The 144,179-nt window shown below is 42.9% G+C and overlaps 2 protein-coding genes across 2 annotated transcripts; one reads left to right on the top strand and one right to left on the bottom strand.

Moving 5' to 3' along the window:
* The first annotated feature begins 29,859 nt into the window (after positions 1-29,859).
* Positions 29,860-80,618, top strand: CMTR1 (cap methyltransferase 1). The gene is made up of 24 exons (XM_036769098.1): positions 29,860-30,033; positions 32,095-32,232; positions 43,635-43,786; positions 45,340-45,498; positions 48,605-48,697; positions 51,820-51,891; positions 52,710-52,804; positions 52,921-52,993; positions 58,199-58,397; positions 59,598-59,716; positions 61,541-61,637; positions 62,027-62,159; positions 62,980-63,159; positions 64,866-64,922; positions 65,852-65,909; positions 66,451-66,519; positions 67,486-67,617; positions 71,068-71,190; positions 71,564-71,655; positions 72,902-72,970; positions 74,341-74,388; positions 76,087-76,199; positions 77,275-77,383; positions 79,048-80,618. Exons 2-24 carry the CDS (start codon positions 32,100-32,102, stop codon positions 79,178-79,180), a joined length of 2,508 nt encoding a protein of 835 aa, XP_036624993.1. The 5' UTR covers positions 29,860-30,033; positions 32,095-32,099; the 3' UTR covers positions 79,181-80,618.
* Positions 80,619-81,851: 1,233 nt separating this feature from the next.
* CCDC167 (coiled-coil domain containing 167) lies at positions 81,852-109,669 on the bottom strand. The gene is made up of 6 exons (XM_036768367.1): positions 109,528-109,669; positions 108,192-108,262; positions 108,006-108,098; positions 86,218-86,312; positions 85,554-85,606; positions 81,852-82,242 (listed from the first exon to the last, which is right to left on the bottom strand). The coding sequence occupies exons 1-6, from the start codon at positions 109,667-109,669 to the stop codon at positions 82,139-82,141; spliced, it is 558 nt and encodes a 185-aa protein (XP_036624262.1). The 3' UTR covers positions 81,852-82,138.
* Positions 109,670-144,179: the final 34,510 nt, after the last annotated feature.

The raw sequence follows: 144,179 nt of genomic DNA, 5'->3' as shown, positions 1-144,179 counted from the left end.
TATATATATATGTATATATTTATGTGTGTGTGTGTGTATGTGCATGTGTGTGTATTACCTCTAACTATGCTGATACTGAGAAAAGTCTCATGAGTTACAAATACCATCTTTCCATATAGGAATGTAAACAGTTCAACTTTAATGTCCCTTACGATTTCTCTTTTCTGTTTACCTTTTTGTACTTCTCTTGATTCTTGTATTTGAAAGTCAAGTTTTCTGTTCAACTCTGGTCTTTTCATCAAGAATGCTGGAAAGTCCTCTTTTCATTCAATGACCATTTTTCCCCCTGAAGGATTATACTCAGTTTTGCTGGGTAGGTGATTCTTGGTTTTAATCCTAGCTCCTTTGACCTCTGAAATAGCATTCCAAGCCCTCTGATCCCTTAATGTAGAAGCTGGTAAATCTTGTGTTGTCCTGACTGTGGCTCCACCATACTTGAATTATTTCTTTCTGGTTGCGTGCAATATTTTCTCCTTGACTTGGGAACACTGGAATTTGGCTACAATATTCCTAGTTTTTCTTTTGGGATCTCTTTCATGAAGTGATTGGTGGATTCCTATAATTTCTATTTTACCTTCTGGTTCTAGAATATCAGGGCAGTTTGATAAGTTTCTTGAAAGATGATGTCTAGGCTCTTTTTTTGATCATGGCTTTCAGGTAGTCCAATAATTTTTAAATTACCTCTCCTGGATCTATTCTCCAGTTCAGTGTTTTTTCCAATGAGATATTTCATATTGTCTTCCATTTTTTCATTCTTTTGGTTCTGTTTTTTCTTGATTTCTCATGAAGTCACTAGCTTCCACTTGCTCCATTCTACCTTTTAAGGAATTTTGGACCTCCTTTTCCATTTGGCTAATTCTGCCTTTTAAGGCATTCTTCTCCTCATTGGCTTTTTGGAGCTCTTTCACCATTTGGGGTAGTCTGCCTTGTAAGGTGTTATTTTATTCAGTAATTTTTTTGGGGGGGGTCACCTTTAGCAAATCGTTGACTTGTTTTTCATGATTTTCTTGCATCACTCTTATTTCTCTTCCCAATTTTTCTTTTACTTCTCTTACTTGATTTTTCAAATCCTTTTTGAGCTCTTCCATGGCCTGAGACCAAATCATATTTTTCTTGGAGGTTTTTGGTGTGGGCTCTTTGACTTTGTTGACTTCTTCTGGATGTATGTTTTGATCTTCTTTGTCACCAAAAAAAGATTCAGTAACCTTAGCCTTTCACTGCTTGCTCATGTTCCCAGCCAACTACTTGACCCTTGAGCTTTTTGTTAGGGTATGACTGCCTTCAAAATGGTGAGTGCTTTGTCCCAAGCTTCAGGGGTGTTGTGCTGTTGTTTTCAGAGCTACTTCTACACAGCAAGCTCCACCACACCAGTGCTCCTCCTCCCCCAAGAACCGCCAACTGGGACCTCAACCCAAATACAAGCAGGGCAAAGCAAGAGAACCTTGCCTCAGTGCCAGCAAAGTGTTCCCTGCCCTCCTGCCACTTGATTCCTCCCAACTTCTGGGCCTGGGACCTGAAGCAACACCAGCTGGAGCTCTAGAAGCAGCCGCAGGAGCTTCCCTCCACACCACCTCTGTTGCCCCTGGAGCTGGGGCTGACCTCACACTTCTCTCAACCTGATCCAGCAGTTTCCCACTGACCTGTTAAGTTGTCTTTGGCATTTGTGGGTTGAGAAGTCTGGTAACTGCCACAGCTCAGTGATTCAGGGCCCTGAGCCCTGTTCTGCCTGGTCTACTGCTTGCTGGTCTGTTCTGGCTTGGCCCATGCTGGGCTGCGCTCTGTTCCCAGAATGGTGTGATAGACCCCAGCGACCATCCAGGCAGTCTTGGGCTGGAGACCTGCTTCCCTCTGTTATTTCATGGGTTCTGTAGCTCTAGAATTTGTTTAGAGTAATTTTTTTTGAGGGGGGGAAGGCAGGGCAATTGGGGTTAAGTTACTTGCCCAAGGTCACTGTTTCAACAATCTGGCTAGCAGCTTCTGTGGGGGTGTAAGATCCACCAACAGCCAGCACCCAGAAAGCTGCCAACAGCACAGGTTCTTTTGATCTGCTTAACTAAGGAAAGCAAGGTGAAGGGGTTGACAAGCTTACTTTAATTCAGCATACAAATATTATTCCATTAGTTCAGGGGAAGAGACCAGCATACTGAACTTCAGAGCAAATTACAAACAAATTACAAACATTAACAGACAGACCAAATACAGATTCATAGTTACCAACATCTAGGTTCAGCCTGGGAGCTCAGAACAAGGGCTGGCCCAGAGTCATGCCACCACTGCTGTGGGTAAGAGAGCTCCAAAGAACAGACAGCCAACCCCTGGTTTTTATATCTTTTTCAGCATCAGGGGTGAGTCACACATGCGACTCACCCATGTGACCTAGAATCATCACAAAGAGGCAACTTAAACCCATGTAGTCGGTCAAAGAGCCTCTGCTCTTCCAGACATGTAAACTAGGCCCTCCCTGGAGTTAGCCCCACCTTGGGCCCCACCTTAGTTACCAATCCGCACCCACTAAGGTTTTACACCTTATAGGGGTTTGGGCCTGGGGCTTAGCACCTAGTAAGGCTCAATGAATTACTCAAAGGGAACAAGAGCCAAACTATTCAAGGGTACTTGTTGAACTAAGTGCTAAGGAGCCCATTTTTGCTTACCAACACAGTCACACAGCTAATAAGTATGTCAAGTGTCTGAGGCTGGATTTGAACTCAGGTCCTCCTGACTCTACTCACTGTGCCACCTAGCTGCCCCTTAGAGTCATTTTTTACAGGTATTTGGAGGGGTTTGGGGGAAAGCTTAAATGAGTCCCTGTTTTCAAGCAGCCATCTTGTTTCCGTCCCACTCCATTCTAAGTTTTAAGGAATTATTTTCTTCAGTGAGCTTTTGAATCTCTTTTGCCATTTGGGTTAGTCTTTTTAAGGTGTTACTTTCTTCAGCATTTTTGAGTTCTCCTTTAGCAAGCTGTTTACTCGTTTTTCATGATTTTCTTGTATCATTCTCATTTCTCTTCCCAATTTTTCCTCTACTTCTCTTACTTGATTTGCAACATCCTTTTTGAGCTCTTTCATGGTTTGCAACCAATTCATATTTTTTTTTGGAGGCCTTGGATGTAGGAGCTTTGATTTTGTTGTCTTCTTCTGGTTGTATGCTTTGATCTTGTTTGTTAACAAGGTAAGATTCTATAGTCTGAGTTTTTTTTCTGCTCTTTGTTCATTTTCCCAGCCAATTACTTGACTTTTTAACTCTTTGTTAAAATACGACTCTGTTTCCAGTGTGGAGGGTGTACTGTCCCAGGCTTCAGGGGTTTTGTACAGCCGTATTCAGAGATACTTCTAGGGACCTGTAAATTTTCAGTTCTTCCAAGGTAATATGATCAAAGGAGAGGTGTTTACTCCTCTCCTGGCCTGTGCTCTGGTCTTTGAGTGACCAAAAGCACTCTTTTCTGCCTTGGAACTATGAGAATTCCCTCTCCACCACTGCCACAAGCTTGGACAGGCCAGCACTCCTCAACCCAGGACTGCCACCCAAGACTGCGACCCAGATCCACGCACAGGCAAAGCAAGAGAATTCTGCCTTGGGGCCAGCAACAAGATCCCTGCAATCCCTCCTCTGATCAGCTGCTGGATCTCCCCACCATCTGTGGGCCAAGAGCTCAGGAAGCAGCCACCACTGCCACTCTGGGGCTGGGGCTAGACTGCGCTCCTCTCTCACCCAGATCCAACAGACCTTTCCCATTGACCTTCTGAGTTGTCTTTGGCATTTGTGGGTTGAGAAGAATGGAAACCACCACAGCTGCCAGTGATTCAGCACTCCGCGGCCAGCTCTGGGTTCGTTGGGGGCCCAGTCTGCTGTCATAGCCCATGTTGAACTGCACTCCTCTCTCAGCCTGGTGCAACAGACCTTTCCTGTCGATCTTCTGGATCTTCTTGGCTGGGAATTCGTTTCACTCTCTCATTTCGTGGGTTCTGCAGCTCTAGGATTTGCTTAGAGTCATTTTTAAAGGTATTTGAGGGGTTTGGGGGAGAGCTCAAGCAAGTCCCTGCTTTTACTCAGCCATGTTGGCTCTGCCCCGCCCCCCCCATTCCCATTTTCAAGGATGAAAATAAAGGTGAGAAGTTACTCAGATAGATTATTGATGTTATATTGATCTTTCTTCATGGAAGGTGATCATCTTCCTCAAATGAAATTTAATTTTAACTCTGCCTATGCTGACTTCCAGTCTCACATCTCCAGCTGTCTTTCAGACATGTTGAAATGGATGTCCAATTGGAACAGAAATGGAGCTACCTAACTATGCCTTTAAACCTAATTTATTCTGTTTTCTTTGAATGGCCAATAATATGCCCAGCCCAATCCTCTATGGCTCATTGTTTAGGTACTGATGGTTTAGAATAAGTTTAAATAGTAATTGTTTTCTGTACTGGCCAGAAACTGAGGGTCTTCCCCTCCCAGATCTTTACCATCTTTGAGATGGTAAATTAGACTATATTTTTTCTCACTTTTTACCTCTTAGTCATTGAATGGGCCTAGCTTCAGACAAACTGAGAATTGGGAAAGAACTTAATTTAGAAAGGCCAAAATTACCCACTGCATCCTGAACTTTCACCAGTCGACCTTTGTCTTGCCACTGGACAGCGATGACTCTGGAGGAGATAGTGAGGCTGATGACTTTATCATTGTTCCTCTTTGAGAGCAAAGGAAGAACAGTCATCTCCACCTGCTGTCTGTCCTGGCTTCCTTCTCATCTCTACACAAAGCCATCCCCAACCCCTCTTAATTCCAATGTTTTCCTTCTCTTATTTCCTATTTATTCTGTATGTGGCTTGTTTGTACGTGTTTATTTGCTTGTCTCCCCACTAGACTGTGAGCTCCTTGTGGGCAAGAATTGTCTTTTGCCTCTTTTTGTTTCCATAGTGCCTAGCATATAGTAGGCACTTAGTGTTTATTGGCTGACTAAGAAAAATAAAGGTCTGAATTTGGGTTCAAAAAATTTGCACAAGTACAGAATCAGAGAAATATGACTAGACAGCAATTCTTAGGAAAACAAGTTTGGTGTGTGGGTGGGGGCAGGGGCAGTCTGGATAGGGATGGTAGTATGTAGTTACCTGGAAGCTCAATAACAGATTGGGCAGCCAAAAGTACTAACTATTGAGGACAAGGATTTGCCTCAGTTTCTTCAACTGTAAAATAGGGATAATAATAGCACCTACCACAGAGACACAAAGGAGGGGCTATTTAAATGCCTATTCCCTTCCCTGTCCTACCAAAATCCATGTCTTTCAGGCAAACCTTGTTGAAGCCAAGTAAAAGCCATTTACCTCTATTAAATTTCCTCTTAGATTTGTCCCAATGCTCTAGCCCATCCAAACCTTTTTGGAATCCTGACTGCCATCCAGGCTTGTTAGCTCTTCCTGCCTGCTTTGTGCCATCTGCAAACTCAAAACATAGCAACTCAGTCTTTTTCCAAATCATTTTTTAAAAAAAAGGAAAAAGAAAGTTAAATGGTACAAATCCCTTTGGAACTGCACTGGAGACCTTCCAAGCTAATATTGAACTGTCAATGACCACCTTTTGATCCCAGCCATTGGACCAGGTCAAACCTACTTACTTAATTATAGTATTTTTAAACTCACATTTCCAATTTTCCCCCCCAAAAAGAAGTGCATGAGAGACTTTGCTAAAATCTAGGTGAACTACATCTACTATGTTTGTCTCAAGTACCAGCTTAGTAACCTTGCCAAAAAAAAGAAAGAAAGAAAGAAAGAAAATGAAGCGAGTTGCAGGACCTGTTTGTTTGTTTGTTTTTGATGAAGCCACTTGTCTCTTTATGATCACTGTCTCATCTTTTGGATTTTTTCTATCCATCTCTCTACCAATATATTCTAGAAGTTTACTAGGAGTCAAAAGTTGAGTTCCTTGGCCTATGATTTACAGACTCCATTCTCTCCTCCCATCCCCACTCCTCTTTCCCCTTTCTTTTTCTCTCTTTTTTGACAATCTGGACCAGGGTTGGGCAACCTGCTGCCTCGAGGCCTTGTGTCGTCTTTTAGGTCCTCGGGTGCAGCCTTTTGACTGAGTCCAGGTTTTATAGAACAAATCCTTTCATTAAGAGGATTTGTTCTGTGAAATTTGGATTCAGTTGAAGGGCTGCATTTGAGGACCCAGATTCTGGACATTCATTTTTCTCAGATCCTATAGTACTTCTCCCATCCTCTATTATCTTTTATATGCACACACACACACACACACATATATACATGTATGTATATATATATATATATAATCTTTCAAACATCACTGACAATGACTTAGCAATTGTGTTTGCCTGTTCTCTCAATACCGATGGTTGTAGTTCATCTGGGCCAGGTGACTCTCATGGTCTCTTATCTTGGGTATCAACTATGTATTAGCCATTTTTGTTTTGGCCTTTCCAATATAACGATCATTTTTGGCAGAGAAAACAGAAGCAAAGTAAGACTTAAGCAGCCTCTCTGTCAATAATTGTCATGTTGTCATTGTCCCATCCACACCAAACACCTCTCTCCTTTTTTTGATCCTTTTCTTTTCCTCAGTGTGACTCGAAGCAAATCCTGTTTGTTATCCCTAGCTTTCCTAGCCAGCTTCAGGTCATTGTCAATTTTAACATTCCTGACATTCTTACAGGATGATGCTAAACTTTTGTATTCATCCTGTTTGCCGTCCCTACTTTCATCTTCTGTACAGTCTCTTTTAAAATCCAAATGGTTTAGTGGGTTCCCTGTGCATTCTCTTACCAACTCCCCTTTTTTCTTGTATTTCTTTCTCTCTGAGCCTACGAATTTCAATCTTGAAGTCTTTCCATTTTACCTGAAATAACTTTCCATGTAGAATTTTAGTCTAAACAGGACTTCTTAAACTTTTTCCATTTGATCCATAGTTTAAGAAGTGCTGGCTATGGGATCTTACCTGTCTTTTCTCTGAACCTACACACCAAGGCTCTTTTTGACTTTTCTCTCTTTTGTCTCAAATTCAAGTGCCCATTGCTTCCTCCCCAACAATCATCCTACTTGTCAGTTAATAAGATAATTGTGTTCCTACTATGTGCCAGACACTGTAAGGATATTATTATTAGCAGTAGGGATGTTGTGATGCAGAACAAAATGTCCTTTTTGTTGGTTCCTCTACCCATTTTGAAGAATGAAATTATTAGGGCAGGTCAAGAAATTAACTTGCTCTGCTTTTGGCTTTAGAATTCCTGCAGATGTCCAGATAATTTAAATCCTCCTTCACTGATAGATCATGCCAGGCTTGTAATCTCTTTCCAGAACTACTTATCTGTGTGGTATTCTCAGATGACGGTATCACTTCTGTTTCTGCATCCTTTAATCTTTACCAAAATGATTTCTGCTATGTTTCTTTCTCCCTCCAGATTCCTGGTTTTTTTTTTTTTTCAAATGGGTAGGTCTTCTTAATATATAGTGCTACCCCATTATACCCTTTTACCTATCATGTTTCTTTTGACTAGATTACTTTTTTTTTTGGAGGGGGGGAGGCAGGGCAATTGGGGTTAAGTGACTTGCCCAAGGTCTCACACAGCCAGTAAGTGTGTCAAGTGTTTGAGGCCGGATTTGAACTCAAGGTTCTCCTGACTCCAGGGCCAGTGCTCTACTCACTGTGCCGCCTAGCTGCCCCATAGTATACTCTTTCAATGCCATATTCTAGTCATGAGTCTCATCTCACCAAGTCCCAATGATACATATGAGATCAGATTCAGTCCCTTGTATTTGACCTTTTGCTTCCTGTAGCAATGTCTAATGGGAAAAGGGTAGCTGCTTCCATCTTCTTTGTTCTAGGGGCTAGAGCACCACCATGGAAGTAGGATTTGATTGATCTCTGCATGGGAACGTTGTAATGACTTGGATTCTCCCGCATTCAGTTTCTGTGTGGGTTCTTTTAAACTGATTGACATAAAATGAGAAAGTTACCTCTAAGGAATTCAGCTCTGAATCTTCGATTTGTGATCCTCTGGTAAGGGTTAAAAATAAGACATCTCTTGACCTCTCCAATTGCTGGAAGATGATCCCTGAGTATCAGCCAATGAGGCCGTCCTGTGTTGTATACCCTTTCCCTCTCCTTGGGGGTGCTAAGGATGGGCATGGAACTCTTGCTTGAAACCCTCAGAGACTTTCACTGTCCTCTTCGAGCCCTGAGACACAGGTGACTTGCAGTCCTTCTGTTCAGAATAGTCTCCCTCTCTTTCCTATAGCCCAAATATGACTGCACTGTTCATGAACAGGAACCTGTATGTCACATTATAAAAACAGAAACAAACAAAACCCAAAGGCCCTCATCTTGTTTCCAGGAGCTCCTGAGTGACTGTTCCCTGGAGGGACATCTGACATTAAACAAATCATCTACATTTTGCTTGCCTGGGAAAATAAAACTTTTTCTGCCTTCAGGCACTGAACTACCCTAGCAGAACCCCACCGATGTGCTGTACTGTCTGGCTCTAATTAGGAATATATTCTCTGTACGTTGATGCTCTGAGAGACCGAGCAGGGGAGGTTTGTTTGAGGTTTGGGGTTTATTATTAAAGCAAATGAATTCAACCAGCTATAGTCTGCTTTGCAGTGACTGGCAGGCGTCCTACATTCATCTGATTATGTTAACCCAGAAAGGGCTTGCTTTCTACAGCTCCTGGCACAGTTCATCCCAGCAATCAGATTCTATCAAGACCAGTGTGTGGCTAAATACTCCAATTCTGCTGTATGTTAACATGTAATATTTTCATCTTTTATGATAGGGTTGTTTTTGTTCTTTTCCCCAGGTGCTTCAGCTTCTACTGAAAGAAGAAAGCCATTGCCCTTATCACTTTTGTGCACTGATTTTCCTTCTCTAGGGTCTGTCATTGGTGGTCCTTGCAGGTTGCACCCAACAAGTGGTTGGGTTGAATATCCGGACTAACCAGGGCAAACCTCACCAATGGTGCCACAGGTTTTTACATACTGGCTCTGTGGGTATATTTCTCCAAGTCAATCTGAAAATAACCCCAGAAGAGCTAGAGTGCCACAGAAGTATACTGTCCCAATAATAATTCTTCTCCCAGGCTGCTGTTGAGTTATAATTATCGTCTCCATTTGGCAAAGAAATTGATGTAAAGTAAGGATGTGTAAAACAGTCACCCAAGATTATTGGTAAGTTCCTGGCCAGACCACAGTCTAACTTTGATACGCATTGGTTAGATCCCTGGTTGGGCTTGTTAGCTCATTTGAAGCTAATGTACTAATGGAATCATGGGCTTTATCTTCCTGAAATCTTTAGTTTCACAAAGTGAAAAGTTTTCATAGTCACAGACCATATTCTTTTTTTCTTTTAAATAGTATTTTATTTTTTCCAATTACTTGTAAAGATAATTTTTGGTAATTTATTTTAAACTTAAATACAAAATTAAAAAAGAAAAAAAAATGCCATGTACACAGCAGAGCATAAAAGAGGGTTCAATATAACAATAAATTTCCATTTCAAGAAAACCTATGTAATAAATACTACATGTTGTTTTCAAAATAGCCCAGCTTTTCTTTGCTTTCTTGTTGGTTTTCTTTTGTTCTCTGCTGTGGACTTTTTACTTTATTTTTTTCCCTCCCTCTCCCCATCACCCTAAAGAAGGCTACAATTAAGCATGGAGATATACACATACATACACATAGATATCTATAAACATATGCGTATATACACATATACATTCATACACACACATATATATGTATATATGTGTATATATATATATATACATATATATATATTTATATATATTTGAACATCCTATGCTTATTTCTTCCTATCATCTGTTTCTCTGAAGGTGGATAACATCTTCCTTCCTAAGTCCAAGGTTTTCCATGTTTTTCTAAATCAACCAGATCATTTCCTACACCACAGTAATATTCCAACCCAATCACATCCTGTCTGGGAGATTGCCTATGAAAGTTTTTCCCCCAGTTTTCCACATTCCTTCTATTCTTGGCTACATAGGTTTTATTTATACAAGAAATTTTAAATTCAAAATAATTGATATCCTTTTTACACTTCAACAATGTTCTCACCTCATAATATAGCTTAAGGTCTGATATTAATGAATCTACTTTACATCTTTTCCCCATGGTTTCTTTGAAGTTCCTGATCTTTTGTTCTTCCAAATGAACTTTGTCATTATTTTTTCTAACAGTAAAATAGTTTTTAATAATTTAATTGGGATGACATTGAATAGATTAGTTAGGTAAAATTGTCATTTTAAAAATTATATTGGCTTTACCTACCCATGAACAATAAATATTACTTCAGTTATTTAGATCTGAGTTTATTTATATAAAAAGTGTTTTATGTCTATGTTCACATAGTTCCTGGGTCTGTTTTGGCAGGTATACGCTCAGATATTTTATATCTTTTAGATGGTTGAAAACAATATTGAATAATAGTGCTGACACATAGTATAGTTTCTCTATTTTTCACTTTTGATTAAATCTATTTTAACTTTAACTTTGTTTGTGATCATGATTGCTATCCTTGGGTTTTTTTACATACTAAATTTTACTCCTGCCTTTTATTTTATCTTTATGTGTATCTCTCATTTTTATAGCATTTCATGACAACGACATATTGTTGAATTCAAATTTTTAATCTGCTCCGTTTCCATTTGATAGGGAAATTTGTCCCATTCACATTCTAAGCTAAAATTATTTATTGTGTATTTTCCTTCTTCCTATGTTTCCTCCCTATCCTTCTGTGTTAGTAAGCAAAATGGGCTCTTAGCACTTAGTTCAACAAGTGCCCTTGAAAAGCTTGGTTTGTTTCCTTTGAGTAATTCAGTGTATTTCATTGAGCCTTACTAGGTGCTAAGCCCTAGGCCCGAACCCCTATTAGGTGTAAAACCTGTGTGGGTGTGGATTGGCAACTAAGGTGGGGGCCAAGGTGGGGCTAACTCAGGGGAGGGCCTAGTTTACAAATGAGTTTGAGTGACAGGTTTGGGACATCAGAGGCTGGTAGACCACATGGGTTTAAGTTGCCTCTTTGTGATGATTTTAGGTCACATGGGTGAGCGGCATGTGTGACTCACCCCTGATGCTGAAAAAGATACGAAACCAGGGGTTGGCCTTCTCTTCTTTGGAGCTCTTGCCCACAGCAGTGGTGGTGCGTGACTCTGGGCCAGCCCTTGTTCTGAGCTCCCGGGCTGAGCCTAGATGTTGGTAACTATGAATTGTATTGGGCCTGTCTGTCGATGTTTGTAATTTGTTTGTAATTTGCTCTGAAGTTCAGGGTGCTGGTCTCTTCCCCTGAACTAAGTGAATGATATTTGTATGCTGAATTAAAGTTAGCTTGTCAACCCCTTCACCTTGCTTTCCTTAGTTAAGCAGATCAGAAGAACCTGTGCTTTCCCAGCGTGCCGGCAGCATTCTGGGTGCTGGCTGTTGGATCTCACACCCCCACAGCAGCTGCTAGCCGGATTGTTGAAACACCTTCTTACTCTATTTACCCTATTTCTCCTCACTCCTGTGCTTTACTTTACCTGCTACCTTGCCCTCCTATTCCTTAACCAGCCGCCCCATGAGTCCCTCCCTTATCCTCTACCCCCACCCTATACCATTGCCCTCTTATTATTTCTGAATTTAGAAGACTTTTATGCTCCTCTAGATATGTATGTTGTTCTCTCTTTAAGCCATTCCCGATGAGAGAAAAGTTCCAGCACTGCCCTTTCCCCTACAAGCTTCTGTATCATTTTTTCTTTTTATACCTCACTTGTATGAGATTACTCCTTTTTATCTCTCCCTACAGTTTTGTTTTTTTAGAATCACCCCATCATATTCAGCTCAACCTATGCCTTTCCCTCAAACTACCCAAATAATGATGACGATTGTAAGAGTATTGTTAATGTTTTCACATATATGAAATAAACAATTCGACCTTATTGAGTCCCTTATAATTGGTCTTTAACGTTTACCTTTTATTTCACCTAGTTGTTGTCAAATTTTCCCTTAAATTCGGGGTTCTTGTCACAAATATCTGAAAGTCTTTGCGTTCATTAAAAATCCATTTAAAAAAAAGTTAATCAGGATTATACTTAACTTTGCTGGGTAAGTTACTCTGGGTCATAACCCCAGCTCTTTTGCTTTACAGAATATAGTATTCCAAGACCTGTAGTTCTTCAACATAGTACTGCTAGGTCTTGTGTAATCTTTGTAGCTCCATGATATTTATTTATTTATTTGTTCATTTATTTATTTGTCTATTTATTTATTTATTGAGCTTTAGAGCAATTTAATTCAGACAACTTGCTGTTCCTTCAGCCACCCTTGCACCATGACTGTCATTGAGAATTTTTTTTATTTTTTAATTTTTTTAATTTTTAGTTTACAGCATTCAGTTCTACATAATTTTGAGTTCCAGATTTTCTTCCCTCCTTCCCCACCTCCCTCCCCCAGACAGCATGGAATCTGATATATTGAACTTATTGAACTTATTTGCACACTAGTCAAGTCGTGAAGAATTGTGACCAATGGAATGAATCATGAGAAAGAAGAAACAGAACCAAAAAAAAAAAACCCAAAAACAAAAACAAAAGGGAGAAAAAAAAAGGGGGAAAAAAATGGCCAGCATAAAGTGTGCCTCAATCTGCATTCAAACTTCATAGTTCTTTCTTGGGATGTAGATAGCATTCTCCATCGTGAGTCCTTTGGAGTTGTCTTTGCACCTTGTGTTACTGAGAAGAGCAAAGTCTATCAGGGTTGGTCCTCATGGAATCCATATATCTGTGGTTGTGTACAATTTTCTCCTGGTTCTGCTCCGCTCACTCAGCATTATGTCGTGTAGGTTTTTCCAGGTTGTTATGAAGTCCGTATCATCCCCATTTCTTATAGCACAATAGTATTCCATTACCTTCATATACCACAGCTTGTTCAGCCATTCCCCAATTGATGGGCACCCCCTTGATTTCCAATTCTTAGTTACTACAAAAGCAGCCGCTATAAATATTTTTGTACATAGCTCCATGATATATAGGTTGTTTTTTTCCTTGTTGCTTAAAATATTTTCTCCTAACCTGAGATCTTTGAAACTTGGCTATGATGTTCCTATAAGTTTTCTTCCTGAGATCTCTTTCAGGTGGTGATCAATGGATTTTTTTTTTCTATTTCTACTTTGCCTTCTTGTTCTAGAACCTCAGGGCAATTTTTCTCAATAATTTCTTGTAATATTGTATCAAGATTATTTTTATTTATCATAATTTTCAGGTAGTCCAACTATTTTTATATTATTTCTCCTCCATCTGTTCTCCCGATCAGTTGTTTTTCTGATGAGATGTTTCACTTTCTCTATTATTTTTTTCATTCTTTTGATTTTGTTTTTTGGATTCTTGGTGTCTTAAAATGTCATCAGCTTCCCCAATTCTGGTTTTCAAGGAATTATTTTCTTCCTTAAGTTTTTGATTCTCTATTTCCAGTTGGTTGACTTTCTTTTCATAATTTTCTTGTTTTCTTGGATTGTTCTTATTTTTTTTCTAATTTTCCCTCGGTCTCTCTTATTTGATTTTTAAAGTCCTTTTAAAGTTCTTCTGAGAACTCTTTTTGTGCTTGGAAGCATTTGATGTTTCTCGTTGAAAAAGGAGTTTTGGGCAGCTAGGTGGCGCAGTGAGTAGAGCGCTGGCCCTGGAGTCAGGAGTTCAAATTTGAACTGAGTTCAAATCTGGCCTCAGAGACTTGACAGACTTATTAGCTGTGTGACCTTGGGCAAGTCACTTAACCCCAATTGCCCTGCCTTCCCCCCTCCAAAAAACAAAACAAAAACAAAAACAAACGAAAAATGAGTTGCTTTTTTAGCTCCTCTGACTATGAAAGCAGATATTCTCTATCCCTATAGTAACTATCTATGGCAGGGTTCTTTCCCCTTTGCTTACTCATTTTTTATTTATTTATTTTTAATTTTATTTTGTTTTTAGCAGCTATTAGTATAATGAAGTTGTAGTCTTGAGGTGTGGGGAATGATGCCTCAAGCCTCAGGTCCTTCTTACTGTTGTATTCTGAAGTCTGTCTAGAGGCCCAACCTTGGGCTCTCCTCTCCACTCCTATGCCACAACCAGGGCCCCCACCTCCACTGTCCCACAAATGATCTTGCTTCTTGCAGTCCCTCTGCACACTACAGCTGTCCTCTCTGCCCCAGAACTGAAACCAGGGTCTCTCCTCTCCTGCAAGTGCCTGCAGCCAGCAGGGTCCCTGGTCCTCACTATTGCACTTGCCAAGTGTGTGCTAGCTCCTTCTCCCCAGTCTGGTCTGGTCAGCACAGCTGTGCTTGGCATCTCTCAACATTGGAGGGTCCTCAGTCTTCTCCTACTCAACTGTCAGACCCCACACTGTCTACAAGAGGAAAGTTTCAAGGCTGAGGCTGCCTCTCAACCCAGCTGCACCCAGGGCTTGTTGTTTGTTGATTCTGCAGAGTTAGCCTAGAGGTGTTTGCACTTCACTCAGGCCAGACCTCCACCCCTTGAGGTTGGATCTTTCCTGGGGTCTTCTCAAATTGTCTTAGAAAGACAACTGCTTTAACCCATATTTAATTCTGCTGCTCTGAAGTGATGTTCTGTCTTTTTTTTGTGGAGGAAATTTGGAGAGCCAAAAGTTTTCTGACCTATTCCACCATCTTCCCAGAATCCTCTCCTGACAGTTTTTAACATTCATTTTTTTTTTTTGGAGGGAGGAAGTCAGGGCAATTGGGGTTAAGTGACTTGCCCAAGGTCACACAGCTAGTAAGTGTGTCAAGTGTCTAAGGCCAGATTTGAACTCAGGTCCTCCTGACTCCAGGACTGGTGCTCTACTCACTGTGCCACCTAGCTGCCCCTAACATTCATTTTTAAATAAAATTTTGAGTTCCAAATTTTCTCCCCTCACCTTCCCTAAGATGGTAAACAATTTGATATAGGTTATATATGTGCAATCATGTAAAACATTTCCATAATTAGTCATGTTGTGAAAGAAGAAACAGAACAAAAGGGGAAAAAGCTAGGAAAAAATGAAGCAAATGAAAATAGTATGCTCCCATATGCATTCAGGCACCAGCTGTTCTTTCTCTGGATGTGGGTAGCATTTTCCATCATGAGTCTTTTGGAATTGTCTTGGATCACTGTGTTGCTGAGAAGAGTTAGTCAATCATAATTGATCATTGCATAATGTTGTTGTTACTATGTATGTTCTCCTGGTTCTGCTCGCTTCGCTTTGTATCAGTTCATGTAAATCTTTCCAGATTTTCACAGACCATATTCTTAATCCAGATTAGTTTTCTCATGACAGGGTTTCCTAGCAGAATAGGACAGCAGAATATTAGAACAGAAAAGGTCCAACTCCCTCATTTTACAAGTGAGAAAACCAAGAAGAGGTAATGTGACCAAGGTCCTAAGGTGGCAGAGCTGAAACTTGAACTCAGGTTTAATGACAAGTCCAGTGCTCCTGAAAATGTGAATGATGTAAGATGCTACCCTGCCCATTGATCAGATTAAAGGCATGTCTGTTCCAAGTTTGACATTATACTTGACCATGGTCCTACTTCTGAGGTATTTTCAGATTTTTCTCTAACACTTTAGCTAAGGCTTGTTAATAAAATGTGTACTACCAGGTCTTCACTTATGTCATTCTTTTTTTTTTTACCCAGCCATACTTTCCACTGCCCACTGCTCTCACCTTACTATATATATACATATATAAACATCTGGCTCTTCATAGATTCTGCAGTACACACACATTTTTGAAGGAGCAGGATTTGTTCAATATCCATTATTTCAGCTGCCTGACAATCCCATCAGGCTCTGGGTACTAATTTTGTGGGTCTTCTTAAATTTGCATCAGGTTCCTATGGGCCACAGGAATCCATCAGTCAATAAGCATTTATTGAATACCTACTTATAGGCTAGCTGGGGATACAAAGAAAGGCAAAAGACAGTCTCTATTCTCCAGAAACTTGTGGGAGGTGCCTGGGTCAGAGAAGCTGGTGCTGATGCTGCCACAAAGAGGCTCTTCTCTTTGTTTGTGGTCCTTGGCACCAGGGCCAATGAATTCCACGTAAGAGTGGGAGGGGGGTGGCCACAGTTCCAAGTTCTGAAGTTTGCACTTGGTTTGTGCCCTGAGATGCCTTGATAATGGCTCTTTCAGTGACAGAGTTGTATCTGAAGCAACTCCTGCAGACTTCACATGTCAGGTGTGGACAAGAGCAAGGAAAAGAGAGCCCTGAGCTTGTGGTTCTTAGAGGGTCGCTTCACCAGGTGCAGCTGCCCATGTGGCTGTATTGCCAGGTTTTGAAGAGTAGGGGGGCCACTGTTGCTGCCCAGCTGGTCTTGCTATGTGTCACATGTTGGCTGATGGCCCCCAGAGGTGGGGACAACACCCCTGCACTCCTTAAACCCGATTGCCCCCAGAGCTCGGTCTTCTCAGGCAGCTGGAAGCTGCTGCAGCCTCTACTAGATACACAGGACGAGGTCCAGCTCTGCTGGGAGGTATACAAAGTGAACTACCTGCAGATGCAGCTGAATGTGGACCTTTTCAGGGGCCCCCTGAGCTCCATGCTGATGCTGCAGGCTCAACACACCTGGAGATCCCTCCTGGCTGAGTCTGCTGCTATCTTCACTAAGTAGGGCTGAGCCTAAGGATCTTAGCAGCCTTCTCCTCGTTATCAGCTTGCAACAGCCCCCAGGCCCCGAGGCTGCCTCGCTTCTGGGCACAGTGAACTTCTGCAGGACCCTTCTCAGACCTTTTGGCCAGGCTCTCTACCCCAAGGACTTCCCTAATCACCACCCTGCTGACTGCCCTCTGAACATTTCCTTTGAGCAAACACTGAAAAGGAGGTATGCCAATGCTGCTTGCCCTGACTCCTGAGGACCCTATTGGGATGCCAGGAAGGTTCAAAGCAAGCACCAGTGGGCCTGGCAGCAGCACTTTGTGTGGGAGAAAGTGCAGGAACTTTGAGACTACAAAGGCTGGGTGTTCTTCTTATCTGAGGATGCTGGATATTTGCTGTCGGACTCTCAGGTGCTGCTGGGCCAGCTGACAGAACTGCAAAATTGAGCTTGTCTCAGGTGCCAGATGCTGAGGCTGGGCAACACCGGGAAAGAGTGGGTGTGGTCCGGCAGTGACAAGACTGGTACATTGAGAGGGACCACAGTGCACATCGAGAGCTGGGCAGATCAAGGAACAGGCTTGGCCATGCAGACAGAGCTATACCAACAACTCCAAGATGGCAGATGCTTGGACCACATCTGTACTTATGATGACCATATATGGTCATGAAGCCTACTGGCCACAGGTGCTTGGTGCTTCTCTTTTGAGTAGTGACTCTAGCCTATCTGCCCTGTCTCATCAACCTCCCAGAGTGTCCTGCAGAAACTTGGAAAGCAATCAGCACCTTGAGTTGCTACTGGGAAGCAGCTGATAGGACAAGACAGGACCTGGTGAAGAATTTCCAAGTCAACTGTTCCAAGAGAGTTGTATCAGCAAGGCAGTAGTCATAACATCAGTGATAATTGTGAACATGCCTGTATAGTTCTGTATCACAAAATATAAGAGACTCTCCATATAGAAGGTGGAAGTAAAACTTTTATTCAGACACCAGAGAACCAAATCCCCAAACCAGTAAGTCCAACCCAGCCAAGCAGCAGCTCCCCAAACCAGTTCATCAAAGCAGCAAGGAACTTAAAACACAATTTCACAGCATGGAGCCTCACCATCCCATTAGCCTTCCCCTCTGCCGGGGCCTTCCCACAAACACTCACAAATTCTAGCTCACTCCTTGCCTGTGTCCTGCTCCTTCCGTGGTTCTCAGTATTTCCTGTTCCACCCTTCCAGTTCCACTTGTTCAGCAATCTCCTCCCACCACATGTGACTTAGGCTTCCTGTGACATAAGCAGGTTACATGGGCCTATTAATGGGTGGGAAAGATCTTCAAATTTACATTACCATTACAAGGGTGTGCATTTGTGGGAAAATTCTAAATCTGGGCCCATCCCTGATCCAGATACAGAGTCTGGTGGTGGCTGGGCAGATGTTTGAGACCATAAGTTGTGCAAAGCCATTTCCAGAGTTTGATGTCACTCCCTTGACCCCAAGACGGCCTTTGTCTTCCCTTGCCCTGGTTGGAAGTTTCATCAAATTTCAACTCACCAGGGTTTGGGGTGATAACTCCTGTCTCCCTTTCCCCCTTAGGTTTATTACTATAAACTCCTCTGAGAAGCCCTTGCAGGTGTTATTGAACCAGCTGGGGAAGCCCAAGTTTTCTACCTCTAAACCATCACTCTTCCTCCCTCCCCTCCCCCATCTGATTCTTCAGGTGACTAGACTAGAATTAAATGTGCCTTACTCATCTCAGAATTCTCTGGCATTTCTGACCCTTTGGAACCTGAATTCAGGATTAGGTTTCCCTCCTACACTAAGGTGGAACGTTCAGGAGAAAAGGTGAAATGCCTCATGGTAGGCATTGTGTCTCTCTCCCAAATAGATCAACATTTGGTGAGATTCTTGAGGTTCTCCCTCCACCCAGGGTCAGATAAATCTTGTTCTGTTTGTGCAGTAGAAATGTATTTTGTTCTGCACCTGCACCTTCTCAAAGTGCCTTTCTTCCTCAGACTTTGAATGGGAAGCTGCCTCCCCTTAGTGCTAATTGCACTGCCTGCCTTGGCAGGGAAACAGGAGGCAGGCAGAATGATGTGAAATATGAGAACTTGTGTCAGTCAGACTATTCTTGATTCTGACTCATAGTCTTAGGAAGAGAAGAGAGAAGAGACATGAGAGATGATGTGGTCATTGGATCATAGGATCACAGACCAAGAGCTGGAAAAGACTCATAAAAGCCATTTAATCCTCCCCATCCCTTCATTGCACAAAATGAAGAGACCAGAGAGGGACAGTGACTTCTCCAAGGTAACACCATGAGTTAGCTTCTAGGCATCCACCATCTCAATGGTGCTCTGGATGCATGGCCAATCATGTTTCAGTGTCTTGGACATTGGAATTGGAGCTGTGACCTCCAATTCTCCTCTGTCTCCTTTAAGAATATTATATCTCTAAGTGGTTTCCCTGTGTGAATATGAATTAATGCTATTTCTGAGTACATATTCTGAGCACTCAAATTCTCTCATCTACTCTTCCCTACCACTTAGCAAGCAATTCTTAATGATTTTGTAGTAAACTAGCTAAGAACTTTTGTATCCTAACAAGATTTATTGAAGGATATTTTTCACAGCCAGCAGAGGTCTCAAAGGGGCTGGAAATGGGAACATTGTGGTTCCTAAGGCTTTTGTCTCCAGCTGAGGTCCCTAGGTCTCAGATCAGCTTATGGAAGGTGACAGCTTCCCAGTGGGTCTTGCAACACTACCAGGCAGCACCTCAGATAGAGTAGCCCCAGAGACAGCTCAGCGATGTTTCCTTTTTATATAGAAAAGGTTCAATCTTTGGCATTTTTTCCACAGATTCTATAACAGGGATTGGCTAAATATCATGGCAGTTTTAAGATAGCAAAACTTCTTAATGAGAGGATGCTGAAATATGAAATATTTATAATCCTAGGAGGAAGGGTGATACAAACACACCTTCAAGAATTATTTTTTTGAATCAGATTGTAATTTCACCAGCAGTGTGAAACTTTTTGGCACCTGCTCTGCAACTTATAGTCTTACAGAGTTACCTGGGGCACTAAAGTGACTTGTCCAGGGTCACACAATCAATGTGTGTCAGAGGTGTGACTTGAACCCAGGACTTCCTGAGGTTGACTCTTTGCTCCATGAACACTGTTTCATGAACATGTATGTAATGTGGGAGGAAAAGGGAAAGCTCTTCTCATTAATTTAGGGATGTAAAGGAATATACTAGAAAGTAGTAGGTATGGGCAAGCAAGCAAACAACTGTAGGTGTATCCTAATGGTGTCCTAATGGAATTAATTTATCTTCAAATAACTCGACCATTGCCAAGAGAAACAGCCTTGAGGCATGCTCTTTGGTAAAGAGACAATAAATGGAGCCTTTACTCAAGCAATTTAGGGCTTTCCCTTGATACATTTTCCAGCAAGCAATGTAAATTCATTAACAAAGGAAGGGTAATATTTGCAGCTGCAAAAATCCTAAGTAACAAACACAGTCCTTATATACATTATAAAAAGACTTATAGCAGCCACAAAGTAGAGATTATAGAATAGTCACAATTTAGCTGACCCTAATAGAGGATAGGAAGCCGGTTGAAGGCTAGTTTCTTAGACAATAATGGTCCCTGTTCACAACCCAGTCTTTCTTCGCCCCACCCCCATTCAACCACCCATGCAAAGCTTGCCTTTAGGACCCTGAAGATCAAAGTGGGGATGAAGAGGAAACTTCAGGGCTCCTATCTTTCCATAGTTCCAGGAGGCCAGGCCACTGGATAGTGTCCGCAGTCAAGGCGACTGCTGCTCTCTCTCTTCGCCTTCCCTTCCCCTTCCCCTTCTAAGAATGGGCAAACAAGACCAGTGCCTCCCTCTCTAAAGGAAGAAAGATAAGAGCCTTCTCCTGGGTCAATAGGTTAGCAGTCCCAGACTCTTTTCTTCACTTTCTCATCCTGCTTCCATCAGTGGCCTACACCCTACCTCTAAACTGAAAAAGGCCTCAATTTAGAAAGGCTGAGGTCACCTATTGCATCCTGGGTCATCGTCAGTCATCTTGACCTTTTGTCTTGCCACTAGACTCCAGTGACTCTGGAGGAGAGAGGGTGAATGATGACTTTGTGCAGCCCTGCCTCACTTAAATCCAATTCAGGTGTAAGTCAAGATATCACCTTCATGATGTCGTTGGTCCTCTTTGAGAATGAAGGACAAGTAACAACAATAACCTCTAAACTATTAGAACAACTGTGAAATGGCTGAAAAATTAATTCCTTTAATATTTTGATGTCGAGGAGTAGGAAGAGTCCTGGAAGTATGTATTGGTAATTAAAGTGGGACTTTTTTTTTTTGCAGTTTTCTTGTTTAGAAATGCTAAAGTGATCAAATGCCTTTGATTAAGCCTTACTAGGTACAAAGCCCCAGGTCCTCACCCTTTTGCTAACTAGGTACAAAGTTCCAGGCCCACACCCTTTTGCTAACTAGGTACTAAACCCCAGGCCCACCTCCTTTTGCTGATTAGGTATGAATCCTTTGGGCCCTGACACAGGTATATAAGATCCAAGGTTGGCCTTTGACTTGTGGGGCTCTTAGCTACTGGAAGAGTGGCATGAGACCCTGGGCAGCCACCCCAAGACCACCCCCCCCACAACTTGCGAACCCAGATGCTGATGCTTTTTGGTAACTATGAATTATGATTTGGTCTGTTTACATTGTGTATGTTTGTAATTTGTTTTTATTTGCTCTGAAGTTCAGGTTGCTGGCTTTTCCTCCCGAACTAAGTGAATGATATTTGTATGTTGGATTAAAGTAAGATTGTTAACCCCTTAATAATGTTGCTTTCCTTAATAAAGCAGATCAAAAGAACCTGCACTGGCAGCTCTTGTTGTGGGGCTTGTGTTGGTCTTTCACCCCCACAATAGCTGCTAGCAGAATTGTTGCTACAAAGTATCAGAGAATCTTGGACTTGAAAGAGACCTTAGAGGTCATTTAGTCTAATCCATACTTGAACAGGAACCACCTTTACATTTCCTAGAAAGGTGAGCCAGCTTTGAAGAGCCTGAGTGACAGGGAATTCACCACCTCCCAAGGCAGCCCATTGCACTTTTGGGCAGCCCAAAACTGAGGGAAGTTCTTGAAATGGCTTCTCTGTAACCTCTCACCCATTGGTCCTAGTTCTAAACTTTGGGACCAAGTAGCATGTGAGTAAGACAATCAGAGCCAGTAAAGTTTCTAATTTAGTTCAAATCAATTCAACAAACATTTATTAAATTCCTACATACATAAGATATTTACAATACAAATTATGACCAGAGCTGGAATGAGTGTGGATCATCTTGGAGTGTGAAGAGGAAGGATAGGAATCAGTATTCAAGACATGGCATGGTGTTTGCCTCTACTCCCCTAATAACCTCAGTCCTAATCCTTCTTAGACTCTGTCTTCTTTCGCCCCGCTTTCCACAGTGCCCTCAGAAACCCTCTTCTATTGTTAATAGGCTCACTTTCATCTTTGATCTTTTCCTTTCACATCCTTCCATCTTCTGGTGCCCAGTGAAATCTAGCTCTTTTGAAGACATCAATGTTTCTGGGCTCCCTCTCCTAGGCTGGCTGCTCCTTCCGTCATGCTCCCTTATACATGGGGCCAGGGGCAAGAATTGGCATAGTTCTTTCAATCCAGTGCCACTTTGAAGTCCCTCCTTTGCCACTATCACTTAGCAACCACTTCTCTTCTAAAGTTCACTTCATCCTAGCCAAGCCTTTGTTGTCCAGGTTCAAACAAGTATACCAATAACGCATATAAGAGAGAGTGAGATTTGTACCTAAAAAGGAAAGATTCAGGCAAAGTACCATGAGAAATTTGAGAAGGGATGAGACAGCGATTTATGGAGGAGTTGGCACTTGGATTCTCCTTCTAAGGAGGGGAAGGTCTTTAAAAGACGGTGATTGGAGCTGGGGATTTCTAGGCATGGAAGAAAGTGCAAATAAAAGATGTGAGAAGGCAGAATCAGAACAGAGTACGGAAATTAATTCAGTTTAGTTGGAATATAGAGTTTTTGAAGAAAACTAGTATGATTAAAAAATTAGTATAAGACTGGAAAGATAGCCTGGAGCAAGAGTCTTGGAAATCAGGATTAAGAGTCCAATTGATAGACAAATGAACTGAATGTGTAGGGAATTGAGCTGGCCCTTATTTATAGACTAATTTACAGAGGAGGAACCAGGAAATAAAAATGACACATATTTATCATATACTTTATCACTTCTTCCTCCTCCCCAGTAGAGTCAGGACCTAGCTTATCAACAACTCCAGACCCTCCCTCTACTCCTTAATGTCCTCAACTCTCTTGACCTCCATCTCCAGTCTACCTCGAGCATGCACAGAAGTGGTGACACTTTAGGCACTACCCCTTTAGTTGAATTTGCCCTAGTTCCAAAATTACTATTTACAACCCTAAATAAGTCTATCAATCATCAGTTATTTTTCATTCAATTTTTATTTTATTTTCAGTTCCAAATTCTTGCTCTCCTATTCCCCCTTTCCTCCCCACTGAGAAAGAAAAATAAAACTCATTGCAAATATGTACAGTCAAGCAAAACAAATTCCTCCATTAGCTATGTACCAAAATAAATATGTTTCAGTCTTCACTCTGAGTCCGTAACCTCTCTGTCTTGAAGTCGGGGAAGGGAAGGGTGGGGGAATAAGCATTTATATGGCACCTACTATGTGCCAGGAGCCTTAAAAATATCTCATTTGATCCTCACAACGACCCTGAGAGTTAGGTGCTGTTATTATCCCCACTTTACAGTTGTGAAAACTGAGGCAGGCAGAGGTGACTTGCGTGTGCAAGTCACAAAGCTAGCAAGGGTCTGACACTAGATTTGAATTCAGATCTTCCCAACTTCCAGGACCAGAGTTCTACTCATGATGCCACCTAGTGCCTCTAAGTAGATAACATGCTTCATCTTGAGTCCATTCAGTTATTTGTTTATTTACATAGTAAATTTTTATATTTTTTTCCAATTACATGTAAAAACAATTTTAATATTCTTTTTTAAAAATTTGGAATTCCAAATTCTCTCTTTCCCTCCTTCCCCTCCTTGAGAAGGCAAGCAATTTTATATAGATTATACATGTGCAGTCATGCAAAACATTTTCATATTAGTCCTGTTCTGAAAAAAACAACACCAAAAATAAAAACAATACAAGAAAAATAAAGCATAAAAAAGTATGCTGTGATCTTCATTCGGATTCCATCATTTCCTTCCATGGACATGGCTAGCACTTTTTCATCACAAGTCCTTTGGAATTGCCTTGGATCATTGGTGAGAATAGCCAAGTCTTTCACAGTTGATGATCGTACAATATTGCCATTATATGTTATGATGTTCTCCTGGTCTTTTTCTGAAACTATCTCAGCAGTTATTTATTGAGTGCTGATTTTGTGCCCAGAACATGTAGATAGATGAATTCTTCACATTTATATGTTGCTTTATGGTTCACAAAGTATTTTCCATATATTATCTCATTTGACCCTTATTATCTCATGAAGATGCTACTTTGGTGCCTATGAGATTTAATTGGCATGGAATCCTCTGCTAACAGAAATTAAAATAATAATAATAATAATAAGGATAGCTAGCATTTATATAGCATTTTAAGGTTTGCAAAGCACTTTACAATGACCCTGGGAGTCAGGTGCTATTATTAACTGTGTTTTGTAGTTGTGGAAACTGAGGCAAACAGAAGTTAAGTGAGTTGCTCAGGGTCACACAAGCAGTAAGTATCTGTCTCCAAGCCCAGTGTCCTATTACTGCACCAATTTGCTACACTCTTCTAATTTAGTACCATTCTTGTCCCTGTTCTTCCATATCCCTAGGAGATTGACCCAACTTTCCTCAGTGTCTCTTACCTTTTTTTGGGGGGCAGGGCAGTTGGGGTTAAGTGACTTGCCCAAGGTCACACAGCTAGTATATGTGTCAAGTGTCTGAGGTCGGATTTGAACTCAGGTCCTCCTGACTCCAGGGCCACCTAGCTGCCCCATGTCTCTTACTTTTTTAAAAAATGCTTTTGATATTATTAACATACCTAATTACTATATTGTAACACTTTATACCCAGTTTGTGTGCGAAGAAACTGAGGATGATAGAAGTTAGATGATTTGCCCAAAGTCACACAATGAACTGCAACTCAAATTCTGATTCCAATTCTACTGCTTCCTACATAATTGCCCAAATGGAAGACAGGATCCCTGCCCTCAAGGACGCCTGAGACAGTGAACAGACAACGTGAAACTTCATATAAGTGAGTTACAGATTGTATGGTTTCAATGAATTCTGTAGGAATTCAGAGAAGGAAGAGCTCAGGCAAAGGGACTTGGAGAATCTGGGACATGAGCAGGGTTTTGAAGAATGGATAGGATTTAGCAAGTATAGGGTGGGGGGGGGACTGTAAGAAAGGCATTCTAGATGGAGAAAGGAGAAGCAGAGGTCAAGGATATTGGGATATTCACTGGGACAAAACCCTAAGCCAGCCTCAGATATTCCCAGAACTCTCTTCCTGATACCTCAGTACCCAACAGAACTTCTGTTCTCACCCGGTCTGACTCGGGCCAGTCCAGTGGAATAGGGTCAGGACTGGAATGAAATGAGACACTTGCAGACCGTGTAACATTTCACAAAAGGAGATATACTTAGCCATAGCACTGATTTCATAGGGTACATCTCCCATCTCTACATTATCTATAATGGAATGTCGGGTTGGCAGGATACAGAAAATGAGGAAGCTATGTCAATGTTTCAAGCTTTAGTCGCCAAGACCAATTGAGTCTTGAAGATGATGTTTCCTTCACTTTTTAGGGAGCAAGTAGATGTTGTTTCTACCATAAATTCATTTAGCTTTTACTAAATGACATTTAGCTCATACACCCAGGAGTTGATATCATTTAAGAATGTTTGAGATTAAATCTGTATAGTTAAGCAGTAATCACCAAAACAATCTGGTGCTGGTTAAGAAACAGAGTGGGAGATCAGTGGAATACATTAGGTACACAATACATCGTAGTCAGCAACCATCCTAATCTAGTGTTTGATAAACCCAAAGATCCAAGCTTTTGGCACAAAAACTCATTATTTGACAAAAACTGCCGGAAAAACTGGAAAACAGTATGGCAGAAACTTAGGTATAGACCAAAATCTTATACCTTATACCAAGATAAAGTCAAAATAGGTAAATGATCTATTTTTTTCTGTCCACTTCAATCTTCCATTAAGAATGCTACCCTTCTAGAGAAATCTATCTTGCCCTACAAGAAAGTAAGGGTAAAGGGGATAAGGATGGGGAGTGGGGTGACAGAAGGGAGGGCAGACTGGGGAAAGAGGTAATCAGAATATATACCATCTTGGGGTGGGGGGTAGGGTAGAAGTGGGGAGAAAATTTGTGACTCAAAATCTTGTGGAAATCAATGTTGAAAACTAAAAATATTAAATAATAAAACATTAATTAAAAAAAAATTTAAAAAAAGAATGTTACCCTTCCCCTCCATCCTCATTCATCATTCATACAATCTAGCAGTGACTTTCCCAGGGGGAAAACACTCCATATGTTATGAAGTGGGAATAGTCACAGACTTTAGTACAGAGCTAGATGGAGCAGTGGAAAGATTTCTCCAGTCCTGGAGGCAGAAAGGAAAGAGTTCAAATCTGTACTCAGATACTTAGCAGATGTTTGACATTAGGCAAGTCACTTAACTTTTGTTTGCTTCAGTTTCTTCAACTCTAAAATGGAGATAGTGGTACCTACCTCCCAAGGTTGTTGTAAGGATCAAATGAGATAATATTTACAAAGTGTTTCAGGATATTTTGCATTCTTAGTACCTTAGTGCCTGGTGCATAGTGGGAGCTTTATAAATGCTATTATTATTATTGTTGGGTTTTTTTGTGTGTGTGCCATGGATCTCTCTGGCAGTTTGGTAAGACTTATTAAAAAAAACTCCTTAGAATAATGAAATAAAAATATATACTTAAGGATATGTATTTAATATATATTTAAGAATAAAAAATAAGGCATAAAATAAAATATGTAGGATTACAGAGTAAAAGCAATTATATTGAAATAGTTATAAAATTATTAAAAAAAGTTTATAGACCCCAGGTTAAGAACCCCTGGTCTACATTAATTCCTATGAAGCAGAACATTTAGATCCTACCATGAAATTTGATTTATTGTCTTGACATAAAAGTCATCTAGCAGCCAAGAAAAGAAAACATTTGAATCAGATTTAGGCATTATTCGTTAGTATAATTTTATCCTTGGCTTCTGTCACTCAGAGCAGTTATAGTACATTTAGTGACAGAGGGAGGAAGATGGATGTGAATTGTTGAGATGATGGAGAGAGACCTTTTCTTGTTCCTTTTATTCTTCCTGGTTACCTTTATCATATGAATGTAGGGTTTCTTAACCTTTTTTTGTGTGTGTGCCATAGACCCCACTGACAACCTGGCAAAGCCTACGGACCCCTTGTCTGAATGTTTCAAAATGTATAAAATAAAATACATAGGAGTACAAAGGAAATAAATTATACTGAAATACAGTTATCAAAATATAAATGCAACAAATACATGGACCCCAGGCTAAGAACCCCTGTATTAGTAGAATAAAATTTTTTATTGTTTTCTATCAAGTATGATGAGATTATTAGAAGTGGACATTATGCTGTACTGTTATACCAAGAGCAAGTGAGACATGCCACAGAGTATAAGTTTTAAATGGAGAATTTATTAGCTGGCGTCCATTTGGGGATCAACCCAAATCAAATGGCCCCAATTGGGGAGAAGAAGTAGTTTATATAGAAAATACAGGGTGCAGTGGTTAATTATCTCTTGAAATTTACATGCCAGGTCAAAGGGTGGTCTGGGGGTACAGGAACAAAGGCCCTGACAGATCACAGATTCTGACTGGTTATCGGTTAAGTGGGATGATCTTATCTATTGACAATCCTTGGAGTCCTCACGGAGCCCCAGGGACATTTGCTAAACCGGAAAAAGGTCTGAGTCCATTCTTCATTATGCGAACTGGGGTTTTAGTTAGGGGCTGGGGGAAGGGTTCTCCTTAGCCATAACTGATTTTTCCAGTACCACAGTACGACCTGTTAAACTCTATAGCAAAGGTGTAATTTCCAAATTTCTAGTCACTAATGAGTATTTACACTTATTTTAAAAGCCATTCCATATATTCTGAAATTGCAAAAGGACTGCAAATGATGAAAAACTGCACCATTTTTCCTGAGTTGCTGTTAGATTACTACTGGGGGGGAATACTTTGTTAATTATTAATATTGTTTGAACCCAGCTTTATATGGCTAGAAAATTGCCTAACCCGAAATAATACGGCATGCTGAGACGCTCTAGGGAACTGAGGTCATGGCTTCCCTAATAGCTTGTGTTTTAGCTTCACCCAAATTATATTGCTTACTAGCTGCGTGTGACCCTGGGCAAGTCACTTAACTCTGTTTGTCTCGGTTTCCTCATCTATAAAATGAGCTAGAGAAGAAAATGGCAAATCACGTCAGTGTCTTTGCCAAAAAACAAACATAATAAAACAACAAAAAACCCCAAAAAGCCAAAGAGGAGTCACAAAGAGTCAGACATGACTGAAAATGACTAAACAACCACAAAATTATATTGAATGTTTGCATTTACCTGCTGATGTGCATCTCAAGAAACCTTACCCTTTTCTGGAAGTGCCTAACTGCTTCCATGCTGGCTAGCTACCCAGCTGTTTGTCCTTACGCCCTGGTTTGAACTCTATGTATTGTAAGACTTAACAATTATATTCTATATATTGCGCAGACTTAACAATTAACAATTTCAAGAGGGGGGCACAAGTTTTTCTGGCTCTTCTTTCTAAAATCTTTTCAAGTCTTGGAATTTGTCCTTGACCTGACACTACCCAGTTACTTCTGTGCTTTGTGGAGACTAAAGGGACAATACACATGAAAGCACTTTGAAAAACATTAAGTTTGTGAAAGAAAAATTCAGTACTCTTGTGTTTTTGCACATCTCTCAGAAACAAAAGGACTTATTAATTAAATTCTAAGTACCTTCGCTTTGCGAATGAGAAACCTATAGGGATAGAGATCCGTCATGCTTTTGAAAATCTGACCCAAGTTCTCTGCTTTCAATTTATTGTGCTCAAGAACAAAGACAGAATTCTTTTGTTATGAATTAACAAGGGTGCCAAGTTTAGGTAACAAGTTTTTGATGCGTCAAACAGAAAAATAGTAACTTTCTTTTCCCTAAACCATTCAATCTGGTCAAGTGTTGAGGGCAAAAAGGTAAAGCGTATAGTCGAATTAATCACTGTGGCTCTAATTCCATTAGATTGTAAACTCCTGGAGGGCGAGGATTGTCTTTGACCTCTTTCGGAGCCTCGGCACTTAGCACAATGCCAGGTGCATACTTAATGAAGATTTAAATGTTTCTTGTTGTTTCAGTCGTGACTCGTCACCCTTTTTGGGGTTTTCTCAGCAGTTTGCCATTTCCTTCTCCAGCTCATTTTTCAGATGAGGAAACTGAGGCAAACAGGGTGAAGTGACTTGCCCAGGGTCACCCAGCTAGTGAGTGAGATGAATCTTCCCGACTCCAGGCCCGGCACGCTACGGCGTCACCTATTGTTTGATTGATTGATTTCCGGGAGGATTGCTTCCTGAGTTGTTCGGGCATCTCCACTTAGCCTTGGTTAGGGCTTGATAAGAAGAAAGCCGGTAGACTTCAGTGCAGGACACGTTTCCTCGACATTGACAAAGACTGGTAAAGTTCTCCATTCAGATTACACCACAAGTGCACGTATTTACAGTAGCTCTTGTTTGGTGACAACAAAGCACTGGAAACCAAATGCAGGTCCATTGACAAAGTTGCGGTACATGACTTCATTTGATCCTCCTATTATGATAAATGATCCCCTTTGAACAGTTGAGGAAACTGAGGCAGACAGCAGTTACAGCGCCTGCTTCAATCACCTAGCTGAATTCGAACTCAGATGTTCCTGGCCCCAGACGGGGAGCTCTACCACTGCGCCACCTAGCCGCCTTGCAGGGGAGGCGGAAGAAGTGGGTGGGTATTTCAGATAAGGGCCTACCGGAACTCATTGAAACCGCCACGGAGGTGATGGCACAATCTGTTCTACGACGGGAGGGGCCGGCAAGGTCCCCGTTGACGTCATCATGAGGCGCCGCAGCCAGGCCGGGTGCGTGACGTCACGCCGCGACGGGGGCGGCTTTTGTGAGGAAACGAAACTGGGGTCGACCGACGGCGACGGCGACGGCGACGGCGACGGCTGCGGCGGCGGTGGCGCGATCTGGCGGCCTGACGCCCCCTCCCCCTCTCCCCTCCCCGGCAGCTCGCCCCCACCCCGCAGCGTGAGTGCCGGAGCGCGGGCGCGGGCGCGGCCAGGGCGGGAGGGAGTCGGGGCGGGCTTGGCTTCGCCTTCTGGCTCACGGCGGGCCGACTGAGAGGCCCGGCTCCCCGACCCGCCTCCGCCGGCCCGGGCACGGCGCCCGCCTTGTGCTTTCCTTTCTGGTTCTCGTCCTTCTCCTCCCGGCCTCTTCCCCGTCTCGGGCCTCTCTCCAGCCGCTCCGCACACCTGGGCCCCCCCCCCCTCCTGTCTCCCCTTGCTCCCGGCCTCCACCCCCGCCCCCGGTGACCCTCTCCCCCTCCTCCCACCTTCTTATTCCTCCCGTTTCTCTCCCCCCCCCGCCCCCCGTCCTTTCCTCTGCCATCACCTCTCCTTCTCTTCTCCGGCGTTTCTCATTTAACGCTGCCTTCCCTTTCTTACAGAGGCCCTCCTCTGTTCCTGGCAGCACCTCTCTTCACCCTCCCAGCGCCCCCGCCTCCTTCACATTCGATGCTCCACTCTGGAAGAGCATCCTTCTTCTCTCTTGCCCGTTCTTCTGGGGACGGGTAGGTGGGGATAGAGGGGTTGGGGAATAGGGTCCAAGTCCGTAAGAGTTACTTTGAACCTTCCGGCGAGGAAGCTGGAATTAATAGCTCCTTTTCCCGCTCAGGTAGACCGGGATAGAACCATCTGCTCATCCGTTTTGCTTTTGCTTTTTCTCTCTGGGCCTCGGGGCCCTCATCTGTAAAGTGAGAAGATTGGATAAAATGACCTCCTCGGAAGTCCCTTGGAGCTCTGACATCCTAGAGTTTTAGCATCACTTCTATCGTCCACCCCCCCTCCCCCCATCTAGATAGGAAGCGGCTCTAGACTTGGTTGGGTTAACCTCCTAATACCCGACATCCTTTGGGGGTACAGTACCATGGCCAGGATTACCCCTAATCACTGAGCCCCTCCCACGGCGCGGGCCTTTAGGGTTTTGGGGGACCCCAGAGGCTCCAGTATCGACCCTTCTTACCGCTCATCTCAGGCGGAGTTTCTGCTTGCCCCCCCCTCCCCCCATGGGAGGGGATGAGACTATAACTGGCTAAGGGTAGAGAGACAGGTAAACTGATGAGGGCTCCAGGAGGTGTCATTGGTGAGCGATGGCCGCGAGCCTTGGCCTGCTCACCCGCTGGCTGCTGTCAGTGCCCCCGATCCGTTGTGACCAAGACCCGCAGCCCCAGTCGGCCCCTGCCCTTAGCAATGCAGTCTGGAGCTTTCTGGGCCTTGTGGCTGCTTCTTCACTTTCCCTTTTCCCACGTGCCCGGGATGGGGCAGCTGTGGACCACAATCCATGAGCCTGGGCGTCCTCCTCAGTGAAGATGAGCGTGCTGTTAAGATGCTGGGACGTCATTGCCTGCCCTGCCTCTCTGATGTTTTTTTCCCTTAGTACCTAACTGTAAATAAATGATAGGGGCTTGACGTGCGCTTAGGCCATTTGTGTAGGGTGGCTGTGTGCCAACCTCACATCCAAAGAGCTTGCACCAACCGGTGGATAGAGTGCTGCTGCGATTGTCAGAAGTTTGCTAACTCCTGCCTGCTTAAGCTCACGTGGAAAGAAGCCAAAAATCAGTTGTCAGTAGTAAAAGTAACAGTGACTATACAATTGTTTTTGCAGAGCCCTTGCTGTTAGTAGATGTAAATTTGTCCTTCTCGTCACCCATCCCAACAGATTGAATCCTAATGTACCATTCAATAGAATGAAAAAAAATAGGAACTCTCTGTGTGAATAGTAACTGCTAGGAGACGGAGAATTAACGTGAAACTTTTTGGGTGAAGAACCTGGCATTGATGTTACAGCCACCTCTGGGTCTGTGTTGCATTTTTAAAAATACGCATAAAATTGATAATTACTAATGAGAACCAGATCCTGGCTGGCATCTTCTGAGGCTCATTCCAAAAGAAGGTCATTGGAGTGTTGGCTCTGGAAGATGATCAGAAATGTTAGATTGTGTCCCTTACACGGTTTATGTGTTTGTGCCCCCAAACTTTATTACCTCCTGTTCATGAACCAGAGGGAGTTAACTGCTGTTTGTGGTTGCAGTGACAATGAAGAGAAGAGGCGAAGGAGAGTTCAGCAGCCCCCAAAAGAAGCAAAAGAAAAGAGCGGCTGAGCTGGGCTTGACCCTCAGTTCCACGTCCGATGAGGAACCCCCTCCTTTTGGCAATCATGGCCCACAAGGTAAGGCTGCCAACATAATGTGAAGCCTGGCTGTTGGGAATGCTGATGACTGAGTGCTGGAAAATCTACAGCCTGTTATTCCTTATGGGAAACTGGGCCAGTTGTTCAGAGAAAGAAGGACTTAAGCAGAATTGGTTTTTTAAGCCTGGAGGTAGACTTCCTTTTCCTGTTGCCATTCCCCTGATTGAAGTATCTCTCTACCTATAGGTCTAAGTTGAAAGGTTTTTCCAAAAATTATCTGTTCTGTAGATAGTTGTGTTAGTTTCTAACTGGGACGCTCTTTTACTCTCTTGGACTTCCTCAAGGTGGGATGATCATTGAGTATTGTGTGTAAAACCAGGAGTTGGAAGTCATTGATGATCCTGGGGAGAGGAAGAGAGATGGTTAGCTTCAGGGATCTGGCATCATTCCTTTCAGCTTTTAACATTTACTTACCCATTTCCCCTGTAGCTGCAGTTTAAAAGCAGTAAACAGTATTGGAGCAGCACTGTATTCATTGTTTGCATTTAGCGCAAAGTATCTCACTGATCTGGTTGGAATCACTCTCTTTCTTTGTCCATTTTTAGGGTTGTTGAAATTTACAGCATCCATTTTCTTTGTGAATTTTAGTGTCTGGATATATCTCAAATACCAAACAAATTAGGAAATTCATTTGCATTTGATTTCACTTGCCAATAGCTTCATGTTTTGGATCCTCTCCCGAATCACTGGTAAACTGGAATGAAATTTGGTAACAGATTGGTGACCAAAAGGGTGTGACGCACCAGTCGAGGGTGGTAGAAAATACAGTTTACTAACAAGTGGTAGGCCAATTGAGGGGCACTTTAACATCAGATGTTACCGAGAAAGCTGGTCCAGAGAGGAGAAACTTCCCAGGTGGTAAAAATAATAAAGCAGTTGGTGTGGCCATGGTCCAGGCTAAGAGACCGTTTCTGTTTTTTCTCTATAATGTGTATCAGCTAGATGTGTGTGCCATTTGTGCTATCAAGATAATTTCAGGATGAGTGAGAACAGGCTCTATGTGTTGCAGCTGGCACTGATAAATGGGGAAAGAAAAAGTCTTTGTGTTTCTTTGGTTTGTCCTATAGACAGTTTAGGAAAAGAAAAGTTTGCCTCTTTCCCAGAAGTTAGTGATGATATTCAGACTTACAGAATTTGTAAGGAAGAGAGGAGAAGCCATGAGCTAGGTTGGCAGCAGGCTGAAGCAAAGCTGATTCTGAATAGACCATGGATGATTGTTACAAAAGTGACAATTCCCATCTTGATGCAAAAGGCATGATTTTTTTGTTTATAATAAAGTCAAGGAACCTCTGTTAAATTTAAGGATCCTGAAAATGTAATTGTCAATTAAAATTTTTTTTTTCTTTCTTTCTCAGTTTTTTTGTTGTTGTCTCGCTTGTGTCCAACTCTTCATGACTCCATTTGGGGTTTTCTTGGCAAAGATACTGCAGTGGTTTGCCATTTCCTTCTCCAGCTCATTTTACAGATAAGGAACTGAGGCAAACAGGGTTAATTGGCTTGGCTTATAGTGACCCTATGGGTCACACATAGCTAGTGGGTGTCTGAGGCTGGATTTGAACTCAGAAAGATGAGTCTTCCTGACTTCAGGTCTGGCATTCTATCTGCTGTGCCACTTAGCTACTCCTCGGTTTTACTCAGTAGATTTAGACTTCTAGGAGTTAATGTCTTGTCCTGCAGACCCTAATGGAATCTTCCTTCTGTGTATATAGGAGGGTCTGAAGGTGAATTAGTGGGGCAGCTGGCGGGGCGCTTTCCAGCAGGCCTAGAACTACCAGTTGGCTGCGTCAGTCCCAGAAAACAGGGCAGGTGCCAAAACCCTTTTACTATAGAGATGAGAATCAAAGAAAAGGTGTGTCCCAGAATGCATCGTGCCAGGCACTCTCCATTTCTTGAGGAAGCCCTAGTGCCCTGCTGTTGCACTTGGAGAAATGAAAATAACATGAGTGATGTAACCTGGCCTCTCCCAGGAGAAGAAATAACACAGCAATACCTTTCTCCAGAAAGTCTCAGGTGTTTAACATACCTTACCTTTCCCCACAAATCAGTTTTAATCTGTGCTTGAGGTTGTATTACAGACTTTGAAGGCTCCTCTTTTACATTCCATTGCATACTTCACCCTCACAATGCTCTCCAGAAAGTGCACATCTCGTCTGTGTTTGTGGTGGTCATGCATGGAGGTGTGCATGTAGGACATTTACACAAGTTCATGTATCAAACCCAGCCCTTCGACTAGCTCCACCTGGACATGCTATTTTGGCGTATAAATGTTTGAGGGATGCTTTTTGCTGACAGCAGTGAAGAAAGTGTAGATTTTGGCCATTTTTTTTCCTGTCCAGAATCATTTGTTGTTGTTTCCAAAAATTAATCAACTTATTTACATAATAATAATAATGAAGCAGCTTCCAGGTTAGAGTTTACTCTCTGGTAAAGGACATAGTGATGGAAAGGGAGAGTCCTGTCTATGTGAAGTGTTAACTCGTAGACCCTTGAGATATAGGACATCTAAGACATTTTCAAGAGTATGACCTCTTGTAAATTTGCTCTGAAATAAAGTCCCTTTGGGGTAAAGATAAGACCAATATACTTCTCCATATGAGGAAATTGTTACCAAGAGCTCTGAAACTCTGGCTCTTTTCTAGCAGTATCCTTTCAATTGACTCTTTCATTATGTCACTCGTTGAATATGGGCTTCTGTCTGTTCCATCTGTAGCAACTTCACATTATGATGGCATCTGCCACTTGCACCTGATAATCTCCTTCCTTCTCACCCCCCACCCCCAGTGAAATTTAGTTCCTTCCTACGTGGGTTATTTGCCCTGAAACTATTGCTTTTCCGTCAGCCCAGATTCATGACCTTAATCAAAAACTTCCTTTATCGGTATCTGTTTAAATTGCTTTAATGAGATGCTATTTGTTTGGAGTGCAGGAGAAATGGAGTCTTTGAGCAGAAATGACTGTTCCGTGGCGATTGTAAGCTAGGATATGACATTTATTAAAATCCATAATTTACTTTTTTCTATCTGCGTGCTATTCACCTTGGTGATTCTTAGTTGTAGGAGGAGTTGCCCTTTTCTTTGAGTTGTCGTTGTAATTTTTATTCCTGGGATTTCTACCATCTTGCTCTGTTGCTCTCTGGAAGAACTTGCTGGGACATCTCTGCCTCTCCTTTAAAGTGAGCTTGTCTCTTTCTCCCTGAAGCCCCAACAGTTATGGTTTTTTCCAAGTAGAGGAGAAATGATCTTAAACGAAAATCTTAAATAATTTTAAAAATTCTCTGATAAGTTATAATAGGTAAGCTTCTGGTGAGGTAGATGAGTCTGCCAACCATCTTTGGCAAGTTTTTAGCAAAATTAATGATTTTAATAGACTAACCTTACTTATCACTCCGTTTAATTTATATCCCTATTACAGAATTGTCTATTCAAAGTGTTTGCTTAATTCTTTTCAGATCTGGTGGACTAAACCTGATCTTAGGTTTTGTCTGCAGCCATGACACTTTTCTTCTTTTCCTTCAATTCCTGTGATTTGCAAATGCTTATTTTGCTTATTGTGCTAATTCCTGCCTAGCCCTGAGGAACTCAGAACATCCATCTGCCGTGCGAGGCAATATCCTGCTTTGAGGTAGTTTTCTTTATTTGTTGCGGCACTTTTACCAAGTCATTTTTCCAAAGCCGAATTCTGTATTCAGGCACTATAATTTTTGGGGTCTGGCTGGCTTTATTGGTCATTGTGTGTTTGCCAGGGGTAAATGGTAATGGCTTGCTTGCCTGGTGTTGTAGTGGCGCTATTTCAGGTCAGCACTTCACAGTTAAGCTCCATTCTTGAGAGGCAGACAAGACAGCCTATCAGGTATTCCTCTAGGTGTGGAAGTTCATCTTTGGTCCTCTGCCATCCTGTTCTCCAAATCTTACTGAGAGAACTGGTAAAAGTAGAGCCTGCTTTTGAGGTAGGATGGAGATGGAAGAGGAGAGAGACTGGCTGCATTTACCATCATAAAGGGGTTGTGTACTGTCAAGCATGTTCATGTATATTGGTGTTTACTAGACTGTACTTTGCTCATTGAGTCAAGTCCACAAGTATGTATTAAACAGCTCTTGTGTTTGGTACTCTTAGAACACAAAGCTAAATAGAAAATAGAGCTTGTCCTTATAGAACGTGTGTTTTAATTGGGCAGTTGAGGTCTACACGAAATACATGGTGTGGTGGGAAGAGCATTGTTTTTGGGGTCAGAGAACCTCAGCCTAAATCCTGGCTCTGCCATTCACCGTTCACCGAGTGAACTTAGCCAGATCACTTAACCTCTCTGGACTTCAGTTCTCTCATCTATAAAATTATGGGGATGGTGTTGTTAACTGTTTTTGTGGTAATGGCCCTTTTGGCAAGCTGATGAAACCTATAGACCCTTTCTTAAAATTATATTTTTGATTGCGCATAAAATGGGACTATAAAGGAAACTATTATATTGAAATATAGGCACCTTCTTTGTGTAAGACATTGTGCTAAATTCTGTGGACACAAAGAAAAGCAAAAGACTGTCCCTGCTGTCAAGCTCACAGTCTAAACAACTATTTACAAACAAGATCTATACAGGATAAAATGGACAAAGATAAACTTATGTAAGAGGGAAGACATTGAGATTAAGAGGACTGGAAAACGATCTTGCAGGAGGTGAGGACTTTAGCCGAGATTTGAAAGAAGCCAGGGAAAGTAGGAATGAGAAAGGAAGAGGGAGAGCATTTGAGGTGTGGGGAGCAGCCAATGAAAATGCTTGGAGTCAGGAAATAGAGTGTTTTGTTTGAGGAATAGCCAAGGAAGGGGCAGTTTCACTGGATTTTAGAGTACATAAGAGAAGTTAGGTGTAAGAAGACTGGAAAGGTAGGAAGGGGCCAAGTTATGAAGGACTTTATTAGCCAAACAGAATATTTTATATTTTTCCTGGAAGCAGTAGGGACCTCTTGGAGTTTATTGAATTAGAGGAGATAACATAATCATCCCTGTTTTTTAGGAAGATCAATTTAAAAACTTATTTAGTATTTTATTTTCCCCAGTTACATGTAAAAACAATTTTTAACATTCATTCTTAAAATTTGAGTTCCAAATTCTCTCCCTTCCTTCCTCCTCTCCAATTCCCTTCTTGAGAAGGCAAGCAATTTGATATAGGTTATACATGTGTAGTCATGCAAAACATTTCCATATTAGTCATGTTGTGAAAGAAAACATAGACCAAAAAAAACCCAATCTCAAGAAAAATAAAGTAAAAAAGGTATTTTTCTCTGGGAATGGATAGCATTTTTCATCCTAAGTCCTTCTGAGTTGTCTTGGATCGTTGTATTGTGGAGAATAGCTAAGTCATTCACAGGTGATCATCTCACAATATCGCTGTACATTTCACTTTCGCTCATGTAAATCCAGGTTTTTCTAAGAGCATCCTGCTCATTATTTCTTAGAGCATAATAGTATTCCATCATAATCACATGCCCCAATTGATAGGAAGGTCATTTTGACAGCTGAGTGGTGGAGGTATTGGAGTGGAGAGAGACTGTGAAGCAGGGAGACCAACCAGCAGGCTATTGGAATAGTCTGGGTTTGAGGTGATGAGGGCCTGTAACCTGGATGGTAGCAGTGTCAGAGGAGGAGGGAGGAGTATATTAGGGTTCATGTGAAGGTAGAAACAACAAGGCTTGATCGCTTGATGGGGAGTAAGAGAGAGTGAAGAGTTGAGGATGACACCTAGATTCTGAGCCTGCATGACTGGGAGGGTGGTGATACCCTCAACCATAATAGAGAAGTTAGGAAGAGGGGAAATGTTCTGGGAGAAGGACAGCAAATTAAATCTTGACATGTTGAGTTTAAGATCTATGGGACATCCAGTTCTAGATGTCTAGAACAGTTGGAGATGTAAAGCTGGAGACAGGACTAGACAAGTAGATCTGAGAGTCATCTGCATAGGAATAATTGAAATTATAGGAATTGATGAGATCACCAAGTGAAGTAGTATATAGAGAGAATAGGGTCCAGAGCAGAGCGTGGGGTAGTCCCACTGTTACTGGGTGTGATATGGGTGAAGAGCCAACAGGAGGAGAACCAGGAGAGAGCAGCATCACACAAACCTAGAGAGAAGAGTATATCAAGAGGGTGATCGAAGAAGCTGCAAAGAGAGGTCAGGAAGGATGAGGATTGAGAACAGGCCATTACATTTGGCAATTAAGAGATCATTAATAACTTTGGAGAGAGTAGGTTCAGTTGGATGATAGGTTGAAAGTCAAACCATGGGGAGTTAAGAGATTGAGAAGAGAGGAAGTAAAGGTACTTATTGTAGATGGTCAGATGCCATAGAGAGGGCAGGGAGGATGAGTGCTAACAAAAGGTCTTTCACTGGATTGATAATTGAGATGATAATAGCCAACATTTATATATCAGTTTAAATTTGCAAGGAGCTCTATGCATGTTTTTGGTAACTTTGGAGAGGACAGTTTCAGTTCAGGCATGAGTGCTGTGTTTGGAGTCAGATGACTTGAGTTCTAATACTAACTCTGCCACTTTAATAACTCGGTGACCTCAGTCAAGTCATTTCACCTCTCTCAGTTTCCTCATCAGGAAGATAAGAGAATTAGACTTAAATGATCTAAGACTCCTTCCAACTCTACAATCCTCTGAGGATAGAAACTGGGTGGCAAAGGGATGAGAAGGGAGTGAAGGGAGAAGTGGAGATCAGAAATGTAGACAACTTTTATTTTTAGGAGTTTGACTGAAAAATGGATAGAGAATATAGGATGATAGCTTGAGGAGGTGGTCGGATCAAATTAAAGTTGTTAAAGTTGGGGGACACTGGACATTTTCTAGGCAGCAGAGGAGCCAGTAGAGTGGGAGAAATTGAAGATGAAAGGGGAGATGATTGAATGGACAGACTGGTGGAGAAAGATGGGAGGGGACAGGCCCAGCGGTAAAAATAGAGGGGTTGGTCTTGGCTAGGAAAGGGGCCACTTCTTCATCAGATACTGGAGTAAAGAAGGAGAAAATAGGGGATGAAAGTTGTTGACTGAGTAGTTGTTGTCGTCCTCTTTCTGGGCTGCTTTTCTGGTTTGTCCCACAAATACTCCATGTACCATTAAGATCGATGCCATTCACATTTCTAGGATTCAAACTGTCAATCCTTGTCCTCTAGCCCCTTGAGTCTTAAGACCCTAGCTATTATAAAGGGAAGTGTTTCAGAGGCAATTTAAGTTAAATGACTGTTTACATTTCTACATGTTTCTAGCTAAGAATGTCATGGCACTTCTTGGTACTAAATGAAACGAAAGAGAAACCACACATGTGGACACTCATACTTTGCCAAAGTTGTAATGGAGTAGAGGAGACCTGCTTGTAAGAGTAGTGGTTATGCTTTATCTTCCTTTACTTCTATTCCACCCCTTAGATCATTGATAAATGCTCAATGATTGACTCTGCCCTCTCCACCTTGCCCCCAAGCTGATTTAGTTTGTGGTGCCACCTGGTGGTCAATGCAAGACATTTGTTGACCAAACACCTTCTTTTAACTGCGCCTGTATGTATTTTCTTTGAAGGGAATCATATATACATATATATTTTGTTTTCCACTCTTTCCCTCTATACAGTTTTATGATTTAAACTCTACATTCCACCTCAGGCAATTTCTTCTCTTTAGCCATCTATTTTTTTATTTTTATTGTTTTGCTTTTTAAGTTAACAAATCTATTTACCGTCCCCACATTCTACCCCATTGAAAAAGAAAGAAAAACAAATTCCTTCATTGGCCAGATTGAAAAAAAACATGTTTGTCTCATTCTGGACCGCGAGCCTATCACTTATCTGCCAGTAGGTGATCCTGTGAAATTATGAATGATCCCTGTGTTCATCATAGTTCTTTTATAGCTTTCAAAGTCATTTGTCTTTATGATGTTATTGTATGCATTGTACTTAGTTCTGATCATTTTCATCAGTTTATAAAAGTCTTCAAAAATGTTTTCATAGTATTGATGTTTTAGCATAGATTTTTCTTTTGATTTTGCGCATTTCACTCTGTTTCCATTTACACAAGTTTTTCTGCATCTCTTTGAAATCATCTATTTCCTCATTTCTTATAGCGCAATAGTATTCCATCTTATTTATGTGCCATAGTTTGTTCAGCCATTCCCAAATGGATGGGCATCTCCTCATTTTCTAGTTTTTTGCCTCCACATAAAGAGCTACTCTAAATATTTTTGTACATATAGGACTTTGTCCTCTTTCTTTGATCTCTTGGGTATAGGTATAGCTGAATTAAAAGGCATGCACTGGTTAATAAATTTGTGTATAATTTCAGATTGCTTTCCAGAATGGATGTACCCATTCACAGGTTTATCAATTTCTTTTTCATACATTCACACATTCCTTTTAATTCCTTTTTTTATAACTCTTTCCTTTTCCTTGGGAAAATATTTCGTTACCCAATGCCTTTTCTTTCATTTATGGACAAATATCCTTACATATGGCTTATAAGTTATAAACATAGTGATAGGCCTTTCCAGCTATAGGCAGTTAAGGAAAAGGAAAATGTTATGTTTTTTTTTTTTTTAAATGAAATTTATTTATTTAACATATTTGGTTTTCAGCATTGATTTTCACAACATTTTGAATTACAAATTTTCTCCCCATTTCTGCCCTCCCCCCCACTCCAAGATGGCTTATATTCTGGTTGCCCTGTTCCCCAGTCAGCCCTCCCCTCTATCACCCCCCTCCCCTCTCATCCCCTTTTCCCTTCCTTTCTTGTAGGGCAAGATAAATTTCTATGCCCCATTGCCTGTGTATCTTATTTTTTAGTTGCATACAAAAACTTTTTTTGTTTTTGAACATCTGATTTTAAAACTTTGAGTTCCAAATTCTCTTCCCTCTTCCCTTCCCACCCACCCTCCCTAAGAAGTTGAGCAATTCAACCTAGGCCACACATGTATTATTATGTATAACCCTTCCACAATACTCATGTTGTGAAAGGCTAACTACATTTTGCTCCTTCCCAACCCATCCCGCTTTATTGAATTTTCTCCCTTGACCCTGTCCCCTTTCCAAAGTGTTTGTTTTGATTACCTCCACCCCCATCTGCCCTCCCCTCCATCATCCCCCCCCCCCCCCCCCCCCCCCCCCCCCCCCGCCTTTTATTTTTTTTTTTTATCTTCCTCCCTCTTCTTTCCTGTGGGGTAAGATACCCAACTGAGTATGTATGGTATTCCCCCTCAGGCCAAATCTGATGAGAGCAAGGTTCACTCATTCCCCCCTCACCTGCCCTCTCCCCTCCTCCCATAGAACTGCTTCCTCTTGCCACCTTTATGCGAGAAAATGTTATGTTTTAAAGTGAAGTTGGGTATAATAAACAGCATTGTCATTCTCTAAAACCTTGGTAATTCCAAGAAGTCCCTTTAAGGATCTTAGTCTTTAACACCTATTCTAACTAAACCTGTTTTTTCTTAAGCACGTTTGATTTGTGAAAAACTGTTTCTTTTAAAATTGCATTTCTTTTTGTTTTAATTACTTTATAGGGTTAGGAGAACTAGTACTCTGCACCTGCACATCATCTAAGAGCAATGGGAGGAGCACTGCAGTAGTGGGGAAGAGGGAGGGTTCTGGAGAGAAGCAGTTATTGCCTGTGTGTTGTTAGGCTCCAGGATGTAAGCAGGTCCCGCCTGGTGGAATGATGCCTTCCCTTTACATCATTCTGCTAGGCACTGAGGGGAGGCAACAGGTTTAAAAAAAAAAAAGGACCACATTTGTCCTGACGTGAACTGTAGACCTGGTGGGAAATGCAATTTCTTATGAAATATGAAATATTTATCTGCTTTACCATTCCTTACTGGGGTACACTCAACCCATTTAGCTCTTTTTTTTTTCCATCCAGTTATTAAACATTTTTTTTTAAATTTCCCCAACCACTTTCTCTTACCCCCCACCCTCACCCCTGGAGGAAACAAAGCCCTTATAATAAATATATATAGTTAAGCAAAGCAGATTTCCGTATTAACTATGTTCAAAAATGTGCGTTTCATTATATCATTGGTCCTCTGGAATCATAATTGATCATTGTATCGATCAGGTTTCTTAAGTCTCTCAAAACTTCATTTAAAATTTTTTTGTTATGAATTGTTCTCCTTCTGCCCCTCACTTTGTATTATTTCATACCAGCCTTCCCAGGTTTTCTCTTTCACCCATTTCTTATAGCACAATGTCATTCCATTACATTTGTTATTATAATTTGTTCACCTGTTCCCCAGCCATCAGCTATCCCCTTAGTTTCCAGTTCTTTGTCACTACAATAAAACTTGCTATAAACATTTTTGTATATGTAGGACCTTTTCCTCTTAATTTGCTTTCTTTGGGATATAGACTTAGTAGTGCTATCAAAGAAGATACGCACAGTTTGGTTATAGTTTCAAATTGCTTTCCAGAGTAGTTGGGCAATTCACAGTTCCAGCGATACATTGATGTGCCTGTTTTCCCGAAGCCCCCCCAGTTTTCCTGTTTTGTCAGCTTTACTAATCTGATGGATATGAGGTGGAACCTCAAGAGTTCCTTTAATTCTCGTCGCTCTAATCATTAGTCATTAGGAGTATTTTTTCCATTTTTCCATTTCTGTAGCTCTAGATGGCTTAGATTTCTTCACTTGAGAACTTCTTGTTCATATCCTTTGACCATTTATCAATTGAGGATGACTCTTAGTCTTATAAATTTGAATCATTTCCGTATACATCTTGGAAATGAAATATTTACAGGAGAGTGTAGCTGCAAAGATTTTTTTTTCCTAGTTTAACTTTCTCTTCTAATATTAGCTGTAATTTGTGTAAAGCCTTTTAAATTTTATATAGAGTCTTCCACTTTATCTTCTGTGATCTTTCTATCTCTCGTTTGGTCACGTATTCTTCCTCAGCATAGCTCTGAAAGGTAATTTCTTGCTTGCTTCTCTGGTTTGCTTGATATAAGTTTTATATCTAAACCAAGTATCTTTTTGAATTGCTGTCTACTTTTCTCAGAAGTTTTTGTCAGATAGTGAGTCCTTACCCCAGTAACTGGGGTTTTAAAAAAACAACTCAATACATCTTAAGAAACATCTTGGTGTAGTAGGAGAAAAGAATATGGTAGGATAGATGACCTGGGTTCTAGTCTTTCTTTTTCCTTTTCCCATTGCTCTTTTGCCTCTTAAATCTGTGTGAGCTTTGACAAGTAGGTAGCCTTTCTGATTTTCTGTTCCTCAGTCTGCGGACTGGATCAAATAAACTCTTAGGGTCCTTTCCAGATCTCTGATTCTGTCAGTAGTTCTTAAATATTTGTTCAACAAATAAATGAAATCCTGGTCTATCATAACTTTCCTAAATATGTTTTTTTTTCTTTTTCAGAGTCTTCCACAAGCCTAAGTGGATCTGACAGTGAGAATGAGGAGAAAAGACCTGTGTCTAGCTCCTTCAGCAATGACTTCAAAGCTGACTCCCTTGTGGAAGGCACCTCCTCCCGTTATTCAATGTACAACAGTGTTTCCCAAAAGATGATGGTATGTTAGAGGCTATGTTTGGAAAAGTTTGCCGTGGAATGAGAGAAGAGAAATCTACATTGGGGGTACAGAGAATTTTTCTAGCTACTTTCTAGATAAAGATTCTGGGGAGGATATGGCTATTTTTCTCAACTTAATGAGACATCACACTAGCACATGTTAGAGATGAGTGCTGGGGACAACTGAAGCAAATGAATTTCTCTTGATTTAGACAGAGGAAGACTCTTCTGGTCTCAGGAGACTGTATTTCACTTATGTTAATTTTTCTCTTCAGATGCCTGCACTCAAAACGCAGATATCCTGCTGTTGTTATTAAAGTGCATTCTCAGGTATATGTTTATAAATGAAGAGAAATTGTAGTTAGACTCTCTCACTAAAGTCTGATTAATAAGATGACTGCTTTTCCAGGGTTCTCAGCAACTTCTGGAGTCTGTGATGAATGGGGAATATCATTATCTTTATCTTTCTCCTTCCCAATCAGAGTTGATAAGGATCTTTCCAGTGGAAAGACTTCCTTCTTCTTGGAAGGACTCTTTACTTTCATCATCTCCACAAAATTGATGTTATGGCAAGAAGGAAGTTAAGCAGGAAAATCTAGTTTTCTGCAAATTTTAACCTATTTGACTCTGCATGGGAGAGGAAAACTCATCTTACTTGCCAGTTAGAACCAGATGGAAGTCTCAAGCTACTTTTAAAAACCTTATTTCTCAGGTCTCTGTTGTGTTTGTACAGTAATGGGAATAGCTGCTTCATAGGCAGAATACAAATTTTGGGCCATAAATACTGGATGTGGGAAAATTGGAAGTTGTAGGTTTGTGGCTCAGGGTAATACAGGAAAAAGTAGGTCCCTTAAACTTAGAGAATGAGTTTGTGGCTATAACGGGAACTTGATCAAGAACTCATGTTACTTCTTCCATGTGTGTCAATGATGTTATGTCTCCTGGATGGAGGCCCATGTAGAAAGGATGAATCCCTGGCAGAAATTAATAGCTTCTGAAAGTCTTCCTTGTGTCTCATTAGGTAGATGTATGCAACATTTGGGGAGTAGTTCCCCTTCCCTCAGGTTGTATAGCTGATGAATCCCTCCAGGATTTAGTTTCATCTTTGTGAGCAATTGTACCTTCGTTACAGTTTCTCTATACCAGGACTCTATTGTGCTATTCAGACTTCAGTTTTACATGATGAAAGATTTAAATTAATTATATGATTAAGCAACTCACAGCACTACTTGTTGCCCTTGCCTTACAGGGTTGTTCTTCTGAACCAGAGTGATGTAGAGGTTATTCCTTGGAGCAGTTTCATTTTAAATTATACTCCCTTTATCACCTCTATGCTACGGATCTACTTTTCACTTAATCAGGGGAATTAGCTAGAAGGGCAGTCCTATGAACCTCCAGTGAGATTCATTAAATGTTCCTGGTGCTTTAATTACAGCTTTGTGGTCCCCTCTCATTTATTCAACTACCAGTTGGCCTAGATATACATTCAACTGAATGGAGTTACCATCACTAATTATCACTAATGATGCTCCATCATTTCTCTCTTTTTTTCAGGCAAAGATGGGCTTCCGAGAAGGTGAAGGTCTGGGCAAACACAGCCAGGGTCGGAAAGACATTGTTGAGGCCTCTAATCAGAAAGGGCGAAGAGGCCTAGGGCTGACAATAAAAGGTTTTGACCAGGAACTCGATGTGGACTGGAGAGATGAGCCAGAGGTAACTAAAATCAAATTTTGTCTAGTTTTGGGTTGGGCACTACATTTTAGTTGGGATGTCAGTACATTGGTGTGTGCTCAGAGCAAGGGGACTCAGGTGGTATGACGGTTCTGGACACCGTTTCGTCTGAGGAATGTTTGAAAGAGCTGGGGATATTTAGTTTGGAGAAGAGAAGACTAAGGGGATGCATGAAAATTGGCTTAAAATATTTTAAGGCCTCTCATGTGGAAAGGGGAATAGACTTATTCTCTGTTTCTTGGAAGGGAAAAACAAAACTAGGACCATTGTTGCTGGAGGTCGCAGGGCTTTTAGTTCAATGTAAGAAAAAGTCTCATAACCATTCAAGCTTCAGGAGAGTGGAATGAGCTGTCCCATGAGATAAATGAGCTTTCTGTCACTGAAAGTGTTAAAAGCAGAGTCTGAATGATCTTATCTTAGGTTAGGGATGTCATAGAAGGGATTCTATATTGGTGCTGAGGTGGTCTAGATGACCTCTTAGGTGCGTTTTTAACTTGGAAGATTTTATGGTGTCTTGATTTCAAATTGCCATTGGTTTATCAGTTAGTCCCATGTGATATTTACAGTGTGTTTATTCTTTTTGTCACAATTTAGACTCCAGTTTGTTTTAGCTCTGATAACAACAAAAAATACACCTCTTTTATTGTACTTGTGATATTAGTTGATATTTTATGTTTGTTCCTGATGCTCTGGTGCAAGGAGGAGAGAGATCCAGTGAGCATAGAAAATGATAAAAGCCTAATAAGGTTTCATTGTAAGACACTGAAAAGCTGAAAACTAATGAATTCTGGTGGTGGTCCTGCTGAGTTGCCTTGTGGCTGCTGGGGAAAAGACCAGCATGTGACAGTGAAGGTTTGGGTAAATATTTGTAATTGGTTGTTACATGTAGCCTTTCTCCTCAGAAGTATAGAATACTTTCCTTGGCTTCATTTGTATGGAAATATACAAAGATTCTGGGTATCCTCAGTAAAACTAAATTAGAACTATTTAATTTCAAGTCTGCTAAAGCAAGCCTCCTCTAATTGTGTTCTTAATGATTGGAAGGAATAGAACATTTGGTTTTGCCTGTTCTAAACTTTCAAGTTGCCATAATATAAATTAGTTTTTCTCCTTAGAAAAATTGCTTAAAACTGGCTTGCCTTACAGTCTAATATCCACATGGTATCCCCTAGAATCAGAGGCAACCATAGATGGTTGTCTTTATCTAAAGTCATACTGGGGGACCTGGAGTGGGTCCTGAAAACCTTTCAGTTGTGCCTGGTAGCCTTCAGTGATTCTCAGTGATTGGGCACCTAGTGAGTGTACCACCCTGCAGCCAGTCTTCATCAAGCAGTCATGTCTGCCTTGTAATATCATTTTAGAACTTTCATAAAGTATGATATTACTTTTTAATTTAAAAATTTATTTTTAGTAATGTCTTTTGTTTTTATGTTGCATAAATTTCTAAATATATCCCTCTTCTTCTTCAGGGAGCCATATTTCAGGAGAAAAATTTTTAAAAGGTAGAGTGGGAAAAAGCAGTTAGCCATACGAGTCAACATAAGATATGGGTATTACTTTTAATATAACTTGTAAGGGCTGTTATAGAGTCATATGTGACCCTAGAGCTGGTCAAATCTGGCCTCATTTTGTGTATTAGAGTGTGCCACCTCTATTAAGAGGACAGAGTTAGGTTTTGTCATTAGCTTCATAGAGTTAAAGTTGACAAAGTGCTGATTTTTAACTGAGATGTCTCCGAATGACTGCAAGTAGAACTTCATTTAGTTGGCTTCAGGTCACATTGTGAATAATGCTTTAGAAAAAGGCCAAAAGAGAGAGCTCCTTCATGTCTGTGATCTTTCCTGACTTCTGATGGAGGAGCTCTTTTTTTTTAATTAGATTTTTTATTTTTAGTTTACAACACTTAGTTTTACATGTTCTTGAGTTTCAAATTTTCTTCCCTTCCCCCCCCCACCCAAGACGGCATGCAGTCCGATATAGATTCTACATAGACCTTTGCATTAAAATTATTTACACAATAGTCAAGTTGCAAAGAAGAACTATGACCAATGGAATGAATCATGAGAAAGAAGAAACAAAACCAAAAAAGAAGAGAAAAAAAGAGCAAATAGTTTGCCTCAATCTTCATTCAGACTCCACAGTTCTTTCTCTGGATGTAGCTAGATTTTTCCATCATGAGTCCTTTAGAGCTGTCTTTGAGCCTTGTATTGCTGACAAGAGCCAAGTCTATCAAAGTTAGTCATTACAGAATCGATATGTGTGTGGTTGTGTGTAATGTTCTCCTGGTTCTGCTCCTCTCACTCAGCATCAGATCATGTAGGTCTTTCCAGGTTATTATGAAGTCTGTATCTTCCCCATTTCTTGTAGCACAGTAGTATTCCATTACATTCATATACTACAACTTGTTTAGCCATTCCCCAATTTAGGGGCATCCCTTTAATTTCCAATTTTTTGCCACCACAAAAAGAGCAGCCATAAATATTTTTGTCCATACAGCTCCCTTTCCCACTTGTGTGATCTCTTTGGGATATAGCCCTAGGATCAAAGGGTATGCACATTTTTATAGCCCTTTGGGCATAGTTCCAAATTGCTCTCCAAAATGGCTGGATCTGTTCACATCTCTGGTGGAGGAACGCTTAAGGTTTTGAAGGCAATTCCAAGGCCCAAGAGGTTAGCTTAGAGCTAGAAGGTTTTTTCAGGGCTTGGAACTTAAACGACGTACTGGTTCCCAGCTTTGATCTATGTTCATTCATTCTTTACTTGCTTAATGGCATGGTAGAATTGAAAGTTAGAAGACCTGGGTTTGAATCCTGATATGTATGTTATCTTGGGCAAGTCCCTTTATTTTTCTTGCCTCCAGGATCTTCATCTATGAAATGAGAGAATTGAATTGAAAAACTGTCAAAAGTTGCTTCCAACTCTTAAGATCCTATCATTCTATTAACTCTATTCCACATTTTCTTCTTCTCCCTTCCTGTTTTAGAGCCTTTTGCTTTTGGTTTGATTTAGAACACTGGAACCTGGATTCTGCCAAGTATTCCTTTACAAGACTGCCAGTCTTACTCATCTATTTTTGCTCTGTTTGTAGCCAAGTGTCTGTGAACAGGTGTCATGGTTCCCAGAATGCACCACTGAAATTCCTGATACCCAGGAGATGCGCGAGTGGATGACTGTGGGAAAGGTGAGGTTGTGCACAAAAAACACCCTTCATTTTTGATACTAGTCTTCTAAATTTTCTCCATCTCACCTGTATTTTATACAGCAGAGCAGTTTAGACAAGTTTATGAGAGGAAGTAGCTTAACTATATTGTCAGGAGCCAAGTTTCTCAGATAGCTTTTATTTGCCTGGGAGGCCTGGCATAGTTTTCCTTGTATCAGTTAACATATTGGTCAGAAGCTGCTCTTCTCAGCCATCATCTGATGGAATTTATCAAACATACATGTGTGTTTTAGACTGTGCGGAGTATCTTTTCTGCCAGGTAATTGAAAAGTTAACAGTTCTTACCCCCAGGTAGCATGTGGGAGAATTAGAGGCTAGCTATGGAGGTTGTAGAATCCCCCCCTGAAGAATTTTAAGTATACAGCAACCAAGTACCTCCTTAAGATAATAACCCTGGGTGGGTCCTTTGAAGATGCTGGGAGTTGGACCTTTATAGTCTCTTACAGCCATCTAAGACAGGATTCCATTGGGATCTCCTTTCCTATTCTTTCTGACTTAGGTTTTAAGAGTTATCTCTGGAAGGTACCTTAGAGACCATATAATCCAGCCTTCTCATTTTTACCTATGAGGAGGAAGCTGAGTTTCAGAGGATTTAAGGGACTTGTATACCTCTCTTCTGTTTCCATTAGTTTAACACAATGCTTGGGACGTAGTAGGCACTTAATAAATGCTTATTGACTGACTGACAAGCTGTTTCTGGTGTCTTGAATACAGCCCCTCTTACCTTCAGAATTCTTATTTAGTGGTAGCTCAGGTGACACCTCCCCTAAGAAGCTTTCCCTCATTTCCCCACCCACCCTATCTTTAGTGTTCTTTCTCCTCAAAGTCTCCTTTCTTGGTCTACTCTCTTTCTTGACCTCTTCAGTCCCGCCCTACATCTTATCATACTTGGCTGTTTTTTTTTTTTAATTTTATACCTCCTTCCTTCCCCAGTTCTTAGACCTTTTGCCTTACTCTTTGAACTGTGATTAATGAATATTCCTTTAATTGAATTACCCAAGGTCAAAAAGAATAAGCCATACCAGTACTCAAATGCAGATCTTCTGACTTCCTGTTCTATGGTCTTTTCTGCTTTATTTCTCTAGGAGATTATATACTGCTGTAAAGCCAACAAGGTTCTTTATTATTTCTCCTATATCTGAAGAACAACTTTTAAAAACTTTTTATGTGTACTTGACATGGGCTATGCTCTCTTCTCTTGTACAAATACAGTGTGTGCTCTTTTCAGCCATTAGGAGGCACTACATATACAAAGCATTCTTTTAACATTTAACTTTGAAGAAAATGCAGTTAGAAATTTCTTTTTTATTAAGTAAGAATACTCATGTAGAACCTTCTAGAACTGATATGACAACATTTCACATACTTCTTTTTATTTAATAATACATTGAGATATGAGGTCATTGTGGGATAACTGCATATGTTAAGACGTGTTAAATATTTAACCTATGCTGTGTATAAAGTAAGAAAATGTTGAGTATAGTCACTTAGGGTCATATATCTCTTTTAAACATGAGTATCTTTTAAATATCTTGAAACTAAAAGTTATATAGATGAGCTGACTGCTGCACATACTTTATCCTGATGCCCAATTGTATGTGAAGTATCCCTTTTATCAAAGGAGGAATTGAAGCAAGGAAGTTAAGTGACTTTGAAGTTAGGAAGCACAAATGTGCAGACCCACGTAGACTGAGGAAAATGAAAAAGGACCCTTCCCAGCTTTTGTTCTAGTCACCTTCCTAAGACACTTTATTGTTCAACAGTGCTAAGAAAACACACCTTTTAACGAAATCAAGCTACAGGAGGTAAAAAGCAATTATCCAAGTTCTAATTTGGCTATATATTAAACATTCTTGTTCTTGCAAGCTGCACCACAAGATTTTTCGTAATAACAAATGAATAGGACAAGTTTTAGCATAGCTCTCTAACCCTGGGTCTTTCCCATTCTTTACCCTTCTTCAACTCTTGGGAAAGTCAACTTGAATGTCTCTCTTCCTATTTGCTTTCTCTAATAACAGTAAATGTCTTATTTATGTGGTACTTTAGTTGTTTGACAAACTTATCTTATATCTATAGCCAGAAGGATTTAGGATCTTTGTCCTTTCTCCTCAGGGAATGAAGTGCCTGGTTACTACCTAGTTCAAATTAGTGACTTGAATCCTGACTCTCTGAACTTATTTGGAGGCAGGTCAAGGGAACGTGGACTTTGTCAACTTCATGTCTGCCAGAGAACTTGATCAACTTCTAGGCCTGGCTAAAATTGTCTCTCAGAATGACTAATCTTATCTATGAAAACCCTATGGACTTTGTGGTTAACTTCCCTCACTCTCCCTATACCCTCACATAGTTGTTACCACACCACATATCTTCTCATTTGATCTTACTCTTTCCCCACCCCCATTCAGTTAACGTGGCCCTGATCTGCACAATGCTTGCTCTGTGATAGGCACTGCTGTGATAGGCACTGTGCTAGGTGCCAAGGATATCAAGACACAACAAATGGGATAGTTGATGCCTTCTGGGATCTTACCTTCTATTAAGGGAAACGCTAAGTGTATACAAAGTAAAGACAAAGTATTTGGATGGGGGAGGCACTAAGTGCGTGGAGGATCAGGAAAGGGTACATGTAAACCTCAGGAGCTTAATGTTATAAGGACTGGATAAAATTGTCAAACGTATATATGAGGCATCCAGAGAGAGAAGGCAGGAAGGTTATTGAATGTGCTGGTCCAAATTCCAGAGTTCTGTCCAGCTTTTGTCACTAAACTAAATCAAGATTCATCTTCTGTCTGAACCTCTTGTCAGACTCCTGTCTGTTTCTCTCCAATCTAGTCTTCTGTTTTTCCCCCATATCCCATGTGCTTCTCATGTTACTAAGTCACAGTGTAACCTTTAGCATGCCAAGCACATAGCCTCTCCTTCAAAAGTATACCTCTTATAGACTTAAAAATTGAAAGTATATACTATAGTTATAATTCCCCCAATATAATTTTTTTTAAGGAAGCCAACTCACCTTACTCAGTCATCTCTGATTTTAGTTAAGTATGATAATTATTTACTTTTTTCTTATGCTTTTGTATCAGAGGAAGATGATAATTGAAGATGAAACTGAATTTTGCGGGGAAGAGCTTCTGCATAATGTCCTGAAGTGCAAGGTACAGTGTCTGGCACATAGTAGGTACTTACATGCTTGTTGAATTGGAAGGTAAGGCCTTCCTACTGGAGGTAGATTCAAGAACTCCGATTTGCCAGGCTGCTTCTGAGCTATTTATGGGGGTAGGCTGAGGAGAGATTGTTTATGCATATACATTCCTCAGATTTTTTTCTTAGGTTAAACAGACTTTTTTCTGAGAAGAAATCCAGATTGATATTAATGAACCCTTCCCATTTTTCTAAGGTACTTTTTAACCTGCTTATTTTTTCTGGTAATTTTCCTATGTCACTAGAGTGATCTGGTAGCTACTTTCAGAGGCAGAAGGTGTGGGGTTTGGGTGATAGTGATTGGAAAAGTAAAAAGGTTGAAAGAGAAAGGGAGATCTCTTTGCTTAGTCTGCCCTCTACAGAGTTGGGTTTTTTTTTTGTTTTGGGGGTTTTTTTTTTGGCTGTGAACTGCCTTCCCTGGGACTTGACTGGAAAAAGCCTCAGCATTTAGGGCTGTTTGTCTCTGGAATGGGACTCAGATGAAGGTGGAACTTTTCTTTTTCTGGATGCCATGAATTACCAAAAATCAATCTCATTTTCCCCCCTTTCTAATTAACAGTCTCCCAATGATCCTTAGAATATTAACTCTTCCCTTTGGTAAGGAGAAGCAGCCAGGTATGAGGTGTGGGAATTAGCAACAGCAAGAGAGACTTCTGTGTACAGCACTAACCCCAGCCTCTAGAGAGAGTCAGGATCCTCAGGTCTTTGAGGGTTCCTGTGTCTGAGACATTGGTGTGATGCTCATTTTGTATTTCTGGTTTTCTGTTGGCAGAGTGTGTTTGATGACTTGGATGGAGAGGAGATGCGCCGAGCTCGGACCAGGTCCAATCCCTATGAAATGATCCGGGGAGTCTTCTTCCTAAACAGGTTTTGTGAGCACTTTTTTCTCTGTACCTTTTCTGTCTTTTCTTTTTATCTGAGCCTCAGCTTCAGCATGGTTTGAGTGTGAAAAGTTACAGTTTTCCTCTTTTGCTATGTTGCAGAGCAGCAATGAAAATGGCCAATATTGACTTTGTATTTGATCGTATGTTTACAAACCCAAAGGACTCATTGGGGGTAAGACTCAGTCTTTCTTTACTTATGATTCTATGGCACCAAGTGGCTCAAAGCTGGCCACTTGTTAAAATCTGGGAGGATGATGCAATTTAAGGGTTCTTATGGGCTCTGCCTTGGACTTCTCTGTTAGACTTCAAAGTGAGGTTAACTAAAAAGTGCTTGAGGCAGCAGCTACATCCAGGCATTCAAGTGTAGGCCTCTGTCTGCCTGTTGTGTAGAACCAGTTATTTAGTCCAGGCCAGGTAGCCATGGGTCAAGAGCATTCCTTAGTTGAAGCAGTTTATACAGGCTCAGGCCCCTGAAAGTGAGAGAGCCATGATTGGCAGAGCAGTGTTCCCTTAGGAGAGGCCGTGGGGGCAAAGGGAAAAACTCATGTCCTTTCTTGCTGTGAATGGTAGTGGTGGAGGGTGAGAAATCTGAAAACATCTTACGTTAGTCTTTGCCTAGGTTTTTTGTGTCAGGCAGCAAATCCAAATGGCTTTTCAGAAGCATCATGGTGTCATAGAAGCATCATGGTGTCACCGTCCTGGCAAGTAAGGGATGCTGCTGTTTGTCTCCACCTTCACTTGACACTTAGTACTTAGGTGACTATGGGAAATACCTACCTTCTCAGAGCCTTAATCCCCTTATAAGACATATAAGACAGAGATAATGATATCCTCCTTAAGGGAGGGAGAGAGACTAAATGACTTCTTGAAATCCTAAATACACAAACATAAACATACATTGCAAAAGGCAATAAATATGTGTATATGCATAGGTATGTAGATATGTATATAAATACACATGTGTATATATACCTGTGTATTCATATGTTTGTACACACATATATGTATGCATATGTGTGGTTCCCTTTGGATTTGCAGGTCCAACCTTGAATAAAAAGGATTATTACCCATTCAGAATTGCTAATTTAAAAAAATTCCTCCTACTCCTCAAAGATAAAGGCTTTTGAAACCTACTGCTAAACTAACCATTGTCTTCACATATCTTTCGATTGTTAGAATGCCAGAGACTTGCTTTCTGAGTTCTCATGTTTCAGCTTGTACTTCACTAACTGCTTCACAAGTGTGCATGCTGGTTGGCAGGCCCAAGTATCCTACAGTCATTTCCCTCTACCGGGCATTTCTGTATTTCCCAACTGCAGTAGCCAGCAGGAAAAGACTTTTAGAATTGGTGCTTTGAGAAAATTTAATTGGAATAATGTTGATTGAGTTTTCCGAGTTCCAAATGATTTCCCTTAAGCCCCTGATAGCAGAGGATTCTGTCAAGTTTATGGGCAAGCACAGCATCATTCTGGGCTTTTAAATATAAATGCCTCCAGCACCTGTTATCTGCTTATTGCCTTTTGCTGAAATGAAAATGAGGAAGTCACTAGGACAATTCTCCTCGTACTGTGGGTGGAAATGTTAGTTATACAGAGAAAGGTGTTTGTGTTTTTGGGTCAGGGTAGGTTCTTGACTTGCAGTGATTGGTAATGGCTGTAGAAAATTGCCCTTTAAGAGGTGTTTCTCCTGATTACTTAAGGAGAGAGTGCTAGGTGTTTTCTTCTGTCTTCTAGTCTTCACTGTCCCCTCAGGACCAAGTTGAGAACCAAACTGAGCAGGCTGGTTGTTTTTTTTTTTTCTGGAGAGCATAATAGAACCCTTTAGCAGGAACAACAAGCTACATTCTTACAACTAACCCTCTTGGAGGATGAATTGCCCTTGTGCTAGTTGGGTTTGCAGAATCCAAGCCCAGGGACCCTTGAAGGATTCGGGGAATGGGATTCTGAGGGTTCCTGCAGGGTTTCCTGGGTCTAGAAAGTGCTGCTCTAGAGAATTGAGAACTGTGGAGAACAAGGAAGATAAAGTGTGAGACCTGAAGGAAACAAAAGAAATCAAGGAATTTTAGCTGTTCATTAGGAGGGTAGAGAACTGGGAAGAGAAATCATCAGGACAAAGAAACACTGACTCTGAAGCATAAGAAGAGGTAAGATAGGAAAAAAGCTGAACTAAGGTCTTTAGGTTTTAATTCTGTCCTAAAGAGTCTTAGCCTTTGAACTTTTTTGAAACTCTGTGTAGTAGAGACACAGAAGAAAAAAAAAAAAGGGAAAAAATGTGGTTGATACTGGTTCCGTAGAACTGATGTCGGAACACACTTTTTGTTAAAAAGATACAAACCGTTATTTGCCGTCTTATAGGTTTAAGCTTAAAACAGCACCAAGACTTTTGAGATGCCCTATATACCCTGTCAGTCATGGCCTCTGTATCAAGACAGTTTTGTTTATCTCGTTTGTTTTGTTTTGTTTTTGACACAGATAGATATAAGAGAGATACTTTGGAATTACTGGGAAGCATTTGTGGTGGTTGGAAGAAAATTCTGTACCCTGTGTTTTAGGCACACACCTGCCAGAAATAATTTTTATTCGTTTAGATTTAAATCCAAATATTTCTGCTTAGAGTGAGATCAAGAGATGATCCGAGTATTTGAAAATCTCTTAACACAAGACATTTTGGAATTAAAATTTATAATATCTGCAAAAAGATAGACAAAATTCCACAGCTAAGATCCAGCAATTCAGAATACAGGTAATAGTCTCAGAGTAATAGTAATTTAAAATATTGGTGTGATCACTAAATCCTTTTTTGACCACTCCTGGAAAATAAGGAGGCTTCTTTTCACCTGACCAAAGGGAAACTCCTGAGCTAGCTCCATTATTTTCAGGAATCAAAGACTCTTCCTTCCTTTGTGGGCTGACTACTACCTGGAGTTGGTCCAGACATGAGGAGAAAGCCCAAGTTTTCTACCTGTCACCTCCTTCCTGAGCTTTCACCCAGTTTTCTTAAAGGAAGTTGTTAGAAGATAAAGGGTTTTTGAAGGGCACTGTTTCTCAATTGGCAGTTAAAGAAATATTGCCAAGAATTTCTCATTCAGATTAGATCCAGGGGTTCAGATTAAAGTACTGTTCCAATATTGTCTTGTAATAAGTAGCCCAAAGAAGTGGGGATGGATGGGAGGGAGGAGGAGAAGGTCAGCAGTTTTCCTAGCTGTAAACAACAAAATAAATCAACAAAACATTTTTTAGAAATATTGGATGTTGGCCTTGTGCATAGGGAACTAAACTTAAGAAGCGTGAACTAAGTCTGGTCAAGTGAGAGTTGAAGGTCTTGCCCTCTCATAAATAAGTCACATATGTAGAAATCTCGGGACCTTAGACTGAATTGAATTTTCTTTCTAGAGGTGGTGATTGTCTTCATTGGTACATCCATATGCATCCACTCTTCTTTGTGACCAGTGCATCAGATTTGTTAGGCTGAGTCAGTGGCAGAAGAAAACTGGCTTGTTCTTTTCTTCTTTTTTTGGAGGGGGGAAGGCAGGGCAATTGGGGTTAAGTGACTTGCTCAAGGTCACACAGCTAGTAAGTGTGTCAAGTGTCTGAGGCCAGATTTGAACTCAGGTCCTCCTGACTCCAGGACCGGTGCTGTATTCACTGCACCACGTAGTTGCCTGGGCTTGTTCTTTTCAAAACCAACTGGTCATATAGATCTTAAATCTGTGACCATGGCATCATTAGCACTGTGCTCTTGCTACCCCAGCTAACGAGCTCTTACATAGGAAGTGCATTACTTTGTAAATGCTATTAAATCTTTTTCATTTGTGCAAATAAGTGCCAGTGAATATAGACTGAACAGAGTACAGGGGTACTGATGGGATTTCAGGAAGGGAAGGTGGGAATCCTCAGAATTCATGTGCCGCTGCCTGCCTAAGACGCAGGGTGGGATTTTTCCAAGGAAACTTTAACAGGCATTTGAAGCCTATTCTTCGTTAGCACCTGCTGTCATTCAGAAACCCCTTATCTAGAAGTTCCCTCATCACCTTGGGAAAACCTGACTTCCATCACTAGGGTTCCCTTCTTGTACCCCCACCCTCCAAAGGGATTACATTTTGGAAATTATCAGCTGTCTCCTTTGTTTTAACTATGCTTTGAAAGCCATTTGACTTCCAATTAGAAATGTGTTAGAGCTCTGAATGCTCATTCTCCCAGCACAAGGGTATGAATTATCCCCATTCCTTTGCTTTTTGGCAGAGCGCTCTGGAAAGATCGCAGATAGTTAGGACTTCTCTCTCATTTTTACTGTACTCCACAGAAACCTCTTCCATAGTCTTCAGAATATATAACAGTCTCAGCATTTTCCAGTCATCAAGACAGTGATAACATTTTTCCTGCTTTGCTCATCAGAGAGAATAGTTGTGTGAACCTGAGAAAGTCATTTAATTGCCCTCAGTCTCAGTGTCCTTTTCTGTAAAATGGGAATAGGAATAGCTGTAGCTAAGCCTCACAGGGTTGCCTTGTAGAGGACCAGTGTGCTTAAAGCACTTTACAAACCTTAACCTGGTAGACACGTCGATCATTGTGTTTGTTAAAGCCCTAGTGACCAACAAGAACATTTCTGCCACTCTTTTAAAGGAGCATCATCAACAGAGGCTGCATGGTCTGATCTAGGGCTTAGGCCTGACTTGTCCTGCAGGATGGAGCAGTGCTCCTGGGTGCTCTTGGCAATGGACTTGGTAAAAGTAGGGAAAAAGGGAGAAGGAAAAAGAAGGGCAAACGGAAGGTGATGGAGGGAATGGGAGCAAGAGGAAGGAAGAAGTGGAAGAGAGAAGATACAGTGGTTGTGAGAGAGGAGAGTACCAGTGACTACTGCTTTAGTTGCTTGTTTCTATTTTAATGGAAAAATTAAAGGCCAGGATTCAGGAAGTTTGGGTTTTAGACGTCTCCTGTTAACTGTCTGGCTGACCTCGAATAACTCATTTACTCTCTCTGTGCTTCATTTTCTCCAGGAATAAATGTGTTTTTCATGGAGTACTTGTGAAGATACAGTGAAATAACATGGGGGGAAAAGCTTTGAAAAGAAAAAAAGGCCAAATTCTAGGAATGACAGATTGCATTATAATTTTTCTTAGGGAGTTTGATCTAGTAGTCATAGAAAAGGCTTGAGAAGCTGGCTTGAAGAGGAAGCATCTCCTGCCTATGGCTGGAAATCTATACCATTAGTGGGAGAGGACCTTGCAGAGATTATGTGCTCGGTGCAGTGGTCCTGGGACCAAATTCTGCTTGTTTATCTAGCAAGAAAACAATTCTTCCCTTCTTTCCCTTTAAATAATCCTCACTGAACTCCTCTCCTCTCCTCTCTCATCTTTTCTCCCATCCTCCTTTTATAGAACCCCCTGTTGAAAGACCGGGGTCCAGAGCTTTTGTACTTTGCTGATGTATGTGCAGGCCCTGGCGGCTTCTCTGAATATGTCCTTTGGAGGAAGAAGTGGCATGCAAAGGGCTTTGGAATGACCTTGAAAGGGCCGAATGACTTCAAGCTGGAGGATTTCTATGCAGCTTCCAGTGAACTCTTCGAACCCTACTATGGTATGCATTATGGAAAGGGGAATTATCTTGTTGTAAAAGTGAAACACTATCCTGGCAGTTGTGTCGGTCTTGTTTGGCTCTGTTTGCCTTAGGGTCACGTAATTAATTAATTAATGATGATAATAATAACATTTCTATAATGCTGTAAGGTTTGCAAAGCACTTTACAAATATGCCATTTGATCCTTGAAACAACAGATGAGGAAACTAAGGCAGATAGAAGTTAAGTGACTTGCCCAGGTTCACACAGCTACTAAGTGTCTGAGACTAGAATTGAATTCAGCAACTCACTATACCAGCACATGCTTATTTCCTTCTCTGTCTGGTTTCTCTACTTCAGTCTAGCTGCATATAGTTTAAACACCAATCATGGCAAACTCTTGTCAAAGTTATTCATTCTCCCCTTTCAGAGGGAACTCTTTGCTTATAGAGACAGAAAGTAATGAAACCATATAATCCTTTGCTGAATGATGGCCATGTTATTAAGAAATACAGATCCTATTTCACCACCTCTGAGGGTGGAATATATTTGGTGATGGATAGCCCGCTTCCTGCACCCATCTATCCTGATTGTTCTGGGCTTGCCACCATATCTGTCCAACCCTCTTCCTACCCAATATTTAGTAGTAGTAAAGGAAGAGAAACCTTCTCTTAAACCAGCAAATAAGTCTGGAAAGAAATATCACTTTTCAGATTTCATTGGTACCTTTATTTTTTGTATCACAGTCATCTCTGAAATGTGCACCTCACCTACCTAGCAAGAACAAGAACGACAAATTAAGCAAAATCAACTAACTCATTGTTCTTGATAGTGTATGCAGCATTCCATACCCACAGCTCTCCTGCCCCCTGCCCTTTACACAAGGGGAGGGAAGTGAAACAAACATAAATTTAGGGAAAAGATTTAAATTTAAATGTTACTGCTTTGAAAATGAGGTTAAGATTATAAAAGAGAGTACCCTGTTGCCTTAAGAAGTACCTTCTGTTTCATTGAAAACTCATTTTTAATGGCTCTTAAATGAAGTATCCTATCCATCCCATGGATTGATAGCTCTATCTTTGTGTTGAACTTCCTCCTATAGGAATTCCCTCCCCAAGGGAATAAAGGATGCCTACGTACCTTTAGGGCACTGCCCAAAAGAGCTTCTTACTCTCTAGGAAAGCACTTGGTAGGTGGACTAACCACATCATGTCTTACTAGGTGAGGGCGGGATTGATGGAGATGGAGATATTACTCGACCAGAGAACATCACAGCTTTTCGGAATTTTGTTCTGGATAACACCGATCGAAAGGGTGTGCACTTTATGATGGCTGATGGGGTAGGTGATACCTCACTGTAAGAAGCTGACCTCTTGCCACAATGCTTCTATGGGCTGCATTCTCAGTAGAGAGTCTTCTAACCGAAGCCCTCGTTTAGGATGGGTGTTGGTCTCTTAGTTGTAGCTAAGGGGTGGGTGAGGGTGGGGTGGGGGGAAAAGGGGGGAGAGGGAGTGGGAAGGTAATGCTATTTAGCTATGTATACATGATTTTGTGAAGGCCATCCATGGTCAAGGCTGAGGGGAGGGTTGCACTGGTTTCCCTTGGAGTAAGTTGGTGTATTTGACTCTCTTCTTGTTTGGCCCTGAGACATGGCAGGTTAAGGAATAAATATAACTAAAATAAACCAGCCAGAAACCAAACAGGGAAAAGTCATAAATCATTTGTCAATTTCAGTACATCTGACAGCCCTTTTTGGATATATGCTATCCAGATTTAGCTGGTCTCAGAACTGTTTGACAGATTGACAAGCCGAGATCCACTTAACACCCCCTCTTCAGCCCTCCCCACTTATTGCTGGGAGAGGAAGACAGTAGTGGTATAGAGGTGATTCTGTAGTGGGAATCTACGAGTAGTTGAACTGTGGTGAATTGCTCAGGAACCCTGTTTCCAGGGCAGCTCTTTAAGGAAGAGAGAGAAATCCATTGTAGTTTTCTTAGGCAAAAAGATTCAGTCACTGCTAATTCAGCCTCCAAAGAATCTTTGCTTGAGGTGAATCAACATTTGTACTGGGCCAGGACTGAAGGATGCTAGTCTCAGTTCCTTTATTCCTGTGGTTGGCAGATAAGACTAACCTGAGGAACATTGAGAAGTTAGGAAACTGGCTTTGATCTGACTAGATATGGGACTGATACTACGCATGGTGGTAGGAGCCACAAACTGAAGGACCAATTTTCTATGTAGGTATGAGAGGATTGTTAGGTACTCATCACTCTTTTTAGTTCTACTTTCATGCACATCTTCAAATTGGGAAGGTCCTACATATTTTTGGCTCTGTCTCTCCTGGCTCTTAGCCCAGATGAGCTGAGCCAGCCTTGCCTGGCATGATTCTTACTGAGGTTTGGAAGAGACCAGCTCCCTCTGTGCTTTCATAAGGCTAGGTCTATATTCCCTTCACAGAGCCCAGGAAGAAGGATACGACTTTGAGATATTAAGGACATTTAGTGACCAAGACTCAGACCAGCAAGTGAGCCAGTTAGAATAAAGTGGGAAATGGATCCCTGGGAAAGGAAGCACTATGGCATAGAGAAGCTATTGTTTATTGTTCTGTTAGTGACTTTTTTTTCATAACTATGCTTAGGAATCTTTTGAGTCACCTATACAGGGACTGTTGAGTGGTCCTGAGTGGAGAAGCATTCCCAGGATACTTGTTGCCTGGGTCTTAGGTGAGACTTTGCTGGAGAACCTGGAGTAGTGTCTCATGTCCTGCCATGCTTGCTCCACTTCTGGCTAGGCCATCAGTGTAGTTCTGTTCTCTGCTCTCCCTCCTTGGACTGCCGTTCCAGCTTAAAGGGCTGCTGCCTGGTAAAAGGAAGCTCTGTGTATGCCCTGAGACTTTCATTGTGTTGGAAAGAACACTGCATTAGAAGTTGGGGACTCCTTGGGCTGGAGTCTGGTTTGGGCAAAGTCATTTACCCTTGGAGTCCAAGTTCCCTTTCAGAAGGGTTAACGATTCCTGTGAAGGAGGTGAAGTAGATATTTTGTGTCTATGAAACTAAGGGCGATTATGAGTACTTTGAAAAAATACAAAGTGCCATAGTTTATGTGGCATTATTCTAAGTTTTCATTGTCCATTCATGGTTCTTAATTTTGTGTTTTCCTTTCAGGGCTTTTCTGTGGAGAAGCAAGAAAATCTGCAGGAAATCCTCAGTAAGCAACTGTTGCTGTGCCAGTTTCTCACAGGGCTGTCTGTTATCCGCACAGGTAACACTTTCTTCCTCAGTTGTCTCATCACCTTGGGCCTCTCCAGAGTCACTCTTGTGTTGGGACTGAATGAGGGGTGCTTGTTTTGGGGGTGGGAGGGTGGAAGGAGCACTTTATAGCAGTCATAGGTGCAAGTACAAAAATACCTGTCTGTTCAGATGATGACACATGGTTGAATTCAGGGAAGGGAGGCGAGAGGGACCTTCGAAAATCCCTTTCACAGAGTTTCCTTTTATCTGGTCCATCCACATCCTCTCAAGCAGCCTAATTGTCTCCTCTTGCCTTTCCCTGTTCTCCATTTCCAGTGACCCCCTGTGACATCCCTTCTTCTCCCTGCCCCTTCCCTTGAGAACGCACTGATTATGACTGATTCTTTCTCTCTAATCTAGGAGGCCACTTTGTCTGTAAAACCTTTGATTTGTTCACACCATTCAGCGTGGGACTCATCTATCTGCTGTATACCTGCTTTGAACGTGTGTCTCTTTTTAAGCCTGTCACCAGCCGGCCTGCCAACTCAGAGAGGTAAAGTCCTCCCCCTCCCCTACATAGGCCTGTCTCTCTAATAATATTGCCCAAGGTACCTTTTCCTGATAGGACAATGAAAGGTGGTGAAATGTTTTCCAACTGGGCATTGAGATCTTTACAGCATCATTGCCTAAACTAATTTGGCCGTGGAACACCTTTGGGCCATGATTGGCTGTCCTCAAGTATTTGCAGGTCTGTCATACAGAAGAGGAATTAGGCTGATTATATAAGGAAAGTTTATATAAGTTTATATAAGGAAAAACTTCCTAACTAAGCCATGCAAAAATGAAATGTCCTGCCCCAGGGCAGTGGAACTTCCCTCGTTGGATGTCTCCTGAGTCCTTCCAGCTCTGAGATGTCTGTAATATGAAGCATAATTTAATAGAAATCCTGGCTCCAAGATTTATCGGTCATGTGACCATGGGCAAGTAACTTAACTTTTTGAGCCTCAGTTTCTTTATCTGTAAAGTGGGCATAGCAATACTTACACTGCTTGGTTTGCACGGTTTTTTGTGAGATAAGTTCTGTGTTACATCACTAAAAATTGGAACTAATGTGCATTTTTTATACTTAACATTCTCTCTTGCACCTAGCAGAGTGCTTTGCATGCTGTAGGCCCCTAGTAAGTGTTTGTTGATCAGTGGAGGAGGAAGAGTGCTGAAGCATGAGTCTTCTGAACTGTTGAGAGTAAATGTCTTGAAATCAACATTGAGATGGCCTTGGGAAAAGATCAGTGCCAGCTGTGGGTTAGGAGGGGAACTGTGCTGTCTGTGGTGGAGAAGCTCTTGTTCACTGAGGAATGAATGTCCCCTGACAGATACGTGGTATGCAAAAGCTTGAAGTCTGGGGTTGATGATGTGCGGGAATACCTCTTCAAGGTAAACAACAGGCTCAATCAGCTTCGGAAGAGCGACATGGACGTCAACCTTGTGGTCCCCCTGGACGTGATCAAGTTAGATCCTGAATTTACTGACTACATGATCCGATCCAATGAGAGGTGAGGGGACAGCCAGAATCTGCTGAGCTCTCTGCCCCATGTGAAACCTGGTCAGCAGATTGTGAATCCTTCCCTCAGTGCTTTGGTTTCTCTGCCTCCCTATTCTGCCTAGATTCTTGTTTCAGGCTCTTATCCTGCCCCCAGTGCTGCCCCTTCTGCTGTTCTGTGCCATCACTGTGGATAATGCCCCAACTTAGGAAGCTACTCTCTAGAAGCATTTGTGGTGTACAGGAAAGTAGGACCGTGACAGCTTCATCCTTCTCTTTCAAGTCCCAAGAGGCAGAAGGATTTCCTTTTCATTGCTTCTGGGTGTGACTGGCCATTGCATTGTTTCAGCTGAAGCTTCCTTCTCCTGGATCATTGAGCTGCCTTAGTCCAGCCTCAGCCTGCTTCAGAAGGTTTTAGCTTCAGAGTTTTTCCCACTTGACCAGATCCACAGCTGGCATTCTATGAGCTCTCAGTATCACTTGCCTTTTAAAAAAGTGTTTAACTGGCATAGGTCTTCCGCTTTTTGTGTAGTGTTCTCCTAAGCAGGTGGGCCACAGAACAAATTTAATTGATTTATCTGATAACTTGAGAGGCAGCATGGTATAGTGGATAGAGAGTTGACCTAGGAGTCAGGAAGAGGAAGACAGGCTCAAAGCCCCGTCTCTTAACACTTTCTGTCTGTGTGACATTGGCAAGTCACTTACCTTCTCCACTCCTCAAGGCAGCAAGGGTTCTTAACCTACTGTTGTGTTGAGTTTCAGCTGAAGCTTCCCTCGTCTAGGGTCTGTGAACTTAAAAAAGGGTCTTTTTGGTAACTGCATTTCAACATAATCCATTTCCTTTGCAATACTATGTATTTTATGCTTTTCAAAAACATTCTGGGAAGGGGACCATAGGCTTCTCCAGAACACCAAAGGGGTACATAACACACTCACACCCTGTTAAGAATCCCTGCTCTGAGCCTATAAGCTGCATTGATCAGAAGAGTGTTTTCTCACCTGAAAATCTCCTGTACTGATGAAATAGGTCTAGTTCCTGTCCCTGTTTCTGTTGGAAAACTTACAAGACATACCAGCAGGCATCTGAAAGGCCCTTGGTAAAATCTGGACTTGTAGGTTGCCTGGAGAAGTTTAAACTAGTTGGGGAATGTTTGGAAAGACTCCTAGTGGGGGTTGAGAGGGGAGAATCTCTTTCCCTAACCCACTGTCAGTCTTCATCTTGCTTTATTCAGCCCATCCAATAAAAAAAGAGCCTTCTATTTGTAGGCTTCTAACTTTTTCAAAGTGCCTTCACGTGAATTATTTCATTGATGCCACGGGAGGTACGATAGGACAGAGGTTAATATCCCGTCATGACATGAAGCAAATAAAGCCCAGGGAGGTTAAGTAATTTTTTCAAGGTAACTCAGCTACTTAGTGGGCAAGCCTAAACTAGAATATGTTTTCTCCTGTCTAACTTGGTACATTTTTCTCTTGGCTATACCACTTCCAATCTAGAATGACCATGAGGTGGTTATGGTAGAAATGGCCTCGTATTCTTTAGCCACATTGTAATAAATGACTTTTAAGCCCAATCAAAAAAGCACATGAGAAGATGGTAGGATGCCTGATAGTAAAGGTCCTTTTGTCTTTCTTCCCATTTCCAGCTCCACAAGCCACTGACTTTTTGTCTTTGTTTTCATGAATTCTCCTAAAGCCAAGTTGTTTTTTGTCTTTCAGCCACTGCAGCTCACAGATCAAAGCCCTGGCCAAAATTTATGCCTTTGTCCAAGACTCGTGAGTGTTTCCCTCCTGGATGGAAAGGGGTTGTGTCTACCAGGGGCAGCAGTTTAGCAAGATTCCTGGGACTATTTCACCTGCAACACCTTTTAATTCAAGTCAACATCTGCTAAGCACCTTGTTGAGTGTGCACAACACTGCTGATCTGAGAGAGAAATCAAAGGAATATATGACATGGCCCCTACCCTCGAAGACTGAAATTACAGTCTATTTAAGGGATAAAGCTAACACATGATAAATGCCACGAGGACAGCAATAAAGCAGTGTGCTAACAAGTGCAGTATGATACCCACTTGTTTATTCAGTGCGCATCAGTTGCCTGTGAGGTTCATAGCACTATGTTAGGCACTGGGGGAGGTACAGCGATAAATAAGATGTGAACCTTCCCAAATTAAATATGTGAGTGCCAGGGGAACATAGGGTATAAAAAGTGATCAATGAAGTAAAATTAGTATAGAAAGACTTCCTGGAGGAAGTGAGTTTTGATCCATTTTCATAGCTTTTTTTACTTAGAGAAGCCTGGTGATTCCTGCCAGTAAAAGGAAATCAGTGTGGGTTTGATTAGAATAGAGAAAAATTAAATGTGCTAATGGGGACATGGAAAGAAGGTGTTTGGGTAAACTCTCAGCAGGACAGGAAGGTAAGCAAGCCTGTAACTTCCTTCCCCCTTTTCAGCCTGGTAATAGGTCTCTCTGGATAGCTAACCTCTAATTTCATGAGAGAGCCCCAGAGAAGTGTCATGGGCATCCTAGGCTAATGGTGGAAGAGTGAGTGAGTGTGTGTTTGTGTGTGCGTGCGCACTCGAGTGCGCGCGCATGCTCACTCAAGCAGGCCTAGGCCTGCCTTTCCCCTGGGCCAGTTATACACATAGGATAAGGCTTTTGAGCACCGTTGGTGTGTTAATCAGTTGTTGCCTTTTCCCACAGGACTCTTAGTGAACCACGCCAGGCGGAAATCCGAAAAGGATGCCTTCAGCTCTGGGGGGTGAGTATATCTATCTAGGTCAGAGCCCAGCAGGCTGCTTCCTGGACTGCCCTAAAGGAGGGTAGGTAGTAAGTATTTTGTGCCTTAATGCTTCCCTGATTGCTTCCCCATCCATCAAGGACCAGGCTGATGGCTGAATGGGACTGGTCAGCCCTTAGTGAACCCTACTGGCCATTCACTTGGGCACTGTCTTCTGGGCTTTCCCTCTCAGCTCCCTTACTTAAGTGCTTCCCTGTGGCCAAATCTGGAAGTTGTTAGTCAAGGGGTGGTGGGAAGCTGAAGCAGAGTTTTGTTATTGATTTTTCTGTGTAGCCACACTGACTGGTCTCAAAGATTACTAGAGGAAACAGGTGACACCAAGAGTATGCTAACCCCAAGGGGCAGTGGTAATTTGTATCTAGATTCCTGTTCAATCCCTTCACCTTGGTTCCACATGGCAATGTTTTCAGCTCCTCCCTGCCATTCTGGTCACCCAGATATACGCAGGAGGAGATAGGACAGCCAGTGATTCCCCAAACCAAAATTGTCTATCTTCCTTCAGATTCCAGATCAAGCCAGAGTTGCTCTCTCTTCTTCAGATCCAAAGTCTAAGTTCTTTGAATTGATAAAGGTGAGTGGGGTGTCTAGTATCTGGGAGAAGGTTGAGGTCATGGAGATGAGAAGTGGGGGAAATCCTTGAGATAGTCCAGTATGACTCTCCCCCACCCCCACCCTACCCCCAGGGGCTTGATTCTGTCACACCCCACTGTAAAAGCTTTAGCACTGGCACCTCCCCAGCATCCCCAGGGAAGCTGTCACACAGGCTGACGGCTCATCTCTAGATGCAGCCATGTTAATTATCACCATTCTCCTGAGCGCAGTGATTATTACTGCTTTCTGGCTTACTTGGCTCCTGTGGGATTCACCATTACAGACTCCTCCAAACATCTCTGTGGAAAGTGGATTCTGCTTTGTAGATGAAGGAATGAGGCAGAGGAACAGAGACAGCTCCCTCCTCTGCAAGTGCTAGCAAAAATTAGGCTTATTGGCCTGGCCCTGGTTCACCAGACAGTTCTCCCAGTAATCCCCAGGCTCTTAGTCTCATTCCTAGTTGACTGGTACTAGCAATTCTTTGTCCCTGACCTTTCCCAATCCTGTGCTTTTCCTGAGTTTTGTTTGAATTGCTGAGAGTGTAGTAGCCCTTGTTCCGTGGGAATGTGTGACAAATGGACCTCATGGAAACCCTAAAAGGATTGACCTTCTCTGTTAAACTGAGCAGGAAGGGGAGAGGCCTTAACTGTTCTCAAAAAACAGCTGGAAAAATTCTTCCCTTTGGTTTTATTGAAGGGGTGACTTTTATATTCTAGTGACATTTCCTTATAGTTTCTGTGAATTGATCTGCATGCACTTGGGGACTCTGTTCTTTTCTTTCTCAACCTCTTATAATAGGCCCTAAAGGAATACTGCAGACAAATTGAAATATATCCCATTCAGTGTGTGGTTTGGTCAGGGGAAGGTGCAGGGGGAACGGTGTTCAGGGTTCTGAGTGAGGTGGCTCATCCTAGGTTAACTGACCTTTCTCTCAATTCTGCTTTAGGGCACTGACATTGATATCTTCAGCTATAAGCCTACTCCACTTAACTCCAAAACCCTGGATAAGATTCGCTCTGTTCTGGACTACCGCTGCATGGTGTCAGGGAGTGAGCAGAAGTTTCTCATTGGCTTAGGGGTGAGTGGGTGGGTATATTTGTACTTAGTTTCCTAGGTTGGTTCCTTTGCACCTTGTGTAGGGCAGCTTCATACAGCTTCTAGAGGTTATTGTTTTACTTCCTGGTAGTGTTTAATGTTTGTTCTCTGGAGCACACACTGTATTTACCTGGCCAGTGAGGTACCATGATCAGGAAGGTAGTTTTCCCAGAACAAGGCTCAGCATTACACTCTGACTGTGCTGACACTTAGGATTTCCCCATGTATCTTTACAGTGATGAAGTGCCTACATTTTAATAGAGGGAGAAGAAAGAAGTTTCCTTTTAGAATGTAAATGTCTTCAAGGGTCATAGAGTTAAGTTAAGTGCAAATGGGCCGGGGGTGATTTTGTTCTGTTTTGATGGTCTTAAGAGAAGAAAGTGGAGGAAAAATGGAATATGTTAGAAGAAAAGAGGAAGGGGAAGGAATTTACTGTTTCACATACTAGGGGTGTGTGAAATGAATAACATAAATATGGGATAAGGCATGGGGAGAATGTGCATTACATGAACGTTCGATCTGAATCAGACAAAGGAAGGTTGATCACACTCACACAAGTACAAACATTCACAAAGAGTTTGATGTAGAAATACGTTAAACTCAGTAGGGAAAATAGGCAGAGGGGGAGAGAGAGATAAGAGAAGAGAAGAGAATGATGTTTAAGAGGGAGGGTAGGACTGGTGAGAGAGTAGTCGTAAGAAAAATAAATAGTAATGTCAGCATGAAGGAAGGATTGAAAGAAAAAAGTAAAAACCTGTGATGGGGCAAAGAAGGGGACGCAGAGCAGAAATAGAATGCTTCAGTTATTATAGATTGCTAATTTAATAGATCATTAAAAAGAGCACACTCTTCACCACCTTCTTTGAAAAGAAGGGTGGGGCGGGGGGAAAGGAAAAAGTACAAGATAGGATGGAGAGAAATTTTAAAATGATAGTCATAAATGTGAACATGAATGGGTTGAACTTAACCATAATACAAAGATAGCTGAATGAATTAGAAAACAGAATCTAACAATATGCTGTTTGCTAGCAATACACTTGAAACATAAAGATTCACATGAGGTTAAAATAAGGGAATGGAGCAAAATCATGTGAATTTTAAAAAGCAGAGGTAGCAAGCATGATCTCAGACAAGGCAACAATAAAAATGTACCCAATTAAAAGAGATAAACACAGAAGCTCTATTTTGCTTAAGTTCTAGGAGTACACCATAGATAATAAATATCCATACTTAACATATCTGCACTGAATGCATGGTATGTAAATACTTAAAGGAAAAGCTAATCACATTGCAGGTAGCAATAGTAAGGGTATAATAGGAGGACCTCAATATGGCCTTTTCAGACTTAGAGAAAAATGGCAAGATGGTAAATAAGAAAAAAATTAAATACCTGAATGAAATTTAATAGATTTCTGGTAATTATTGATTGGAAACAGAAAAGAGTATACGTGTTTTTCAGCCATGTATGGTGCCTTTGTAAAAACTGACCATGTAGTTAGGGCAGAAAAACTTCACAAACAAATGCAGAAAAGTAGGTTAAATTAAACATACTCTTTACTGATCGTAGTACAATTAAAAGTACCGTATTTCACTGCATAATTGTTGCAGATTTTATGCCAAAATTTTGCCAAAATGGGTTGTGACCATTATGTGAAGTTTTTTTTTTATAAAAAATTGTGCTGGTATTACTTAAAAATTATTTATTAGTAAACTGTCTTTGGTGCAAGATTAGGATGCATGGAATACTTGTGAATATATGTTAAAATTGACTACTGACAATACTTGTGTGCTGAGAATTCTAGCCTCAGGGCTTACAATCAGAGGTATGCGTGTATCCATCCATATGCCACTGGTGAATACATTGCTGCTCTGCTTACCTTATAAGCGGCGCGATGAATAGAATTATACCATGCAATGATTGCTCGAGGAAAGGTTATAAACCAATTTTTGGACTGGGAACCCCCTCCTCCCAAAACAAAACAAAAAAAAAGATGTGACGATTATGAGGTGGCTATGCTTATGCAGTGAAATATGGTATATTAAAAAAAAAGATCTTTGAAGAAAGAATTCAGAATTGGAGACCAAATAATTTAATCCTAATGAATTGATGGATTAAAGTACAAATCATAAAAAAAAAACAGAAAATTTCATCAAAGTAAATGACAGCAATGAAAATGCATAACAAAACCTTGGGATGCAGCTAAAGCATCAATAAAAGGGGGAAGTTTATTTCCTTAAACATTTTCATTAGTGAAAGAGAGAAAGAAGAGATCAATGAATTGGGCATGCAATGAAAAAAAACCTAGAAAAGCAAAATGTGGAAAAAAAAACCCCACATTTTAAATTTTGAAAAAAAGAAGAGATTAACAAAATTAAAAACAAAAAACCCCACTGAATTAATAAATAAAACCAAGGGCTAGTGTTTTAGGGAGAAAAAAATAAATACATAGTTTGATTTTTTTAAAAGGAGAAAACCAAATTATTGAAAGAAGAATTAAAAAGGACAATTCACAACAATTGAAAATTAAATAAAGGGAAATTATCAGAAACAATTGTGATCCAGTAATATGCTGACAAAACTGTAGGCACACAATGCAGATGAGCTGGGTTTTGGCCTGCTTTGGCAGTCATGCCGTGACTCTAGTGAGACAACTTGACCTTTTCTTTGAACATGCTGATGATTGTCCTCATCTCTGCTAAAGAGGATGCTCTGACTTTTGGAAACCTTTCTCTTGCTTTTGAGTTTTCCTGAGATGTTTGACCTTTGGACATTGAGGTTGCTAGGCTTGTCCTATGCAAGGTCATCATCTATTTCCTTCCTTAGCTGTATAAGGCTCCTCCTTCTTACTTTTGTGCTATGAGCTTTGTAGATAGGCATCTTGCCTATCGGTTAACATCTTTCCTGTACCTCCTCACTCTTTTGTATTTTCTCTCTAAACCACCTGGGATTCTTGCCTTTTGTGTCCTTTTCTCATGAGCTTGTTCATTGTCTCATTCTGTTTTAAATACCCCATCTTTCCTTTCCATTCCCTTTTTCTCTCTCTTTCTCTGTGTTTTGGGCCTCACTTCCCCTCCCTTCATCTTCTTTTTCTTTTCATGTGAATCTCTGCTCTCTTTAGGGCCACTAATCAGACTGCTTTTGCTTGGCTAGGATGGACACCTGCCAAAAAAACAGAGTCAAAATCTGCATTTCTCTTCTGCTGCTGTCAAGGGAGGAGCTGCCATGTCATTTAAATAAGCTTCTACAAGAAATTTCTTTTTTCCCACATTCCCCCTCTTCCCACTGCAAAGCTCACTATCAGCTGTCAGGAAGAAAACACACACTTAAACACATGGGGTGCAATCTTAACTAGGAGCCTTAACTGAGAATTAAGCCTCACCAGGCCCTGCTTCTTCTTTAGTGCCCTCCTGACCCAGTCCTTCTTTTTTGCAGAAATCCCAGATCTACACATGGGATGGCCGCCAGTCAGACCGTTGGACAAAACTGGACCTCAAGACAGAGCTGCCCCGGGACACACTGCTCTCAGTGGAGATTGTTCATGAACTGAAAGGCGAGGTTAGAGGTGGTTTTAAGTTCATTGCTGTCACTGGCCTGGCTTTGTTCATCCCTCTCCTTCTTCCCTTTCATTTTGCTCATGACAGATAGATACTTTGTGGGCAGGATAGAAAGGACCCTGGTTCCAATACTGCCTTGAGTTATATTTGCCCAGCCTTCAAATAGAACAACCACTATCAGTAAGCACTTCTTTGAATAAAGAAGTCATATAACTCTAAACAGGCAGCTCCTAGTTATTTGTGCTCATGCAGTCCTGCTCTACTGTATTCCTTCTATCCATGCCACCTTTCTCCCACCCCTGCCTGGTGTCGATAGTGCAAAATAGAAAAAGACAGAAATCTTTTCCTTTTTGGCCTTATATGTTTTGTTTAAGGGCAAGGCTCAGCGGAAAATCAGCGCAATCCACATCCTTGATGCACTGGTGCTGAATGGCCACGATATCCGGGAGCAGCACTTTAACCAACGGTATGGCCCAGGGCTTTGGGAGGAGAAGATGATGTGGTGGTGTGGGCTTGGAAAGCCAGACTCCAGCCTGACCCTTGTGGAAGCTTTGGCACAGTATCAAAATGGCTTCTTGACCTCAGTCTTCCTCTCACCTCTGGTCTCCACTATTAAATGGTGCTACGGGGCCTCCCCACCTGTAGGAGGCGGGGCTCTAGATGTTGCACCAGCTTCCTCCTCAGCTAGAGCCCAATGAGTGAGGCTTGAGTCCTGGCTATTGTAGAGACCAGCTCATTCCACGTGTTACCACGGCCACTCAGATTGGTGGAGACAGTTGTGCTAGGGTTGAGAGGAGATGACTCTTACAGGTGAACAGTATTCATCTGAAGAGAATGTATTGTGCCAGGTGGCACAGTGGGTAGAGCACTGGACTTGGGATCAGGAAGACTCATCTTCCTGAATTCGACTAGCTGTGTGACCCTGGGCAAGTCACTTCACCTGTTTGCCTCAGTTTCCTTATCTGTAAAATAAGCTGGAGAAGGAAATGGCAGACCATTCCAGTATCTTTGCTAAGAAGACTCCAAACGGGGTCACAGAGTTGAATATGACCGAAAAGATTCAACAATAACTGAGAAGGGCTGACTCTTACAGGTACGGGTGTAGCACTGTATAACCCAGTTAGTTAATACAGTTGAACAGGCATGTTTTGTGTCAGAGGGGAGGGAACACAGTGGAGATCAAAGAACCATACAGCCCCCTCAGACAGCTTCATGTTCTAATTGGAGAGTGAGAAATTGTTTTTCCATTGTAGGGAAGGGAAAAGCAGTGATGTAAAGAAAAAAAAAGAAAAGAGCCTTAAGTAAACACTTTTTAAAAATCCTCATGAAAACATAGGCAACACAAGAAGTTGTCCGAATACAGTTCAGGCCTGGAGCTGAGGAGGGAGTCAGAGGGATAAGCTGACTCTAGGGTACAGTAGCCTTGGTGACTCAGAACTAACATTCCCCGCTGGTGGCTTAGCACAGGGCCTGGCTCTTGGTAAGTGATTCCTAAATGCTTGTTGGCTGAATGACTAGTAGCAGTCAAGCTTCCTAGGACTTAGAGCTGGGAGAGACTTTAGAGATTATAGATTATCTACAGCACAGATAAGAAGGCTAGAAACTCAGAGAGGTCACAGGTAATAAGTGGCACAGCTGGAATTTGAGGCTAGGTCCTCTGACTTCCAGCTGCCTTCTGCTGGATGTGAGAGACTCTTTGTTTTTTGTTGTAGGATTCAGCTTGCTGAGAAGTTTGTGAAAGCTGTGTCCAAACCCAGCAGGCCTGACATGAACCCCATCAGGTGTGTGAGTGACTAGCTAGAGGTGGCACCCATCACATCACATCACAAAGGTGGCCTGTCGAACACAGGTGGAATCACATCTGTATTCCACTTAGGTTTAAACATAGGACACCGCCACTGGTAGGACTACCCCTTCACCTCCCACGCAAGTTACTCCTCCCCCCTTCTCCCAACACCCCCAACATACTTGCTTGCTACATTGCCTAAAATTCTGCCATTAGAGATTCATTCCTTTGGGTTAAAACTTTGTGTTTCCAAGTATCTTTTAGACAGTGTAAATACCTCTGGCAGGAACAATAGGATAAAAACTGAAACATCAGTTATTCGTGGTACCTTATTGAAAATTAACATTAGTGGGTTTTTTTCCCCCAACTGCTGGCAGCTGTTGGATAGGAGGCTACTGAGGGAACGATAATTTTTATGGGAAATGGAGGAATAGTTTTGGGGTACAGGGTGTACATACCCAGGCAGCTTAGAGCTAAAGAATGCATGAAGTAGCGCTAGGTAGGGGAAGAAAAGTAGAACACAGAAAGGAGGAAGTGGGGGAGCAAGTTTCCCTTATGTCCTACTTTTGCTTATGCCAAGCCCTGTTGTGAGGGTCTGGCTAAAGGAAAAGAAATGAGCTCTTGTATTGTCAGCCCTGCTTCTTGAGACTGAGCAGGCCTGGGCTCCCACTTACTTGTACCTGCCATAAAATTCCATATCTACTGCATCCCTGAAAGGAAGCCTCCAAGGTTCTTGGCTAGGGTTTATGTGGTCCAGCATGACAGTTCTGTGTTATCCCTTCCAGAGGTATTTTCATTTTACAAAGGGTATTTGGGCACACAAATTTTAACCACAAGGAATGAATCACTAATAGTAGAATTTTAGATGTCAGTCCAGTTTTGAGGGGAATTTCCCAACATCTGTCCCGGACATTTTCTCAGGGGCCCCTGGGGGAGTAGGGTAGAATACATTGGGGAATTGATTGGGCTGGGTATATACATTACTGTCTGTTTGGTAGACTTCTAAGACTTACAGACCAGACTAAGAACAAATAGACATCTGTTGGGATTATTTGGCCTCTCTTTGTCTGACCCCCCTTTCCTGCCCAATTATCATCATAGCATCATCTTCCTAACTAGCCCTGGTGCCTGGGGGACCTTGGAGGGAGAGGACTGGGAAGTGGATTGGGAAGGTGGGATTAGAGAGATAGACTGGGAAGTTTCCTATTCAAAGGGAAAAAGAGAGAGCTGGAGGTAGAAGGATGAGATTCAGATGCCAAGCCTGCTATCTACTGCTCAACCAGATGGGCTATGAGTAATACCCAAGAAAGTTGGGGAATTCAGTTTACATGGCCCTTATTTCTTTCCTTCACCCCCTCCCCACAGAGTGAAGGAGGTATACAGACTGGAAGACATGGAGAAAATTTTTGTCAGGTGAGTAATTAGAAACAACTGAAGGTGTAGAAGAACATTTTGTACCTCAGTAAACCTGAATACCTTATGGTTTGGGAGAATCCACTGTGGTTCTTGGGATCAATCCTAGAGGCATTTTTGGTGGTTCCTAGGTTTCATCATCTGCATCTTGGTTCTGCCCTTGTAAGAGGCATACCAGGCTCAACTTGCAAGGGGAGCAGGATGGCCAAGGAATTAGGGAGGTGTTAGAGTATCTCTACAGGTGAAGGCTACTATTACACCTCTTTGTCCCATCCCTGTGTGTCATGGTCACAGCTAGGAACTCAGTGGCTGAGAGTGGATTCAGTCTAGTGTCGGGAGGTGAGTGGGGCAGTTGGGTCTCAGGCAGAAATACGGGCTCACTGAGACTGTAAATAGTTAAGAGTTTTCCCTGTGAGAAGCAGGATGACAAGCTGGATGAAGCACCATAACTCCCAGCCTGTGGTGGGTCAGCAGAGATAGAGTTGCTTCCTTTTTTTCCTGTAATGCCTCGATCCACGTGAATGCATCTGTGGGTGGCCATACGTGTGTCTGTGTGGATTGGTCTGTATGTGAGTCTGCATATGTCCATATATCTGGATGTATCAGTGTATGAGCTGGAGCCATGCTGGGCTGCACATCTGAGCCTCATCTCTTTCACCTAAGCTGTCATGTGGTTATTACTGTTACCTCACTATATGCAAGGTGGAAGGGAGGACTGTGTGCCCTAGTGGTCATTTATATTAGTTACACATCACGCTCACCCTTAGCCGGAATGTCTTGGAACTCAGAGAACAGCAGCACTCCTACAGGTAAAAATGTCATGTGTCATAGCAAGAATGTGCTCCTCACTTGGGCCAGCAGGACACGTTCTTTGTGCTGTGTATGTGGGGCCAGGCTAGGATTGAGAGTCCTCGATCATCAGAAACGGAAGAGGCCAGACAGACCATGTAGTCCAACACAGTCATGTTGTGCAGGGGGAGGAGCTGATTTACCAGAGTCATGCAGCCGCTTAGTGACTTTTATGATCCCCAGGCCAGCTTTTTTCTGGGTTTGCCACCCACTCACCACATAACCCCAGGGAAGTCCCTTACCTCTCTGCACTTCTTAAGTTTCCTCATTTGTCAGGTGGGGATAATAACAGACCCTACCTAACTCATGAAACTGCTGTGAGGATCCACTGTGATAATGAAATGAAAGCATTTTGAGGACTATAAAGCTTGGGATTGTTATTATTAATAGATATGGGTTGTATTGCCCCTCCTATGACCCAAGACATCACACACATGCAAGATGACTTGGAAAATCCAAAGGTATATATGGTTTTTGGCTCTGGCATAGTTTTTTCCCATGTTAAGTGGACCAACCTGGATAGAGGTTAAAGCCATGGCCTTATCAGTCCTAAGTTCACTGGCTCAGACTTTAGATTTCACTCAGTATAAATATCTATGTTACTGCTAATAGCACAACAATCATATTTATTGACTACTGCCTATCAATGGGTGTGGTATATAGAGGCTTAGGCTTAGGGTTAAGAATAGGTCCTGTTCTCCCACGGCAGTTCATTCCTAAGTTCTGGTTGAAGTAGTGATTGCTCTGATAGTTTAGGTGTTAGCCAAGATTTATGAACACAATAGGAAATTATTGTTTCTCTTTTCATGTACTCCCTTCTTTATATCGCTGCCTCCTGTGGGAATTCAGGTTAGAAATGAAGGTCATCAAGGGCTCACATAACATGCTGCGACTCAGCTACACCGGACGGGATGATCGGCACTTTGTGCCCACTGGCCTTTACATTGTCAGGACTACGAATGGTGGGTTTTCCTCTTTCTACCCTGCCTTTCCTCCTCCTGCCCTACCTCCCAACTCCTTTGAAAAGGCAATAGCAGACTGTTGGAACAGGGACAGATCGACTTGCTTTCTGTGATCTATAATAAGTTGATGAAGCTGTAATGGCCAGCCAGACTGTCATTAGCTTAAAGTATATGTTAATGGTATATTGCCCTCATCCTGACCCTGTTTTGTCCCTTGGCTGGACCTCATCCTTCTTTGTTCCTCTGGTCTTGTTGGGAGGCAGCTTCAGGAACAGTTTTCCCCAGCCCCTAAGCTCCCTGGTCCCCCTGTCCCATTTAAACCTACTTGCTGTTTCCCTTTTCCTCCTGGGCCCTAGCAGCATATTATCATTGCCCAAGGTGCCAGAGAGCCCTGACATTATGATTGTCATCACTATTATTAGCAGCTTGGTTTTGTTACTGATAATTATTAACAAGAAGAAGAAGGTCTTAGTGTTTCCTCTGGTACCGCTTTGGCATGGTGGTGAGGTTGAGATATCCAGCTAATACCCTTTGGGCTCCTCCGAGAGAGAGAGAGAGAGAGAGAGAGAGAGAGAGAGAGAGAGAGAGAGAGAGAGAGGGAGGAGGACGAGAGCTGAGGGAAGGGATACTGACTGTTAGCAGACTGCTTACCAGAGTGCTCACAAAACCCTAACAAGCATCCTTAATGGCACATATGAATACTGAACTGGGCACAAGGTCGAGATATAGGAGTAGTGGGAAGGATTGGAGAAGGATTGGTCTTAAAAAAGTAGTGTAGGACTTTTCTGAAAATTCTGTTTTTTTCTACTTTGAAAGGGAGCAGTCTAGTCCTGATTGATAGACTATAGGCTTGCTCATGGATATAGGCTCCTCTTGGATAGCATGAAGACACTGCACAAATTAACATGTCTGGGACCAAACTTTAACCAAGGTCAAAAGAGAAGATAAATTAGGCCCAACAAAACTACGAAAGGGCAGTCTATAATTCCCTGACCAGAATCTGGCAAGCTCTCTATAAAATGGATTCTGTCACTTACATCGACAGCTGTGTTTTGCTTGTCTTCCTCCTGCTTAGAACCTTGGACCATGGCATTCAGCAAAAGCTCCAACAGGAAGTTTTTCTTCAACAAGACAACGGGGTTTTCTACCTATACGATGCCTCTGGATGCCATCGCTCCATTTCAGTAAGTAATGCTCTCCGCCTCCCTTTGTCTCTCCCCTTGATTCCCCTTCCCTTTCATGTACGTCATCTCCCCACATTCACCTTAGTGCCATGTCACTTATGGCTGTGGCTCACACAAGCGCTGAGGAGAGCCTGGCACCCATGGGTTATTTTCCTCCTCTCCAGATTAGATTCTAGAATGTATATAGGGAGATCCTCTTCCCCTAGGCAGGTGCAAGGAAGGGAATGGGCCCCAGAGGTGGGAGACTAAACAGAGAAAAGTAAAGAAGATTGGAGAGTTAACCAGCAAACATTTAGTAGGTGCCTCTGTGTGCTAGGCATTATGCCTAAGCACTGGGGATACAAAAAAAGGCAAAAAAATCTAGTTCTTGCTCTCAAGGAGCTCACAGCATAAGTAAAGAAGGTTGGACAGGGAGGGGAAAGGATGGACTCTTAGAGGGAAACAGAGGAACCTTCAAGAGGACTTTCTCCTCCAGGTCTCCTGCCCCCTATAGGCCTACCCTGGTAACTAGACATACACACGGACCTTCTCTTGGGACAAGATCTCTCCTTCAGCCCCCAAAGCTATCAGTTTGTGGTCCCATTTTTCCTTTTAACCTCCCAACTAGGTCTTTTTTTTTTTAAACCTCTCAACTGTGCATTCTCTGGGTGGGTGACTCCTCAGAAACAACTGGTTGGTGCATCCTATTCCTTATGCAGGAACTTCATGAAGGGAGGGTGAAAGTGTGTACTGAGGCAGATTCCTCTTCTACCCTATACCATCCTACAGACCCTGACTTGGGGCTTCTCCTTTCCTTCCTCGGGGTAAGGATACTAGCCTATATATACCTTGGACAATAAAGTTTATATAGACTGGATGTCCTTGGGTAGAGAAAGGATGACAGGAGAAGGTCCAAATGTATTTAGGTAGCACTAACTGATGCTACCAGGTGTTGGGGTAGTCCTAAGGGACTTGGAGCCTGTGAGGCAGTGCATTGGGATGGGCATTGTCCCCACAGTGGGGAACAGAACCTCAAGGCCATCTGTCCTCCTCATTGTCCCATCCTACTGCTTCCTTCTCAGGGTTCCTCAAGGCTTCTCAGGTTTTTCCCACCAGGCTCTGGGATTCATTTACTGAATTGGATAGTTTTCCCAAGTAGCAGGCAGTGTAGCACTAATGTGCCTGTAATTAGCTATTGATACTTGCTCTTATCTCAAAGCTAATAAAATTCTGTTAGAACAGGACAGATGTATAAACCATGAATATGCAGTATCAGTAATTGACCCGGAAGCAAATTAGTACCAGTAATGTTTTTCTTTTGAGAATGGTGGAGGGCAAGGGTAGATAGTGAAGCAGGCTGGAGCTGGGACCCACTGGGAAATGCTTTTGTTGCTATAGGTAAGGAAGAATCTTGAGAGATTTGTTCATTCAGTTCCACCCCTTTTTGAAGGGAACTCTCTTCCCCTTGCCTTCAGTCTAGCCTTCTACCACCACCCTCTGGTGTCTGGTCTCTTCTCTAAGACAACAATAATGGCCCCCATGGCTCTCCTCACAGCTAGGCCTCCTTTTTGACTAGATGCCAAACCAGGGTGGCTCTTCCTTCTTCTCTCACCCTCATTGATTCTATCCCATCCCAAGCCCAGCCTAATGATCTCTCTTTTCTCTCCTCCCTTCTCTTATCCCAGTATCTGCTACTATGGACGGCTCTTCTGGGAATGGGGTGATGGCGTCCGAGTACACGACTCTCAGAAGTGCCAGAATCCTGAGAAACTGTCTAAGGACAACATCCTCTCCTTCATTCGGGAACACAGTGTCTGAGGATCCAGCCCAGGAGATCATGGCCACCCCTGCGGACCCTTGGCTACTGTCCAAGGAAAGAGGGAGGGGCTGATTGTCCTATTTGGAGCAAGAAAACAGCAGATAAGACGGTCACTTCCTCCTTAGAGGAGAAAGAGTGGCATTCAGTGCACATCAAGGACAGGGTGTATGGCCCTCTCACCCCTGCTCATCCTGGGTTATATCCTTCCCTTCCCCTAGAACACTTTGTGAGTATTTGGGAGGAGCTAAGGAGGTTGGCATTGCTCCTGGTATAGCCCTTTCTGTTCCCATCCCCAGAAGGACGTGGTGGGAAATCTCCTTTAGGGGTATGGCCCAGAATGAGGCTTTCCCCTTGTGTGGTCGTTAGAGGGTCAGTTCCTGGGTATGTTGGCTGGCTTGGGGCAGAGGCAGAAGTTTTAGGGCTCCTGATGAAGCATCAGAACTCCTGGAGTTTCTGGCACTTCTCGTGCCCTAACTCTGGCCTCTTGTTTGGGCTGTGCTTTGGAGTCCTTCCCTTTCAACCAAGTAGCTGAAGTACTTGGGCAGGATGACGAGTAGAGGAAGAAAGACTGTGACTATTGGACATGTCAGTCCTTGTATCTACCCCTTGCCCTTCACAGCCCCCGGAGCCTGACCTCTGATATATTTTTTTCTTTTTTTTTTTTTTCACCTCAATGTAAATGTCCTTTGGAGTATCCAGAGCATTCTTTCTAGAACTGCCTCCTACCCCATTCCCATTTCTTGTTCAAGCCTGAGTAGGGCAAACAACTCTAAATGTTGAGGAAGCAGCTGCCGAATGTTGTCCAGGCATCTTGTCCAGGGAACAGTGGCCTGCCTGCACCCTGGAGGAGTACCTTTAATTGTGGGTGAAGGGATCAGTGCCCATAGGAGTCCCTGTGGGATATTCTTCTGCACAGCAGTGATGCGCAGTGTGGGGGCTTGCCAAAGATAAGATGCTGGAGTGTTTGAGTGGAGTTTCTTAGGCCTGAGATCATTCCCCTCCTCATTTTCCCCAACAAAAGGCACAACTTGCTTCCATGTTTTCTCATGGGGTCTTCAACTCTTACCTCTCCCATGCACACAGAGGGGTTAGGGACTGTAGGTCCTCACTGGAGGAAGGAAGCATGTCTGGGAGCTATTTGATGAGAAGCACATCAGTGCTCAGAACTGACAATATGTTCCCTTCTGCCTTCCCTGGGCCCAGAAGTAAAGATTCCCTTTGCTGGGCTTGTTTCTATGGTGATAGGCAGAAGGTTGCAGGGTGGGGGAGTGTCTCCACTGTGTCCATAGGGTGGACCAGCAGTCGTCCTCTATCCTGCATCTGGTAGTAGTAGCCCTGCCTACAAAGGGAGCTTATTTCCACCCAGTACTGGGTTAGGGGTGTGTGTATGTGTCTCATGGCGCCTCAGATCATTAAAGAAAAGACATATTTTTAAAACCTGTGTAATTTTGTACTAAAGGTTGGCACTTTGCAGCATGGGAACTGACTGACTTGGTTGAAGACTGTCTGGGCTGTGAGGTGATGCAGAAGGGGCTGTCTAAAAAAAGATCCAGAGGCTCTGAGATCCTGGAGAACAGCATCCCATGGGAGAGGCCGGTCTAGTGTTAGCATGCTACTCTCTCTAAAGGCAGAGACAGGGAAGATTGGATTGCCTTCCTGACAAGGCCGAGGTGGAAGGACCTGCCTTGCTCAGTTACATAAATCACACAGCTGGCCAGTTGGTGGCACATCCACAATCCAAGATCTGTCTGCGAGACTAAAATAGCAGAAGCGGCAGACTAATTAATGTCACTTTAGACTCTGGGAGGAGGGTAGGGAAGGATGGCCTCCCCTTCCCCCTAGCCTGCTCTAAAGCATGGCTCTTCCCTACCCCTTCCAGGACCTAGCCAAATTTAGTGGTTTCCCCCTATTTTTCTCCCCTTCCCCTAGGCTCCATCTGCTGCCTCCCCCTCCTCCCTTCCCCCAGGGTCCCTCCTTAATGTTTCACAGCCTTCAGTTCCCCTGAGCTGCTCTTTTTCTTATAGCTTTACATATTTAATTGGTTTAATCTCCCCTCCTTGCTGCTTGAGCCCCTTCATCATCTTAGCTGCTTCTCTCTGGCCTCCCTCCAGCCTTCCCTGTCCCCTGTCCCCATGCTGCGGCAGTGGGGGAGGGCAGAGCAGGTGGGATCTGGCCTGGCCAGTGATGTCTATGTTGTGCCTGAACTGCCAGAACCCAGCTGCCATGGGTGACTTCACTGACCTGCGGCCATCCCTCCCTGCAAAGCCAATTCTAATTTACTGGCCGCTGTCACCCATATGTCTGTCTGGTCATTACCATGGTGGCGGCTGCTGCTTGCTCACAGCAGCTTCTTCCCCTCCAAGATGGATTAACTCTCTGGTCCCTTAGAGCTTTGTGGCTGCTTTTGGCTCCTGAGTTTCCCTTTGCTCTACGGTCCCAATGGCCTCATTTTAATGCAGTGATTGAAGGCTCTGTTGGGTGGCTTGAGAGCACCCAAGGGTGAGGTGACAAAAGAGCATTTGGAAGCTGCCGATTTGTTCCTCAGGCCTCTGCCAGATGTATACCTCTAACTTGGTACTTCCTGGGGCTAGCTCCTGAGTCCTTCCTCCAACATTTCCCCCTTCTCCCCAGTCCCTTTAGCTTCAGGAAGACTGGCATTTACTTGATGAGTAGCTGTCTGAACACTCTTTATTGGCCATTCTCCCTGGGAGGAGCCAGCATCATTTCCCTGCTGACATCCAGGCCCTGTAAACCAGGAGGCTTGAATACAAGACAGAGCCAGAATCTTGGGTTAGCTAGGCCCAGCCCCCAGGGTCTTGTTAGCATCCGCCTAGGCAGGCAGGCATCTTTGGGAGGCAGCGGGTAGAGTCCAGAAAGAGGAACCAACTCTGATTGTCCTAGTCCGTTTCTCCAAGAGCATCATGGCTCCCTGTGGTTTGCAGTGGAAACCAGTGGAGTCACATAGTCCAGTAGGCATAGGCGAGAAGGAGGAGCAAGAAGATTGCCACCGACAGCAACGTGTTCTTACGGTTCTCTCTGCGAAGGGACTTCAACTCTCTTTCTGTAAAGAAACCCCCCAGTGTGATGGGGGAGGGGCTGCCCCTTTTACAGTCCACCTCCAGTAGTGACTCACTATCCCTGCATCCCAGCATTTGGGAGCACATGCCAGGGCCCTTCCCTTCTTGGTCAACACCCACCTCCCTGTTCAATCTAGCTCTCTACACATACCCTTGGGGCCCCCAGAACGCAGCTCAAGTATAACCTTGACATGCTTTCTACACAAGCCCACAGTTACATCATCTTCTCCCCTTAAATGCAGTTTGAGTCCAGTAACTAGAGGGATGGAAACCAGGGATGGAGAACAGACTTTAGTATGGGGGAAGCCAGGGGTGGGGGTGGGATCTCTAAACCATAATTAGTAGCTAAAATCAAAGAGTCATAAAACTAAATTGCTGGAGCTGGGAGAGCCCTCAGAAATCATGTAAGAGACTACAATGATGTATACAACCAAAAATGTCAATAAAAACATAATAAAGGGGGTGGGGAGAAATCATGTAAGAGTGTAGAGTTGTAGACCAAAGGGAAGTGACTTGCCCAAAGTCATATCATTCATAGCAGAGCCAGAATGAATCTAGGTCTCCTTTCTGGGCAGGTAGTTACTCCTCTCTAATTCTTCGAGGCACATAACTCATCTCCAGGAAGCGTGTGACTTTGAAGGAAGGGGGCCCATTTAAATAACATCCTTCTATTCTCGTAGTCTCTCAGCAGATGCTTAATATGTACTGGGTGAACTTATCTGTAGTGTTGCTAATTCCTGGTTCTGTGTAGCCAGGGAGAGAGGCCCCTCTGGGAGTCAGAGAGGAAGTGTTAGCCCCTGATGGGAAGACAAGGAGGACAGGGAGAAGAACTGTCTGTACTTGTAGGTTCTAAAGTTATCATTACCTACTCCACCCCTCCCCAACCAAAGATATCAGGCTTGGGGAAGCTGTTAGAGGGGCTGGGGAGGCACAGCCTAGAACCTTTTAAAGCTATTTACCCGCCTCGAGACTACCTGGTGCACCTCCCATCCAGAGGGAGCTCTTCCAGCACTGGTTTGGGTCCCTACTGAAAGACAACATGGTCTAGTAGAAAAAGTACCACCAGCCTTGGAGTCAAGAGACTTGTGTTCAAATCCTGCTTCATTCTCACTGGCTATGTGACAACATGAATAAGCCACAATTTCAGAACCTCAGTTTCCTCATCTGTAAAACAGGAATATTAATAGGAATAGAGCTGAAAAGGACTTTAGGCCATCGAGTCTGACCTTTAAAAATTAGGAAATAACTTCCCCAAGGTCACATTAGGTAGCAAGCTTCAGAGGTGAAATTTGAATCCAGGTCTTCGGACCCTTGAGCCTGATCTTTGGCTAGTTTTAATCCAATACAATCCCATAATCACTTTTTAAGTGCGTGTCTGTCTAGGAGCAATTCGTTATGCTAGACACTAGGAAGGCAGACCACAGTGGCTCCCCCTCCCGACAGTTATGTTGTCCTGGGGCGGGGGTGGGGTACAGTGGGGTAGATCTATATTAGGTAAACAGACAAGTATATTCATGACCGTCTGACAGGAGAGAGAGGAGTGCATAGGCAGTCTATGCAGACACAGAAATCCGGGGAACAGCAAGTTTAGCAGTTTGGTACATGTGTGAAGGGATTAATGTATAATAACCCTGAAGCCAGATTGTGAAGGCTTTAAAAATCAAACAGAATTTTGTACTTTGAGACAGTAGGGAGCCTCTGAGGATTCTTGTGATTTAAGATTATTTTGGCAGCTATGAGAAGGATGGATTCAAGAGGTGAGATCCTGGAAACCAGAAGTCCAAATAGGAGGCTGTTAAAACAGGCCAGGAAAGAAGTGAGGAGGACCTGAACGAGGGTGGGATGACATAAGCAGAGACATGTGGAGGGAAAAGAGCAGAAGAGGACCAAGGATGCCAGCTTGGGTGACTGAAAGATGAGAGCCTCAAAAGAGGAAGTTTAGAAGGAGCTTGTGGGGATAACGAATGCCTCACTATGGCTGTTTTAAAGAAAGTGCTCTCTAAACCTTAAAAGCACCATATAACATTTTGACTGTTTTATAAATGTGAGCTATTAGTAAGAAGGCCCCTTGACCAATCAGTGAGCATTCCTTGTCCACTTTTTCTGGCTGGTCCCCATGGGCTAGGGGGCTGGACAGTCTTCTTGCAGGCTGCACTCCACCCTGGCCTTGGAGTCGGGGGCAACCGGGGTGGGGGTGGGGCGGTAGTGAATGGGGTTGTCACAGTCCAGCTCGGTCTCTGATATCATTTCCCTGATTCTCAGTTCAAGTTCTGGCAGGGTCCTGTTATTGTAGCCCAGCAGGTGGCAGCATGACCCCACTCTGGGTTCTGTGTGCAAGAAAAGGCATGACAGATGCCAACCCTGACCCACAGAGAACAGCAGGGATATCCTACAGAATGATGAATGAAGAAAGGAAGTTTAGGGAAGATATCCAGATAAGAGGTGTTCTTAGCTGATCAGAATATTAGAGCCAGAAGGGAGCTTGGAGACCATGTACTCTGTGACTTGTACAGAGCGGTCTCTGAGGAGGGAATGGCCCTGTCCCTATCTGGCCACAGGCAGGTAGAGTGCTGCCTGGCTCCTTTCTCTTTTTCCTGAGGCCCACATCAGCTGCTGGTGCTGCTTGGGATGGGAGAGTTGCGCCCTCCAAAATCTGCTCTCCCCGCTAAGCCAGCTAAGTCCAATGTTTTCCAGTCGTCTTGCAAAATCTGCTCACTCCTCCCTTCCCCTTTCCCTATATGGCTCTTGAGCAGCCTCTCCTACCAAAGAAAGGGAGGTCTGCATGTCCACAGGGATATAGCGCTATAGCATCTGGGGGCCATGGCTTCCCCAAGGCTCTTCTTTCCCATGTGAAAAATGATGGGGTTGGACTGAATGAGCTGAGCTTCCTTCCAGTTCTAACTGTGCCTCCCGCCCCCTCCCCCCCCCCCCCCCCCCCCCGCCCACCCCGCCCATCCCAGTGCTTTTCAGGAGAACTCAACCCGGTTCCCTGCTACCTCCAATTCTCCCTCTTCCTAGGGGTGAGATACTGTATTAGCAATGGTGGATCTTGGGTTTCCCAGAAAAGATTCTCTGCCTCAGTTTCCTCCTTGGCAAAATCAGGGTCAGATGACTTCTGAAGTTTCCTTTCATCTCTGACATGCAACAAGAGAGCTTTGTTCCCCCATTTGTGGCCCATAACCCCACCCCACCCACTTTGACCAGCAGGGGGCAGCCTTACCCCACCACCCAAATCAGCGGGCTGAGCTCCGCAAGGTGCTAGGTGAGTACACTTGTAATCCAAGGAAATTCTTACCATAGCTGGAGGCTTTGCTTGTCAGGTTGTTTTTTTCCTTCTCCAAAGCTCTCCTAGAAGGGTTTGGGTGGGGGGTGGGGGTGTGTGGAGAGGTAGGGGTAGAAGGCAGAGAAGCAACTTTGTACCTCCATTCCCTCCCATTCCAGACCTCTCTCTGCTGGACGCAGGAAAAAGGAGCTGGGCAGAATGAACCCCCACCCCCCAAGCTGAAACTGACTGTCCAGGAAGGGGCTGTATCAGGCTTATCAGCCTGGGAAGGTGTGTATCAGAGAAAGAAGGCCTCATGGAAAGATGACATTAATCACCCCTTTTATGAATACAATTCTGGTCCCGGTGAGAGCCGAGGAGAGGAAGACGTGAGGGGTCAAGCCTCTGGCAGTGAAGAAGAAAAGCCATTGGGAGACTGAATGTTAGACCCCTGAGGTGGGGGAACAGGTGGCAGGAGAGGGAAGAGAGAACAGGAGTGATCTGATGCCTCTCCCTTCCTCCCATTACTCTGCATTGTGGTCTGGCCTCTTCAGGATGCCTGGCTAGCTTTGGGTTGATACCAACAAGAGACAGAGACACTAACATGGAGCCAGCAATGGGGCTAACAGCTTGGGGGGCAGGAGTGAGTCCCAGGTGTACCCAGCTTCTGGCCCAGCTGTAAGGGCAGCAGTATTACCTGGCCTCCAGGCTCAGCTCCTCCCTGCGAAGGCGGCTGTTCACTTCCTCCAGGTTTCTCCTGCACAGGGACAGCTTCTCCTCGAGTCCATCTATCTGAAACACACAAGCAACTTCACATAATCCCCCTGTTGATGGAGAGAAGGGGAGAACAGGGCAACAGATGGTTGTTGGGAGAAAAGTGCTTTGTAAAAAAAAAACCAAACCATAAAAGGCTGTAGAAATGTGAGCTATTATTATTATAATCTGACACAATGGTGGCTAATCCCTTAACACAAACACATTTCTATTTTCATTGGGCAGGCATTTATTGAACACACATAGCTTCACGCAGGTATATCTCACTTAATGAAAGAAATATGTTCTTGCTAGGTTACTTTATAAGCAATGAACCACATTTTCTCATTGGCTTCTATTATATTTTCAGGGATGCAGTCCTAGGGGAATAATTCTGGTTGCAGGGTAATATTTTTGTCAAAAGCTACCAAAAGGAAATGCTAGAATCACCTTCAAATGGAGGGTCTTCAATTCCAGACCCCATGTGGGTCTCTAGAGGTTGCTAAATTGAGGAATCTGTCTTGTTAAATGAAATAGACCCAATCTATTTAATTCTTAAGTATGGATTTTTATAGAATGGTTTTAGTACAGGGTATTTGGCTTTGGAATGCACTTACACATACACACGCACACACAAAGAGTTATTCATCTCCTATGTAGCTGAGGCTATCTATCCTACCTCTGTCCTACTATAGACAGCCTAGAATCTATATAGGACTATAAGGGTAAGGAGGAGGCCCAAGGTAATTTATTGTTGTTGACTCATTTTCAGTCATTTCAGTGGTTTGCCATTTCCTTCTCCAGCTCATTTTACCGATGAGGAAACTGAGGCAAACATGTTTCAATGGGTCATACTGCTAGTGAGTGTCTGAGGTAACATTATTTGAACTCAAGTCTTCCTGACTCTAGGCCCGGTGGTCTATCCACTGCACCACCTGGCTGCCCCAGGGTAATTTAGACTGCATATAATAAGGACTTGACTGAATAACAATTGCTTGGGTTCCTATAATGCTTTGATTGTCCATCTGGGAGCTCATTGCTTCTCACAATATTCCTATAATGAGGGGGGTGGGGCAAGAGGAATATTAAGGAAACACTCCCCTGCCATTTTCAAACCACACTCCCTGCATTCTGGCCCTCCACAACCCCTCCTTTTTTCCTTTTCCCAAGCCTAGCTCTCTTCCATGTTGTCTGCCCCTATTAGAATGTAATCTCTCTGAAGGCAATGACTGTCTCACTTTTGTAATTTGACAGTGTTTGACACATGGCACTCAATAAGTGACTTCATTCATTCTGCCCATTTCACAGATGAGGAAATGGAAACTCATAGAAATTGTGACTTTTCTCAAGGGAGTCTGGTCCTCTGCTTCCTTACTTTTGGGACCTTTTCTTCTGCTAGGGGGAGGGGGTGGAGGAAGGAGGTCAACCTAAGGATATATTTTGGAATCTGTGCTTCCCAGGTCTAAGAGGCCAGATCCCAGGCTTAGATCTCCTTTTCCACAGGCTTCAGGAGCTCAGACCCACCAGTAAAGAGTCTTAGGTCTTCATGTCTTTCTTCTGTGGCTGTGCTGTCCTTACTACTCATCCCTTTACTTCCCATCCATTTTAGGTGACAGCTGCTTCCCTACACAGGCCCATGCCCAGTCCAAGTGATAACCCTCCAGGTAACCTGTCTGTCTCCTCCCTAATCTTAAACCTCTGCCAACTCGAAATTACTTACATAGGGGCCCTGCAGGAGGGAGCAACGGCAGAGACTTGAGTTAATTGCCTGGTTAATTGTTTCATTAATCTGCTAATGGGCACCAAGGGGAGGACTGTCAGGGGGAACCAGCTACCAAGGGAAATGGTGAGTGTGCCTGAAGAGAGAGGTTTCCTGATGCCCACGTTAGCAAGCCTGATAGGTGACCTGATAGGTCAGACTATGGGCACATGTTGATGAAAACAGATCCAGAACTTCAGGGTTTGAAGCTTTGGAATGGTATCCAGTCTACTTAGAAGCTCTAGAGGTCAGGACTGTACTCCAACCATGCCAGGCAGAGCCGTCTTCCACTTTGTACCAATGGAGCGTCATCTTTTATCACTCAACTTAGCCCTGTGCTTCAATCGAGGAAGGAAGAGTATTGGAGAAAGGCAGGGGAAGAAGAAGAGTAAGGTGGAAGAGGAGAGAGGAGGAAGAGAGAAAAGGGGAAATAGGAGGAAAGGAGAGGAGGAGGAGGAAGAGAAGAGGGAGGGGAACAGAGAGGAAAGAACTAAGAGGAGGGAAAGAAATGAAGGAAAGAAGAGGAAGGAAGGGAAGAGAGAGAAAGTTGGAAAGGGGATAACAGGGGGGAAAGCCTTCAGTTTCCAGCAAAGAATTCACCCTGGTGGACTTCTGGAGGCTAGTCCTATAAGCTGGTATTTAGAAGGTCCCCAAACAGGGTTGAAGACTGGAAAAAGTCAAGGGGAAACACAAGTCATGGTTCCTGTTCAGAAGAAGTTTAACATTTGGCTGATTTGTTTTCTGCCCTCTGGGATTTGGGAGATGTAGGGACAGTAGAAAGAGGAGCCCTAGATTGCAACCAGAGGGTTTGAGTTCCAGTCTTGGCTCTGTGCAACCTTACTAAACCTCTCTGGGTGTCATTTTCTCTCGGGGGATTTTTCAAGGTTCCTTCCAGCTGGGATGTTTCACCATTCTCGCCTGAGACGCTGCAACTTGGGCATTCCACATAAACTTGCAGGTAGTTTGTCTATAACTGGAACTGGCAGTTCTGATCTTATTACTGGTCACTAATTGTAGAGAAATAGCCCTCAGAGGCAGGCAGGGAAGAGCAAGGGAAGGAGATTCCTGGGCCCTGAGGAAAAGGCAGGGATTCTCTGGTTGATTCTGGAATCTCCAAATTATCCTACTTTGATATTGGGAAGCACTCCAAGGCAATGGCTGAAAGGGTTTCCTTTACATTGCAGAAACACTAGGCAGGCACCAGGCAGAAAAGAACACAGCATTTAGAGCCTGAGGACTTGGGGTTGAGTCTCTTACTGGTTGTAGCACCTTGGACAACTCCACTTTCTGAGGCTCTTTCCAATCAACCAAAAAGCATTATCAATGCTTTAGGTATCAATAGGTATCAGGGTGTCGGGAATTGAAAATGCAAATGCAAAAGTGAGACCGACTGTCCTCTTGCCTTCTATGGTGGAGATGGGGGTGAGGTACAACAGGACAGACACAGTGATGGGGTGGAGAGAAGAATTAGCAAAGTCCTTTAGAAGGAGGTGGCGATTGAGTTGAGGCTTGATGGGAGCCAGCCTGTACAAAGTGGGAGATGGAATACTCTGTACAGGGAACAGTAAGTCAGTTTGGCTGGAATGAGGTATATGTGTGGGAGTAACTTGTAATCAGCCTGGAAAAATAGGCTGCAGCCAGATTGTAAAGTGCCTTCAGTCCTAAAGAGAGGAGTCTATATTTCATCCTGAAGCCAATGGGAAGCCTTCTTGAGCAGAGGAGTGGCGGGTTCTGCTCCATCTCTCACCTGAGCCCACTCTCACATCACCACCCGTTTACTGGACAAGCTGGATGTCCCAACCGATACCAACTACATTTCTCCTAAAGCCCATCCCCCCTCTTCTGAATTTCTCTCTATCTGTTGAAGGCACCACTATCCAAATTCAAAACCTGAGTGTCATTCTCAACCTACACTTTCTCACCCCACATATCCTATTCAAACATCTCTGGAATCTGTCTCCTTCAAACTACTCACTCAGCCTATACCTCCACCTCTCAATTGGGCTATTGCAGTGGTCTCCCTACTTTGTCTTTGGGCAGCTAGGTGATGCAGTAGCTAAAGCACCGAGCTTGATGTCAGGAGATTTGAGTTCAAATGCGAGGTCAGACACTAGCTGTATGACCCTGGCTAAGTCACTTAACTCAATTTCTTTATCTCTAAAATGGGGACATTCTAGAGAAGGAAATAGCAAACCACTCTAGTACCTTTGCCAAGAAAACCCCATGGATGTTCCATGTAGAGTGAGACTCGACTGAACAACAGCTTTGCCTCTGCCCTTTCCAATCCATCCTCCGCACTGTGGCCATAATGATTTTCCTTAAGCTCAGGTCTGACCATCTCATTTTCCTACTCAGTAAACTGCAGTTGGTCCTTGTTGCCTAGTGATGAAATATTAACTCCTTCGGTTAGCTGGTAAAGGCCTTTACGATTTGGCCCCAAGCTGCCCTCCCTGCCTACTTCCCGTCCTTCCCATATTCTACTGTCTAGTCAAACTAGGTTGATTACTGTTCCTCACATGCCATACTCCATCTCCAATCACCGCATCTTTGTACTGGCCATCCCCGACACCTGGAATATGCTCTCATTTCACCTTTGTCTCAGTCTTCTACTTTTTTTAAGACTCAAATAAAACACCACCATCTTGTACAGTAGATGGAGTGCCGGGCCTAGGGTCAGGAAGAGCTAAGTTCAGATCCAGTCTCAGATGCTTTCTAGCTGTGTGCCAAGTCACTTAATTTGCTTCAGTTTCTTTACCTGTACAATGGGGACCATAATGGCACCTTGTGGTTGTTGTTTGGTCATGTCTGACTCTTCATGACCCCATCTGGGGTTTTCCTGGCAAAGATAACTGCAGTGGTTAAGTGACTTTCCCAGAGTCACACAGCTAGTAAGTTGTCTGAGGCTGGATTTGAACTCAGTTCTTGACTCCAGGCTTCTCTATCTCTATCCACTGTACCACCTAGCTGCTCTAGCAGATACCTCCTTACAAAAAACCCTTCCCAGCCTGGTTCTAATCTCTATCTGTCCAGATTGATCTCACATTACTACCCTATTATGCACTCTGCTTTCTGCCCCAACTGGCCAATTTGCTGGTTTTCCACACACAATCATTCCACTGACTGCCTCCGGGGGTTATTGTGAGGATCAAATGAGATCACTTTTGTAAGGTGCTTAGCACATAATAAATGCCATATTATCTACATGAAGCTTTTCCTGACTCCCTCAATTATGTGCCCCCGCGCTCCCCAGGTATTGTGTATATACTTCATGTGTATGTCCCCTAATATCTAATCTTCTTGAAACTGTTTCATTTTTTGCCTATTTATCCTTAGTGCCTAGCCCAGTACCTGAGTGCTTAATGGATGCTTGTTGATTCAGATACGTCAGTCTGGCCAATGTGGAGGTTGGCTTGGAGAGGAGAGACGGTGGAAGGAGGGAGACCAATCCGGTGGCTAAGGCTAGGGAAGAAGTGATGAGGTCTGAAGTAGGGGGGTTATGGTATGTGTAGAAAGAAGGGGACAGATACAAGACAGGGTAAGGAGATGGGCTGGATAAATAAGTTTTGGCAACTGACTGGATGAGGAAAGTTGGGGTAGTGAAGGAGATGGAAGAGTCTGGTGTGACTCCTATGTTTCAATCCTCTTAATTGGAAGAATGGTAATGATCTCCTCAGAAGAAATAAGAAAGTTAAGAGGGGTGGATTTGGGGGAAAGATAATTGAATACAATGGGTTTGAGATGTCCATGATACCTCCAGTTGGGGATCCTGGACTGATGCTCAGCCCTAAGTCTTTGCTCTTTTGATCTGAACTGTAGGAACCAGCAAAAGCCATCAGCTTGCCTCTGATTCTCACTCTCTGTCAAAGCCATGCAGCATTAGCCATTGAGTCGAGGGTCAGGTCGATGGAGCAGAAGTGTATTTCATGTGCCAACTGAGGCCAAAGGGCTGCCAGCCAAGTCACCAAGAGCTATTTCTGAAATCCTTCCACCCTCCTAAGACAGGACAATCACAGTCTCCCATCTTATCCCTGGTGCCCAAGACCCCAGGAGTCACAAGGAGGGCCTCCTCCTCTGGGGGTGGCCCTTATGTCCTGCTTGCTTATGAAGAATAAACCCTCTGATCTCTGGGAAGGGGTTATATGTTTCCATTCCTCCCCAGCTCCAGGAAGTCGCCAGGTGCCCAAACAATGAACAGTCTCTAGAGAGCAAGAAGCAGGGCTCATACTGAGCAAAATCCTAAAATTGAGGTTGGCAAGTGATTAGTGGCCAAGCCAAGCTGCCACCGTGCTCTGGGCACTGCCTGCGGAGCTGGCAGCTTGAGGCCTTTATCTGCATGGAGCCCAATTCATCCGCAGCCCCACTGGATATTCCCACTCTCATTCGCCACTTTTTAATGAGGCTTAAATGGGTAAACACAAATCAAGGTTTTAGGGACTGAAGGCCTAACCTCCTTCCATGAATATTTATGTTCTACCAAGGGCCCTCTCCTCTTAGTTTCTAAACAGCAATTTCCCCTTCTTTAAAATCCAGCTGCTGCTGATGTGGGACTGGGGTAGGGTGGGGGTCGGAGGTAGAGAGGAGTTCAGAGAGAGAGGGAGGAGAGGGCTCAAAGATTTCCATTCAGCCATGAATTTATCCTTGGGAGATGTCCCAGCATGACTGCAGGATTCCCAGGGCCGAGGAAATGCAAGAAATTGGCAAACGAGCCATACTCCCCTTCAGCACTCACTGAAGCAAAAGCAGCTCTTGAGTATCTGTGCTAATGGGCCAGGAGAAGAAAAGACTGGTGAAATCCCTGGGTGGCTGACCCACTGGGCAACAAGGGCTGCAGAGTAGGAGGGAGGCTCCTATAGCAATGGCCGCAATGGGGAGATCACTGGGTGTCATAAGTAGCAGCTGTGGTCTCCTTTCAAGGAGCCATTCCTGATGTCCCCAGTGAACATGGCCTCCCCACCCCCGAAATTAGTTTATATGGTTTTAATATTGTCTTCATTGTCAATGTCTCGAGCATCGTAGGTACTTAATAAAGGCTCTTGAGTGAATATTAGTCCAATCAACCAATGAGTATTATAAAGCACCTACTATGTGCCAGGTGTCTCTCAGATGCTGGGGACAAGTACAAAGAATGCAACTCTCTCTTACTCGCAAGGCACTTACATTCAAATGGGGGAGTCAGCAAGTATAAATAAAAATATACATAACATGAAATGAAAAACACAAATATAGACACACAAAACTTAATAAGAAAGGTAAATTTGATGCCATAAAATCATATCACTCATTCTTAAGCAAAATGGTTTATAGCACCAGGCTCTTATTTGGTTCTATTTGTACCAAAGATCTTCTTTAGTTCAAAAAACTACACTTGGAAACTATAGAATCCATGAGAAAGAAGGGACTTTAGGGGTCATCTAGTCCAACCTCTTCATTTTACAGAAGAGGAAACTGAGGCCCACAGAGGTTAAACGACTTGTCCGAGGCCAAACAAGTGCTACATTGCAGAGCTGGGATCCAACCCCAGCTCCACATCCGACACCAAATCTAGGGCTCCTTCCACCATGCCGCGCCATTGATGTTGATACGACATGGCTCCCACCCAACCTTCCAGTCTTTTTTCATATTGCATCTCACACACTCTCTGTCAAAGTCAAACGGGTCTGTGAGTTTTTCCCAGTACATGACATTCCACCTTCTGCCTCTATACCTTTGTGGAAGTGGTCCCCCATGTCTGGAATGTACTTCCTTTACTTCAGAGGCTGCCTAACTTTCTGGAATGCATGGCTGAGATGCCTCCTCCCACCAACAGCACTGGTTACTAGCCTTCTCTCCTTCTTGAAATTATTTTGTGTTAATTCGTACACATGTGTTGCTTGCTTGCACACAGGCCACATCTTAGTAGAATGTAAGCTCCTTGTGGGTGGGCTCTGTCTTATTTTTGTTCTTGCATGCCTAGCACCTAGCATGCTGCCTAGCCACTTAAGAAAGCTTACTGAATTGAACCGACAGAATACTAAGGAAAACACTGGGCTGGGCAGGCCCCTGAACAAGCTGGCTCAGTGAAATGAACTACTGGGTACAAGAATTATGGCTGAAGTCCACAGGGGGCAAGGGAAGCAGAGACATCATGCAGTCATCGTAGGGGCAAAGACCACGCCTGGTATTTTCTGCTAAAACACGACTCCTTCCTTACGTTAAGCCCTGTTGTTCATCTTGCTTGTTAGCCATACTTTGTACGTTTGTTATAGAAATGTAAGACCGTGGGTTTTATTGCTAGTTCCTTTCTTGAATTTTGTCTCCTGGGAATCTCTAGTGCTTTTTTTCTTGTTATGTGGTAGCTGATACTCTCTATGGTACCTAGCTTGGTAGAGAAAGGTAAGCAGTTTTCCCCTGTTGCCCCCCCTTCCCAGTTCCAATTTAAAGCCTGTTTTATCAGACAAATACTAGAGAATAAAAACTGGAGAGACAGAAAAGGATAGGAAGGAACTCTATCCCCTTGTGAATTGATGACGGCTTTGCTTCCCTCACTACCTGCAAAATTTCGGTCCTAATTCATGTGCCACATCTTTCATCTAAGTGAGCTGGATGGAGGCAAGAGGAAGAAGTGGAAACATGGGGGAGGTTAAAGGCTTGTATGTCACAGTGAGGCTGCCTATTTTAGGGACTTGGGAGCAGTCTTGAGATCAACAGGATGAACAGGTAGGGAAGAGTGTAAAATAATCCAGAGGGGAGGAGGAAAAAAAAAGAAAGAGGCCTAGTACATAAAATATGGTAGAGAAAGAGCTTCAGGGTCCACTCAAGAAACTTAAATACTAAAGATTGCCTAGCCTATCCATAGATTACTTCAGGTGCATAAAGGAAGCAGTCACTGGAGAAGAGATGATATAGCCTGACATGGGGAACCGAAGGGAACATATTCTGGGACATAGTAAGGGCTTGGTGTATGGGTTAGCAGAGGTAGGGAGAGGCAGCAAGTCTATGGGATTGATTTGGGATAAATGGGAGATGGCAGCATACTCAGGAGTCCCCGCAACTGGGTGTTAAGGTCCCCTGGAACTTTTGATATTCAAGCTTATTTTCAATGTATTCCTCAATAAGGTCAGCATATTCAATTGAATTGCATTATCAGGGGACTTAGGTTCCAATCTACTATTCACTATCTTTGTGACCTTGGGCAAGGCACAGTGGGGTGGAAAGGGCACTGGATCTGGCATCAAAGAACCTGGGTTCAAATCCTGGCTCTGCTATATATTACCAGAGTGACTTTGAACAAGTTACTCCACCTCTCAGGGCTTCGGTTTCCTTATTCATACTAAATAGTAACTGTTTCTCTTTTGGCCAGGAACCCTGAGAGTCTTCCCCTCCCAGTTTGATTTTTTTTTTTGAGTTTTTGATTAAAGGGATCATCCTTTGATTAGCTTCTTAAAGAGGCCTATTCACTGAATGGGCGTTACCTCACTCTAAGTCAGAACCTGAAAAGACCTTAGCCTGAAAGGGGCAAGGTCTCCCCTTGCATCCTGGTATCAGGCCACTGGACCTAGATGGCTCTGCAGGAGAAGGTGAGGCTGGTGACCTTGCACAGCCCTCCCTCACTCATATCAAAGTCAACTGCAAGTCCTGTCATCATCTCCCTGATGTCATGGTCCTCTTTGAGAACGAAAGACGAACACAACAACTTGTGAAATGAGGGAGTTGGATGGGATGACTGCTCTAAACTCCAAACTTTCAGCTACTGGTCCTACGATGAGATGACCTTAACGTCTCTTCCAGCTCTGAGTCTATGACCTTATGATCCTAAGTCAGTTAACCCGGTGAAGCCTTTGCTTTCCTCATCTGTAAAATAAAGGGGCTGGTGAGATAATTTCTGAGGTCCCTTCAAGATTCAAACCCTATGCATCGGGCGAGCCTGAGGGGCATGGGAGAAGGAGGCAGCAAGGCAGAGTAGAAAGAGTACTGGCCTTGGAGTTAGTGGGCCTGCTCCAGCTTCCTTCAAGTCCAGCTAAACTCCTGCCTTCTACAGGAAGCCTTTCCCAAAATATTTTTTTTCATTCTAGTGGCTTCTTTCTGTTGAAACAAAGAGGCTGCCTCACTTCTCCAAGGTGTGGGTGAGGGTTTTCAATTCAGCATGTGTGGTGTGACTGGCAGGTGCCATGGGAGTCAAACATCTCACTGCCACTCTCTGAGGGACCTTCTGAATACAGCTTTCCATCAAGGTGCTATTCACAAAGACATAGCCCTTAGCATTCCACAGGCTGGGGCCAGGACCAGCTGGGGAGGGGATGCCTTAGCTGCTTCACATTCCCATTCTGCTTCATCAGAGGCAAAACAGCATCAAAGCAGTGAAGCAAAAGCGTCCCGCCTGACTTAGGGAATAACACCTTATTCTCAGAGCTTTTGGGAAGTCTCCCCTGGGTCCTATAGAGCATAAAAATGCCGAGTTAAGAGAAACTGTAAAATTCTCCTGAAATCCCCTCCGGGGCATCTTTCAGCAGCTCTCTGGTGGAAATCAAGTCATGAGTCAGACCTTTTCAGAGGAAGGAAGCCTGTGCTGGTCTGACTCTGCTACCGACAACCTCCTCGACAAGTGGACTGTCAAGGGTCAGCGTCCTGGCTCTGCTCGTGTTCCTTGAGGCAAGATACAGTCTCCACGGTTTGCTACAATGGAGATTTCAATTGCAGCTTTGATTATTCTGCTGACACTAGACATATAGGGAGCCGGGGGCTGTCGACGATGGCTCAGTTCTCCTCAGTGAGGCCAGGATGGGACTCAGGTTGCTGATTGGAGATTTTCTCACAGCCCAGACAAGCAGGAGGAAATTATGCCCTATTAACCCCAAACTCAGGCAGGGTGGAGTGGGGTGGGGGATGTCTTATGCTTTCTGGGTATGAGAAAGAACCATAGGCTTGCACTGGTTTGGGTCCCATAGACTGGGCTGCCTTCTGTAGCCATCTTGGGGCAGCTGTTGATGGAGTTGCTATGGTGTTCGGTCCCACTGGTATTGGAGAAAGAGCATGTGCACTGAGCAGCCTTTATCTCCTTGGAAGGTACCTGCCTGTGAGACGCTCTAGGGAAGGGGGCCAGTTATTTCACTTTGGATAATTCTCAATGTAGTCTCATTGTCCCATTTCTAGTGGGAATGCCATGTGTAAACAGGACAAAGAACAAAGGACAAACACTGACTAATTACAGCTGGGAGACATCTGCCTAGAGGTCCCTAGAGTGACCACATTCTCCCACTATGGGAGAAGCTTCCCGCCTAGCAAAGCTGTTTCTATGTCCCATATGAAGGTCAAAAAGATACCGATTCATCTGGCAAGTATTTATTAGGTAGCTAGTATGAGCAACAGGCAACAGTCTTTGCCCTTAGGGAGCTTCCACCTTCCTGACATGGTGATGTGTTGCTCTGATCTTAAAAGATTCTCCACAAAGAATAATCCTGTACAATAACTGCTTTGCCTGATTCAAGTCCCTACTTATGTCATACCGTATATAATGAAAGATCTTCATCATCACAGCATCATAAACCTGGATAAAGTATAGTTTGTTCCATGTAGGTAGGGAGGAGGGGAGAGGTAGAATCCAGGCCTCATCACTTTTGCAAAGCCCCTCACTACAAACATCTTGACCCTAATCTTAGCACAGTGTTTGGCACTCAGTACTTAATAAATGCTTGTTGACTAACTAAGCTAATCTCTCAAAGCACCCCCAACCAAATAGCACAGAAACGATTCAGGAGTTAAGAAGATCCAGGAGGGGAGGGTGGGAAATTGATATTCTCCCTCCTTCTCTTACTACTTTTCCACTTTTTCATCTAAGGAGAAAGAGGCAGGAGAAGTAGTCTGATAACAGTGGATGAATATTGGACTTAGGTCCAAGAGACCTGAATTTGAATCTTGTCTCAGACACTTCACAGCTGTGTGATTATAAGCAAGATACTTAACTCAGAGCCTAGTTTCTGCATCTATAAAATGCATACAACCTCTGGGTTTTCATATCTGTGGAATAATCTCTAGGGTTTCTTTGAGCTCTAAATCTATGCTCCAAATTTCCAGAGTTATGGGAGTTAGTTATTACTGCCACCATTCTACTACAAATAGGAATAGGTTTTCTAGCAATATATATATACTTCAATAAAACTGGTTTGTGACTAGACGGTTGGGAGTTCACCACAATGGGACAGTGACCACTGTAAAGGCTGTGCCATATTATCACTGACTTATACCCTGGGGCCTACATCTAGGGCTGGAAGGGACCCCAGAGGCCATCTAGTCCAACTTCTTCATTTTATAGGTGAAGAAAATGAAGCCCAAGGTGGTTAGGTGACTTGCCCTCTTAAGATGACACAGCCAGTAATTGTGAAGGAACTAGATTTGAACCCAGGTTCTTGAACTCCAAAAAACAATGCTTTTTCCATTGAACCATACTGCTAAAAGAAGGTGGGTCAGTCTCAATGGTGGCAAGAGAGTACACACAGATGAAATCATGGGTCCATAGAAATATCTCTGCCAGTCAGCCAGAGGCTCCAGTCCACATGGCTCCTTGTAGGTGGAGCAGCTAAGGTTCCATTTTGTTCTTATAGCAGGCATATTATGTTGCTGGCAGGGTCACTGATCAGGCCAATAACCCCTTCAGGTGGGTCCCTTTGAGCAGGAGTCATGGGGGTTCACCAACGAAATCCAAAACCATTCAACCACCCTGGATTTTTCTAATATTCTTGGACATACTTGGTATTTCTCCCCTAATGATAAGGATAGGAGGCCCTCACATTTTCCATATAGTCCCATAACCCAAAGCTGCCAGTTTGCTCAAACCGTTTAGGAAAAACCGCTGAGAACCCAAGAACAATGGTGTACCATCTTTACACGGACACATGCAGATAAGCAAGGCACAGAATTTTCACAGGGGACATATTAACTACAGACCATGCCTGGGGATCTCGTAGTACATAGAAATCAAGGCTGAAGTAGGCGAATAAGTCAGTCTTTGCCTCCTTAAGTCTTCAGCTGTCCTGGGGCCAGAAGGTTGTTTGGTGTTTGTTTTTTTTTCTCCTCCCTCAATATATATTTTATGATGAATTAGTAAAAGCTTCTTCATCACAGAAAGGCTCAAAGCACTTTTCAAGAACTGGCATCCACTCCATGCCTTATGAATTCATTAATTAAGATGCTGGCAAACAGCCACTTCACACACGCTGACATCCAGCAGTGTTAGGTAATGAGGTTTTAGTCTCCTGACCCCAGTCAAGTGGATCAGAGCCAAACAGAGGCAGCAGAGAGAAATCACCTGCCCAAATCAGACCTGTAGCTCCTGCCCATAAGGGGAGGCTCATTTACTGGTCAGTGGTCCCTGAACCATCTCCTGGTATCAGGCTGGGGGAGGAAACAGGGCGAAAAAAAACAAAAAAAAAGCACATCCTTTTCATTTCTTGGCTGGCCATCTCCCTTCCAGTTACTTCTTCTTAGAGGCTTCTAAGGAGAAAGACAAAAGTGTTGTCTCTCAAGCTTTGGGAATGGGGTGACTGCTCAGCCTCAAACAGAGGGCTGGCCATCCCCTTTAGGAGAGCATTCCAGAGCTGATAGATCCTGTATTTTCCTTATCAATCGAGCTTCCTTTTCCCTTCATGGCTTCCCAAACCTCCTAATCTGCCTCTACGGTGACTCAGGGATAAAAACCTGTTTCCTTTGCTGTTAAATGAATAGGTCAGACTAGATGATCGCTAAGACCCCTTCCAGACCTGAATAATGATTCTAAATGGTAGAATGCTTTCTTAAGCATCATTTCATTTTCAAAACTGATGCTCATTTGGATCATCCGCTCATATCTAGGGGCCAGTGACATGGAGCAGCATCTGACTAGGGGCTCTGCAGGGCCAAAGAGAGAATCTATTTGTTTCATTCACCACCATCCCCAAGTGTTTGCTTTTGTCATCGCTACAGCTCCTTGCACATGGCCACCATCTCTTAGCTGCCAGATCTAATGGCCTCTTCTCAGTCCTCATCGTTCCTGACCTCTTGTGTCGGTAAGCAAAATGGGCTCTTAGCACTCAGTTCAACTAAGTGCCTTTGGAGAGTTTGGCCTTTGTTTCCTTGATTAGATTTGGGTGTCCTTGGTGCCTCCTTGGCTCAGGGGAGGGCCTAGTTTACACACGAGTTTGAGTGACGTGTCTGGGACAGCAGAGGCTTTTAGACCACGCGGGTTTAAGTTGCCTCTTTGTGACAATTCTAGGTCACGTGGGTGAGTCGCATGCGTGACTCACCCCTGACGCTGAAAAAGATCTAAAACCAGGGGTTGGCTTTCTCTTCTTTGGAGCTCTTACCCACAGCAGTGGTGGCACGAGTGACTCTGGGCCAGCCCATGTTATGAGCTCCCGGGCTGAACCTAGATGTTCGTAACTATGAATCTGTATTTGGTCTGTCTGTCGATGTTTGTAATTTGTTTAGGGCTCTCACTCATGCTGGTGCGCTGATGCGGAGTCTCCAGGCAGCTGTAGCTAAGAGCCCTTCAGCTTGTAACCCAGATGGTGGGACTTTGCTCTGAAGTTCAGGGTGCTGGTCTTTTCCTCTGAACTAAGTGAATGATATTTGTATGCTGCATTGAAGTAAGCTTGTCAACCCCTTAATGTTGCTTTCCTTGCTAAAGCAGATCAAAAGAACCTGTGCTTTTGCAGCGTGCTGGTAGTGTTCTTGTTGTTGGGCTTGTGTTGGTCTTTCACCCCCACAACAGCTGCTAGCCAGATTGTTGAAACACCTCTCTGCAGCCTTCAACATGCTGGATCACTCTCTCTTCTGGGAAACGCTGTGCTCTCTGCGATTTTGTGGTGCTGCTCTCCCTTGCTTCTCTTCCTACCTTCCTACCTGTTTCCTCTGCATGATCTTCACTCACATCACACCCTCTAACTTCAGGTATACCACAAAACTCTGTCCTGGGCTCCCTTCTCTTTTCTCTTTCTGCTCTCTCACTTGGTGATCTCATCAACTCTGGGGTCACTTATTTTCTCTATGACTTTCAGATCTATGTATCCAGCCCCAGTCTTTCTCTTGAGTTGCAGTCTTACATCACTAACTACTGGGCATTTTATACTGGAATGTCCCATAGACATCTCAAAGTCAACATATGTCCAAAAAAAAGCTCATTATCTTTTCTCCCCACATCTACCCCCCATTAAACTTCCCTACTACCAGTAAGGTAATCATCACTGTCTTTCACTCCATAAACCAGCTGTCAAATCTTGTCATTTCTATCTCCACATCTTTCATATACATTTCCTCTCTGCTCATACCACCCTAATTCAGGCCTATGTGACCTCTTGTCTGAACAACTACAATGACCCCCAATTGATTTCCACATCTCAAGTCTTTCCTTGATCCAATCTATCCTCTGTGATCACAGTGATTTTCCTTCTAAAGCACAGATCTGACCAAATCACCCTCTCCCTACCCAATAAACTCCAGTGGCTCCCTATTACCTCTAGGATCAAATACAAATCCTGTTTGGCATTTAAACCTCTTCACAACCTGGCTCCCTGTTTTCTTACTCATCACTCCTCTCCATCTAGCCATACTGGCCTACTTGCAATTCATCATACATAACACTTGTTTCCCATCTTCATGACTTTGTATACATTGTCTCCCATGCCTGGAATGTTCTCCCTCCTCACCCTTACCTCTCAAAATCCTTGGTTTCTTCAAAACTCAACTCAAACTCCACCCTTTGCAGAAGGTCTTCCCCTTTAAGGTCATCTTGTAGCTACTCTATATATCTTGTACATATCTATTTATGTACATGTTGTCACCACCATTAGAATGTAAGCTCCTTGAGGATGGGTACTGTTGTTTTTTCTTTGTAATTCATAGTGCTTGGCACTGTACCTGGCACATAATGAGCACTTAATGAATGCTGCATGATTAACTGACAATAAACGTTGGTACAATTTGTTGGATCAGTATATCCCAACCTATTTATTAGGTGGAGATTCCAACTTTGGGGGCAGCCAGGTGGCCCAGTGGCTACAGTGCTGGGCCTATAGTCAGAAAGACTCATTTTCCTGAGTCAAATCTGGCCTCAGACACTGTATGACCCCAGGCAAGTCACTTACCCTTGCTTGCCTTAGTCCCCTTATCTGTAAAATGAGCTGAAGAAGGAAATGGCAAACCACTCCAATATCTCTGCCGAGAAACCCCCAAAAGGGGTCACAAAGAGTACTGGACAACAGTAGATAGGCTCTGACCAGAGCAGTGTGTTCTTGTGGCTTCAGGTACTAAAGATGCTAAGTTAAACCATCTGTCTCCAAAAGATGAAATACAATTATTAAGTACTGAAGCGCGGATTATTATTCTGGATAAAAAGCTTAAGGAGATTTTGCCTCTACCAAGATTCTACTATCAGGATTGGAGGGGAAAAAAATCATCCCCTTCTCCCATGAAACATTAAGATCAGCAGCTGGGCAGGATTTTCTTCATCATCTTAAATATAATTTTCTTGTTATTCAGAATAATCTCTCAGAAGCTAGATCCTAAGACTTTACTGCCTGTTCTTCAATCCTGGGATCTCAAGAGATGAGAGAGTGAGTGGGAGTGGAAAGGGTTTAGGAGAGAGGAGCTGTAAGGAAGCAGAGGGAAGGAGCTGTCCCAGGTACCCAGGGAAACCATTGCCTGGTACAGATGGCTTGAGACAGCCCTGGGGAGTGACTGTAGCCTGTTTGGTAATTGCTTCTTTACAACAAGTGGAGGCTGTTTGCAGGTGCTGAGATTATTCACTTGTGTGGTTTTTATTGCGCTCATCAGATTAACAAACATTTTTGATTAAATCACCACTTCATTGGCTCTGAGCACAGGACTTTTAATAAGAGCACAATAGCAATGCTACTGAGCATCAGCCCAATATTCAGGCCTTGGGTGGGCATGGGGAGGGAATGTAAAAGAGGAAGAGGAGCTGCTAGTGGTGAGGAAGCAAGGCAGGAGGCCTGTGGATTTCAGATTCTTTTTCTGAATGGTGACCAAGGATTTCTTTATTAATAGCTGGTTCTGGTGGCACTGTGGGTAGAGGAGGACCTGAGTTCAAATCTGACCCGAGACACTTACTAGCTGTGTGACTTTGGACAAGTCACTTAACCCTGTCTGCCTCAGTTTCCTCATCTGTAAAATAAGCTGGAGAAGGAGATGGCAAACCACTCCAGTATCTTTGCCAAGAAAACCCCAAATGGGGTCACAAAGTCATCCAGGACCAGAAATGACTCAACAAGCTCTGTTTGAGGAAAGAGCTGTTTCTCCAAGTTGGTTCACAAACGTTTTCTCCCTCATAGCTAAAATGGAAGTATCCTGAGGACATGGATGGTGTCTTTTACTTCAAAGAAGAACCATAACTAACACAGGGTGAATGGGGTTTTTTTCCTAGGACTGACATGGAAGGAGCGGAGGAGCTACTTCTTTCTAGCAACCACAGTCCACGCACCTCACTTAGTCTGCCAGCCTATATTCATTCCTGGGGTCCACTGTAGGAAGGAGGGCTGGAGCACCTCTTTTCTGGCAAGAGTTCCCTCTTTACTCCCATCTCCCCATTTCAGCTCTTTTGGCCCCAGATGAAAAAGATTCTGGCCCCTGCTCTGTTGTTGTTGAGTCATTTTTCAGTCATGTCTGATCCTTCATGACTCCATTTAGAGTTTTCTTGGCAAAACTACTGGAGTGGTTTGCTATTTCCTTTCTTGTTGTACAGATAAGGAAATCGAGGCAAAGAGTGTTAAGTAACTTGCCCAGGGTGACACAGCTAGTAAATATCTGAGGCTAGATTTGAACTCAAGGTATTCCTGGCTTCTGGCTCGGAGCTCTATCCACTGCACCACCTAGCTGCTCTGCTTTACAGTCACAAAAAAGGGATGACAGAATTGGAAGGGACTACCCACATTTGACAGATAAGGACACAAACCCAAAGAGGGGAATCAAGTTGCCCCAAGACCACACAGTTAGCAGCAGGACTCTGACTCAGGTCCACAATTTCCTTGTTAAAACACGTTTCTATTCCAATTCTCTTTATTCCATGAATTCAGTGGCAGCTTAAAACAATAATAACATAAAACCCTGTGCCAATACCATAAGATTCTAAAGCAATTCTGAAACCACAAAGCTTCTTGTCTTATGTGGTCACAGATCACAGATCCTAGAATTTTAGAGTTGAAGAAGAGACCTCTAGAGACAATCCAGTTAAATCTCCTCATGTTACAGATGAAGAAACCGAGGCCCTTCGTGGCCTCACAGAGAGTTAATAGCAGAGCTGGGACCAGAACCCCAGTCTCCCGGCTTCCACCACTATGCCACAAGGTATTAAAGTCAAAATTAAGACTGTAAGCAAAGAGCAGGCAGAATTCCAAAACTTAGGCAAAAGATGCAATTAACAGAGTCAATTACTGGCCTCTCGGGGAGAGGATCCTGACATGTTTAATGACCTCTAGTGCATAGGCTACGGATTTGGAATCTCATTAGAAGGACAAGTACCAGAGAGGAGAGACTCCATTTGCCAAGGCAGAGAAGAGTGGAGATAAAAATCTAACCCCCTCATCACCTTTCCTGGTTTTCACTTCTCAATTCCACTCTGCTCCCTAACTCTGGTCTTCTGTCAAACTTCTCATAGGATAATAGACAAAGCTGGAAGGGACCTTCGAGGCCATTGTATCCAGCCTTCTCCTTTTCTAGGTGAGGAAATTGATAAACAGAGTGGGGTCACTAGTAGGTGTCTGAGGTGGGATTTGAACTCATGTCTTCCTGACTCCAAGTCCAGTGCCCCATCTACTACAGAATTCTGCTGCTTCTCTTTCACTTCAGACTAATAATTGTATCATTCTACCCTTTTCAGTTTTCTACCAATGAGCTAAATCATTCCCATGACCAACATCTCCAGTCTGAGACACTCCTTCCAGAGGGGTGGTAACTTGTAAGACCTCCCTCTGCCTCAATAAACCTGTTTTTTTGTCCTTGTGACCCTCAACTCATCATTTTCTCTACAATTCAATTCATAATTGTCTCTAGTTAATCAGTTCAACCAGACTCTATCCTCTACCTTTGAAAATCTTGGCCCCTTCTCAAAGAGGGGAGGGAGAGAATTTGGAATGTAAAAAATATTTTTGTGTTTATATATTTTTATTTTTAACAGTATCTTATTTTTTCAAATTATGTGTAAAGACAATTTTTAACGTTCTTTTTTTTGTTTTTTTTTTTCGTTTGTTTTGGCAGGGCAATTGGGGTTAAGTGACTTGCCCAAGGTCACACAGCTAGTACATGTGTCAAGTGTCTGAGGCCGGATTTGAACTCAGCTCTTCCTGACTCCAGGGCCGGTGCTCTACTGACTGCACCACCTAGCTGCCCCCTTAATGTTCTTTTTTAAAATAAAATTTTGAGTTCCAAGTTTTGTCCCTCTCTCCCTTTCCTCCTCCCTGCCTACGATGGTAAGTATTTTGATATGGGTTATATATGTGCAATCATGCAAAACATATTTCCATATTAGTCATTTTGTAAAAGAAACAGTTTGAAAAAAATATAGTTTGCAAAGATGAAAAAATCATGAAAAAATAAAGTGAAACTAGTATGTTTCGATCTGCATTCAGACTCCATAGTACTTTCTCTGGAGATGGATAGCATTTTCTATCATAAGTCCTTTGGAACTGTCTTGGATCACTGTATTGCTGCGAATAGCTAAGTTAATCAGAGTTGAATATAGCACAATGGAACTCAAAAATTTTTCAAAAAACAAAAGTTAAAAATTGTTTTTAATATATAATGGGGGAAAAAATAATAATTAAAAAGAAAGAAAATCTTGGCCCCTTGTCTTCCTGCCATTCACACCTCACCAAAACCCAACTTTGGATTTCTATTTGATACTGTTGACCATGTTAGATTCCTTTGGCTTTCTCCTAGGATTCCCTTTAACCAGTCCTTAGTTTCATATATCTCCTGTCCCCCAAAACTCTGCTCTACATCCTTTCTTTTAGTGATCTCATCTGCTCTCATGGGTTTAATTATCATTTCTATACAGATGACTCCCACTTCTAACATACTGAGCCCTAGTCTCCCTCTTGAATTCTTGAAATTACCCTATATAACGTGCCCTGTAATAATATTAGTTAGCATTCATATAGCATCTTAAGATTTGCTAAGCACTTTACAGATACCATCTCATTTGACCCTCTCAACAACCTTGATGCTGTGGCGTAGGCTTTATTATTTATCCCCATTTTACAGATGAGGAAACTGAGGCACACAGAGGTTAAGTGACTTGCCCAGGGTCACACAGCTAGTAAGTGTCTGAGGCTGCATTTGAACTCAAGTCTCCTTGACTCCAGGCCCGGTGCTCTATCAAGGCATCACCGAGAAGCTTCAGTATCTGCTCCAAATTTCCCTATTTTGTTCAGGGCAATACCACCTTTCTAGTAGCCCAAGTTCACAATTTTGGAGTTATTCTTGATTTTCCCTTCTCTTCTATCGTCACCTTTCCTCCAAACAATCAGTAGCAAAGCCATATATGGATTCTACCTCTACAACATTTTCCCATTACTCTTCTCTCTACTCACAGGGCCCACCACACTGGTTCAGGCCCTCACTCCTGGCCTGGATTACTGCAACAATCTAAACAGTATCCTCGCTTTCAGTCTCTGCCCCTCTAATCTAGTCTCTGTGCAGATGCCAAACTGACCTAAAGCACAAGTTTGAGCGGGTGGCATTGCTCAAAAACCTTCAGTAGCAGCCTACTGCTTTGGGGATGTCTAATCCCAGTACTGGAAGTGACCTCAGAAGCTGCCCTCTGGTCCAACCCTCTCATTTTACAAATGAGGAAACTCTGTGAGGTGAAGTGATTTCCCTACAGTCACACAGGCCGTCATGACCAGGTAATAACCATAACAGCACCTGGGTACCCGGTTACACAGAGTGAAAAGAACATCGTGTTTATTGCTCAGGAGAACCTGGTTCAAGTTTCATCTTTATGACCAAGTGCAACTCACCAGTATCCCTAGGCCTCTGGTAACGAACTCTAACGTTGTACATTACTGAATGGTTGTGATTTTCACGTGCGGAAGGAATTCCCACAGCAAAGAAATCACAGACTTAGCGCTCCCCCCCACGCCCCCCCCCCCAGGTCAGGGACTTGCACATAGTAGGGCGTTAATGTTTGTTAAACCGAATGGGGTTTCTTTCTACTCTAAATTTTATGATTTCTCCTGCTCAGTTCCTCATGTCTAACCAAAGGGGCGTTCTCCTCTTCCTCCCTTCAGCTTCTCCCCTTCTTCCTTCCTTTCCGTTGCAGCCCCCTCCCTCTTTTCTCTTCCCTAGCAGCCCCTTTTCTGTTTTCTTTCACTTCCTTTCCCTCCCCCTGAAGCCCCTTCCCCCTTTTCTCTTCCTCAGCCACCCCCCCTTTCTTCCTTTCAGATCCTTTCTTTCCCTTTCAGATCCTCCCCTTTTTCTCTCCCCTTGAAGCCCCCTCCCCCTTTTCTCTTGCCTAGCTGCCCCTCCCTCCTTTCTCTTCCTTTTCAGCTCCTTTCCCTCCCCCCTTTTCTCTTCCTCAGCCACCCCCTCCCCCTTTTCTTTTCCCTTTCAGATCCTTTTCTTTTCCCTTTCAGATCCTCCCCTTTTTCTCTCCCCTTGAAGCCCCCTCCCCCTTTTCTCTTGCTTAGCGGCCCCTCCTTAGTTCTCTTCCCCAGCAGCCCCCTCCCCTTTTCCCCTTTAGCCCCTCCCCTTTTCTCTCGTCTAGTTCCCCCCTCCCTATTTCTCTTCCCCAGCAGCCCCCTCCTCTTTTTCTCTAGCTTATCCGCCCTCTCCCTAGGCCTCTTCCCTAATCGCCCCCTCCTCTTTCTCTCTCCTCTTCCCTTCCCCCTCTCCCCACATGCCCCCCAGCACGGCGGGAGTCGGGCAGACCCACCGCTCGGTGCCGCAGGGGGGGGGGTGTGAGAATCCAGACCGTACCACCCGGGCGCCCCCCCCCCCCCCCGCCTCACCTCCTGAGCCACGCTCAGATTCTCCCGCTTCTTTTTAGGCATCTTCCCGGCAGCACTTCCCCGAGTCACCGCCCGTCGGGGCCCCCGCAGCCTCTACGGCGCAGGCGCAGGTTATCGTGCTCCGTTCTCATTGGTCAGCAGGGCAGAGGAAGGCGGGGCGCCGCCGGCCATCTTTCTGAAGTGCACCGGACCACTGGGCGCCGCCATGTTTGTGTGGGGCAAACCCTTGCTGACGAGCTCAGCGGGGCGGGGTGAAGCTTGGGCCGGAGCCGCGGGTTCATAGGATTGAAAGCTTAAAGGCCGTGTGGAGACCATCTCCAAGGAAGTGCCTTACCCGAGGCTACAGAGCTAGATTCAGTGTCAGCATTCGAACTCAGTGCCCCAGACCCAGGATATACATGGATAACGATGAAACACAATAATAAATGATTAAGGGCATTAAAAGGGTAAAATAAAGCGCTGCGTGATTACAGAGGAGGAAAGTTCTTACTGACTTGGAGATCAGGGAAGGCTGCCTGGAGGAGGCGGCATTTGAGCTGGGCTTTAAAGGAAGGCTAGGCTTTCTAGGGCAGGGTACAGGTCTTACCTTTTTTTTTTTTTTTTTTTAACACGGTAGGTGCAGAATAAACGGCCTATTGATTATTGAACGTCTCAGAGCTGACAAATCAGTTCATCTTCGATGTTAGGGATTTTAAAGCTTTTATCCCTCTTTGGTTTGTTGAGGGTTCCTGACTCAAAAGAAAAAATGAATTTCTGTCTAGGGGCGATTGAGTGATAAGCCTTGTAGCACCTGGGTTGGCGCTGCTGTTGGTGGGAGGGAGCCCACCCTGGGTGCCTTCAAGAGCAAATACAAAATGCCCTTGCAAGCCTTTCCAGTCTTCTGATACGTTCATCCCCAGGGAGTACAGACTTCCCTGGCTTTTTTTTTTTAGGCGATCTGAGGACGAGTGACCTCCCCAGGGTCACACAGCTAGTAAGTGTCTGAGGCTGCATTTGAACTCAGGTCCTCCTGACTCCAGGGCCAGAACTCTATCCATTGGGCCACCTAACTGCCCCCAAGCTGATTAACTTTAAGTCCCAACTAAAATGCCACCTTCTACAGGAAGCCTTCCCCAACTCTCTTAATACTAATGCCTTCCCTCAGTTAATCATCTCCTATTTATCCTGTAACTTGCTTTGTGTTTATTTATTTATTTATTTGCATGTTGTCTGCTTAACCCTGTTTACCTCAGTTTCCCCATCTGTAAAATGAGCTGGAGGATACGGCAAACTGCTCTGATGTCTCTGCCAAAAAAACCCCAAATGGGGCCACGAAGAGTCAGACGGGACTGAAATGACCGAACAATGCCCCCAACAAAGCTCCCCCATTAGACTGTAAGGGGATTGAGGGCGGGGACTGTCTTTGGCCTCTTTTCCAGTCCCCAGTGCTTAGCCATAGAATGCACTAAGTGAATGTTTATTGATTGGTTGCTTGCATCGCCCACCATGATCTAGCCTCACCGCCACTGCGCAAGAGTCTTACCGTGTCTGGGTTCCAAAGAGGAGTGGACCAGATGGCCTCCAAGGTCCCTTTCCAGCCTCAGCTCTGTGATCACTGCAGCAGAGAGGGCATGAAAATCCTTAATACGGAACACGGCAGTCAGCTGTCGGTCCCCGCTCGGCATTCAGTGTCAACTGTCAACAGCATCCCTCACAACAGCAGGTTATTCAGAGTCGCATCCCAGAATAACCAGACTCTGGTCCTTCTCTCCACTGACTACAGGCATCGGCCCAGAAAGGGTGAGAACAAGGAGGAGCATCATCTTCCTCCGCATGTGGTCGCTTTGGGGTTTGTCTGCTGGAGATCTGGGCATGTGGCTTTTCCATCTCTTGCTCTTTTCCTTTTTTTTTTTTCTTTCCAAATATAGCCCTCAGGTAAGCCATTGATGGGAAGGTAGCAACACAATCCATGGGGGCTGCTAGGTGGTGCAGTGGATAGCCTGCCAGGCCTGGAGTCGGGAAGACTCATCTTCTTGAGTTCAAATCCAGCCTCAGACACTTACTAGCTGTGTGATCCTGGGCAAGTCACTTCACCCTGTCTGCCTCAGTTTCCTTTTCTGTAAAATGTACTAGAGAGGAAAATGGCAAACCGCTCTGGTATCTTTGCCAAGAAAACCCCAAAATGGAGTTACGAAGAGCCTGAAATGACGGAACTATAGCAACAGAAACAAACCTGGTTACACGAATGTGATGGGCTATTATTGCATTAAATGTCTATACCAGTGATGACAGTCCCTACCTCCCCGGGCTGTTGTGAGGGTCACATGACATGATACTCAGACCAGGCTGGAGGAGAATTTCGCTGCAGGAGCTGGTGATGCTTAGCCGGGAGAAGTCTTGGGAGGAGAGAGGAAGCTGTCTTCAAACATTTGAAAAGCCAGATCTCTTAGGGAAGGTGCATAAGACTTGTTCTCTTTGGCCCCGGAGGGGAAAATAGGAGGAATGAGAAGTCACAGAGAGGCTGGTTTTAGCTCAACATAAGGAAAGCATTTCCTAACAGATTAGAAATGCCCAATGGTGGAATGAGCTGCTCTTGAAAGGGGTAAGTTCCTGGGGCAGCTAGGTGGCTCGGTGAGTAGCGCACTGGCCCTGGAGTCAGGAGGTCCTGAGTTCAAGTCCAGCCTCAGACGCTTGACACACTTACTAGCTGTGTGACCTTGGGCAAGTCACTTAACCCCAACTACCTGTCTTCTCCCCTCTAAAAAAAGTAGTGAGTTCCCATTTATTGGGGGTATCCAGGCAGAGGAAGGATGACAGCACTCAGGGGATGCTTAGAGGAGATTCCTGCTCATGAATGAGTTGGGCTAGATGACCCCTCTTCCAGCTCTGAGATTCTCTGCCTTTCAATTTCATCTAAATGGCCATTTGTTCTGTTGATTTAATCTTGTCTTACTCTTATGATGCTTTTTGGGGTTTTCTTGGCAAAGATACTGGAGTAGTTTGTCATTTCCTTCCCTACCTCATTTTCCAGAAGAAGAGACTGAAGCGAGAAGGGTTAAGTGACTTGCCCAGGGTCACACGTGTCTGGGTCACATTTGAACTCAGGTCCTCCTTCGTCCAGGGCTGGTGGTCTATCTACTGTACCACCTATCTGCCCAAACCTTTGTTCTACTTTGTCCAAATCTTTCTGGATCCTCTCATCCTATGTTATTCAGTACTTTGATTATCCCTCCTGGCTTTGAATAATTTGCAGACTTTTCATAAGCGTGTTATTCAAGCCCAGCCTCAGTTAATACTGAGCAAGTGTAATCCTGGGCAAGTCACAGAATATCCTCTCTCCGTCTCAGTCTTTTTTTCTGTAAAATGTGGGTGATAATAAATAGCACCTACCTCACAGAGTTGTGAGGATTAAATTTGATAATAGATGTCCAGCACTAGGTAAAATTTAAAGTGCTATACAGATGTTAGCTATCTCTGTCTTTTTATTGTTGGTTAAAAATATTGGTTGGTTAAATATATCCTACATGGCTGGGATAGAGTCTTGCAGCATGCTACTTTCTAGCTTGACACCAATTCATTGATCATTCTTTGGGGCTGGTCATTCAGCGGGTTCCACATATACCTAATTTGACTCTTATCTAATCCGTGTTTTTTCCTCTTGGCCACAAAGAGAACTTACCAAATACTGAAGATTAATATAGCTATTTTTTCCAAGGATGTAACCTACAGCCCCTCTCCTTTCCCATCTTCCAAGACTCTCATCCATATCCTCCCATAATTTCAACCCAGAGAGATCCACCCAACATCATGGGGGCCTTCTTTGAGTCCTCTAGAGAATACCAATGGAGTGAGCAGTCTGTCTATTGGCAATTATTATTGTAATTAAAAAAAACTCTTTGAATTGGGCATTGTGATGTTCTGGGTGACTAGAATGTAAGCCCATTGAATCATAGGGATTGCTTCATTATATGTATTTGTATCTCCACTGCCTAGCACATAGTAGGCGCTTAATAAATGTTTGTTGATTGATTATTCCTCACTATCACCCTGTGAAAAGCCCCCCTCCTCCTTTCAATCATAGATTTCTTTGATGACACCTTTTAACAACTTCTCCTATGTAATTCCTGGTTTCTCCTGCTTGCTCCCACCATGGCCCTCTCTGTTGCCTCTTGGGTGACCTTCACCTTCAACTCTTTGCTCGCTGTGGCGTTTCATGATTCACAACCTTGCAACAACACCAGAAAAACAGCGGACTTTTTTTTTTTCTAGAGAGAAGCTTGGAGTCGTGAAACGAATTTTGCAGTTTCCCAAAGGCAATCTGATATTTTCCTGATCTATCCATCCATTCCTTCCTCCGGGTGGCTGCCCCACCTTAGCTTCCCGTAAGACAGCTTCACCTCTTTATCTCACCTCTGACCTCATGAGTTTCTATGTCATCTATCTGGTGTTAAAAAGTTGAGGTGCCCCATGGCTGAAGTATTTCTGGTAGAAAGCAGGCAGGAATTTAGTATCTGGTTGAAAAAACATAGCGAGGGTTGATTTATGTTTGAATTTCATTTCAGGACAATGGATTATATAGCACACCTCCTGGGGAAAAGGCACTGAGGGCTTTATGACCATGCTTGGACCATTTTTATGTCCTGGTGGTTAAAAAAAAAATGTTTTAGCTAAGCTAGTGCTTTCTCAAACTTTTCCAGTATACACTCAACTTTAAAGGGGCAGAAACCCTTTGAACCCATCTACCCCACCCTTTCTGGCCACTGTAAAAAAGCAAATATACCCAAAAGTTATGCTCAGCATAAGTGGGAAGAACGCTTATCTCTGTCATGGATTCTCTATAGGGAGATTCCTTCTTCGAGAGAGATTGAACTAAATGACCCCCTAAAGCTCTAGGCAGCTGAATGGCATAGTGGATAGAACACGGGGCCTGGAGTCAAGAAGATCTGAGTTCAAATTCAGCCTTAGACTCTTACTAGCTGTGTGACCCTGGGTAAGCCATTTAACCCTTGCCTGCCTTACCTAATAAAATGAGGATAATAACAGCCCCTACCTCTCAGGATTATTTTGAAGATCAAATGAGATAGGGGCAGCTAGGTGGTGAAGTGAGTACAGCACTGGCCCTGGAGTCAGGAGGACCTGAGTTCAAATCTGACCTCAGACACTTGATGCACTAGCTGTGTGACCTTGGGCAAGTCACTTAACCCCAACTGTCCTGCCTTCCCTCCTCCAAAAAAAAAAAAAAAGATCAAATGGGATAATAGTTGTAAAATGTTTACCACAGTGCCTGGCACATAGTGGGTGCTTAGAAACAGTTTGTTCTATCCCCCACTCCCTTATTCCCCTTCTAAATTTTTGGTCCTATGATCCCTTCCAATACTATCACGGACTGTTCTCTGGCTTTGGAGTCAGTAGACCTGGCTCTCTTGCTTGTTCTCTGTGTGACCTTGATCGAGTCACTTCACTTCCATAGTCCTGTTTCCTAGGAACTAGATGACCTCTAAGATCCTTTTCAGCTCTAAAGCTCTGACTCCTAAAATTCTAGGAGTTGAGATATTAGTGAAGTCCCATAGTCTGGAAATGGCTTTGGCATCCACTGGGAATTCGTAAAGTGGTGGTGTTACCGCATGGGCATTCGCAATGAATCAGCTTTTGAGCACTTGCTGTGTACACTGTTAACCCCGAGGTACTGTGTAAATGTGGGCTATCCCATTGTCGAAGACACTAGGTAGTATGAGGAAGGAAGGAAGCGAGCATTTATTAAGCACCTACTATATGCCAGGCTCTGTGCTAAGTGCTTTTCTCCCTGCCCCTGGGAGGTAGGTGCTATTATCACTATTCTACATTTTCTCCACTTCCTCAGTTGAGGAACCTGAGACAGGTAGAGGTTAAGTGGCTTGCCCAAGGTCACACAGCTAGCAAGTGTCTGAGGCCATATTTGTACTCAGGTCTTCCAGACTCCAGGCCCAACATTCTATCCACCTAACTGTCCCTCACGAAGGAAGCAAGGTATTAAAGAACAATAGGTCTATAGAGCCAGGAAGGCTAGGCTCTCCTTCTAACTCTACCTCACAATGTATGACCTTAGGCAAGTCACTGTCTCCTGTGGGCCTCAGTTTCCCTATTTGTAAAGTGAGGGAGCCAGACTAACTTCTAAGGCAACTAAGGCACTGTTTAGGTGCTGTGTGTTTTTCCATTAAACATCAGAAGATAAATATTAACTAATTCTTGCAAGAAGCAAAAGTTTTTTATAATTCACAAGACCATAGATTTAGAGCTTCCTGTAGGAGGCAAATCTGAGTAGGGATTGTTTCTTTGTACTTATGTCCCCAGTGCCCAGAACAGAGTACCAGACACCTAACAGGTGACTAATAAGAGCTTGTGGACTGATTGAAAATTACCTTAAAATCAACTGGTTCCACCCCCCCTTTTTTTTTTACAGAGCAAGAAACTGAAGCCCAGAGAGGTTAAATGACTTAAGTCACACAGGTAAGATGTGACAAGGTTAGAATTCGAACCTAAGTCCTCTGACTACGAATCCAGCACCCTTTCTGTTGTATCCACATATATTAGTTTATCCCTTTATACATTTCAAAATGCTTTCACATTCATGCTGTCATCTGCTATTAGACCAAATTTGTGAGTTATTCAGGGCAGGCACTGTTGTCCCTATTTTAGGGGTACAGGGAGCCCCCCAGGGAGGAAGTGCCTCCTATCATCCTAGATCCATACCCAGGCTAAAATTTTTACTCTTAGGAGTGTGGCCTGGGGCACAAAAGTTTAAATGATTTGCCCAGGGTCACCATCTACAATGAATCAATGAGAAAATGCATGCTCTGGTCTTTCTGTCTCTAAGACTGACCTTCTACAAGAACCACGTTGCCTGAAACTGAGGTCAGGACAGATCTGTCTTCAGAATTCTTCCTAGATTTAGAGCAAGAAAGGACTTTAAAGATGACCTAGACTGACTCCTTAGGGTGGCCATAGTGCACAGAGTGCTGGGCCTGGAGTCAGGAAGACTCATCTCCCTGAGTTCAAATCAGACCTCAGACACTTACTGGCTGTGTGACCTTGGCCAAGTCACTTCACCCTCAGTTTGCCTCAGTTTCCTCATTTGTAAAATGAGCTGGAGAAGGTAATGGGAAATCACTCCAGTATCTTTGCCAAGAAAATCCTAAATGGGGTCATGAAGAGTGGGACACAACTGAAAAGGACCAAACAGCAAAAAGTCCAACCTCTCATTTTACAGAATTGGAGACTGAGACCAAAAATAGGAAGCTACAAGCTCGAAGATATTTGGCACCACCAACTGACTTTAAAGACCATGCTTGGAGAGCCACTGATCTGAACCTCACAAAGAAGCACTGAAAAAAATCATTAGTTTCCATGAAGCACCTCCTTCCCTAAAGGGAGTACACAGGCAGCCAGGAATGAGGAATTAACATTCTATTTTTGTCACTCCATATTCATAGTTGTAGAAATGAATAGTAATAGCAGCTTACATTTATATAACATTTTAATGTTTATGACTCCGTAAGTCATTGGCACAGGGGATCACATTGGACACTTCCAACTACCCTGTGATTATTCTCCCATTAAACCAAGGAATCAGGGTCACGGGTGTCATCCTTTTAGGGTGAATTTTCAAAGGAGAAAAAGAAATCCTCAAGGTCACTTTGCTGGACATTGGAATGTGGACTAAGCCCAATGTAGGGGAAAGAATTCTGGTTCTCAAGTCTAAAGATCTGAATTTCATTCCCAACTTGGAGACTTATGAGTTGTTTGACCAATCTTTTAAGCTTGTACTCTCATCTGTAAAAATAGAAGTAAATGCTACTTACCTATTTCCTATCTCAAATAGTGGTTGCCATGCCCCTGAAAGCATTGCATTAACAGGAGCTAAACTTTGATCTCTCAGCTTTGGTGGGTCCAGATTCTCCATATTTGGTTCAGTGGGAGGAGATCAGGCCTTGGGAAAACCAGCTGATGTGGTCCTAAATTGCATAGGATGGGATGCCAACGGCCAGAAAGCCAATTTAATAGTTTACAAAGAGAAATATCTCTTTCCAGTAGGAGAGCTCATTTGGGAAACCACACTGAGATCAGAAGATTGTTCGATGAGCACAGGGGATCAGAGCCAGGAAGATGCCTACAGCAGAGCTCAGCGAATTTTCTTCCGATCTAAGACTTCCTAAACTTAAGAGCTGGACTCATTTTTTTTTACCCACCTGGCAAAGAAAGAAAAACAAAAAGAAAAGAGACAGGGTAAAAGGCTGCATGGTGCTTCAAAGCATCAAATCTCAACTTCAGGTTGAGACCCAAATTAGGGTTGCTTCCGGTCTAAAGGAAGGTACACAGATTCCTGGAGTGTGTGTGTATGGATTTTGGGGGTCTGTGAACTTGGATAGGGAAAAAATATGACATCTTTATTCTCACTTACCTCTAACTGAAAATTAGCTGTTCCTTCAATTATTTTAAAATATTATTTGGAGAAGGGATCCATAGGCTTCCTTAGACTGCCACAGGGGGCCGTGCCACAAAAATGGTTAAGAACCCAGAATCTAAGTATCCTCTGAAAAGGAACATTTGTGAGATGTATGGAGGCTGGGAAGAGGAAGGGCATGGAGAGAAATGATTATTAAATAACTAATTGTTAATATTGTTGAGACAGGATTTTCTTTTTCCTTTCAGAAACTTTATTAGGCTGAGCAAGCATTTGAAGGACCTTACAGATAATAATAATGTTGGATTAACTTTTTCTCAGTCTTGTTAAGGGGGAAGCTCAATGTGTTCTACTCAAACCTCGGATTTGGATGAGGTCTTCCTTCCTTCCTTCCTTCCCTCCCTCCTTCCGTCCTTCCTTCCCTTCCCTCCCTCCTTCCTTCCCTCCTTCTTTCCTTCTTTCTTTCCTTCCTTCCTTCCTTCCCTCCCTCCTTCCTTCCTTCCTTCTTTCTTTCTGTCTTTCTTCCTTCCCTTCCTTCCTTCCTTCCTCCCTCCCTACCTTCCTTCCTTCCTTCCTTCCCTTCCTTCCTTCCTTTCCTTCCTTCCTTCCTTCCCTCCCTCCTTCCTTCCTTCCTTCCCTCCCTCCTTCCTTCCTTCCTTCCCTTCCTTCCTTCCTTTCCTTCCTTCCTTTCCTTCCTTTCTTCCTTCCTTCCTTCCCTCCCTCCTTCCTTTCTTCCTTCCCTCCTTCCTTCCCACCCTCCTCCATCCCCTCCTCCCTTCCTTCCTTCCTTGGTAGGGATAAATTCTTTGATCAGATTGCCTACAGCTGGGCTGATTTGGAAGTAAATGATCAAAGTCATGTCCCCAGTCCCTCATTAGGATAGGTCCACATCTCATTATATTATTCATTCTCTCTCATTACTTGTTAACCAATCAGAGTTGATTTCCACCCTCAGGAGCAGCCAGTCTTCCAAGGGCATACAAGCTTTGAGTGAGTTCCACAGTTTGTCTTTGGTCTAAGAGAGAGGCCAAGTGACCATCCTTTTATTAATAATACGCTAGCATTGTTAACAAAATGGTTAATTACCTAGAAAGTATATCTCTCAAACTTTTCATATGTCACAACGCTATGGTGGTCACTCCCCCACCCTTATCTACGCCCATTTGCTCAAGCAGTAGTTCATGAAGATGTAGTGGAAATGTAAGATCCTTGAGTGCAGAGATTTGTCTCTCTTTAGTATTTGTATCCCCAGCACCTAGTGCCTGGAATATAGTAGAGTGTCCACCGTGCCTATAAATGTTCTCCTTCCTCATCTTGAACTTTCGGCATTCTTCCTTCAATTCCCAGCTCAAATCCTACCTTCCACAAGACGTCTTTCCTGAGCCCTTCTAATTCTAGTGCCTTCCCTCATTTGATTGTTCTCCAATTTATCTTGTATATAGTTTATTTGTACATAGTTGTGTGTATGTTGTCTCACCCATTAGATTATGGGCCCGTTGAGATCAGGGATTGTATTTGGCCTTTCTTTGCACTCTCAGTGCTCAGCATAGTACCTGGTATTTAGCAGGCACTCAATAAATGTTTATTGACAGACTGACTTTGAATAAATGCTTGTTGATTGATTAAGGTTATTTCCCTTTATGCATGCTTTATTCTAATCAAATTAGCCTACTTGCTGTTTCCTGTACCTAACATTTCATCTCTGCCTCTTTACAAGTAGTACCCCATATCTGGAATAAGCTTCTTCCTCACTCCACCTTATAGAATACTTATTTTCCTTCAAATCATACCTCAGGAGCCATCTCCTGCATAAATCCCTTCCTGATTCCTCTAACTGTGAGTGCTTACCATCACTTAAATTTACTTTGTATGCCCATTGATTGGGTGTAGCACCCCCTCTAGGCTCACTCCTCCAACTAACACTTCCAAGACCAGATTGGGTCCTCAGAGATGCAACTGCTCTCTCAGTTACCCTATTGATAACTACTCACAACATTGTAACTCACTAGCCCCCATCAGTGTACTTCCCATAAAAAATCGGCCAGTAGATTAAATTAATTCTTAAAAAAGACATTTATTTAAGTGGTCTAGCAAGAACGGAAGTTCATTTTCCTCTGAAACCTAGGGTGTACTTTCTCACAGACACACATAATCTAGGAATATAGAAGGTGGGCACAAACTTATAGTACAATGGTAGAAAGTCACACGTGTAGGTATTAATAATCCTTTCAGATTACTTGAACCCCAATAAGATCCAAAGCCTGAACTAATCAAACAAAGTGCTTTGCTCTACTCTAAAAATGCCCTTTCCTGTGTCAGCAACTTCAAACACCAGATAAGATTGACAAGGAGTATCTTTCTGTTGGTGACAGGATGTCTGCAACTAGAACAGAGGGATTTCTCTTATCTTGATATTCTAGGGATATTTGCATATACAAGAGCAGCATAGACATCCCGGGATCATAATATCTAACTGACACTACTTTGTCTATTGTCTTGTCTTACTGGATTTATGACTCATTCAACTAAGAAACCTCCTTATGATATGGAGACCATAAACTGGGGTTGGGATTGTTCTAAAGTGTACTTAAACCTTGTCATTCTTCTGTCAGTCAGTCAGAAGTTTCATTCTGATTCCATGATCGTGTATCTGCTAGCTTTAGGGCAATAAACAGTATGAACTTATATATCACCTAACCTGTTTGCCTCTTCAACAAGCTTTCAGATTGACAGTATCATATATGATCAAGGTAACTCACAACTCTGGCCCTCAATGTCCTTTCTCAGGAGAGTCCTTAAGTTCACTTTGGGAGTCGGGCTTTAGTGTCAGCTCAGAAAGAGCTGAGGTCCTTAGCCTAAGACTGGCAGAAGCTTCTCCAGAATTGTTCCTTCAAGGTCTCAGCTCTAAGGTTTGTCAGTTAAGAAGTGGGAGAAGTATAGCATCTTCTGTTTGACAATTTTTCTCAGTAACTGACCGGTTACATTTCTCAGATTCCTGTTGGGTCTTATGCAAAATGAGCGACTGGGATAAACATACAAAGGCAGTTATGCTTTTATATTTCATCATCTCTGTCTTTGTCTCATGACTTTCAACATTTCTGAAGTCTAAATGAGGCACACGCTTACATGGGAAATGGCAAACAGATTTTGGTATGTGATTGTGCTATAAGTAGCCATGATTATGAAGAACTGAGAGAAGCACGGGAAAGTTTATATGAACTGATACAGAGAGAAGTAAATGAAGCAAACAACACATGCAATATGACTACAATACTGAAATGGAACAACAACAATAAGAAACAGAATTCTATGTAATTAAAATAACCAAGCTTGATCCCTAAATAAAAGTGGAGAAAATCTACCTATTTCCCTTCATGATAGTGTTTGGGGATTGTGTAGAGGCGTGGAATATTACATATACTGTCAGAGATGGTGATTGTGTTGGTTAGTTTTGTGCTGCTTCCTGCCCCTCCCCATTTAAAAAAACTTTTTTTCTTAATGTCTACACTTGATTGAGGGAGAGGCAGCTTTATTTGATATAAAATAAATAAATATGATATAAAACCAAAAGATCTCAGTAAAAATTATTTTAAAAAAAGAAAAAAAATGTTGCTTTACATGTATAACAACCTTACCAAACCCTAGTCCTTCCAAAACTCTACCCTTGCTCTCTGGGAGCAAGAGTTTGGTTGCCGATTGGGAATTTAGAGAGGAAGAGGTAGCAGAGATGTAAAGTTAGAGAGAATTAGGGTGACATGGATGTGGCAGGTTTCTCTTTGCTGGGCCCAGCTCTTGGGTCCACACATCCAGCTCTGAAAAAATGGGGTGGCCAAGACAGAAAATAGTTAGAAATTCTTGTCTATGACCCAGCATGAGAAAAGTACCAGATATAGGAATTTATCTCTTTTCCCAAGCCCATGTTCCCATCCTAGGGAAGGAATGGGAAGGTCTAGAGTTCCTGCAGAGTCCCTGAGTCACCAGATGACTTACTGGATGTGTAAGTCAAATATCAAATTTTGAACTGTGTGGTATTGTTCACACTTCTTTGCTTGCTTGAAGGAAGACTAAATAATTTGATTCCTAGAATTTTTGGATACAAAATAGCTTATATACTGCCTGGGGACTTTTGGGGAATAAAGGAAAGGCAGGCATGAAGCCACTCAGAGATTTTATTTTTATTAGGAACTGTTTATTAGCTTATAGATTGAAAGTAAAAGTACTGTATGTAATTAAGCATATTTATCTGCTTCTGTGGAAACTTGACACTTTTATGCTAAGATCATATGATGAGAACTCAGGAAACAGCAAATTCAAGGAGGAAACAGGGTTTGCCAGACACAAGTACTCAGGAACCAATTTCTGATCAGATATGTCCATGCTAATCTACACCGCCTTTTAACAACAATGTTACTTGCAACTACTGTGGCTGTGTCAGGCCAATAACACCAGCATACAGGAAGGCTACTAGCACAGGTTCTTTGATCTGCTTTTCTAAGGAAAGCAACTTTAATGGGTTTACAATCTCACTTTAATTAAACATACATATATCATTCACTCAGTTCAGGGGAAAAGTCAGCACCCTGAATTTCAGAGAAAACACAAACAGAAATTATATAAACATAGCAAATAACACAAATCAGCAGACAGGACTTCTAACTGTCTGTCTGTAGCAATACATACATAGTTACCAGAGAGAGAAGCACCAACATCTGGGCTTTCACAGCTGGGGGAGGTGCTCCTTAATGGCTACCCAGAGTCTCATCTGGCCAAGTCACAGGAACACTCTTCCAATGAGTGAGCCCCCAAAGCAAAATGCTAACCTCAGAGTACATATATACTTCTTCAGGCACAGAGGGCATCACAAGATTGTGACTCAGACTTATGTGGCTTAGGCTTTCTTGTGACTTAAGCAGGTCAACAAAGACTCTTGATTCAATCAAAGACTCTTGATTGAGACAAAGGCTAGTCTCAATCAAAGGCACTTGATTACTTTAGTGCTGAGAAGAACTAGAACTCCAAAAGGAAAAAGAGCAAAACAAAAGGTCCCACTTTGCTTGCCATTATACCCCTAGATAAGGAGTCTGTGCTATCTAGCAGAGAGAGGGGGAGCTGAGGGACAGAAGGTTGTTAACTCTCTGAGAACCATAGAAAACACCACCCACAGAACTTCTGCTAGGCTGGATGGAGTACAGTAAAAAAAAATTTTTTTTTTTAAAGAAAGAAAAGGATGAGCACTGGAAATGCTCAGATTCAGAGCCTTCCCATTGAATAGGATCAGGATAGTGGCTAACAATGCCACCTAGTGGTAAAATATTAATTTGTATGTATTCTGTATTTATTTATGTGTATATTGTGTTCTCCTAGTCCAATGTAAATTCCTTGAGGGCAAGGATTACTTTCTTTTTGTATTTGTATCCCTAGTGCCTAGCACAGTGCCTTAAACATAGTAGGTGTTTAATAAATACTTTTTGAATTGAAAGGAATGCCTAGGTGGATTCCTGCTGGTGATGCTGTCCAGTGCTGCATGCTTCTTTTTCTCAAGTTACAATGAAAGAAAAATGGAAACATATATGAGTGAAAAGAATCAAACACACTTCTGTTTCAACTAGTTTGTTCTGTTTTTGCAGTTACAGGTAAGATTACTTGGAAGATACCAGTGACCACAAATGAAACTGTGGCAATCTGGAACCAAGTGCCATCTTCTAAATGTTCTCCCCAATCTGTTAATGCCTTCTCCTTCAGGGCTGCCTTGGATATGACCTGTGTATATTTTTGGATATACCTATATATGTTCCCATCATCTTTCCCATTAGAATATAAGCTCCTTGAGGGGAGACACTGTTTCATTATTGTCATTGTATCTTCATTACTGAGCACAGTGCCTGGCACATAGCACGTAATAAATGATTGGTGATTGTTGATTAGAAATAGGTCCACTCAAACTAGGTGGTCACTAAGTCAGGGGTCACCCGTAAGAGGACTGGTCACTCCTAGGACCAATCTTATCATGCTCTTATAGCTGTCCTGTTGAGGCTACATCCTGGCCTGTAGTCATTGCCCAGATGATTATCTCAAATGCTACCCCATGGCCCAAGTGGATACGAGAGGCAGAGAAATTTCTCACAAAATTCCTTCCTTCCAGGAATAAGTACAAGTCTTTTCTGATAACATCTTATGACTTATTCTCTGAAGAGTTCACCCTAGGTGAGTATGTCATTACCTCTCCCAATAGTTTCTTTCCAGAAAAAGGACCCATATGTACAAAAATATTTATAGTAGCTCTTTTTGGTTGTAGTAAAGAACTGGAAGCTAAGGGAATACCAATGGATTGGGTAATGACAGAAAAAAATGGTATATGATATATTGAAATATTATTATGAAAAATGCTCCAACTAATAATTATAGAAACTGAGGTTTTTATCTCACACCTATCAGATTTGCAAAGAAGGAAAAATGACAATTATTTGAGTGTCTGCTAACAGGCACAATAACACACCATTAATGGAGCTGTAGATTGGTCTAGCAATTGTGGAAAGCAATTGAGGACTATTCCTCCAAAGTCACTAAACCATGCATACCCTTTGCCCCAGAGCTACTGTTACCAAACCCTTACTCCCAAGAAAAGAAAAAAGGATTCATCTGCACAAAAAAATTTATAGCAACTTTTTGGAGTGGCAAAGAATTGGAAACTAAGTTGGTGCCTGTCCGTTGAAGAATGGCTGAATAAATTATGCTGTATGAATGTGCTGTAATTGTTCTTATTTGTCCTTTGTTCTCTAAGGAGACTAGTGATATTATGAGGCTGATGTCTTGACTTGTGAGTGAACTAGATTTAAGTGATGAAGATTTCTGAAAAGTGGTCAGCCTCACTCTCTCCTCCAAAGTCACCAGTGGCAAGACAACTGGTGATGGCCCAGAATGCAACGGGTGACCTTGGCCTTTCTAAATTAAGGTCATAAGGCCATAAGAAAAGACGAAAGAGTCAGATTCAGAGAAATCAGTATGAACTGATACAAAGTGAAGTGACAGAACTAGGAGAACAATTTAATAAAATAACAACCTTGTAAAAGAAAAACAACTTTGAAATGCAGGTTCTGCAGTCAAATGCAAACGGGGCAGCTAGGTGGCACAGTGAGGGGCAGCTAGATGGTGCAGTGGGTAGAGCACCAGCCCAGGAGTCAGGAGGACCTGATTTTAAATCTGGCCTCAGACACTTGACACACTTACTAGCTGTGCAACCTTGGGCAAGTCACTTAACCCCAATTGCCTTGCCTTTCCTACTCCAAAAAAAAAAGTAATAAAAAAAAAAGAATGAAATGCAGGTTCTGATCAATACAATGACCAACCATGAAACCAAACTTCAAACTTCAGTGTGCTATCCACCTTCTGAGAGAGAGGAGATGGAATCAAAGTGCAAAATGAGGCCTGCATTTTCAGATATAACCAATGTAGGAATTTTGTTTTGTTTTGTTTGGCTATACTCTTCTTTTTTAATTTTTAAATTCAGTTTAAACTTAAATATGAAATAAGAAAAGAACAAAAGAACATTTTTATGTACACAGTAGAGCATAGGAGAGGATTCAATATAAAACAATAAATTTCCATTTCAAGAAAACCTATATATAACATAATGTAATGTAAGTAATGTAATATAATGTAATATAATACGATATTCTATTCTATATACTTCACATTGTTTTCAAAGTTACCCAGCTTCTTTTTGCTTACTTCTAGGTTTTCTTTCGTTCTCTGCTGTGTGTTTTTTACTCTGTTTTTTTCCCTTCCCTTTCCCCTTATTCTTTTATTTAAATTTTTTTTTCAGTGGTGGAGGGGAATGGTGGGAAGACAAGGGTAGCAACAGAAAGAAAAGAACGAGAAAGAAAATAAAGAAAAGATAGTCATTGAGGCATCTTTTTTTTAATGCAAGGATTGGAACAGAAAGAAGGCCAAGAGCAGGTTGAATTGATTATATATGGTGAGGGGATAGAAATGCGGGGAGTGGGGGCTGGTGAACATTTACTGTGTAGTTGACTGATGCAATCTTCATGTAGAAGAGGCTGATAAGCCTGCTCTTGGAAAAATGTGATGATATTTAATAGAAGGGCCCTTCTCCCAGATTTGGAGCATGCACAGACATTTTATAACTGGTTCTCATTTGTTAACCATGTGATGAAGACTATTGATTGGCTATGGAACTGGATTGCATTCAAAGAACACTGACCAGCCAAAGTGATACCAAAGCCAAGAGGCTTTGGCTTTTTTTCGATTGAAAGACATTGAAGAAGGAGGATGATTTGCTGGATGGGGGTGGGGCTTCAGGTTGTCTCTCATCTGGGGCAAACATGAAGCTCAGAACATGGCTCTGGTATTGCTTCTGTCTCAGGTTGTGTCTATTCTTTCTTGCTTTTCAGTGAAGGCTATTGGAGATGACAATGACCCTGTGATCTCTGAAAGGTCAGGAGTATGAGCCACCAGAAGTCTGGGAGCTGATGTTCTTTTTTTTTTTAAATCATATTTGATTTTCTTTCCAATTACACATAAAAACAATTTTTAACATTCACTTCTTGAAAGATTTTGAGTTCCAAATTTTTTCTCCCTTCCTTTCTTCCCCTCCTCCCCCACGGCAAGCAATTTGATATACATGTGCAATCAGGTAAAGCATATGTCCACATTAGTTATGTTATCAAAGAAGAAACAGAACAAAGGGAAGAAATAATAAAAAAAACAAAAAAGGTAAAAATAGTATACTTCAACCTCCATTCAGACTCCATAGTTCTTTCTCTGGATGTGTATAGCATTTTCCATCATGCGTCTTTTGGAATTGTTTTGGATCTTCGCATTGCTGAGAAGAGCTAAGTCTATCAAAGTTGGTCATCGAACAATGTTACTGTTACTATGTACAATGTTTTCCTGGTTCTGCTCACTTCACTCAGCATTAGTTCATGTAGGTCTTTCCAGGTTTTTCTGAAGTCTTCCTGCTCATCATTTCTTATGGAGCAATAGTTATTCCATTACATTCATATGCCACAACTTGTTCAGCCATTCCCCAGTTGATGGGCATCCACTCAATTTCCAAATTTTTATCACCACAAAAAGAGCTTGTGTAACTATGTTTTTGTACATGTAGGTCCTTTCCCCTTTTTAATGATCTCTTTGGGATACAGACCTAGTGATGGTATTGCTGGATCAAAGGGTATGCACAGTTTGATTGTCTTTTGGGCATAGTTCCAAATTGCTCTGGAAGCTGGTGTTCTTGCTGGGATTTGCTGAAAGCCAGATGGTGAGGAGTGAAACACCAATCTAACTGCTTGACCCAGCTCAGATATAGCTGCGACTCAGACTCAACCAATGACTGTGCCACATTTGGAAGTGAATTTGGTGGGAATATTGCTTGATACAAATTGTGTTCAGTTTGAGCCCCCTCTACCCAGGGACTGTGGTAGTAGGTAGGAAAGTGTGTCCACAGGTGTTGGAGGGAAATGTTTATACTTCTGTTCTTACAGTGTCTTCAAGGTAATTATCCCTTTGTAAAAGCTAATTGATGTTAAGTGGTTAAATCAAACTGGAACCTAACCTCTGGTTGTTAAATGTAACAGAGATCTGCAGTTTCATAGTGTAACCCGCTTTTTTCTCTTCTACTATGTATATGGAAATGCCTGTTTTATTAGGTGTTTGTTAAGTTCAGAATAAAAATAAAGAAATTGAATAATTACTTTCCTCAGATCTCTATCCTTCTGGAAGCCTTCTCAGACTAAGTTGGTGTGTTGGATTTTCCTAGTTTTTTTCTTTAATTGTCATATTGTCTCATGGATAAGGGACATCTCATTACACTAGGTGCTAAAACCAGCCTTTGCAACTTTTAAATAAAGAAATGCCACCTCATTTAACCAGTTTTTGTTTTTGTTTCTTTCCTGGAGCAGACTATCAGATCTTCTTTCAAAATAACGCCATCCCCTCAAATTCCAAATCCTCTCAGGCTGCTTTGAATAGCACATATCGAGGCTTTTCTCTCTCTTTCGTTTTAGATTTTTGGTTGTTGAAGACAGTCACCTTAAGGGAATGACGGACCATGACATTCCTACTTCCTAAGACAATTAGCTTAAGGCAAAGTTATTAATAGCTTTTTCTCCTTTCTAAAATAATCACCAAGAGAAGTGGCTGAGTTCACTTTCCACAACAAGAACCTGAGATATTAAAAAGACTGAGATATTAATATGTACATGTATATATGAACACATGCATACGTGCATATACCCTAATAAACACACATACCCATATAAACATATATAAACACATATGGCCATGTATTGTATGTGTGTGTGTATGTATATATATATATACATATATATATAGTTTCCTCATCTTAACTTTTGTAATTCAATAATGGTGATGTCTACATAAGTATATGCAATTGTCATTTTGGCTAAGAGCCTTTTTCTTTTGCTGAACAATCTAAAGAGGGAGTAATACCCCTCGCTCTTCCCACTCCAAACAAAAGGAAAAAAAAAAGACTAAAAATTTCTGTGATTTCTTGGTTTGTCTTGTTAGAAAGATTTTTTTTTCCTTCTGTCAAATTAGTTTAAGTCCAAAGCATAAGGGTTGTAAACCAACGACTCAGTAGGAGTTACTGGGGTAAATGTGAAGCCCTGCTAAATATTGTATCAATAAATTTCCTGTACACATATGCTTTATTATTTAGTCAGGACAAAAACCTTGTATTGGAATGAGGGATGTGTGTGTATGCAACCAGCAGGAAGGGAGGGTAGAAAGGGAGGAAAAAGATAAGCATTTATATATTGCTTACTATGTGCCAGGGACTGTGTTAAACACTTTACAAATTTTATCTCATTTGATATATAACCAGGTATTAAGACTTCCCTGCAGAATAAAAGTACTGTACCCTAACTTGGAATCCTGGTAGTTGCATATTTAATTTCTCTTGAAAAGACTTTTCCCTTTGGAACTCAAAATTTTATTAAAAAATGAATGTTATGATTAATGTGAAAATATATTTAAAATGAATATATATGTAGAGTCTGTATCTGATTGTATCTTGGGGTGGGAGAGGGAAGGGATGGGGAGAAAATTTGGAATTCAAAATCTTATGGAAGTGAAAACTAAAAATAAATAAATAAATAAATATATATATATACATATATATATATAAACAAAAAATGAATGTTAAAAATTGTCTTTACATGTAGTTGGAAAAAATAAAATACTGATAAAAATGCTAAAAAAGATCTTTCCCTTACTTAAAATCCATGATCAAAGATGATTAACGTATATTGCATTTTTGTATATATTTATTTCATGTTGAGAAAGAAGAAATGATGGAAGCCAGTTGCTAGATAAAGGATACGCAGAATTTAAATAGGACAGAGATTTAGCTCTTTCTAAATGTTAGGAATTTTTCTAGTGAGGGCTCTCAGTAGTTGTACTTTTATTAATAACTTTTGTCTAATTAATATAAACTCCTTAACCTAAGAGAGGAAGTACTCCACATGAACTGGGGACCATTTTGCCTATAGGCTATAAATGGGTTCATTGTTATAGCCAGATGTGGAAAGTAAGACCAAAGGAACTCCAGGCTTTCTTTGAGTATAGTGGTTGTTTTTGGTTTTTCTTTGAATCCCCAGCAGTTAGCTCAGAATATAGCATGTGCTATATCATTGCTTGTTTATTAATTGATTCATTGCTCAAATCCTATCTACATTTCAATCAGTAAGCATCTGTTAAGCACTTACTATATGCCAGGCATGGGCAGCTAGGTGATGCTGGGCCTGGAGTCAGGAAGATTCATCTTCCTGAGTTCAAATCTGGCCCTAGACACTTACTAGCTGTGTGGCCTTGGGCAAGTCACTTAACTCTCAGTTTGCCTCAGTTTCCTTATCTGTAAAATGAGCCGGAGAAGGAAATGGCAAACCACTCCAGTATCTTTGCCAAGATGACCCCAAATGGGGTCATGAAAAGTTAGACATGACTGAAACGTCTGAACAACAGCAAATATGCCAGGCACTATGCTGTGTTGAGAATGTGCAGAAAAAGCAAAAATAGTTCCTGCCCTCAAGGAACTTACATTCTAATGAGGGAGATGACATGATTATAAATAGGTACATAGAAGATATATATAAGGTAGCCGGAGGGCAAGTTTAGAGGGGAAGGTACTAGCGTTTGAGGGGATGGGAATGGCTTCCTGCAGAAAGTAGCATTTGAACTGAGTCTTAAAGGATGCCAGGAATCTTCTAAGAAGCAGAGATAAAGAGAGGGAGCAGTCTAGGCCTAGGGAACAATCAATGTGAAGGCAGGAAGGACGAGATTGGAGGAGTAGCCATGTGTGGCTCTAACAAGTTCAAGGAACAGCAGGGAGACCAGTGTGGCTTAACCATACAGTATGTGAGGTGGAGTAAAGTATGAGAATACTGGAAAGGTAGGAAGGGGTCAAGTTGTGAAGGGCTTTAATTCCTAAAAGAGGAATTTATTTTTGATGGGAGTTTATGTTTGATTCTAGAGGTAATAGGGGACCGCTGGACTTTACTGAGTATAGGGTGGGGATAGGGTCAGATTTATGATTTTGGGAAATCATTTGACAGCTATGAAGGATGGATTGGAATCAAAGAAAGACTCAAGGCCTGGAGACCAATTAGAAAGCTGACCACCTGCCACTGATGGGCAGGTAGCTGAAGCATCGAGGCACCAGGAAGGAAAGACAGGAGGAGGCATGTACCAAATGGTACAAACCTCTGAGGCTATTCCCTCCCCTCAGATCTGGGTAGAGAGTCCAGTATTCTGAGCACCCAAACCCTGGGAATGGCAGGTTCCTCTTCTTCCACACCTCTGGCCCTGCTTCTAGGTTGGCCCTTGTGATCATCATGGAAAGGAGCAATCCTTGTGGAGAAGGGGCCCTTCATCATTGCCACCACTACTACCAATTGCTGACCAGCTGCCATCGGTGGGAAACTAAGCCCTGGGAACAGTAGCACCCTCCAGACTACTCCTTCCAGGCTTAGGCCCTGAAGCCATAGTCCAGGGAAGAGACCCTTGTGGAAATGAGAAGTGACAACTCCTGAAGAGGCTATAGCTTCTACCTGTTCACTTGGTTTCTAGATAACTTTTGCTCATGTTGAACAAGGACACTTTTCTTGTTCATTTTCAGTCTTGCCCAACTCGTCATGACCCCATCTGTGGTTTTCTTGGCAAAGATACTGGACTGGTTTGCTGTTTCCTTCTCTGGCTCATTTTACAGATGAGGAAACTGAGGCAAACTGAGAGTTAAGTGACTTGCCCCAGGCCATATAGCTAGTAAGTGTCTAGGGCCGGATTTGAACTCAGGAAGATGAGTCTTCCTGACTCCAGGCCAGGAGCTCTAACCACCGTGCCTCCTAGCTGCCCAGAAGTATTTGATTTAATTAATAAATAGGAATTTATGTTTGATAGGAGTTTATGTTTGATCCTAGAGGTAATAGGGGGCCACTCAACATTATTGAGTATTAAGGGAGTATTAAAGATAGAGGGAGTATTAAGAAATGGAAAAGCCTTTTTTAAGCATGTGTGTGGTGGCACTCCGCCCCCCTCTGCCAAAGAAAAAAGTAAAGACAATCCTTGACCTTAAGGAGCTTATATTCTAATAGAGAAAGACAACACATAAGGAGGTGCTGCTGCTGTTTATCCTTCTTCTCGAAGAGGACCATGATATTGGGGAGGTGATGCTATGACATGCAAGTGAATTGGATTTAAGTAAGGAAGGGCTGTACAAAGTCACCAGCTTCCCTTTCTCCTCTGCAGCTATCTGGGTCCACTTGCCAGATATAAATCAAGAAGACTGGAGATGGCCCAGGATGCAGTGGGAGATCTTGGCCTTTTCAAGCTAGGGTCTTGAATAGATCTCAGTTTGATTGAGGCAGTGCCCATTCAGTGATTAAGGCTTTATAAAAATGAGGCAAAGAATGGCCTCTTTTTAAAAAAAAAAAGATCTGGGAGAGGAAGACCCTCAGGGTTTCTGGTAAAAACAGAAACAAATGTTATTTACATTCATTCTGAGTGGAGGTATTGTGATTTCGAAAGTCACAGGGATGATGAAGTCATAGTGAGGTAGGTTGACACACTCTTTTGCAGTAGCAATGGTAGTATTAATTTGAGGATGGTTCCAGAATTGGAAAGGGGTGGGGAAGAAGGGCATTATGGAAGGTTTACATGCAGGGGCAAGGCAATTACTCTGGTGATACCTGGGGAATAAAGTAAAGCATGGATGGAGCCATTTTATCCAGATGCAGTGGGACACACGAGACAATCTGTCAGGAAACCAGGCTCTGGGGTGGGGGCAGATATTAAAGGATTAAATTCCCCAGGACATGGTCTATGGGGCAAAGTGATTACCAAGGTTGTGGCTGGGGAGTACCCACGTAGTTGGGATGGCAGAATCACCAACTCAGTAAATCTAAATCTCACTATTCTTTTGAGCCTCATCTTAAGTCTTCCTTGACTGTCCAGCCCACGCTGAGCCCTTTCTTCTTAGACCTCCCATCCTGCTTTTATTTCCTTCAACAATCCATGATGTCATTTCGAAGGAGGAGCAGGCTTCCATCCTCATAAGAAGATGCCACATTTTAATGCCTCGATGACTCAGAGGGGTAGGTCTTTGAGAGTTGCCACAACTGAAAAGATCCACTTTCCCTGCAGCCCATCTGATGCTGAGCCTTTCTGAGCTTAGCTAGGCTGGTTCTTTTTTTTAATCTTTTAAAAAATTAATTAATTTATTTGTAGTTTTCAACATTCATTTCCACAAGATTTTGAGTTCCACATTTTCTCCCCTTCTCTCCTCCCCACCCCCCCCCCCACCCCAAGCTAGGCTGATTCTTGAACAACAAAACATCCAAGACCGTAGTCGGGATTGGCCTAAATCCCCCATCCAGCTTGACAGGACTTATCTCAAAGGTCATAGCCCCTGAGAGCCTGGGGTCCGCTCTACACCACAATGACACAACCAAGGAGGAGGTCAGTGAGGATTCTCCCAGTTTTTTTTTTAAAGATCAATGCAAGATTCAGAAGCTTTGAGGCTTCTGTCTCCCTTGTCCCCCCACTGCCCCTTCAAAAAACAAAGAAAAAGAAGAAAGGAAAAGAAAAACAGAAGTTAATGAAGACTGTTTGCAGTTTGAAGGAAAACTCTGAGTAGAGGAGACCTTGCTGTAGGTGGTGAACATTTGACATTTACATTAGAGCAGTTTGAGGAATAGGGAAAGCAATAAAAAACCAGAGAAGCAACATCAACAGGAGATGAAAAAACCTGGTGGTTCAGCAGGTCTCCTGAAAAGAGGAGGGCCTTTTCATTCCCCTGACTGCCCATACCAATAGAGCTTCCTCAGCTGTGGGTTTAAAAAGCTCTACCTTCCCTGTGAGTCAGACGGTGCAAGAGCTGTTCTCCCCATCCTATAGACAAGACAAGTGAGGCTCATAAAGGTGGAATGATAAGACTGCGTTATTAGTAATAAAAATAAGAGCTATAATATCATATAGGCATTGTGCCTTTATGATCATTCACAATAATTCTGGGAGGTAGGTGCTATTATCATTCCTCGTTTTACAGATGAGGAAACTGAGGCAAACAGAAGTTAAGTGACTTGCCCAGGGTCACACTGCTGGTCAGTGTCTGAGGCCAGATCTGAACTCAGGTTCCAAGTCCAATGTGCCACCTAGCTTCCTAATAACTGCTGCAGGAGGAATTTGAGTCTGTATCTTTTGATTTCCAATTCAGCGATCCTTCCACCATACCAAGCTTCTTCCACTGAATTTAGTACTTAATTAATGCAATTAATTGCAACCTTATGTTCTCTAATTATTTTATGTGTTAATCTTGTCTCAGAAACTGTGAGAACAGAGAACCTGTCTTATTTTTCTAACCTCCAAGCAGAGCAGTAACTCGGATTGGGCAATCAGGGCTTTGTCTCAATGACACTAAGATTTAGAAGGTGCCAACAGCACAGCATGGTTCTCGGGATATTTCTTTCTCACCTCAAGTCACAGCCTAGATGAACTCCTCAACTGGATCCATCCTTCCTCCTCTATAATGATTCTGAGAGGTGGAGGGAAGGAAGAAGTGCATTTTAGATATGGGGGATAGCCTACGAATAAACAAAGAAGATCTGAGGGCAGTGCATAGATCACTAGCCCTGGAGTCAGGAAGACCTTAAGTTCTAATACAGTCTCAGACACTTACTAGCTGAGTGACCCTGGGCAAGTCACTTAATCCCATCTGCCTCAGTCTCCTCATCTGTAAAATGAGTCAGAGAAGAAAATGACTAACTACTCCAGTATCTTTGCCAAGAAAACCCCAAATGAAGTCATGGAGAGTCAGACACAACTGAAACAACTGAACAAGAACAAATCTTGCATGTACCAATTTATGGATGTCGTCTCTTCCTTCCACTCCCCCTTCTACCACCCATTAGAATGTAAACTCTTTGAATATAGTGGCTGCTTTTGGTTTTTCTTTGAATCCCTAGTATTTAGAGTATTTAGCTCAGAAGATAGCACATAGTAAGTGCCAAATCATTGCTTGTTTATTCATTGGTTCATTGCTCAAATCCTACTCCCCCCATGAAGCCTTCCTAGAAATGGATCACAGATTTAGAGGGACCCTAGAGATCACTTAGTCCAATACTTTTTTTTCCACAGGAGAGGTGACTGAGGCTTGGAAAGGAGATGGGAGCACCCCAGCCCACACTGGTCTTTCCCTTTTGAGGAAAATAGCCTCTGTAGTCTTGACCATTCATTTAGTACATCCTGTCTCCACAATTGGGCTGTGGAGGGCAAAGACTACGTCCTCTCCATAGCCACTATCAAAGGGCTTGGGACATAGTAGGTGTTCAATGAGATAATTTATATAAACCTTTTGCAAACCTTAAAGTACTCTATGTTATAAAGTACTATGTTATTATTATCATTATGAATAATTAATAGTCCTTGAGGCAGGTTGATCAGGAAGTTGTCGTTTGCTCTTCATTTTTGAAGAGGAGAAATATCACGGGTGATGTCTTGACTTGGGCATGAATTAGATTTAAGTGAGACAGAGTTATGCAAAGTTGTCAGCCTCACTTTCTCTTCTAGAGTCATTGGGGTCCAGTGGTTAGACAAAAGGCAGGATGGCTGGCTGTGGCCAGGGATGCAGTGGATGACCTTGGCGTCTTTGATGTCTGCCCAAGTTCTAAGTGCTCCTCAGAGACTACTTCAGCCGCTTTTACGGCCACTGGAACAAATTGTTCTCATCTACCCATTCCAGGGGGGAAGACTTCACACGCTCCAGGTAGAAGTCCCTCCCCACCCCAGTTCACTGATAGGTTTGTGGTCTCAACCTGGGTTAGCCTGCCTGCTGAGATGGTTTACAAGGATGTAGCTGATGTGCATGCTATCGCTTCTTGGAGCCACTGGTGAAAGCTGAGTAGACACCAGGCGGACACCAAAGGTGGATGAGCAGCCAGAAAAAGGGCTAAGCAAACTCTTACACCAGAGGTCCTAGTTGTTTTAACAACCCAGCTAGCAGCTTCGGTGGGGGTGTAAGATCCCTCCCCCACAGCCAGCACCCAGGAGGCTGCCGGGACCCAGGAGGCTGCCGGGAAAGCACAGGTTCTTTTTATCTGCTTAAACAAGGAAAACACGGTGAAGGGGTTGACCAGCTTACTTTAATCCAGCATTCAGTTAGCATACAGACAACATTCATTTAGTTCAGGGGAAAATGCCAGCATTCAGTTAGCATTCAGTTAGTTCAGGGGAGCATACAGACAAGCATCAAGAGACAGACCAAATACAGATTCATTGACTTACTTCAGGGGAAAAAACCAGCACCCTGAGGTTCAAAACATTCATTTAGTTCGGGGGAAAACAAACCAGCACCCCGAACCTCAAAACCAAAATACAAACAAGTTACAAATATCAACAGACAGACCCAATACAATTCATAGTTACCAACATCTGGGCTCAGCCCGAGAGCAAGGGCTGGCCCAGAGTCACGCTTGCTTGCCGCTGCTTCCCACACCAACCGGAAAAGGAAAGAGAGAGCTTCAAGCTGTCCTCTCCCCTCTTATAGAGTTTTTGACATCATCAAGCACCACCTGAATGACCAGGGCCGATTGGTTCTTGACTTGGCCCCTCCCCCTAGCGTAGACCAGGTTCTGGAGCTAACACCTCCCCTCAGCCAGCCCCATGACTCATCACACAGGAAGTTGTCTGCTTCCTGGAATGCTCTTTGGGCTTCCTGCCCCGGAAGAGCAAGCCACAGTGTCCAGAGGCTCAATGAGGTAAGCTGAGTCATTCAAAGAAAACAAAGGCCATTCTGGTTACACTAGTCCTCCCTGAACAGAGACTCTAGGTGGATGGGGAGAAACCCTTCCTCACTCTAACATTGAAAGGGATATTCAGAATGTTCCCTTGCTCTGCAATTAGGGGTTTGGGCCTGGGGCTTTGCACCTAGTAAGTCTTTACTTAAGACACTTAATTAATTTAGTATTCTAAAACAGTAAAAAAGTCCCAACTTAATTAATATTACAACCCTCTCTCACATTTGGCCCCTTTTCCTTCCTTTAATTCTTCCCTCTCCAATCCATCCACCATCTTGCTATCAGAACATATCCATTTGACTTTGACATGAGTCACACCTCTGCTCAAAAATTTTCAGTGGTTCCCTCCTGCCTCCTTCTTAAATGTGCCCATGATGGAGTGAGCTTGGTTGACTCACAAGGCAGGTCATTCTCCTCCTCTGGATTCTGTGTTTGTTTCCTTCTTCCCTCACTCTCAGTGTATGAAACAGGGCTTGGGGACAGCACTGGCAGACATCCCAGAGGGCAATGCTCCACACACACTATTCAAGTTATTATTAAGCTTAAGCTTTGTTTTGCTCTTGGGTGGCATTTGAGAACCATGAAAGGGGTGTATGTGGCCAGGAGGAGGGAAGGATTCAGAAATGGTTTTAGAAAATAGAATTTTAAATTTGCCTTCCCTGCTATTTTCCTGAAGCTCAGATTTATCACATGGAACCAGAGAATTTCAGAGCTGTAATGGACCTCAGAGGCATCTAGTTCAAACTATATCTGAAGCAAAAATCCCCTCTACAACATTCCTGACAAAAAATATCTACCTGGTCTATACTCGAAGATCTCTAGTGAAATGCAACTCACTACCGCCCAGGCAGCTAATTCTTTGGTTGGGCAGAAAAAAATTTTCCCTATGTTACTTCATTTTCCACCGAGATGCGCATTTCCCACCTGGCTGCTCTCATAGACTTCATCAGTGTCCCTAGAAAATCATTGTCTTGTAAGATTACTTCAATTTAGAAGCCCACATGTCCTCAGGATCCCTTGCATCTGGGACCTCTCCCTTCCTTTGATTGGAGAGGACAGAGGATGGACATGGGAGAGCTCCTCCCATCTGGAAACTCCATATAAGGAAGGGACTCAGTGGAGCCACCTCATCACTTCCCATACCTTCAGCAGGACTTCATCATGTCCCCACCCAGCTACTCATCACCTCACCTTTCAGCTTCTTTTTTTGTGTGTTGTCTTCCCCTTTCAAGTTCAAATTCTGCCATTAATGCTTAATGTGTGACCTTGGACATTATGTGACTTTTCTGGGCCTTGGTTTCCTCATCTCCAAAATGAGAGGGCTGAGGACCTTTAGGATCGCTTAGGTTTATGTTCCTATGATTCCTTCCACTTAGAGATCTATGACCCTAACTAGAGCAGAAGCCAATCTGCATTGGTAGAGGGCGTTTCCTAATTGGAAGTTCTCCATACCCTCCTCCACCCCAAAGCTTATTATCCTTTCCCCTCAACCCACTCCTCTTTTTGCCTTCATTATTTCTTAAGTGGCACCACTGTTCACTCTGTCTCCTGAGTTTAAGTCCTCGTGGTTATCGTTAGCTTGCTCCTCACCATTCATCTCTTCTCCCTTCCATTCAGTTATTAAGTCCTACTGAATCTACCTCCATGTCGTTTCTCACATTTGTTCATTTTCTTATGTCCTCTGTCTCCCCCTCAAATCCAGAACTATCTTTCTTTTATGCAGACCTGGTCCTTTTACATTTCTGCTCAAAAACAATCAGTGGCTCCCTACTGCCTGCCCAGAAATGTTCAAAGTCCTTTGTCTGGCCCTCAAGGCCTTTCATGATCTGGCATCATTCTGTCTTTACAGTGTTATGTTGTCCTATTCTTTTCCACACAATCTCTGCTCCTGGTAGTCTGTACTGCTGTCTGTCCCTGAATATGCAGTGCATTCCCTCTCATGCCTTTGCTCAGCCTGTTCCTTATTCTTGGGATGGCTTCACTCCCTGTTTTTGTCTGCTTGGACTCCTTAGAGCCCAAGTCACATATTGCCTCTTCCATCAAGTCTTCCCTGATCCTCAGGTGTGTAGCAACTTTTTCCCAGACCACTTCACACTTGGCTTTGTATCTCCCTCATGGATTTACCCCATAACACTGTTGTGTGTGTGTGTGTGTGTGTGTGTGTGTGTGTGTGTGTGCGCGCGTGTATCTTATTACCAACTAGACTGCAAACTCCCTGAAGGAAAGAACTGTGTAAAGTATGTATATGTTGTCCATATAGATAATGTGTGTCCCCATGGTTTTGTCTATATGACTCACAGGGAGGCATAAATAGATGTTGTTACAGCCTTCTCCATCCCCTCCCCTTCTCCGAGGAGGTTTTGATTCCTGGGGGGGGGGAGAAGGGGGGAGGGAATTTGAGAGTGGCAGCAGAGGCTAGTCACTCGGCTCTCCTCAGAGAAAGGGTAAAAAGCCAAAATTATGTCTACCTTCCTTATTTCTATATCTATCTATACATGTGCTTGTCTGTATCCCTATCTCTCTAAATATTGTTAGTCTAAGAGAAATAATTTTAGGTTCAAGCTTCACTCGTGATCGATTTCCCTTTACCAGAATGAGTACCCCAAGCTATTTATCCAAGGCTCGACTCCCTTCCTACCAAATGCCAGATTCACAAAGACCACACATGGTGAATAGCAAATAATCCTATTTATCTGAGCTGATAGCAAACAAATCAGAGAAAGTATAAAGATGAGAATATACCAGAAAAGACACAGAGTGAGTGAGCTCTCCCACTGGAGGGAGATAACTTGATCAAGGGAGTCTTGGTTCTCACCCAAAGGAGAAGTTCCTGGGAGTCTCTAGCATATTTGAAAGCTGGGAATGGGGATATGATGGAGGTTGCAGACTCTTCTACGACAGCTTCTCCCCAGCTCCTTTCAGGTATCTTTTTTTCTTCCAATTTATTTTTATTTATTTTGTTAAATATTCCCCAATTACATGTAAAACATTTTAACATTCATTTTTTTTAAATTTTGAGTTTCAAATTCCTCACTTCAACCTTCCTTGAGAAGGCAAGTAATTTAATATAGATTACACATGAGAAGTCATGCAAAACATATTTCCATATTAGCCATGTTGCAAAAGAAAACAGAGACAAAAAAACCCCAAGAAAAATAAAGAAAAGAAAAAAAAGTTTGCTTCAATTTGCATTCAGAATTCATCAGTTCTCTTTCTGGAGGTGGAAAGCTCCCTTCAGGGATCTGAAGAGAATCTAGAGCTTTGTGTCTTCTTTCTCAAAGCTGGAAGCCAGAAGACCAAGATCTCTCTTTTCTGCATGCTCCTCATGCAGGCAAGGACCACTGATTGAGTCTCTTCCAATGAATCCTGTGCAAATGGACCTTGAGCCGCGGGTTACAAGTATATCACCTTGTTGATGAGAGTCCATATATTCGAGGCTGTGGTTTTGCCAGTAACATGTATGGTTGTGAAAGTTGGACTATAAGGAAAGTTGAGAGCTGTAGAATCGATGCTTTTGAATTGTGGTACTGGAGAAGATTTTTGAGAGTCCCTCGGACAGCAAGGAAGTCAAATCAGTCAATATGTTAAAGAAATTAATTCAGACTATTTACTGGAAAGTCAAATACTGAAGCTGAAGCTTAAATCCTTTGGCCACATAATGGGAAGATGGGGACTTATTGTAAAATACCTTGATGTTGGGAAAGATTGAAGGCAAAAGGAAAAGAGGGCGGCAGAGGAGGAGATGGGTAGATAAGGTCATTGAAATACCAAACGTGAACTTGGACAGACTTTGAGAGATAGTGGAAGACAGAAGTGCCTGGTGTGCTGTGGTCCACAAGGTTATGAAGAGGAGGGCAGAACTGAACAACAAGGACACCTCCCCTTAGCAGCGCCTCACCCTGACCCCCCCCCCTTCCACCCCAAACCCAGCATAATGCTCTGGACAGAGTAAGTGCTTTCTCAATGAATGCATGCATGCCAGAAAGAATAAATGAGTAAATTTGAATGACTAAAGGTAGGGTTTTGGACTTGATCACTTTAGGCTGTTTCTGCCTTTCCCTAAGATCTATGAGTATGATTCTCTAACTTCTGCAAGTCCCTCCTAGGCTATACGGCCTATGGCCATCTGTCCAGGCCTTCAAATCCTCTAGGGTTGATTAACGTGTTTACATATTATATTCCTCCGACCCTCCTTCCCCCTGCAGAATGTTACCTGCTTGAGGGTAGGTACTGACTTTGTGTCCCCTGCACATTTAAAAATTTTTTCCCATTTAACAGTATTTCATATTTTCCAACTACATGTAAAGAAAATTTTCAACATTCATTTTCATAAGATTTTGAGTTCCAATTTTTTTCTCTTTCCCTCCTTCCCCCTCCCCCTCCCCCTCCCCAAGACGGCATGCAATCTGATATAGGCTATACATGTACCTTCATATTAAATGTATTTCCACATTAGTCATGTGGTGAAAGAAGAATCAGAACAAAAGGGAGAAAACATGAGAAAGAAAAAACAAAGGAAAAAGAGAGAAAATAGTCTGCTTCGTTCTGCATTCAGACTCCATAGTTCTTTGGATGTGGACAGCATTTTCCATCATGAGTCTTTTGGAATTGTCTTAGATCATTGTATTGCTGAGAAGAGCTCAGTTTATCAAATCTGATCATCGCATAATGTTTCTGTTACTTGTTTTTCATTCAAATCTGTGATTTCATCTTTGGATCTCTGTGCGGAAACTTCCCCGCATATCATTCAATGCAGATTGGCAAATTACTTATAACTTATGCCTGGGCCCCTGAGGAATTAAATGACTTGCTACTAAAACACATTTAGTATGTGTCAGAGTCAAGACTTTAACTCAGGAATCCCCAACTCCAAGGCCAACCTTTTATTCCCATCTTCTTAGTCTTCAGGGTATCCAGTAGGAGGAAGTGGTCACTAGTATTGGAAATGATGAAAGGTCAGAGAGGAAGAGACGTTCTGGGGGTGGGGATGGGGTTTTCCAGAAGGAAAGGTGTTATTAAAATAATAAATGCTCACATTTCTGTAGCCCATTATGGTTTCAAAAGAATAACCCAGTGAGGAAGATACTATGAATATTATCCCCACTGTCACCCTTCATTTAATAAATCCTTTTTGAATCGAATAGAATTGACCCTGTTTGATAGCTGTCCTCTATTTGTCAGGAAGCTCAAGAGATCAGGGGCCATATGCAGTGGGTCCCATGGTATGTGATCATTATGCCGAGAGCGTGCACAAGGACCACATCTTTACAACAGCCAGCTTGCCAGATGTGCCCCAAGTCAAGGAGAATGGGTCTTTGACATGCTTTCCTGATGCTGTGCATGGTAGTGTCTGCCATTGAGACTTCTCCTTCCGTCTCATTGAGGATGAGCCTTCCTGGGGGCTCTTAGCTTCTGCAGTCTGTTTGCTGCCCAGCAGAGCATCAGGGTTTCACTCTGGTCATGAGAGAGCCTCTGAGAAGCATAAGAAGTGGCTGCCTCTCTGGGAGCTGATTCCCTCTCACTTAGCCCTGTTGATGGCTGCCTGAATACCGAGCTTTCAGAAACTTGAAACGCTGGATGGGGAAACTGACAACAAATGGCAAATTCCGTTTGAGCCCGATTTGATTCTTTGCTTCTCTATCATTCTTTTCTCCCTTGGATAATTAGAGAAGGCATCTCCTTTAAGCTACTTGGCAATTTCTCTCCCCCTGGCACTGGAAGACTGAAGGAAACAGTGACTTGGAGTCTGTTGTGGACAAAAGACCAGACAAAGGGAATGACTTGATTTCCCCACTTGTTATCCTCCACCCATCATCATACATCCTTACCTCCCCAACCTCAGCTCACCTTCCCAGGTTAAGGAAGGGAGGCAGTCACTATGGTTTCTTTTGCCTGGAATCGGGCCCAGAAATGGTGCCTTGGTTTCAAGCTGTCTGGGCTTTATCAGTTGATCAGTTAAATGTGTATCTCTAAGAGTTCTAGTTGGCTCAGGAGCCTCCTCCGACAACAGTGTTTGCCCGTTAATTTGTTTATTGATTTATTGGGATGGATTCAGTGTCTCTTCTCTGAAGAACTCTGGAAGCCTAGGCAACCAGCTACAGCGGCCCAGACACCCAGTCATTGGTCAGCCTTCAGTTTGAGTTTAAGATACCCTGAGGCCCGAATCTAGTGGGCAGGGAAGGGAGGGGAGCGGAGTAGGGTCAGGGCTGGGTGGCTATCTCTGCCCTTTTAAAGGGCTGAGAGGCTGTTAATCAGAGGCTGGTGGCTAGATTTTACTGAGAAGAGACAACCCAAGCTTGAAGTTGCAGCACGGAATGTTTAAGTTCTTAGAGCAAAGGAGGCCTTTTCCTAGTGGTGATGCTCATGACCCATAGGAGGTTGGACAAGGGGAAAAGGAAGGTGGAACCATTTTTCCCTCTAGAGGTCTATAAACACAGGAGAGGCCCTTGTAGGTCTTGGATAGAGGGAGGCTGTCTGAGTGGAAAGAAGTGGAAAGTCAAGGTGAAGGGACCTTTGACCTGGCAACAACGAATAAGGTGAGGTAGCTTCTGGTTCCCTTTCAGACCTTAGATTCTACATTTCTCTTGGGGTGATTTGATTTTTCTTTGGTGCTTTTATCCTTTTCATAACTAAGAAAAAGACAAACTGAAATCCCTTGTTAAATAATATGTTATCATAATATCATCACCATCACATTAATTCACTTTTCTACAATAATTTAGGCTTCACAAATGGCTTTCTTTGTAAGCCCGCAAGGGAGATAGTGAAAGCATTCTTATCCCCACTTTACAGATGAGGAAACTGAGGCTCACAGAGCTTTGCCCAAAGGTCATGCAGCTAATGTGTTGAACACAGATCTCTTGGCACCAGGTCCAGCGCTCTTTTTGAGATACCCACCCTAAAAAGTGACCTTGGATCAATTGCCAAGCCCTGTTAATTCCATCTTCACAATGATCTCTCAGATCTGTCCTCTCTAGTCTCCCTGCTACAACCCTATTGTAGCAGGCCCTCATTACCATCATCCTGGACTATAATACACTCCAATCGGTTTTCCTGCCTCCTTTCTCTTCCTGCTCACACCTGTCCTTCATATCACTTCCTGACTAATCTTTGTGAATAATAGCCAACATTTATAGAGCGCTTACCATGTGCTCAGCACTGAACTAAATGCTTTGCAACTACTATCTTATTCATTCCTCACAACAATCCTGAGAGTTAGGTGCTATTATTATTCCATTTTATAGATAGGGAAACTGAGTCAAACAGTTTTTTTTAAAGTGGCTAGCCCACAGTCATCCAGCTAGTAAGTGTCTGAGGCTGGAATTGAACTCGGGAAGATGAGTCTTTCGAGTCTTCCAAACTCCAGGGCTAGTTCGCTGTCCACTATACCACCTAGCTGCCCCCATAAATTTGCATATGTCATCTCTCTACTCAAATATCTTCTGTGTTCCCTATCATCTATGGAATAAAGTCTAAGCTTTCCTAAGTATTCAAGGCCCTCCCCAATCTGGCACTGTTTGACTTTCCCTTACTTTTTTTTTTATACCCTTCTAAGAAATTTTATACAACAAAACTGAACTACGCTCTGCCCTTCCCCTCAACACACAGATTCTATCCATGAAGGATGTTTTGAAAGAGGAGGGACTTTGAGGCAGCTGTATGATTGAAGGGAATGAGAAAGACTTAGTAGAGAGAAGGAAAAAGCGTAGAGGGCCAGGGAGGTCCAGAGTTGTAGAAGACAAACCATCATTTTGTCTGTGGTCAGTGTCCAATTAAAAAAAACCTCAAGGTGATGATTTTTGGTCATGTTTTAGTGGAGGAACAAGGGGTGTGTGTGAATTTATCTCTAAGTAGTATGACCTCAGGCAACTTACTTCAATTTTGTGGATTCCTTCAATTTCGTGGATTCTTTATTGGTAAAATGAGGATAGATGAGACAGTTTCAAAGGTCCCTTCCAGTGCCAAGTCTATGCATTCAAAAGCTTTATAACTTTCTTGGTCTGTTGAATGGGAATGTGCCCTTGTTCATTCATAGTACTCAGGGGGGCCAGTTTGTGTGTGTGGGAGAGGTGGGGTGAGTCTCCTCCCGCCCTTTACAGGGGGCTCCCAGCCACACCTTCACATGAAAGTCTCTTTTAGCAAACAAAGAGATGAGCTGAGGAAGGAAGGAAGGGAGACCCAAGGAAGAAGAAGATTCTGCAGCCCATGCCCCTGGAGGAATGCATAGTTGAATGGTTTCCAGCTCACATCACAGAGGTCTGGCTTCCTTTCCAAGGAGAGCTGCTGCAGCTTTCTGATTGGTTCTTGGGGCCCCTGAGCCAAGCCTGGGCCAGGACAGTTAGCTTGTGTGTGGTTATTCTATTATCTATCACTTTGCATGGCCTGATGGCCTCCTTCCAGCAAGAGGAGACATCCTCATTTATTTGCTCTAACTCACAGCTGATATCTACTGTGGCCTGACAGAACCTATGTATCTAAATATGTCTCAGGGCTTATTCTTATTGTGAGGCTGGCTTTGTCTTCCCTCTTCTCTCTCCCCATTCCCCACCCCCCAATTGCAGGGTCTGTTCCAGCCACAGTTGTATTGGGGGATTTCTTCCTACACCTTGCTTGCTTGTGGCAGGATGCTGTGCATTTATCCTCGATCTTTTTCTTTGTCTTGGTAACCATGGTTTTTGAAAAAGGAAACCTAGCTTCTAGGCAGCTTTTCTTTTTTTAAGTTTTTATTCATTTAATTCTTAAATACAAAACCAAAAACAAAGAACATTGCCATGTTCACAGCAGAACATGAGAGGAGTCAGTATAAAACAAAACATTTCAGTTTCAAGAAAACTTATATAATAAATACTACACATTATTTTCAAAGTTACTCAGTTTTTCACATAAAAGAGGCAAGAAAAAACTGTTACAATGGAGGGGAAGAGGGGGGAGGTGAAAGAGAATGAATCAACCTTATTCTCATCAGATTTGGCTTAAGGAGGGAATAATACACACACTCAATTGGGTATCTTACCCTACAGGAAAGTAGGGGGCAAGAGATAAGTGGAGATGATAATAGAAGGGAGGGCAGATTGGGGGAGGAGGTAGTCAGAAGCAAACACTTTTGAAAAGGGACAGGGTTAAAGGAGAAAATAGAATAAGTGGGGGGCGGGATAGGATGGAGGGAAATATAGTTAGTCTTTCACAATACAACTATTATGGAAATGTTTTGCATAATTACACCTGTATAACCTATATTGAATTGTTTGCTTTTTCAATGAGGGTGGGTGGGTAGGGAAGAAGGGAGAGAATGTAGAACTCAAAGTTTTAAAAACAAATGTTAAAAATTGTTTTTACATGCAACTAGAAAATAAGATATACAGGCAATGAGATATAGAAATCTATCTTGCCCTACAAGAAAGTAAGGGGAAAGGGGAAGAGGGGAGG

This window comes from Trichosurus vulpecula, chromosome 7 (genome assembly GCF_011100635.1).
Source record: "Trichosurus vulpecula isolate mTriVul1 chromosome 7, mTriVul1.pri, whole genome shotgun sequence".
Lineage (NCBI taxonomy): Eukaryota > Metazoa > Chordata > Mammalia > Diprotodontia > Phalangeridae > Trichosurus > Trichosurus vulpecula.
This window is presented reverse-complemented; position numbering and strand designations above follow the sequence as displayed.

Bases quoted from the DNA above. Each gene is read 5' to 3' on its own strand.
- CMTR1 (XM_036769098.1), top strand. From the start codon at position 32,100: ATGAAGAGAAGAGGCGAAGGAGAGTTCAGCAGCCCCCAAAAGAAGCAA. The intron at 32,233-43,634 runs GTAAGGCTGCCA...TTTCTTTTTCAG, and splicing joins TGGCAATCATGGCCCACAAG to AGTCTTCCACAAGCCTAAGT. The intron at 48,698-51,819 runs GTGAGGTTGTGC...CTTTTGTATCAG, and splicing joins AGTGGATGACTGTGGGAAAG to AGGAAGATGATAATTGAAGA.
- CCDC167 (XM_036768367.1), bottom strand. From the start codon at position 109,669: ATGCCGAGCGGGGACCGACAGCTGACTGCCGTGTTCCGTATTAAGGAT. The intron at 108,263-109,527 runs GTAAGACTCTTG...CTCCGGCCCAAG, and splicing joins CTCTTTGGAACCCAGACACG to CTTCACCCCGCCCCGCTGAG. The intron at 85,607-86,217 runs GTAATACTGCTG...AAACCCTTCTAG, and splicing joins GAGCTGAGCCTGGAGGCCAG to GAGAGCTTTGGAGAAGGAAA.